This window comes from Enoplosus armatus, chromosome 17, assembly GCF_043641665.1.
Source record: "Enoplosus armatus isolate fEnoArm2 chromosome 17, fEnoArm2.hap1, whole genome shotgun sequence".
NCBI lineage: Eukaryota > Metazoa > Chordata > Actinopteri > Centrarchiformes > Enoplosidae > Enoplosus > Enoplosus armatus.
Genome location: NC_092196.1, coordinates 15,843,831 through 15,965,726, shown reverse-complemented (window position 1 = coordinate 15,965,726; position 121,896 = coordinate 15,843,831). Strand labels below are relative to the sequence as shown.

Below are 121,896 nucleotides of genomic sequence, written 5' to 3'. Positions count from 1 at the left end.
CACAAGGGATAAACTGCTGCTCTGTGGGATGGAAGCTGCTCTTGTTCCCCGGCTGGAGATGTGCCAAGGCTGGTGCCGGGAATTAATCCCAGCCACAAAAAGAGTGGATTCCCTCAGCTGACCAGGTTGGACACTCTGGGAAGGTGTGTGTTTGTGGAGTCAGTAATGATGCAGGATTCCCTGACAGGTGGCATGTTCAATATATGCCATGTGGCAACCCCTGCTTGGCCCTGTTACCCTTTATCCTTTAATACGGAGTCCTCCTGTTGTCATTAACACCAGCTCCCTGATTTTAATAGCAATTAACGGATAATGAGAATAAACAACAGCTGTCAAAGCTGGAATATGATGAGAGAACACGGGAAAATGACAACTTCTGGATTTAGACAAAAGACAAGATAGGTTTGAGACTTTTAAGGACATACTGAGAAAAGGAAAAAGATCTGCTCCAACTTGTTTATCCATTATATTTACCATCGTATGTTCAATCAATTACCACAGTGTCTTTGAAAATTAGCCAGCATTTACTAAATTGTCTCTCACTGTTTTCACAAAGCAATAAAGTAATTTAACTTGCCTACAGTCACATCTGCTATTCATTGTCATGGCTCCTTAATTTGTCCGGCCTCCCATGTTGCTGCATATCACCCTGCTCCCTGCGGAGCTCACTCTTGGTAAACAATAAGCCAAGACTGAACTTTGCCGCTCTGCATTACAAAAACATGAACTAATATCCACATGAGTCTTAAAAACAATAAGTGAAAGTGTAGAGGGGGTTATTGACCTTGATCGTCTGAAGATGATTAATTGTACTGGTTGCTAATAGACCTCTGGCTGCAGAGCAAACATGCCTTACAATCCTAAATAGATACAGATGGAGTTTATTATAGAGATGATCCGTCATTGTTCTCTGTGGGGCGTCACAGTATCAGAAGGGAATATTGTGATAAGGCTCAGGGGTCATCAAGCATCTGAGAAATATTCGGGCCTTTCCTGATGGGGAATGTCTGCGATCGTTTCCTTTCAGCCCGCTGGGAGATACCACAAAGCCCAGAGGCCCGGGGAAGTGAGGAGGTCGCAGAGGCTCGGGCAACAGATCGAGTAACAGGACCCTCTGAAGTGTGGGACCCAAAGGAGTCTCCTCGCCTTTTTACCTGCGCTCACGTTGCCACCACTTGTATAAATGAAGGTAGTCTTACTGCAGGAATGAATGCACTTTTCTCTCCTTTTTAATGACCAAAATATTATCAATTACTTTAGGGATGATCAATAAGTTGTATTTGACAAGAATTGGAGAGTTTTTTCAGTCTTTATTAGAATTAAGCCAGTTTGCTTGCATGAGATTACATTTGTGAGTTTCCCCTCAAAGATCAATAAAGTCTCATTTTGACTGTAGTCATTCTCTCCTTATGTTTCTGTCAACGATGATTTCTTATAAAGTGCCCAGGATGTCATAGCTAGAAGTGTTTGATTACACTATAAACAGTTTTTAAGTGTTTTAGCATTTTACCAGCATGTATGGGGTTATATATATATATATATATATATATATATATATTACATATTTTCTTCATTCGCTCCTAAATGAGTTTTGCTTATTAACTTCTTTCCATTAAATGTCTGACTCAGGGGACATCCGGATTTGAACCGGAGACCTCTTGATCTGCAGTCAAATGCTCTACCACTGAGCTATACCCCCTTACGTTGGGATAGTTATAAAGGACTCTGTGTGATCCACATGGGGACGTTAAGAAAAGGTGACAGTCCTTTTGCACTTAACATCTCGTTGTATTTCATGACTGTTGGTGCATATTCTAAAATTTAACTCATTTTCACAGAGGCTGTTTGCCACTAAAACCACAAGTCTGTAGCCACTCAGATAAAAATGAGAAATTACACAATGTGTGCAACACCCACGTAACACTCCCGGAGTGTAACCTCAGCAGTTTCCCAGCGGAGCCTCTCTCTCTCGCTGCAGCTCCACTCTGCCTGCCGTCCCGTGAGAGTCTCACACACCAGACTGCTCTGTCATTTTCACAGTATCAGATCCCACAGCCCTATTCTTCCTCCATAATACACACACACACACAGATCGTATCTCTGCACCTCTTCATGTTCCACAACATAAAGCCCTCCCTGTAACACTGCTGAGAAAAGACACAACAAATAGGAAACCATGCCAATCTCTCCCCCATCATTCATAATTTGGGCCGTCCCACTAAATGCATTTCTGTTTGGAGCCACAGTCGTGAGGCCGTAAAGACTAGACTAGACCCGAGTCCTCCCAATTGAATGTGTCGATCATTTGATGTTCCCAGGACGAGAGCCGGCACAAAGAGAGAGTGCTGGGAAGCATTAGGCTGACAGAGTGGAAGTAGGGCAGGAGCAGGGGGTGACGAGCAGGTCTGAACAGTTATGCAAATAGCTTGTGTTCGCCTGGTTATGGAGAGGAGAGTGAAAGGGGAACAATTATGATGGGGGGGCCACTTTAAAATAGGACATGAACCACCAGCCATGAGTTTCCTGTTTTCATTGGATCTGCAGAGTCGTGTCTTTTCTCCTCTGCAGTTAAATCTCCCTCGCCTGAGAGAGCTCAGCTTGTTTATTTAGCCAAAACATTTAGAGTAAACTTTATTGCTACTGATACATCCTCTAAAAAAAACAAACTAAACTCTGACATGGTGATTTTGCATTTACAACAAACTCTTTACATATAATTGTCTGGTGATTACAGAGAAAAACAAATCAGATTATGCACACCACCTCTGCAGTGGCTCACACATTCAATATAATTTAAATGAGAAAGGGTCCAATGAGAGGGCACAACAAACTATTTAAAAGCACCTCAATGACTCCACTGTCTTTTCTTTGTCTGCTGGGTCTCCCATTGTACGTCCCAGCAAGGTAGCAACAGGCCACAGACAAAAAGAGACTCTGTATTGGTGGGGAAAAATATCCATTTAACCCAACACAAGAGACCTTTTCACAGGCTTCTTTTCTAGGACACACAATCACCAACCTCTTACCTCTTAAAATGTACATTATGATATGGAAATAACTCAAAGTTGTCAGCAGCTTTTAGAGGTCCCTTGAGTTTGTTGAGTGGAAATATAAACCTGGAGGGTCTCCAGTGAATATCCTGTTTCCAGTAACAATAAGTGGTTTAGTACAGTGAAGAGAAATCCATGCTGTTGTAAAACAGAGAAGATTGGTATTTGGCAAAAATCTATCTGACTTAACAAGGCTGATATTTCTGAGCGACTCACAGACGAACACAAATAAAAGATGGTTTATAGGTCTTATTATTGAATAGAAAAAATGATGTTCAACATGTCCAGACTTGCCAGCATGTAACCTGACACTCCTGAGCTCCTGGTTAATTTACAGTTGAACAAAATCAAGCGGCTTTGGCAGAAATATAAGAATTTGCTGCAGGAAATAAAAACAACAGCAACACACTCAACAATCAAATTTGAGGTACTTGTACTTTACTTGAGTTTCATTCCATGCTACTTTATACTTTTACTCCACTACATTTATCTGACAGCTTCACTGACTTTACAAATTAAGATTTCAGTTAGTTATTTTGACACTTTAAGAACATTTAGCTGATAATACTCCTGTACCTTTCTTTTTCAATATAGGACTTAAAGAACAGAAGAACATTTGTGCAGCCTTTTGTATTATCATTTTAATCTCATGCATAATGGGAATGCTTTTTTTCCTTTATCTCCTTGAGATAAAGGATCCAGTCTTTTACCAGTTCATTGTGTTTACCTGAAGGACGTCCATTGAGACTCTCTGCAGATCAATTAAAATGGGTCATATTTATTTGTCCCTCCTGCAGCTGAAGAATTCTCTGCCACGGTCCTTGGAGAGTTTCCTCTAATGTTGCATGAGGAGGGAAACTGAAACCGAGTTCTGAGGAGGACGCCGGTCCCCTGGCTCTCACTTCTGGTGCGACCTGTAATCCCATCAGAGCTAGTGTGTCCATACTGTGGAAATAAACAGAACTGAAGATTGATCCTACCGCTCTGCTCTCAGCCACTGATCCTCAGAGGGAAGTCAGTGTAGTCTTACTCCATTTCTGCTTTTTTTTTTTTTTTATAGCTCTTGCTCACACTCACACGGAGGCATTCAATACTTTACCATGGTTCATTTTCAGTATGAAAAGAAACACCCTTCCACTTGATAAAGTGCCCTTCCAGTGGAGGAAATGTGTGTTTCACCAGGTATGCATCATGCTGTATGCAGAGTCCATCACTGGAATAGATGGATATAAGTCAAGGAGCAGTAGAGGAGAAAGGAGTTTAGCATGCTGGAGATCTAAGACTCCGCTAGCTGACCTTGTACGGCAGCATCTTAGATTATAAAGTAAAGGACTGGAATTTACTGGGTACATATTTGAATCAGTAACTAATAAACAAAAGCTCCAAAAAGCAGAAACATTCAGGGAACCATCCTGAGGAATGTTAAACAGACTGAAATATAAAATAAATGGAAACATTATGAGTTGAAAAGAAAGATGTGGCTTTGAGCTAATGTCTTCCATATTGTTTTGTTTTTTTCAAAAAGTCGGATCTATATACACTATGCCGAGTATCAGGTTATAGCTGACATCTTACAGAGCTGATCGTGCACATGTGTTTTCAGTTTCTGTGAATAAGAAGAGATACTTAGAGCTCTAATGATGTTTTTTGGACAGTTGTTGGATCCTGGGATTCTTTACCTGCTGTGCATCATGTGCAATCATCTTTGTGAAAGCAGGAACTATAAATAGCAGCCCTTTAATTTTACCATCCGACTGAGGCTTTCAGATCCCCCAACATGCTGATACCATCAGGGGGAAAATCAAGCACATGGTGGGTTTTATTTGTGGGTTTGTGGGCACTATGGTGAGGAAGTGGGCTTGTCTGAAGAGACTGGATTTAATCTCACTAGTATTCAGCCGTAATGTCAGCTGGGGGGGGGAGTTGGAGTAGTGAGGTGATTTCAAAAAGGACAAGAAAGGGTTTTTCTGTCGGTGTCAGTGGAGGGAGCAAAAGGCTGAAATAAACTGTGAACTGAGGGGGAGGCAGGAGCTAATACTACTGGAGACTTTACTCTTTCACTCTACATTTTAACAACTGACATTGTTTTCAGAAGCCCAAAGGACTAAAAAGAGTTTCCGAGGTGGGACGAATGCCCTGCAAGCCCGACAGAAAGAGGCGATTGATCGAAGAAGAATGAAGGCCACAGAGACAACCCCCTCTGCCTGGTTTCTTATACTTGCTTTTAGACGCCTTTCTGTGCACACTTTTAAAAGGTGAACAAAAGGCCTTGTCAGGAGCAACAAAGCAGAGAGGTAACTCATGTCCTGTGTGTCCCAGAATGAGATGAATAAAACACCTGCAGTGGAAAATAAGTTTTTCTCTTGCAAAAGATTTGGGGAAACTTCTTTCTCACACTAGTTCAACGGCAACTGCAAGTAAAGACGGAGGAGTTAACTAGAGAAGTGTGTTGAAAATGTATTGCAGACATGAAGAGTGTAACCCACTCTTATACACCTTCAAGCACAACATGGACTTTTTGGGAGTTTATCCCAAAGGTGATTTTACCTAATATCTGGACTGAGACCAAATAATCTGTGTTTATCTTTTGGATATTGTTAAATGCCTCCGGAGGAGGAAGTTTAGCTTGAATGTCCAAAGTTGAAAATGTCCTTTAAGATCTCTGTTTAACCAGACATTTTATTTGATACTAAACTATCAAAAGCTGGTGGTTGCTGGGAGTTGGGTGTTGCTGAGGCTCCACCAGCTGCACGTTGGTCTAAATGGAGCTCATGTCTTTTGGTCAATGTCCCGGCACCAGACGGCACTCGGTTGTGAGAGCCAGAATTTGAATAACAAGTGTTCAGGAATGACCAACTGTTTAGAGTCCTCACAAGGTCAGAGAAGAACAATAGAGGCTGTTTCTCTGGTGAACACCAGGCTCACACTCGGCTGAGTTCAAATAGCTTCACCAGTCGAACCTGGAGGACGAAGCGTCACAGACAGCTCTGTGTGAATGATGCAGGTGCAGTCTGACACACACACCTTTCCTCGTGACCACCTGCAGCCTTGTTTTCTTTGGGTCAATCTTTTACTCATATTATCTGTGAAAGTCAAACTGAACTCTGTGTGACACACACACACACACACACACACACACACACACACACACACACACACGAAAGAGAGGTGTAACCACGCCCCATTGCGGCGTCACTGGTTGGCATGCTGCATTCAAGGACCTCCCACGAGGCGTGGCCAGCATGGAAGCTTATATATTTTGCCTCCTACCAAATCACTTATTTGCGATTCAGTTATGCGCCCTGTCGGACCTTCAACTTATATTTTTGTGTTTTATTGAGAAAAAAAAACACCATATGGACTTTGCATTGTGGATTCGTCGCGCCGCTTCATAGTTTTTAGTCATTTTTAAAAAGTTTAAACATGTTGAAAAATAATGGAAAGAAGGCAGCCATCTCTGTAGCCAGCACAGCATGTCTCTGCCTGCTGCTGCTCCTGGTGGCTGTGCAGCATCTCCGGGTCCAGGTGGAGGAGGAGGCGAACGGAGGAGACACCGGGACGCGCTCTCTGCTCCAAGACGCCGCGCAGGAAGAGGAGGGCGCGCGGCCCGGGAGCGCGCAGGTGAAGAGAGGATTCTCAGCTTACTTCACCAAACTGACCCGGGGACGGAGGGAGGTGGAGAAGCCCGCGCGCTCCTCCGCGTCCTCCGCTGACCCGCCTCCAGCTGAGGACATCGGCCCTGATGACATCTTCATCGCTGTGAAGACCACCAAGAAGTTCCACCAGTCCAGGCTGAATCTGCTTCTGGACACATGGATCTCAAGAAACATGCAGCAGGTAAAGGAGCATTTCAAAACGAATCCTTCATATCATTCATGTTTTATTCATTTGGGACGCACAATCAACTCTTTATCAAATACTGAAAACGTAGATTTTGAGAGGTGATCTGCTTGTTTGTGGGCTGATGTGATTGTTGCTGAGTCTCAGCTGCAGAGCTGAACAATGAGCCAGTGTACACATGCAGGTGATGGCTGCTTACAGTGCCGTATTGTTCCCCTTGTCAGCAGATGACACACTGGAATAGCCACTCAGCCCCTGTTAACCATGCTGAATTTCTTCGGCTCTGTCACTTTTTATTCTCCTCTGAGTGATGTCCCTGAGAACGGAGGGAGCAGTTTCTTCTCCCTCTTTCAGCCCCCCTCTCTCCCCGCTCTCTATTATCCCTCCTCTTTTTGGGTGTCCCTGTGAATGCCGCTGGTGCAATGGATGCTTCACAGCACCGACTCCAGCGCTGTCCCCCTTCCAGGACTAACAAAGCGTCTTTCTGAAGGGGAAAGAAAAGCTTTCCCAGCCCCTTGTCTCCCCTCTCTCCATGGGAACGTGGGAGCTGAGTCTGGGTCAAGCTCACTGGAGGGATGGGGAAACGGGGGCTTCGTTAAGGGGATGCCTGGGACAAAGGGGTGCATCTATAGGCAAGCTGGTGCTGGGAAGCAACACGCTGAGTATGAAAATATGGCCTTGAGAACCCAGCGTCTTTAGAGGGTGCACAAAGGCACGCGCAGCTGTAGTGTGGAGAAAACAGTTACTAGTCAAAGTGATTTTATCCTGCACCCAGAGGTGTCACAGGTGCTTTTTAATTTGCCTCGGGTACACAGGTTTTCTCTTCCAACCTTGTCTCTCTCCAGCACCAGTAAGCTTTGGAGAGAGGTTTCTTCTCACAGTCACTCAGCCCTCACATGTGATAATAACGATCAGACAGAATTACCTGCACAGCTCATGTTAATGTCCAAACCATGCTGCACAACATCTGCTCATATGTGAAGTGATTGTGCTAATTGGTTGTAATCACACTGGATGATGTTAGTTAACCCGTCCGACAGAGTTAATAGCAAGGCCTGTAGGCAGGCAGCTGGTGGGTGGCTGCGTGGACAGAAAGGACAGACCGAGCCCACAATGCAAGAGGGAGTTCCTGGAGGAAGGGTGACAGGTGGTCATGAGAGACAGAACAAAGGACGGCCTTAATGCCAGCCATATGATGCTCTGAGTTCCCACCATGTACATATGGCCGTCCTCCATGTTCAGGTTTGATTCTCACGCTCAGCTGTTGAACATCTGTGGAGTTTGGAGCTTTTGTAGCACACGAGGGACAAAAGTATTATTTCTGCAAAAGCTGATTAGAAGACTTTTTTTTAAATTTCTGACTCTGCTGTTACTTTTCTGCTCAAAGTGAGACCTCTTTACTCGCTTTCTGCTGCTGTTTACATGAGAACAGTGAAGGTAGATTATCTCTGTGATAGCTGCGTTGACACAATAGTGCCTGTGGCCTTCTTAATCTTTGAAACCATTCAGAGCAGAAATCCAACCAGTTAGGATTGTTATGTAAAACTTTACCCTTTATTTCATTTATCTGTGAACAGAAAGCCCATTTTTCATCATCTTAAAACTGGTTCATATACGGTACCTCTTCCTGTTTTCTATTATTTCCTGGAACAATATAGCTTCGTACTGAGAGCAGGGTCATATAACAAAAGAACAAAATGGATCACAGTACTTCCTGTTCCAGAGTTTAGATCAGCAGTGAATTGATTTGTAAAACTGGCACGTAGTCGCTGCTTTTATCAGAGCGTAAATTCATTTTGCAGCTGGCACCAACATCTTCATGGTGCGCCATGCATTCCTCTCTTAAGAGTTCGATAATAACTCCAACAATGAGAGCTTTTAGCATTTAGAAAAAAAAACACTTGGCACTGCAGTTGAGTTAATCAGATGGCTTCACTGTGGAGTCGTAAAGTACAAGTGGTCAGTAAGTGGGTGGCAGCCATTGAAGAGGGTGCAGATGCAGTTTACATGCCGTTTATCTCATCTTTTACTATGGCTGCAGTCCTGTAACCTGCTGTACAAATCATGTGTCCTGATAAAAAGTGTTGAAAATGCTTTGAATTTGTGGGACAGAAGTGTGTGTGTGTGTGTGTGTGTGTGTGTGTGTGTGTGTGTGTAGGGGTGGGGCAGAGCAGGGTGGAAGTGGCTGATGGAGGGAGGGAGCCTGGTGCCCTTCCTTCCCGTGGAGATGGAGACAGCCAGCCAGGCACCACGTTCAGCTCAGACAGGGCCCTGCCAGGCCTTCCTGTGGTCCAGAGTGCAGCCCCCCCCCCCTTGCTCTCATCTCCCTCTCGTCCTCGCCCTGTGCCCCCTCGCCTCTTATCTCTGCTTCACACACAGCCATCTTTTCTTTATTCTCTTTTTTTGGTCTGAATTAGTATTCCATGAAAGTAACTGTTCTTTCTGTTTCAGTTAAGAAACAAAGACAGAAAAAAAGCCTTCCCCGGCAGGTTTCTCTTTAGTTAACTCCTGCAGCTGTATGCAAATGCTGGCAAACATATTTAGAATTTACCCAGTGGAGACTTTACCCAGCATGAAAACTCACAGCATTGTTCTATTCAAGAGGCTCTGGCCGTGTATGCGGCCCGGAGGGGGGCAGGATAGGGGGTGAGGTGGGGGTGAATGGCCACACACGGTTTTCGATTTACTAATCAGCAGTGAGATTCCTCTCCTCCCCCCCCCCCCTCCCTCTCTTTCTGTCAGTGCCCTGGCAGCTCTGGCAGCTGCCTCAGTGATTAGGCTGTCTATTCAACGGGCTTTAAAGCAAACAGCGCCAGCCTCTGATCCCTTCACCAGTGAAACCACCACCCTTCCTTAAACAAATACAGGCTCATGGCTTCAACATCTGCCCAGAGTTTGCTCCACAAACAAACAAAGTTCAGGCAGCCTTTGCCGTGTGCCGAAACAGAAAAGTGGAGTAGAAAGATCAGCTGGCTGCCTAAGATGCAAAGCACAATCGCAGTCGCTCAGCAGCAGGGCAGCAAACTCACAGGAATGTGGATTACAGTTGACAATAGGTACTCTGTCAGTGAGGGTTAAGGCACCACGACCTGGCGTGTAGAGACACGTGGCGTAGATAAGGTAGCGTGATGCTCGGCAGGTGCTGCCTCACCTGAGGTGAAGAGTAAACAGACCGCTGGCGGTTATAAAGCTCAGGGCCGGCTGCCTTTCATCATCACTATTCAGCAGCTTGCACCTGCTCAGTGTGAGCTATCATAAAGAGGAGTCTAATCTTCCCCTGCTCCTTTTTAAACTGTGTTCCTGGAAGGTGCCCCTTTGTTGTTAACTCCTTTTATGACTAACTGCTACATTTAACAAGCGCCTGGAGTCTCGTGGTTTGAGTCTTGAGTCTGCGAGTTGTTGAGCGGCGAGCACACAGAGGATCGTGTTGGTAGTTTGTCAGATCTGCATGCTACTGTTTTAGCTGTATTCAACACGTTGAAGCCCGGCAGCAGGTCCGGCAGAGTGAAGGGGCTCAGCCGGGGGATGGGATACATGAACGGGGTGTGCGTGGGGGCGGACAGTCTGCCTCCTGCTTTGTTCTATGTCTGGGATGCTTCGGGGCGGCGGCATAGTTGCCATGGAGAGGGTGCAACGCGGGACAAAAGGCCTTTATTAGAGCAGGGGGTTGTTTAACTCAATGTGTTTTCCACTGCATAAAAGACATGTTGATTGATGCTAATCACACCGGGCTGGATGTGAGGAAGGAGCACATAGGACACACTGTTGAATTTGATCGTGTGACCACTTCACATGATCATCCAAAGTCGTTTTGATTTCATGGATTTAAAGACACGTCCGCTTATCTGTCATTTCACTTGTTTGTTTGCAGACCTACATCTTCACAGACGGAGAGGATGAGGAGCTAAAACAGAAAATTGGTAAGTTTTTATGAGGGGGGATTTCATGTTGGGAACAGAGATGCACATTGTTTTATCAACTCTGAATGTACGAGGAAGTCATATTTCAAAGGCCATAAAAATACTGCTCTGAGCTTTTTTGCCTCTGTGAAAGATGCCATTAAAATACATAGAGCCTCCATTGATGATTTATCTTTATTTCTTTCATTGTTGCCACAGGGAGCCATGCAGTCAACACCAACTGCTCTGCAGCTCATAGCCGACAAGCGCTGTCTTGCAAGATGGCGGTGGAATATGACAAGTTCATAGAGTCGGGGAAGAAGTAAGTACCAACTGCACTTGATATTTATTTAGATTTTCTATTAGTCTGAATATCTCAGGATCTAATCGCTCTTCTGTTTCTGCTTCTCAGGTGGTTCTGTCATGTAGATGATGACAACTACGTGAATGTTCGGACTCTGGTGAAGTTCCTGTCCCAGTACCCCCACACCCAGGACATGTACCTCGGTAAGCCCAGTCTGGACCGGCCCATAGAGGCCACGGAGCGGCTGGGGGACAATAAGATGGTACGTGGAAGATTCTTGTTTTTGGTGCATAATATTTTCAAGATCATTCAGGTTATTTGTCAGATAATTCTGCATATTAACAAACCTTTTCTGTGTCCGTATAGAAACCAGTCAACTTCTGGTTTGCTACTGGAGGAGCAGGCTTCTGTGTGAGCCGGGGTCTGGCACTGAAGATGAGCCCATGGGCCAGGTAACACATCCTGTGTTATTACTGCTCTGTGGAGGCTTCACATGTGTGACTCAGTCTTGAGGATGAAAATAGGAAAAAAATGCCTCAATAGTCGCTCAAAAGAACACATTTTGGGAAATGTTTGCTTTTCAAATTAAAATCACCACTTTGTGTTCAGTATAGAGAATTAGAATCTAAGTACAAAGAGGGCAATGAGGGCAGGGTTGTCCTAATAAGTACACTATGGTGTGTGTGTCACATCATCACTGACCAGGCGTCTGTCTATCTTTTTGTCCCTCCAGTGGCGGTCACTTCATGAACACAGCGGAGAAGATCCGCCTGCCCGACGACTGCACCATCGGCTACATCATCGAGTCGGTTCTGGGGGTTCCTCTGACCCGCAGCAACCTGTTTCACTCCCACCTGGAGAACCTGCAACAAGTGTCACGATCTGAGATACACAAGCAGGTGAGCCGCTTATAGATCTCCTTTTTTTAATACATGATGGTGTCCTTTATGAAGTCGTGGATCAGTGGTGTTTTTTTCTATGTTGCTCATGTTTTTGCTGTAATCTTCCAGATCACCCTCAGTTATGGGATGTTTGAAAACAAGAGCAACATCATTAATTTGAAAGGGGCTTTTTCTGTGGAGGAGGATCCATCAAGGTGAGAGATTCTTCTGCATTTGATGACGTGACAGATTTGAATCTCAGTTTCAACACTTTTCAGCCAATCTAACTGTAACCCTCTTATCTCTATCCTCTTCCAGGTTCAAGTCTGTGCACTGTCTCCTGTACCCAGACACCCCATGGTGTCCCCCCCAGGTTGCCTTTTAGGGCGACCGCTCCTTTCTCATCCTCGTCCCCGTCGTGCCTCGGTATCTGAAAGGCTCGTGGGGACCAGTGTTTGGTATTAGACCGCGCGGCTGCTGTATTCTTGCTGCAGTTGTGTGCGGTCTTTAATAGTTTTACTGGGCTGCTGTGCGGCCCGCCTCGGGACTAATCCTTCCTGTCCGGAGCCAGGACCTCGCTCCCATAATGCTCGGGTGGAGGACTCCAGCTCTCGGCAGGAAGTAGCTTTCAGCGTTAAGCTTTGCAGGCAATCAGTTGAGCTTTGTGATGTATATGTTGCTTGTAAATGTATCTGCAATTCTCATAGAATGTATTGTCATATATTCAAGCCTTTTTGCCAGCTTTCATTAACATTATTTTTGTTTTAGCTTACAGGTCTTTGTTTGTAGGCTTTTTGGCTTTTATTACATTGAATTGTCTTTTTCTGGCATTTGTTGTTTAGATGTTTTAACTCTGATGACTCCGGACAAACGCTCTAATATGAAGATATTGTTGTGCTTTTAAGTTAACAGTGTTATTTCTCCCACAACCTGAGCTGGCAGGAGGCAGATTTTCCAAATGCATCATTGGGTGACCTAATCTGAAGTATATCAGGACAAAGCACTTTTCCCTTTTTCATATCATTTTGGTGAACTGACCTAATTTACGTCCTTTAATGACATGCTTCAGATTTGTGTTCAAAAAAGAAGAAGAATAACCCCTCAAAATCTCTGAATATCTATTCATTCTTATGTATTTAATAACGCTCCTTGCATTTGTTACAATCAGGGAAAAATAATGAGTGGAAGAGATTTTGATTTGGGGTTACAATCAGCTTTTTGAAATGTTTTTATTTTTGTTTAAATATTGCACAGCTGAGTTTCAAATGAGCTGATATTTGCTCCTGGAAAGACGCTCACCTCACAAGGTTCAACAGTTAGAATTAGTGACTTCTGAAAAGAAAAAAACAGCTGGAATCGATGGCATCTAAATAATAATCACATGCGTGATCTGAGCCGCAGTCTGTAATAGTTTGCACAGAAGACTGATGAGCGTCTATGTTTTTATTAATATGAATGTTCTTTATTTACACATAATATCGGCTGGTTACTGTTGAGGCCTGTGAGGTGAGAACTTAACAAGAGCAACATCAGTGTTTCTACATGGAGGAGTTTGTTCCCTCTGTGTCGTCTCTCACCCATATTGGGTTACTGTACATCTTAACTACAGTATTGTGTACTGTGCCTACGTTTAAATTAGTAGTGATTGTATAATGTTTAGAATGTAATTTACCCTTTGTGGTTTACATACGCTTTCAATGACCTGGACATGATTTTTGTACTGCTTTTGAACTGTGTTAAATGACTGTGGTGTTTATTCTCCAGTATCTGGAGGCTTTGAACAGTTCATTCCCAATACTGGCTTCTCAGGGATTATGAGCTGATCCTGGTATTAACTACCATGGGACCCACGGCGGGACCTAAAACTTTGAATAAAAGTGCATAACCACTGAGAAACATTACATGTTGGCTCATGTTTTTCATTTGACTGTCTTCTTAGTTCGAGATTATACATTTAATGCTCAAAATAATAATGTTTTCTTTCACTTATTTAGTGTTTAATGACACTTTAGTCAAAAAGAAAATCTGGCAGCAAGGAAACATATAGACAGGCACCAGATATAAGTCTCACAAACAGAGAGAACGAAGGCAGCCAGTGGTGGAAAGCAACTAAGAACATTTATTCAAGTACTGTACTTAAGTACAATTTTGAGGTATTTGTACTTTACTTGAGTATTTCCATTTCAAGATACTTTATACTTCTACTATACTACATATTTGAAAGCTGTAGTCACTAGTTACCTTTCAAAAAGTACTGAAAACAAAAAGTAAAATTATTATTTCAAACAACTAAGATGACAGATAGCAAAGACCAAAAAATGACACATTTGTGCAGCAGGACTTTATGTTTTATTCTTTCATATTAAAACATAACCTCAGGTTGGGAACCACTGCAGTGAAATACTTAACTGTTTATAAAGTAGTTAGAACAGGTTTTATACCACTCTCATGTCTGTTTGCTAAATATGAAGCTACTGCCAGCATCCGGGGTGGCTAACTTAGCTTAGCATATAGACTGGAAACAGGGGGAAACAGCTAGCCTGGCTCAATCCACCTCTAAAGCTCACTACTTAACAATTAGCAGTTTTACACAATGTTATGTAAATATTTCTCGGGCCTTTAACTTCCTGGAGTCTCTGCTGGTTGCTTTACACTAAACTTTAAACAGTTTTTGTATTAATTAAAGAAGAAACGAGACACTGTGGTAATTAGTAAACTTTAGGAGCCTATTAAATATGATGAATTGTTATTATTCAGAAGATTAAAGCAGCCAACTGTGCATAAAACAAGTCAAATTAGCTCCACAGCAGGCTACGACATTAAATGCTGCTTACATGTTAATGCATCAGTCCAATGATATAACATATGATAATGTAACACTGTCAGAAGCCCCTTTACTTGTAATGGAGTATTTTTACATTGTCCTGTTGCTACTTTTACCTAAGTTTAACTTCACCACTGGTTGCGATGAATGGTTCAAATCTGAGTGGTCCAAATTGGAGATACAAGATAAAGGAAAGAACTATTATCTCAATGAATTTTAGTGGGTAATTTTTGGTGTAAAAAAGTTGCCTCACAGGATTTTACACTCTGTCAAGAATAAGATTTTGACAAAATGACAATACTTTGCTAATTTTATCAGCCTGCATAAGCAGATGCTGGCAGAACTCTGGCAGACACAGAGCCGAAGATCCATCACCAAAGCCTTGCATGGGAGACAAATTGCTCGGAGCAAACATCCCCACCACAAACCATAATGACAGCTTTGCCTTCCAGAGATGTATAGTGGGAAAATGTCTTTCATGTGTCTAAATCTCTTGTTCAAACATCATCCGCGCCCTCTTCCGTCTTTCTGTTGACTGATAAAATGTTTCCAATAAATCTGTACTGAAGTTTCAAATCATGCATTGTATGAAATAGAACAATCACAGCAGTTTGATTGGTAGCTACGACCGTTTATTCAGTGGCAAATGGTTGATCTGCTTCGCTCAGCTCGCTAACGAGAGGAAGGGAGAGAGATCCCTCCTCTGGCACTGCACCCATGGGAAAAGAGGGCATGTGGCTTAAGTATAAAACTCTTGTATTATTAAATTGGCAAGCTGTGAATGTGCAAACAGTAATCGGATCAGCAGCAGTTTGATCTTTTCCTACAAGAGAGGAAGGTTTTTACACAAATAAATCATTGGAGTGTTGGTGTAATCTGCCTCTACTCTTTAAGACTCTCACAACTGTCACTTGTATGCAACATTTTTAAAGTCCTAACTGAAGAGACATGTACACTATCACAGTCATTCAAAAGTCTTAAAGGCTCTGTAAGAAGTCTACATGTACAGTATAAATAAAGTAGATTTAAATGTGCCTAAAAGCATTTCCTCCAGCTCACTTGTGATCCCTCTGCATCAGTGATCCTTCAAACACACCAGTCCGTCACATCTGTGAGCGACTCTGAATGAAAGGCAGTTGTTTTATGTGATTACTGTCCTGTGGTGGTTTCCACTGTTTATCTTGCCTTAACGTTTGCTATTACAATTATGTCTGTTCCCATACGAGCAGCTGCAGAATAATAAATACAGTCCAACTGAGCTTTTAAGTGTACGCTATTAGCATTTCAATTTACACCCTGAGCTGAGGCCAAGTTTTCAGACGGTTTGGATGGAGGACAGACCTTTGACAGAGAGGAGGAACCATTGAGACACTAAATGTGGTTTTGTAACAACAGCATTCGTGTAACAGGTAGTGGAGTGAATCAGTGGCTCGTATTGTTGCTTAGATAAAAGTACAAGAGTATACGTTTGTTTAATCTGTACAAACTGAAGTATTTCTTAGTCGAGCCTCGTTGCCCTGCAACCAGCAGAGGCTCCAAGAAATGTTCTGGCACATCACCCAAAACAAGCGAATTGTCTTTTTTAATTTCTCCTATTTTTACACCAATTTAACAAACAAGATATAATGTGTTCATCTCGAGCTTTAGAGGTGCTGGTCGAGCCAGGCTAGCTGTTTCCAGTCTTTGTGCTATTTAATGGGAGAGCTATGACAGTAGCATCTTCCGATCTAACTCTTCTCCAGAAAGCGAACAAGCACGTTTCCCAACATGTTGAACTCTTCCTTAAAGTAAGATCGACAGAATAACTCAGGTGTAACGTCTCCAAAGGTCTGCCGTACTCTTAGCTGTGGAATGTTTTCAGTAGTGCTGTTTTGCATATGTACGGTGTGACAGCAGGTGAGAGATTACATGAACACAAACATCCAACTGCAGACTTCCAGCGCCGCTCGGGCACCTAACTGTCAGTGAGCTGTGGTGAAATATGACTGCAGGCTGTGTCTGTGGCTGATTATCTTCCAGTGATAACGGATCCAGTATCCAAAATGTCTATCATGTTCTGTTTACACAACATATGAATCCTGCATGACTTGCGTCTGTCTCAGTCTGAGTCATACTTGATGAGAAATGCAGCTTCTCTGCCCACCTACACTGTGTTCACTACAGGGAGGAACCAAATGAAAAACCATGGAGCGTCCTGTCTGTCACCCATGTAATGACCCGACAGCCTGATCTGAAGGCCGTTAAGAGTTTTATTGTTGTTGTGACTGGTTCTCACCCGTCTCTGAAAGACTAACTTTTAATTTGAAATCCCACACAGGATATTCTGTATATCACGCTGTCATTACACAATGTGTTTGTGTAAAGACCACAAAATAGTGGCCTGGCCGCCCCAGCCTGCCCTACCGGAGTCAGCAGGTGATAGATAACTGGCTTGTTTGTATCATGGATGGATAACTGAACAGGCCTACCAGGTACAGGCCCAGAGCCTCTGTATGAAGTGACTGTTAACATTTGTTGTTGGAAAGTCAAACAAACAAGATTCAAAACTAATAAAAATGTCTGTGAGACGGCTACAAAGTGATGCAAAACAACCACAAAGAGACACAAAAGGACTAAAAACAGACATAAATGACTAAAGAAGCACAAAATGTGTAAATGTAAAATGACAAAGAGGCAAAGATATTTATAATTTATACTTATTCATATTCTGTGGATATCAGGTCTTCACAGGTCTTAACAATGACATTATTTCATCTGAGGGTTGAGTGACAGGAAACACTTCTTTCTTGTAAGTCTGTTAACAGTTTGTAACCTGCTGATTAAAACACAAACACATGGGTGTGCTTTCTTGCACCTCCCATCAGTGCTCGGAGTGGAATATGTGAAATTTCACGACTCTGTAAAGTCACACTCTTTGTGTTTGTTTGACTCAAAAACCAAACTGTGACTCTAACTGTCGCTGAAATGGAAAACCCCAGAGAGGGAGGTGAGGAGCCGGAGGAGCTCTGGTGAAGTATGGATGGCTGCCACAGAGGGACATTCCTCAGAGTGCCGGGGGGATTAGAGAGACGCTGGCTGCTTGCACATTGTCTTCATGACTCTGCTATATCAGTCAGTCTCCAATTAACAGCCCGCATTGTCTGCAGGATTAGGAACGGCGGGACAAGTCCCAATGGCCCACAGAGAGATCTCGCAGCAACTGGCACAGGCCTTAATCCTGCTCAACATGTGCTCTAAAGGCAGACGAAGTGGGAGTTTACTATAATCCAGGTATCACATATCGCGGCTGCAGAGGGACTTGAACTTCGTAGTGAGCAGCACTTGAGTGGAGGACTTTGGAGGACCAGCTTGTCTGTCTGAAGCTGACCAGGACCTTTTTTCTTCTCACTTGGAGGATGTAGTGCAGGAAATGATTGATTTTCACATTAAGTGTTGTTTTTGTGAGCTAAATTCAATTCATCCTGCCAGGCTCTGTACAAAAAACCCGTCAGTTCTGAGATCAGATTTTCAACAGAAAGTCAGAATCATTCATCTTATTTCTTGTTTTAATCAGAATTATAAATTCAATCTCAGAACGTTTTCACATCTAATTCTCTTCTGCTGTATAATAAATAAACAAGATGTAATGTTCAGTATCACCCATATCATATTATCACATAGGCAGTATAGAAACATATAAACGTTTATTACACACTATCATGTGGTTATAAACAGACATCTTTATTCATGTACAGTATTTTCAACAACTGCAACTTCTATGAAGACATATTTTGTTATTCGCTATGTTTTGCTTCACATGGGGAGTTAAAGTTGTTGATATCTACATCAATAAACACTTATGACCTTATATCTGCTTACAGCTACATTATAGTGTATTAACAACCATTTATTCAATGTTTAAATATTTCTTATGCATGTTAAAAAGGGGTGAGGGGTTGAAAGAAAGTGTGACCGATTATCTTTGTGCTGCTCAATACAAAGTTATATAAAATACTTTCAACACTTTTAAGTGTTTAAGGAGCACAAACAGTCATCACTCATCCTCATGCTGGTGTGTTTGTAGGAAAAGGTCGGTGATTTGACAGATAACTGTCTGTTTGTATTGTCTGTAGTTTAAACAGCAGCATAAAATGTATTATATGAGTCATGGTGCTTGGCAGAAATGCAAATCAGGATGCAAATGATGCTGTAGAACCTCAGGCAGCGATAACTCATCACTATTATTATAAGAATACACGTCTCAGTGACCTGACAGGAAGGAGATGTTGGGTCTAATCACTGCAACACACTTTTGGAGGAATAATGGACTGAAAGATAAAAGATCTGTATAATGCAGACATTTAGATTATCTTTACTGTATTTGTTTTTTACCAAAACCACTTAAGTTTGGCACAATTTCTCCGTGTCTGAATGTTAAAATGTATAAATTGTGTTTTGAATGTTTGTTGTATGTTTGTGAGATGAGATGATGCGGTTTAATCTCTAATGTGGTTCATTTCTAAAGTGGTGGTGAAGCGCTGGATCATGATAAATTCTTCACACAGAAGACTTTAAAAGAAACAGGAAGGAGGAAAGTCATGGAGCATCTCAGCGAGCAGGAGGCTCTCTGTGTGGAGCAGAGAGGCGAGGACAGCTCCATAAATCCTTCAGGGGGTACGTGCTCCCTCTGACTGGTCCGGGTGATGTGTACAAAGGAGGAGGTGAGGCGTGAATTACGTGAGCACCGACTCCCAGGACACAGCTGCCTCCCTCTGAGCCCGGCCACAATAGAGACAAACCAGGCACCCCGTTCCCTCGACTCCCTCTCCCTCCTGAGCAACAAAGCAGCAGAAACACAAAGGTGCTCACGTCCTGTTTGCACTCAGTGTTCATCTCCTTCATCTGCCCTGTGATGACGAGGCGTACATGTGAGAAATGAGTGAACATCATGAGCAGGGACAGGGATCCTTTTGGCTTGTGAACACACAAAGAAGCAGTGTCTGGTTGGGGAATCTTGTCACGTTTCTATGAGTTGTTAGCATTTCCACCAAAGAGAGATTTCCCCTCTAATTTCTCAGATGGTTTTGTTTAAAATAACCATTTGAGGACCAAAGAGGTATAATGATCCAATGTTTCACTAAAAATCAAAGATTATAGAAATTATAGAACATTTTTGTAGCAGAACTTATGTACGGAGAAAACTGGAGAAATAGTCAGAGGGGGGGCTGGGATGCTGCCGGCCCTGTTGATAAAACGGGTGCATTTTTGAATGGAAGTCTTGCCTTGTGCAGCTTTAACTCTCTCGTGTCTCCTGGTCATCATGCAGCTGCCTGGCACTGAGGAAAAGGAGAGCCGAGGTCCGACCACCTGGCAGAGAGCCCAGCCAGACTCAGGAAGTGTCTGTGGGGGGGTCAGAGGGTGCAGGCACCTCCCCTATCCCCCCTCCGCCTCCCTCCCTCTCCATTCAGCCTCTCACCTCAAAGCATTAGTAATGCATTCCTCCAGTCCAGCAACAAGCAGGGTAATTCAATTTCCTCGACAGTGCGACCGTGTGAAATTTCATTTGCATCTCGGGGTCTGAGTGTAAGTCAGGTTGTAAAAACCTCTCTGCCTCCATCGAGCTCTGTTTACTGCTTTGTTTAGTTCGGCCCCCACAATAAACAGCAGGGGACCCAGGAGATGATGTAATCTCTAGATTCATCTTTAGAGACAGAAAATACCTCGACAGAAAAAAAAAAGTGTTGTATTTACTGCCAAAACACCAAAAAAACACATTTTGAATGAATGATGAAAGTTATTTATGGACCAAATTATAAAAAGTAAAGCCGGATCCAGATTTGTTACGATTCAGAGGTTAAAAACAATATGTTTTTAAGATAAAGAAGGTCCACTCCCTCCATCTTTTTATAATCCATTTCAACCCCCAGACTTCCACATGAGAAGTCAGTGTTTGGGGCGACAGCAGCTGGCTGGCGGTATGAAGGAAGTTGACTAAACCAGACTGGTGGCCCGGCGCTGACACTGACCTCTCGCCTGCTGTCGGCCCAGAGAGGTCACAAACACAACACTGCCTTTCTGCTCCACATAAAGTGACTCTGCATGCAAGCCTGCGGTGTGTCGCTGCTCTGCAAGAGGAACAAATACCGGCATACACACACGGTCTCCAGAGAAATACCACTACGACTATCTCCAGAAATCACACACATCCTGATCAGAGGGAAGACGACATCAATCTTAAAACTTTAGAAGGAATTGAATTACAAAAAGTCTCTGCGCTCATATTATCTTTCCACACTCACACAGACCACCTGGTGAAGAAACTGAAACCTAAAGTAGGCTTTTATTTTCTTAAGAGGAAATCTCAGGCATTAACTACTTTAACTACAGTCTTACTTTTAACTTTGATTTCTGTGCATCACACGTTCATGATAGTTTGTTCATCATCAGACAAAACAGCAAAAAATACTCACTCTATACTAAAGACATAATAATTCCAACACTTATTTATAGCCCTACTTTTAATATTTGGCAATAATTGTATGTGTTTACTGCTTTTTATTCTCTTCTAGTGATAATATTAAATATCACCTTTTGCTGTCACTATAACCACATTTTCCTGCGGGTATTTCACCTTTATATTAAGTACTTAATTCAGGGTTCTGGTGACGTCACTTGTAATTGGACCAGTGTGATACCGGTTATCCATGATCACCATTGTTCGGCTCACTGAAGCCAGGTAACGCCAAGAGAGCCAGATTAAGTTGAATTTCCTGCTTGTTACAGGCCCCAGATCATCTAGATGGATGCATTTTAAATAGTCTAAAAGTTTTCTCTCTCTCCCTGTTTTGTTTTGCTGTATGTGATTGTTGTAAATTAATGATGTGTGTTGTCATGTAACTATGTGATACCCATCTCACGCTGCCATTTTGTCCAGGTATCTCTTGTAAGTAGAAAATGTATCTCAAGAGACTTCCTGGTTGAATAAAAACACCCCAAAACAGTAAAATCCTCCAGACAGCTTCACATACTGTTATAAACCTACTAGGAAACAAATGTCCATTTGTTCATATGTGTTCTTGTGTATAATTGTATTGTATCACTATAATAATTGTATGTGTTGTATATTTGTCACTCGTAGAGAGTGTTTCTGTGTCCTGCCTGTAAAAACAGGAGAGAAAGGGACCACAGCGAATCTGTAACAGTAGATGTGGGAGAGAGCCGAGGCGGCGGTGGAGCGATGCTGCTCTCTGGTGTCTGATCCTGGTCAGGATGTCATAAAGAAATCAGACGAGCAGGTGCAGGTCTACAGTTAAGGTTCGTTTAATTTCAAAACACAGCATTCAAGCTCAATACAACCACAGGTTTACCATGTACACATTTTAGAGAATGCAAAAATGATGTATAAAATAAAATAAAAAGATTACATCTACAGTGATTTTTTTTTCCAGAAAAAAAACGTAATGAAAATTAAAATCTATTTACTGTATTCACATTAATGAAGCAACACAGTGTGACTGCCACAGATTCTAAAATGAAATAAAAACAACCTACAAGCAAATCAAATAGAAAAATGTTTAAAAATGTGAAATAAGATTTTTTAAGAAATTAAAAAACAAAATGTAAATTTCAGCTTTTTTCCTTCATTTTGTAAATGTTTATAATCTGTACAACAGCCTCGCATCACAAACAACAAGGAGAATATGACTACTACCCAAAAAACAGGAAGGTTGCATCAGTGTAACGATGTTTTACAGAGAAGAAATGATTTGAAAAAGTCAGGCTCGTTTTCTCATTTGATTGCAGAGAAGTTTACAAACTGGCCTAAAGTAAAGACATTTAAAAAGATATTCAGATAGTAAAAGAGTTGTGCTTCACTTGTTGGCACAGTCTCAAAAAAATCCCCTCTACAGGTCAAAACGCACATCTAAGAGAAGCAAGTCGAAGCATCTGAAGGATCGGCACGCTTCAACAGCTCAGCAGGCTTCCTTCTCTCTCTATAATCTGGAAAGTGTCACGTTATCACAATCCCTTCACAGCATCCACTCACTCTTATCTAAAGTTGTTATAAATGCTAAAACACATTTGTCAGACACTGCACTGCCAACGCATTAAGTTTCTCCTTTAAAATTCTCTTAGAAACTGCGATATGCATATTTTCATATAAACTTGCATTAAGACTCTTGTTGGGACAATCAGCGAGAGGAATTTCTAACTCTAAAGATAAAGATGAGAGTCAAGGATCTGTGTGTGTGTGTGTGTGTGTGTGTGTGTGTGTGTGAGAGAGTGTGTGTGTATGTGAGTGTGTGTGTGTGAGTGAGTGTGTGGACAATTCCCAGTTCTGTTAAGGGAGATGAGGCTTTACAGGAACACGGAGAGAATAACAAGCAGTCTGGTGAAGAGGCAAATTATCGTAAGAAGTCTGGCGTAACGCTGCAGAAGACATCGCGCACAGCTCCGCCCTCCTCTGCTTCACCATCGTCTTCAAAAGGGCTGTAAAAAAAGTTCCTGCTTCCAGTGGTATAAAAACTTCTCGTCTTTGTCAAACTTGACATTTTTATTCTTTTTTTTTTTTTTTTTGGAGATGAACATCGTCATCCCGCTGTGATTCTTCTTGTCAAACAGCTGCATTTCCATCATGCAGCTCATCAAGTCCTCAGAGAGCATGTGCCAGAATCAAGTTCACAGCTTAGTTACAGTCACTGCTGTGGAAGAGTGGCTCATCAATGTATTTTAAAAATGCCACAGGAAAGAACAGTGTCCCAAGAGGGGAAAGATTTCAGTTTCAGGCCTGTAAGACGTGCAATACTGCAGAAAGAATGGTCCCAGACATCCGATTGAATAACAAAATGCAAAAACAAGCCAATGTTCATGTGTGACATACAGAATGGCAACATTAACTGGAGCGGAAAGTCTTACTGGTTGACTCGAACAGAGCAGACTTGCATTTGAAGTTCCACAAGCAGAAAGAAAACCTGAGGAACTGAGATGTCGCACTGTGAAATGAATCTATTCTACGACTACTAGTTGGATATTTGTTGAGCGTGTTATGTGAGAAATAATGTTTACACTTCAGGTGGGAAGAAACCAGTTGATTCCTCTCATATTTACCTGTAAGGCATTTCTCTGACTCTCCCACGGAAACGGGAGAGTCCAGTACAGTACAGTACAAAACAAAACAAAACAACGACCAGTAGTAATCAGTGTTAGTCTGTGAGCACTTCCAGAGTCCTCAACACCGCAATGCCTTGTTAGATGTGACACGTACGTGTCATGGTGCATTCATGCGTAAAGAAAAAAAGTTGGAGTGTAAAAGTCAGTCCAGGCTCCATCGCATCAGAGCTGCAAATGAATTCCCAGCATCAATGAAGAGTCTTGCAATAATAAACATCAGCCAAGGTTTGTGGAGAAAAAGCCTGTCCTGATTAATGAGATGAGACGCGATGATCTGCAGGAAGGAACGACCAGCAGCAGATCATTCGGGTTTCCATTTCAAGTCGAATGAGAAGGTGGAGGAAAGCAGGAGGAGGAGCGACTGAAAGGCGCGAGAAATAACGAGTGATGATGGCTGACAGACGGGAGGAGTCCAGTGTCGTCTACTGTGCTGGAGGGTTGTTGGGATCTGGTCGGCTGTTGGCCAGGTACTTGGCCCGCATGCTGGAGGTGTACTGTGGAGAGAAACAGAGAACGACACAGAAGAAAACGTGAGTCATGATTTATTGACTCTTTATAGTAAAAAGAATTCATCATAAGCAGCACAAAAAGGGAAAGATCCTGTCGTTTACAACATACTTTAAAACAGTTTTCTCATTATAATATGACTGAAAGTGAAAGACAGGTTTTAAATTGTTGGAAGAGCAAACGGATTCAAAGGCTCAGTGCTTTGATGAGAAAGACGAAAACCCGTCATTAATAATTATACACATACACAGAACACAACTCATTTATCAGATCATAGAAAATCCTACACGGATTACCTTCCGAACTAGTTACTCCAGAGAGCTGGAAGCTAAAGGGACTGTAAACAATTCAAATACAGAAAGAACATCACAGAGACAGCTACAGAGGACAAGGACATCAGAGAACAAGGAACTGGAGAAATGTACACCAGTTTAGAGGTTATTTATTTCACTTTCAACCCTTGGTGCACATCGGCAGGGCCGCTCATTCATACATTTAGGATGCACCCATGCATTTTGCAATACAGGCGATACACAAAGTACACAAAGGCTGCATTTCAAACTCATACAGAAACACTAAGTTGGTTTGGTTGTTTTTCCAATTGTGTTTTCAGGAACAGGGTATATTGTCGTATGTTGTGATCACCCTTCAGAGCCACTTGGACAGCCTGTTGAGGATGTGAACGCTGAGAATCGGCCCCAATATGGACTCGATGAAGCAACACGACTTACCTTGGATGGATGTTGGGTTTGTATTTTTAATCTCTACCTAATACTACAGGATTCATTTTAACAGTTTATATTTGAAAAGTACAGATTTTTTGTTAAAGTGGTGTGAGTTTACCAACTCTTGATTTTGAGATAATAAATCACTCAGCATACAATCGGGCTGATTGGTATAACTGACTCCGTAACACCTATAAGATGCAGGCGTGTAATATTTTACTCTTAACCTTAAGAATTAAGACCAAGCAGACCCACATGATCAGTGAAACGGTTTAACGGTTCCTTAATTTGACTTGATGTTGACTCATTGGTCACAGTGAGCCCCAGGGCAGAGTTACAGCTTCACATGTTCCTCCCAGTATATCTGTGGTGCAGGGGGGTCGGGGAACATGCAGCCCAGGGCCACAGGAAACAAACATCAGGTGAGACACCAGGTGGGACACTTAGGAAGAGTCAGGACAGAGGGGGGGTGGGGGTGGGGGGGTCCAGCAACCCTGGTGGGACCTGAATAGAGGGTGAGCAGAGCTGGGAGTTTGGGAGGTGGTACAGAGGAGGAACAGGCCAGCAGGTGGACGAGGCGGGCATGTTTTGTACCTGTTAGCATAGCAGATGAGGTTACCAAAACGATCTTGAACTCTCCGAAGGCTTTAACTGCCAGCTGTGACCGCTGTTACTGTCCGCGGCAGTCAAATACAACTGTATGGATTCGCAGGAAAAAAACAACAAAAAACGACAAGAAGAGAGTATAGAGAAGATACACAAAGCAGCGTCTTGGTCCAGGCAGACACAGACACCAGGGAGGAGAGGGTCTCTGGTAGAGGTTCAGGCCAGGAGGGGGCAGGAGGGAATGATTGAGGGTTGCTCCTAATACAATGCTCAAACACCGTTTCTACCTTTGCAAACTTTGCCAACTTGTATCAAGTCGCAATTTCAACTTCTTGCACACCATCAAGTCTTAAGTGACAGCTGCGCGTTTTGGAAAGAAAACACAGAATCCCGCTCACTGTCCATCCCTTGGACTCTTTCTATTGTCCACGTTTAAAGACAAACAGCACCATACACATGTAGGCTAAAGGCTCTCACCCGGGAACACTGAGCTCTTTTCCCCAGGTGAGAGCCTACAGTCTGTGTACGGAGCTGTTTGTCTACATGAACTTTGCCTGATGAGGTCTGAGGACCAAAAGGTCAATAAAATGAGTACAAGTGATGAACAGTGTGCGGGAATCTCAGTTCTCTTTCCAACTTTTATCAAGTAATAGACAGAAAACACTTCCAGATTATATTATATATTATATATATATATACACACACACATATATGTCAGGTGACAGTTTGACACTTGCATGTAGGGAGATTTTCGTTTTTCCTCCCTATCCATAAAAAAGTCAAGTCAAGTACTGCGCTGCCAGAGCTGGAAGAGATTCAGTGTGTCTCTCTATGTTTAGCAGCGTGGATGCTCACAGAAACAAGAGCTCTATATAAAGAATGATCTAATGTACTGGTTCTCCAACTGCCCAATTTCAATACTAATGTTCTACCACACTATCGTAATGCTACATACTGTTAAAAACATGCCATCATATCATCACCATGTATGTTTCTGTGGCTCATAAGTCGATGTGTATGCTTTCTGATGAGGTGCAGTGACACACAGCAGAGACACACAGCAGAGACCAGGGGAACCAAGAACCTTTTGAGGAACTCAGGAACTAAACCTGTGTTTCGACTAGAAGAACCAGGCACTACATTTAGTTCCTGTAGGATAGTTCCAGGTGTAAAATATATCCCTGCTCTGGGGTCAGTACTTTCTGATGGTTCAGGAGATATCGGGACTGACCGTCGCTGATTGGTCAAACACAGACACAGCGGCCGCTTCAACTTGTGTTCCGCTTCATTCTCAAATCAGGGAAGTACTGGGTGCTACTGGAATTTATATTAGAACGAGGGGCGGACATTTTTCAATACTAGAGAGAGAGGGAGAGAGAGAGAGAGAGAGAGAGAGGGAGAGAGAGAGAGAGAGAGAGAGAGAGAGAGAGAGAGAGAGAGAGAGAGAGAGAGGGGAAGCAAAGTGAATGAAGGTGAGTAATAAAACAACTGATGATGGTTTCATGTTCTAAAGTGGAAAAAAATGTAAAGAACAACAGGGTGACTTTATAAAAATTGTGTTTCAAACGACGCCGTTGTTGTTTTTTAATCCGTTATTGGTCTAATCTTCAAAGTTCTTCAGATGCGGTGGGAACACAGGAACCAGTCCCTAGTTTAGTTCCTGAGTTGAGTTCCTTTGGTTCCATAGTTCTTGGAACATTTTGGTAGAAAAAGGGCTACTGGTCAGTCTCTCACAAAAAGCTGCCAAATGACCCAGAGGTGTTCGTACAGTTCTTTCAGGTAATGTGACACTTACCGAGGGCGGAGGAGACTCTCGTCCTATCAGAGGCGTGTTTTCACAGCGAGAGTTCTGGAAGTTGGCGTTCTGAGCCCTGTTGAATTAAACACACAGTGAGATCAAACACAACAAGCTAAGAAGTGCATAAATCTCTGCACGCTGCTTTAAAGACATGAAACAGTATACTGTATACATGAAACTCTCCAAGTCAGTTTTCAGCATACCGAGGCCTTCCAACACAGAGCCAGAAACATGGGGATCCCCTCCCCCAGTTTCCCTAACACTGAGCCTCACTCAAGGCAGAGAGCTTTGGGTTTCACAGGCATCACAGCTGGAGAGCAACAGCTGCATTTGTTGGCCACTGCATGACTTTCTATAGGAGAGCTTAGGGATATGAAACTGGCTCCTGAGTACATGAGGTATCTAATATCAGCCTCACTGTGCACATCTCAGGCTGGGCTGTGAAAATAAATTATCTCCCACTTTTGTCTTTCACTTAGTGCAGCTCTCTATTCAAATTCCCTGAGGCGGTGGTGACTTACATGTACTCAGTGACAGGTGCGTTGCTGACGGTGTGGGCTGCAGCAGGGATGGAGGTCTCGCTGCCGTAGCTGCTGCCACAGCTGTACAGGCTGGGCATGTGGACCCGGTACAGGTTATCATGGTTTTGCCTTCCCCCGTGGCTCAGAGACTCATCCTCACTGTCCTCCTCGCTCCTGCAAACATCATCACACAACACTGTAAAACCACCACCAGAGGGACCCCCTGTGCTATCCGGTTGATGACAAAGGAGCATGAAGTGCCACGTGGTCACGTTTTGTGTTTATTCTCAAGTCACATTTTGATTCAATTTCCTCACTGCCCGAGGGAGAGGAGACAAGATGAAGTCTCTGCTGTATGAAGCAAAGAAGATGCAGTTTTCCACTGACCTTAATGGGACTGAACAAAGACAGTAAAAATAGCCTTGTGTAATTGGTTCAGTTTCTGCAGGAAAAGTAAGAGCCCTCATTTTGCATCAGGACAATAAATGCATCCGTTCACGTTGTCAAATAAAAGCAGTACCCTGCTTCTGCAGCGAGAATGTGATTCCACTTGATTCTTTTCAAACAATGAAGCTCAACAGTGCATGTGAGATAACAATAACGCACCGAACACCGTCTGTCAAAACAGAGCAACAATGACAAGACATCATGGAGCCTGTCTCCCTCTAGTGTTCATCTGCAGGCTGTTTCCTGCATATTTAATCTATGAGATCATTACAATACATTTATTTCCTCAGTTTGCATATCAGAGAAAAGAGTGACTTAGTCATCAATCAATTAATAATACTAATATTACTAGCATTTGTAATCATAAATCTCCATATAATTCCAGATGGGGTAAGAGAAATTAGTATGCTTGCATCATTATAACTGATTGTAAAACAGAACAAGCTTAGCAGGGACCACTGAGAAAACAGACTGGTAGCGTGTAAGCCTTTGCTTTATAACAGGAAGCTCCAGCTGAGATCAAACTGATAAACATGCCCCCCAATGGTTAGGAGGGATCAGTTAATTATGTGGTGCAGCTGAGCTGACGGCTGTGCCTGGGAAACCATTTTCCTCGTAGCCATCCTGCAAACCTTATCTGCTGCCGATAGGACAAAGAAATGCGAATTATTTCACCCCTCAGCCGCAGAAAAAGACACCAGCTCAGGCGGTGGTTATGATAGATTTAGGCCAACTCTGCACAATTAGAGAGGATATCGGGAAGCAATCTATTTGAGGAAGCAGCTGGTGCCTTCTGGACATGTCCCAGTGGTAAAAACAGTCTTTGAACCACAAACAAACAGAAGTCTTCCACAAAAAATAATCATCTTTTCCTATCTGTGTAGATTCGTCCTGAATTACTTTGTCTGCTTCATTCCCATGCCATAAAAACAAGTGCCGAAGTGCGAAGAAGAAGAAACGCTATAAAAACCATAATTAATTGATAGGCTTACCCTCTTCAATTATTTCTCACTGTGTACACAGTCCTGCACACAAGCTCAGCTTAAAAGCTTTTGCAGTGGTTCCTATGTGGCTGTGAGCTGACGGGTATATAGGTGGCCAGTGGATGTCTTACCTCTTGGCCTGCCAGGTGTGAGGCACACTGCAAACAATCGAGCTGAACATGAGAGCAGTGACGAAGGAGAAGAACACAAGGTAGATGAGGCCTTCCAGTCCGTCATAACACAGTCCCGTCATGGCCTGGACGTAGTCCTGCAAAAAGGGGAGAGACCAGTTTTATTATAGCAGGCATGACCAGATCCAGATCAGAAAGACATTTGAGAAACCTCAGATGGAAAGTGCCAAACAAAAACGCAGAGCAGAGGTAGTAAAAGTCAAGAGTTTCTAAATTTTGGCATGTGGATTCTAAAAGCATCCGCTGTGATTTCTCATTTAAAGTAGGTCAAACCAATGAGCTCACGGTTGGCGAACTAGAGGGAAGGCAGAACACTTTTACCCAAGTTTGAAGCACTACGCTCCACAATATCATGCCTGAGAATCTCAGCACAGCAGAAACCCATTTCGTATTCTACTGAAGAAACTCTAATTTTCATGAAATAATAAGCTTTGGCGTGGTGACAGGGTGGGTGTTTAAGAGAAAAGGCAGAGCAGAGAGCAAAAGGAAAGTGCTACACTTGCACATGTGCACTTGGAATTTGGAAGCCACAGAGAGACAATCCTCCAAAGCTTCGCGATAGCCAAGTACTTGTCATTCAGCCAGCTTCATAAATGGTACATAGCCAGCATCAGTTGGACAAGAACTTGCATACAGGAAGGCAAATGTTATTTGTGGCGACAGGTGTAGTCAGCTGCACAAGCATAAAAAGAGGGGTGCCTTTATACAACTAAGCTGCACGACAAAGATGTCACAATAAATCAATCGCCAGGCCCCTTTTTTCATCAGACATGGAGCAACTCCACAGTGACAATGTCCTGGTTTGTAAGTCTTCTCCTCCCTGCTCACCATGTGCAGGCTGCGGCAGTCCACCAGGGCCGTGAGCTGATGTAGACTGATCTCTGTGGTGTTCAGTATCCCCTGTATCTCTTCCAAACTTCCCTGGAAATGAATGAGGGAGAAAATACACAATTTGAAATGTTAAAACAGGCTTATCTTTCAATCCGGCACCGGGGTATGCTTGGATGTCATAGCCGACCATAACAAAGACATCTGAGAACAAAATAAATTAGTATGATTCTCATTGTCTGCAATACAAAAATGCAACTACGTGGCTAAGAATAAGAAAACGCTAACATTTGCAAAACAGAAGCAGGTGTAAAGTAATTAATTCACTGATTGTCCATTCGAGACACACACACACACAGATGTGTCTTTCATCAATATTCAACAGTACACAGCAGATTTTAATGTATGATACATTTTAATGGACTGCTTCCCTTCTTCCTCCAGTTCTCATTACAGCTCCAGCGGAAAATATGTCTGATTGCCGGATATAAACATTTCCACCACCTCAGCACATTTCTGTGTGTGGGTATGTGAAGTGAAATATGCCTCTCTCTATTCCCAATGTCAGCTCTCATTTGTGCCTCTGTCAACACAGTGTAAGGACCAGCTCTGGACAATACCACAGTGTTGTATTGACAAGGGCCAGTGAAAGCCTAATGCAGCTAAATGGACATAATGCAGGTCCCAGGTGGGCCGTCAGCAGATCTTTATGTGGACAGGTGCACTTCACTTCTCTGCAGGTCAGTGGTTTGGTCCCATTCACTGGGATATTCTGTCATCACAAACGCTACAATAGTACAGGACAGCTTGTGGCCTGGGGGTGGGGTGTGGGTGTTTATGGTAACAGCTACCCTGTAATGTGGCATTTCTAGTGAAGAGTGTATTGGTGGGGCTAGAAACATACCTTAGTTTGTTTATACTCTCTGGTGGCAGAGCGCAGCAGTTCAGACACGTCATCCTGCATCTCCACTAACGCTTTGTGGCTCCCGGAAAGCTTCTGAAATAAAAGTATGAATACTGAAGCAGCCCAGCACATCTCAAAAGTAGTTCCTTTTTTTTTTATCACAACCAACTGCTTTCATTTGTCTCCCTTTGTAGTCAAATGGACGTCTAGTGGAAGCATGCTGACAGCTAAACGGCTTACGTACTGTGTATATAGCTTCCTTTTCTTTATAGTCATACTAACAATAGATGCCTGGACTTCAGCAGCACTCAAACGTTTTAATTTATTCATGTGGTTTGCAAGATAAAATAGGTACTCCATTAAGGCAAACTATAGATTAACTATAAAAGTGACATTCTTCTTCTCTAGCGTCTAACACACATCCTCTGGTGCCAGCTCCTGCTATCAGCACGGACACACAGGAAAAGCTGCTCTGCATCAGTTTTCCTGCGGGTAGAATGGGATGTATTGTACTACTGCATGGAAAAAAGTCCTTCTTTGAGGCAATGGGAGTGACTCATTGTGCCCACTTGAATTCTTACCAATAACAAGGTCATACAGCATGCAGACAATATGTCTATGATATTATGACTGCTGAGATCTGAAAATCAACATCACATTAACGTTGATTTGGAAAGCTACCAGTCAGACAGCTTATGGGGATTCATCTGAAGGGTAAATAAACATGCAGAAACAAAGTTAGCAATATATGCAACAAACCTGCTGGAAGGGGTTAGTTTGTTCCAAACTGCAACTAAGGTAGTACTGCAGGATATCTGTGAACAAAAGGACAGAACAGAATATGTTAGCAGAGACACATGAATTCACATGTAGGGCTTTTTTGAGCTTTGTACACACTGTTTAAGGACCAGAATGAGCACAGTGCACCAGTGATACCTGCTCATTCCTTTATCACTAAAGAAAACGTAGTTATGTCTCTTGATTTTGTTGTATTGCATGTTGCATTGTGCTTTCTCTTCCCCGAGTCACTTCTTCAGCCACCACTGTTTTGATCCGGGAAAACCAAGGAAGACATTTTATTTTATTTTCTAGCTCGGCCTCGTCGTGCTCCCTGCTGCCCTGTTAGAGCTCGGCTGCTTCTGTAACCGCGCACCTGCTGAGCTAATCCTGAGCTCTGAGGTGAAATGTTCCAAAAGAATAAAGTTCACACATTTTGTAACAGTATGAATTAATGTGTTTTTCTCTTGACGCAGCAACACTTAAGCAACAACAGAGCCCACAGCTACTGAGAGGCTTAGGTATAACCGTCTTACTGCAAAACAGCACAATGAGCGGTTACATCAGCTCTGGAGTTATTGTTCATTTACAACATGACCAAACTTGTATTCTGCTCACAGTTCACCATGCAGCAAAGCAGATTGTAATTATGGGTTTGGACTTTCACATGCTATTACAACCCACTCCAGCTACTCCTAACTCACAGCAGTGAGTGGGAGTCGATGAGAAATCCTAAGTCAGAATCAGAATCAGAATCAGAATCAGAATCAGAAACTGTTTATTGCCAAGTAACATACATTACAAGGAATTTGCTGTGGTCTGAAGGTGCTATTGTTTTGATAACAAATAAGTAGAATATAAAAGCTAAAATAAGAATAAGAATAAAAATAAAAATAAAAAAAAAAAAAAAAAAAAAAAAAAAAAAAAAAAAATAAAAAATAAGATAAGATAAATAACAACAGTGCAGTGACCAGAATAAAGTAAAGTGTCCAGATAAAGTGTCCAGTAGGGGGTGGGTGCGTTAATGTAACGCAGTGGGGACAGGGGTGATGTACGTTAATATAACGTATAGCTTGTGTTTGTGTTCTGGGGGGGGGTCAGTGAGAGTTTGTCAGGTTGACTGCAGAGGGGAAGAAACTGTTTTTGTGGCGGGAGGTTTTGGTCCTGATGGACCGCAGCCTCCTGCCAGAGGGGAGGGGGTCGAACAGATGGTGTCCGGGGTGGGAGGGGTCGGCAGCGATCTTCCCTGCTCTCCTCAGGGTCCTGGAGGAGTACAGGTCCTGAAGAGATGGAAGGTTGCAGCCGATCACCCTCTCTGCAGAGCGGATGATACGCTGCAGTCTGCGTCTGTCCTTGGTGGAGGCAGCAGCGTACCAGACGGTGATGGAGGAGGTGAGGATGGACTCTATGATGGCAGTGTAGAAGTGAACCAGCATTTTTTGTGGCAGGTTAAACTTCCTCAGCTGCCTCAGGAAGTACATCCTCTGTTGGGCTTTCTTGATGACGGAGCTGATGTTCAGCTCCCACCGGAGGTCCTGGCTGATGATGGAGCCCAGGAAACGGAAGGACTCCACAGTGTCCACTGCAGAGTCACACAGGGTGATGGGGGCGGGTGGGGCTGCGCTCTTCCTGAAGTCAACAACCATCTCCACTGTCTTTGAAGCGTTAAGCTCCAGGTTGTTGCTGTTGCACCAGGTCACCAGATGGTCAATCTCCCACCTGTAGGCAGACTCATCCTCTCCAGAGATGAGTCCGATGAGGGTGGTGTCGTCCGCGAACTTCAGGAGCTTGACAGACTGGTGACTGGAGGTGCAGCTGTTGGTGTACAGGGAGAAGAGTAGTGGAGAAAGAACGCAGCCTTGAGGGGAGCCGGTGCTGATCGTCCGCGAGTCAGAGACGTGTTTCCCCAGCTTCACGTGCTGCTTCCTGTCAGACAGGAAATCTGTGATCCACCTGCAGGTGGGGTCAGGCACGTTGAGCTGGGAGAGCTTGTCCTGAAGAAGAGCCGGGACGATCGTGTTGAAGGCAGAGCTGAAGTCCACAAACAGGATCCTGGCATAGGATCCTGCAGAGTCCAGGTGCTGGAGGATGTAGTGTAGAGCCAGGTTGACGGCGTCGTCTACAGACCTGTTGGCTCTGTAGGCGAACTGCAGGGGGTCCAGCAGAGAGTCTGTGATGGATTTGAGGTGGGACAAAACCAGGCGTTCAAATGATTTCATGACCACAGAGGTCAGGGCGACGGGTCTGTAGTCATTTAATCCAGTGGGCCCTGGTTTTTTGGGGACGGGGATGATGGTGGAGGCCTTGAAGCAGGCTGGCACGTGGCATGTCTCCAGTGAGGTGTTGAAGATGTCCGTGAACACCGGAGACAGCTGATCGGCGCAGCGCTTCAGGCAGGATGGGGAGATGGAGTCTGGTCCAGCAGCTTTACGCGGGTTTTGTCTCTTGAAGAGCCTGTTCACATCTCTTTCAAGGACAGACAGAGGTGTTGATGCTGGAGGAGTGGGGGGCGCTGTGGGGGGCAGCTGTGGTGGTAGGAGGTGTGAGAGTTCAGCCCCAGGTGTGATGAGGGGGTTGGGGCTGTTGGGCTGGAGCTGGTGGGTGATGGTGTGGGGGATGGTGTCAGGACTGTCCCATTGTCTTTCAAAGCGACAGTAGAAGTCGTTGAGGCTGTTGGCGAGGCGTCGGTCGTTAGCAGAGTTGGGGGCTCTTGGCTTGTAGTTGGTGATCTGCCTGAGCCCCCTCCACACAGAAGCAGAGTCGTTGGAGGAGAACTGGTTTTGTAGTCTCTCTGAGTACAGTCGTTTAGCTTCCCTCACCGCCTTGCTAAACTTGTACTTGGCTTCCTTAAACTCTGCTCTGTTGCCACTCTTAAACGCCTCTTCCTTTTCCAACCTCAGCTGTCGCAGTCTTGCTGTGAACCAGGGTTTGTCGTTGTTGTAACTCACCCTGGTCCGAGTTGGTACACAGCAGTCCTCACAGAAGCTGATATATGAAGTCACAGCCTCTGTGTACTCATCCAGACTGTTGGTAGCAGTCCTGAAAACATCCCAGTCAGTACAGTCCAAACACGCCTTCAGGTCCTCTGCAGCTTCACTAGTCCACTTCTTCGAAGTTCTCACAACAGGCTTAGAAAGTTTTAATTTCTGCCTGTATGTGGGAATCAGGTGGACCATGTCGTGGTCAGAGTGTCCCAGTGCAGCGCGGGTGACGGCGTGAAAAGCGTTACTGACTGTGGTGTAACAGTGATCCAGAGTGTTCCCCTCCCTGGTGGGGCATTTAATAAACTGTTTGTATTTTGGGAGTTCGTGTCTGAGATTACCTTTGTTAAAGTCACCGAGGACAATAACTAAGGAGTCCGGGTTGGTCTGCTCCGTTTCCAGTATCTGATCGGCGAGTGCGCGCTGTGCGTCCTGCACGTTGGCCTCCGGTGGAATGTAAACACCGACCAGAATGAATGAAGCGAACTCACGGGGGGAGTAGTAAGGTTTACAGTTTATGAAAAAGGTTTCCAGGGAAGGAGAGCAATGCCGTCGGATCACTGTCACGTCGTTACACCAGCTGCTGTTGATGTAGAAACAAATACCTCCACCCTTTGTTTTGCCGGAGAGGTGCGCGTCGCGGTCCGCTCGGAGTAGCTGGAATCCGTCCAGCTGCAGCGCCGCGTCGGGAGTTCTTTCCCCCAGCCATGTCTCCGTGAAGCACAAAACAGCAGATGAATAAAAGTCCTTGTTTCTCCTCATCAGCAGCTGGAGTTCGTCCATCTTATTCCCCAGTGAGCGCACGTTAGAGAGAAATATTCCGGGTAGCGGTGTGCGTTGTCCTCGCCGGCGAAGACGCACGAGCGCACCGGCACGTTTCCCTCTACGTCGGCGTTGAGCTGCAAAGGTGAGAGCACCTTTGACCAGAATGTCCCATAAAACAGTTAAAGGTGCCAGAAATTCGGGAAACAAATCCACTGGAGATGTTCCCCTGATGTTCATGAGCTCTTCTCTGGTGAAAGAGCTCCGTGAACCAAAACAAAAAACACTGTTTACAAACAAAACAAGGCAAAACAATGCGCTCCAACAGACCGAGGCAGCCATCCGCGGCGCCATCTTATCTTCTGTCTAAGTGACTTAAAAGCTTCAGCGATGTCCACAAATACAAGCTGTGAGAACGCGGCCACCGGCCTGACACACTGTGTAAATGACGTCCACCCTCACTGCTGAGCCACGAGCTTGTTTCCCACACAGTTGAGCAAATTCATGAGAGGAGGATTTCCGGTATAGAGAAGTACATATCAAGCCAGGATCTGTCACACATACGCCCACACACATAAATACCAGGAAGAGTAGATTCCTGGTCTGAGTCTGACTTTTGGTAATGGATGGAACATCTGATGCCTCATCATGAGGCTGGGTTCAGGTCTTGTGTCACTGACATACAGAATAAAATATTGCTGCCAATACACAGTGGGTTGAAAGAAGACTCATTTATGACTTATAATGATCAAGCAAAAGGAAGCACCTTAATATAACTATATCATTACTTTTGCCACTGTTCCATGTAGCAGAAAATGAAGAATTGGTGATGTCCATAAAGTTTCAGTTACACTGACTTGGACAAGACCAGGATATTGTTCTGTTTTACAATAAGATTGATTACACTGGGGAACACAATTTTTGTTGAGTTAGGTCTGACAGCTGTTTTTAACTAATGTTTGGGTGCGGAATCCAAAACTGATCTCAGTTTTTCTCTATCACGTCAAGTTTTTGAACTATAGGATCCCCGTTTTCTTAAAAAATATGAAAAATACTGTACTTAACAGATATGTGTGTGATAGTACTGACCTATTGGGAGCTGCACACACCTCTCACCGCACTGTCTCAATTGTGACTGCACAAACAAGTTGCCACATAGCTGTAGATGAGTCCTGGCAAGTCTTACTACAGCTAATCAGTGGAATTTTGCTTATCTGGAGGGTAAGCTTTGGAGAAAAAACTTGACGTGCTAGAAAAAAACTGACTGCAATTTTGGAATCAGCATGCCAATTTTAGTTTTAATCAGCATAAAACTCTAACTCAACAGAATTTTTTTTTCAAATTGTTACCCAGTGTTATCATTGAGCCACGGCTTCGGGCAACGGCCACAAAACACCTTGTTTATTGGACAGAGATTTGGCAGCACATTATCCCACGAGGTTAAAAATGTTGGCAGGTTAAGGGAGTCAAAATCAATCTAGTTCCAGTCCCTGGAGCTTGTGAGTATTTTGTTTGCGGTTTTATGTTTTCTAAGCATGCGAAACTGCTAGCTACTAGATGCCAACCAAACTGAACAAGCAAATGTTTTAGAGAGATGAACCTCCTCAAAATAAACTTGTGAACTTTACTTGAGTGAATACATACTTAAATATAGTTGTGGTAGAAGTATTGAGGGAGTTATTCGGCTTTACAATTTGTGATTTAAAGTCCATCTTTTTTCAGAGATGCAGCTCGTCATAATCACTGCTGCTATCGTTTATAAAGGATTTTACCAACGAAACCATCAGAATAACAGAGAAATACTGCTGCAACACGAAAAATAACAATGAGGGTTGTTGAAATGATGCATGTTCAAGAAAATATAACAGCTATCCTGGGGAGGAACAATAAATCCACTGTAGTAATAACACACTTTGTTCTATCCAGAGATTTGTCTGGTGCAATCTCAGGAAGGCGTGAGCTGTGAAGGGAAAATATAAAACTGAGTAAGATGTTCCCTTGCCAAGGCCTACATTTGTATGTAAACGCAACCTAAATTTTAAAGACAAATAATATCTTGGGGTTCGTAATCATGTGCTATGTTTAACATTCATTTGCAATATCACCACAATAGGAATAAACTTGACTCCATTGTCAAAATAAAATAAAGACTTCTTTCAACGGGTGAATAGTTAGTTACAGGGGAAAAAATAGCACTAAAAAGCCCCATACTGCATGAATCAGCCCTGAGGCACAATACAGCTTCATAGCAGCAGCATAATGCAGCTCATGGTTCAGGAGGAATCACAGCATGCACAGCTGATGCTCTGCTATGACTAACCAAAATCTTGGTTTGTGTATTCAGCAATCACCATATTTTAGAGAGGAGTGCACAAATTGTGAAACTGATGTTGGGGGAAAAAAAGCAGATCAAGTAGGCAGGGAGTCCTCTGTGTTTTCATTTCTAAGCAGGACTGAAGAGGGATTCAGGAAATATATGGCGTCTCTGATCCTCTTCTCCGCTGCTCTTATCTCCCTCATACACTCTGCTACACACACACACACACACACCCGAGGCACAATAATTGTTCCCTTACACGCATCCCATCACGAGACAGATTGGGCAATTACTAAAACAGGACGCGTTAGAGAGGCTTCTGTACTGCGTAAAAAGGGAGCCCACTGCCCTCTTGACCCTGCTGCAGATGTGGCAGTAATTTCAAGAGGCTTTTTATGGGCCATGAACAAGACCAAGCCCCGCTCTTTAGAACAATGTCGTCTCACTGCTGCACAATAATCAGAGCATTGAGACCAGGAAGGGGGAGGAGATTAAACAGCTCCGGCCAACATGTCCTCTTCAATTTGCGATGACTAATATTCACCATTTTAAAGAGTCGTCTGAGTCGTCAACATGGTAGTCTCGGTACCACATGAATGATGCTTAGTGTCTGTGATTCATACCTTGCTTGATGACTCTGTACTGGTTTGCCACTTTGGTGACATACGTGTCAGGAGCAACGCAGAAGTCACTGGAGGTCTAGAAGAACAAGACACAGTTGTAGAGACACTTTTATTTTCACTGCATATTAACAAGTCTTCACAAACACAAAACTAGATGTGAGCTTTAAAAACATTTTTACAGTGTGACAGGTTGACCCCATGTCAGCTGAGAGCAATCACACAATCTAAACCAAACATCAAGTATTTTTTGTCTTATGGCTACAATGCTAATCCTAATGATGCTTGTGATCACAGGTCCCACCACCATTACTGTTAAGGATTTCTGGAAAACGAGCATGATTTGTGACATCACAACCAGTTTGGAGCCAATCATGGTCCAGTATGCAATTTAGTCAAGTGTGATGAGGAAACCTGAAGCCTCTAGTGCACATAACCTGAGAATGGACTTTGCATCCAGCAGTTAAACTAGATTAGTAGACACATTTTTTATGGATTTTAACAGACAAAATATTAGACACAAATTATTATTAAATCAGAGGATTTCTATATGTATTAAAACATGTCTATCTCTAGGTTCATGTATTGCCTTGAAGTTATCATATAGGTGTTTCTATTTTTCTCATCACTCCACAGTTTATCAACATCTTGACTTTTCAACTGAACTGATCAAGAGAAATAAAACACCCCTGCCTTTTGGCTGTGCACACACGAATATGGTGTTATCCAATTATACGTAATGAACTGTGCAGCTTTACCTGGAAAACAGGATCACGCTCTGATGGAGACACTTACCGCAGAGACGGCCAACTCCATCCCCAGGGAGACCCAGCTGATTACCAGAGCCACTACACCAAACAAGCACACCCTGGGGAGGTCAAGAGGAGGTGAAAAGTTTAAGTACCTCTAACCTGCAGTGTTGGAGCAATACTATTCAAATGTACAACAACAATCCATATAGTGAAGAGGGAGATATGTTTAAACTAATTAAGTTGGTCCTTTAGTATGTGTCAAGCCTTCACATGCATCACATTGGACCAGTTTTCTTTTGAAAGTAATATTTAAGTAATTATTAAGTAATTATTTAAGTTAAATGCAACTAAATAATGACGTGCTGGAAAAACTGTACGGGAAATGTGTGGAATAGGAAAAAAAACAACATCAACAAACTACTGGCTGAATCAAATAATAAAAATATTAGGCAATTAACTGCAACTATTTGGCTTAGAGAAGCTTTTTTGCCAAAACCTGATCAAAAATGTGCAGTGATAAGAAGGATTAATGTTAATATCATTTTCTTTGGCAGTGTATATTATTTTAGTGCCTATAAAATGCAAATTGCCTTTTTATAGCTGTTTTATTTAATATAAAACAGTAACCAAATATATAGGGGCAAACCTGTAGATTTAAGTGTGTCATGAAGTGTCATTAATAATCACTAAAATACTGAGGGGGTGATGCTTATGCTAAATGAATTGTGACTGGACTGATACTTCATAGAGCATGAAATCATCCTGACTGAACTGTAATGACAAGGTGTCCCTGATCAGCTGAAGGCTTCATGTTCAGTAATTGCCATCATTCTGTGACAACAGCTGAAATAATTTCCCAGGGCGGAAGCATTTTCCCTTCAGTGCTCTGGTGGCCATGATCTTGTGATGAGACTCACCCTATAAGCGTTCCCTTGGAGTTGCGAATGAGGCCAAACAGCACCAGAAGGCAGATGAGGACGTCGAACAGTAGCAGGCCTATGTAGCCGAGCCACCTGTGAAGACAAATGTCAGTAACAACAAATGGCCAAGAGCAGCACAGCGTACCACCTCTCAATGGGGTTAGGAGTCGTGTTTCTGACTACCTGGCGAATGCGAATGTTTTTGGTTTCAAACACCTCCTGAGGAAAATATCTGTCTCTGTAGTTGCTGAACGTCCCACTATGTTCACCAGCTCATCGCTAACTGTGTCTGTGTGCTGAGCAGGTAGCGTGCAGTGGGTTTTTAGAGCATTTTCACGAAACACAGCTGCCTGCTGCGGCCAGAAACGACGCCATGAGAGCAGCGAGAGTGGACCAAAACAGTCAAGCTGCAGCCAGACAGTTAAACAATGAGCTGAAACTCGCTATAAAGCTCAGTAAAGCAGAAGGGAGCTGCAGTTTCAGGTGATAATCCTCTGCAGGTTCATCACTAAGAAAGACCCCTTTAACATTGTGATTAATGTTGTTATTATAAAAATATCAATTTTAGCCACTTCAAGGTTAAACTGGATGACCTTGCAAACCCTCAATTTCCATTTACAATGTGCACCTTATATTATTTCTGCTTTGAATTCATTCTGTGAAGCCATGCGGTAAGCCACTTGCATATTTATATATTATTACCATAACTCTTCAATATTTTTCTACCAAACTGGGAAACTCAAAGCAGGTTTGATATTCTTGGTAAATCAGCTGAATAATGATATGCTGAACAACTACGACTCATTCCTCGCCGTCTGTGCTCGTGTCTGCTTCCTACTTGTGATTCACTCAGAGATTTTAATGCAGAAACATATCCAACACCGCCTCATCAGGGAAAAGACTAAGTTAAGATTCAACTTTTCGACAATATATGAACTCTTCACAAGGCTATTCACCGCCTGAAGGAGTGTGTGTCTGCATTGAACGTTTAATAATGAGATGTAGCGCATGAATCATGGTCTGTTGTTGTCTGCGATGCTCATATGCTTATCAACACTGCTGCTGCTGCTACCACTCCTTACCCTGCAGCATCAGACAGGAGCTGAAGTCTTTTGCTGCATTATTCTGTACGGCACGCTCACCTGTACCAGTCATACAGCTCAATCTTGACGGCCAGCTCCTCCAAGGAGATGTTGGTGTTGTCCCAGAAGGGAATCTCCACCATCTGCCTGACCAGCTCGTCCAGCTGGCCCTGCAGCTTTTGGATGATGGACAGGTAGTCCGCGTGCTGCGCATACTGGCCCTCAAGCTGTTGCAGATTGTCGTCTACCGTCTGGTTCAATGAGGATGTACTGTCATATACCTAGACCCAGCACAGGGACAAACAAGGTCATGATGGAGAAGAAAAAGGGGGTTCACAACACAGCTCTAGTGGTAGGGGAAACCAGGAACGCTCATGGCAGAAGGGCGATGAATTATTAAACATGTCGGTATAATTTGTGCTCTCACTCTTACCAGCTTCTGCACCCCAGTGATTGTGCGGTTAGCGTGGCGCAGGGAATACGTCAGCCGGTTCACTCCATCACAAGTCTCGCCGTTCCCATAGAAACCGACAGCAATGCCAGCGCTGAGGGGAGACAAAAGGAAGGGAGGGGAGACAGGGTGGTGAGGAGGAGGGATTAGCTAAAAAAGACACAGAGAGGAGACAGAGAGGAGAGCGAGCGAGGGGGATAGCGAAGCAGGGAGAGAGGCGTGTGAACTCTACATTAACCCTGTCGGTTCAGACCCCAGTCAACAGGCTCCTTTCAGCTCCAGCAGAAAGACTCCATACAGAACCATGGAAACACAGAGGAATGGACCAGCTATGCCCCAAACCCCACACTACGGCTGACAAAGGCTGTACTGAGCAGGAGCTCAGCTCTCATTTGCACAGACAGGCCTCAGGTCGCAGGAAAACTGTTCTGGCAACTGCATGGGAAACTATTTCTATAGGTACATCGAGAAAAAATCATATTTTAAAATATTCTGACAATTTATGTGCGTGCAATTCGCAATCCTCTATCTTGACATAGTGTAGAGTAAACGCTATTCACAGTGATATTGCTTTGTAAGTTCTCTACATTTCAAAAGTGACAAAAATAAACTCCCTTTCTGCGCTCTGAGAAGCAATTTGAAGTGAGAAGCGATATCTCTTCCTGTGTTGCAGCTGCTGGTATTTTTGCTAACCCCCATCCTATGCCAGAGTGGATTTGATCAAATAGGATGATGATAAGCGACTCACTCCAAGCTAAGTCAGACCAAGTCCAACAGCGTTCAGCCAACAGCCCTCAGTGAATCAATGGGGTTTTCTCTCTCCCTGGAGGGCTGCTAATCTCTTCCTCTCACACTCTGCAGTGTGAAAAAGGTGAACAGGGGCAGTGTCACAGCAAAAACAAAACCAACCTCCCTGCTGTGATGTGAACCTGTGGAAACTCTGCTCTTTCAATATTGGAGAAAACAACACTTTAAATAACTGTGAAAACACAGAAAAAAATGACGCTAATCCGAATATCATTAACAGTGGTGCAGTGCTGAGATGCCAAGCATGGACTCAAAGAACAAAACCAAACAAAGCACAGAAATGTATCTCTGAAACTTGTTTTTTCCACATTTGTGTGTGGGTACAAGCGCACACAGATACAGTGATTGTAATGCAGTTCTTGTACTCATCAGGTCCCCAAGCTCTTTGTGCTACTCTGAATCAACCGTGATGGCTCTCCAGTGGCCCATCAACACAAGGAGGAAAACAGGAAACAAATCCAGTGTTCGAGGATAGAAAGCATGTCCAGATGGTACAGCTCACACACTATCTACTTCAAAAATAAAAATAACAAAACATAAAATTGAAGCCAATATATATAGCACTCCTATAGTCTTCTGCAGCACTGCTGTGAAGTCCCAGCAAGATTGCAGAGTTTTTTGTGACTGCTACAAACTGAAATGGACGAGTATGCAGCAGTTTTATTCAAACATTACAAAGAAGTTGAATTGTTCATTATATGAATTGTTCATCTATGCAGTTTTGTGGCTGTCGGTCTGGGTGTAAGTCTTGCCTTAGATGGTGAGTTTAGGGTAATAAAGTGCTTTGGATTTCTTGTATTGTATTATTGTGATTACAAAATTGCATGTTCCTGGAGTTATTGTTGCTTGGTTTGGTGTCTTATGGATACAGAAGCTGGCTGTTTCAGGATAGGTCTCATAATTTACATCATTTAGCTGAGACCGGTCAGCTGTTGACTGATGCCCTTCCTCTTCCTGTATGTATGTTGTCTCTGGGTGTGTGAATGCAAAGTAGCTAGCATCAACAACACAACTGGTAAATGCCATTTGAACAAAATGCATTAAGTGTGCATCTTAAAGAATATTCAGAATCAGAATCAGAATTACTTTATTGATCCCTGGGGGGAAATTGTACAGTACTGGGGATCATATTCACTCCTGAGATATAGTTGCCTTCTTCTCTTTGTTGATTCTCTTACGAGACATTTGCAGCTGGACACGGCAGGTGATTCACAGCAAGATCACTCTATCTAGCTCTCTTCTCTTGCCATTCACACATCAGGAAGAGTTTAAATATATATGATATGATAAGATAACTATGCTTGGGGATGTGAAAACATGGACTGAAACCTCACTGCTCTGATTCTGATCCTGTCTTTTTACTCACCTGCAGACAAGTGTTGCAATGATGACACACCAGGCTGTGCAGCAGCAGTCAGCGCTGGGCTGCTCCTCATTTTTGTTCCGCCGGCAGCACAGACAAATTGAATAGAAGAGCAGGAACAGGAGGTCCAGGGCCAGACAGGCAAGCGCCACACCTCCCAGTAACAGGATGGACTGGTGGACAGAGGGACGGGGTTATGGAAACTTCATTGCTCATACCACTTTCACATCAATAACAGTGGGGATAATGGACTCCCAGAGTGTCCCACAGAGGAACATCTTTGTGTGCATCAGAAGCTTTCATAATTACACTCTTTGCAACTCAGGAGCATCCAATTGTTTTCATCTTTGTCCTAAATGAAACTGAAGAAGGTAAGTTTTGTGAACAAGTGAATGAGCACACACTACAATTAGGAGAAAACATCTCTAAAATAAGATGTCTCATCTTTCTCTGTGATTTGAAAAGAAAAGAAAAAGGTGACTTGATCTCTTAGAGACAAATGAAAAACAACAACCACAAGCCCTATGTTAAGCGATATACTATTAAAAAGAAAGAAGAATGGAGAAATACATACTTCCTGAAAAACTCAACAAGACATTATACACTGGCAGAGTTTCAAAACTAGCGGTAGAGCAATATACAATCATAATCAAACCTCTCAGCCAATAGCAGCACTTCCTATGTAGGTCAGACAGAGGGCCTCACTGTATACTCCTGAGGATTCGCAGCTGGGGCAGATTTCCATTCTGCCACTTTTGTTTGGTAAAAACCCATGCCTGCTCTATTTGTTCAGTTTTCCCAACGATGCATCACAGCGACTGACACGCCCTGATGCTGTGGTTGTCGACCTGTTCATGGCAGCGAGTGAACAAAAGTTCAGAGCACAGTCTTGATAACACAATTTCTGGAGAAACTCTTCCTGTGTCTCAATCCTGTTTAGTGTTGACTGTGATACAAACAAATGACGGGCCGGATAATCAGACCATTGAATGACTTGGCTCCTGTAGGTTGCTCCGCACAGTTCAACAGGGCTCACGAAGTGCAACAGCAATGCAGGAGTAAAAACTATAACCCTACTGCATGTTACTTTTGGTGCATTGCTTCCATATCATCTGTGCAAGAGGTAAGAGTGACAAAGTCAACTCAGGCCCCCACGGTTGCATCATCATGATATAGTGAGCACCACTAACAGTTCAGCCATCTGGACAAGTCAAGACCTCCCCCGAAGCCTGAGTGAGAGCATTTCCTTGACAATAATTAGCAGCCTGTCATCACAGTGGGTTAATAATTATGGTTTAGTGAGCTAGCCTAAGGATGACCTATTTCATGTTTTGCTCTTGTCATGATAAATGTGTGAATGGAGTGAGATAATGTGCCTTTAATAAAATTTACATTACTCCAACCATTCCATTTCCACTGAATATCTTCATCCTTTTAACAGTGATGTTGTTTACATTTAGCTTCTGGCTGCGCACACTGTGCGCACATTATCCAACCAATGAATCCTACCTGTATCCTAGCAGGAATCAATCAAAGGACCAATCAAACCTCAGAGAGCTTAACAATAACAACTGTGAGGTGGTACAATGATGGATCTTTTTCAGCAAATGGACTTCAGTGCCAACTCAGGTGAACCCTGGATTCCTTAAAATGCTCGTTTTGTCTAAACTAGAGCCCATCCTTCCCACTGAATCATGGAGCAACTGAAGAAATCTGACAGCAAATATCTGACACCCATACGAGTTAGTTAAAGTGACACAAGGATGTGATGGATAGTTTTACACCTTAGATTACTTTCATTTTAAAAACAATAAACAATCTGTACAAGCTTCAGCACATCAGCGCTGCTGACGACGCATGTCTGGAACACGTCTGGAACACGTCTTCCCGTTTCTGAGGAACTATGATTCACTTCTGGATTTTCAGAAGTGAATCACACTTCCACAGTAAAAGGGAAGCAATGTTATCTTATGACTTTCACCCATGTCTGCCAAATGTTCATTTTTTAAAATGAATATAAATAAATTACCCTCTATCTTTTATGAGACCCATGTGCCCTCAGTAGTCTCTGAAACTAGAATGCTAAACACTCATCACCGAGTTTCTCTGAGCCTTTTAAAAACCACAGCACCACCGAAGATGTGGTACTCATTTTCAAAAAACAATAAACAGTCCATTACCAAATGAAATGCAGACAATTGTTAACATCTTAAGGTCAAACGATGTTGGTACATTTAACTCTTTATAATGCCCATGACAAAGTAAACAAACCTCCCATCTTGCCAGACAACAGATTAAGTTAATTGAATCGTTGAATCAGCAGTTTCTAGAAAAGTTAATGCTGTGGAGGATAACAGGATATATGCAGAGCCATTTCCCTGAATCCTGTGGGTCAAATCTAAAGATGTCTGTGTCAATCACAGTTCTGAGCGGCATAACTTGCACACCAAGTGAGCAGGAACAGAAACCCAATGGCATCAACATAAATGAGAGCATACTAAATGCTACAAACCTGCCAAAACCACTACTGCAATAAGTAGTATCACTTGACCTACATTTAGAGATTACCTTTAATATTTACCAGGTGAGCTAATGCCATGCTGCTCTCCCCTGTTATGAAAAGGTGCTTCAGAGTGCAAAGTTATCATTATATGTTAAACAATATGAGGAATATGGCCGTTCAGGTCAACGTAGGCAACTTGGATCACTATTCAATGCCAGCTGGCTGGTGTCTGGAAAAGGTCAAGACGTGGATATAACAGCTACACACAGATGGTGACATGGATCAAAAGGTGAAGAGAAAGAACAGGTGCAAACAGGTCGTCTGTCACTGAGAAAAACCTTGTTTACTGATGTTTACTTTAAATTTAAGGCTGCAGACTTGGTGCTCCTGACACTGAACTCAAAGATTCATTGTAAACATCCCCGTAAGCATCTGAAGGATGCCTGGGAATCACAACGTCTAGGGTTATTTGATACGAGGCAAAGGAGTCAGTGAGGTGTTGTTACCTGTTGATAAGTCCAGTCCTCTGGTCGGAAATCACTGCTTGTTTGCTCGAACTTTAAGTTGAAATGGGGAAGTCTGTGTAGAAGGTTCACCCACCATGGTGGAGAGTAGCTAACCACTGCTGCCATGGCGAGTAAATGTCAATGAGATCCACTCACCAAACAAGCAAGCGAGGATGCTCGAAACTGTAAACAAAGAGGAGGATCCACTTCAGAAAGTCTGTCTGTGTCCGGGATGAAATGCAGATGCTGTATTGCTCATCTAGCATGAGAAAGGAAGTTAGCAAGCTAGCTCCGACTTCCTACTTTACTACCTAGTAAAGTTTAAGTGTTATTTTGTCTGTGCCTATCAAAACTATTCCATTATTCATCAAAATGGCAATCAATACATACTTTCAAAGCGGTTGTTACTATATTCTATCGTTTAGTATTTGTAATTACAAGCAGGACCAGAAATACATCTCGCTAACTTGACAATGCTTATGTTGCTAGCAGCTTGCTAACATTAACTAGTAGCTATAACCCCCGACGACCTGAAGCTTAGCAGAGCTAGTTAGCTTGTTAACCTGTCAACTTAAGTCAATGATATATCGCTAGCGGGGGTCCTGTTGTAATGTTAGCTGTAAACTCCCGAGTGCAGTGGTCCAATTAAATTTTGTTCAAAAACAGTGCGTTTTTTAAGCTAGTTATACCCGTAATGTAGCGAGCGTTAACTCGGCTAGCGTTAGCCGGTTTAGCTGCTGGTTAGTTCAGTCCGCTGAGACTCGGGCACGGAGGCGAATAACAACAAGAAGTCTCTTTTGTTCCAGTTGACATTCTGGTCTGCGGTTAGTTACATCCTGGTTTGTTTGGTTTGTAGTTCCTCAGTTCCTCTCTTGCAGCCCTATTCCACACTAACAGCTCATAAATCCTCCATCCAGTTATTGACGGACTGCAGGGAGACTGGAGCCAACACGGCGACTGTTCACGACATTCACCCAGCTGGCAGATTACCCTGCCCGGCCCGCACACAGCCCACCTACTGGCACAAAAATAACCCAGTAGCGCCACCCAGAGGCGCCACAGTGTTGAGCTAATGAGAGCTTCAAGTATTGTCGGAAATATTAAAACTATTTGTCGACTGCATTATTGAGAATATAACTAAGAAAGCGGGGATGTCTGAGATATGACATGAGCCACGAGCATGAAGCTACATCAACACAAACGGTAAAAGTGAAGTGCATAGCAAACCCCAACGGGCAAATTAAAATGCACATTCTGTAGCTGTGCCACTTGATTTCAAATCTGGAAATACTCTGATCATGGGATTTAAATATCGGACAAGCCGTATTTACGACGTTAGAAACTCATAAACAGTACTTGAAGGCAGCGTCATTCTGTCTTCTTTGAATGAGGAACAGAAAACCAAATGAGCTTGCACACGTTGAGCCAGGAAATAAACTAGATAAGATAATAACTCCTCGAGTATTTGCTGAGATGTAGACCGCATTATCAAAGCCGCTGATGGTGAGAGTTAGACAGGAGCTGCTGCGAGATAAACACAAGCACCAGCGCTTCTTCACACCCTCAACATTTAAAAGTTCAGATTACTGCAGGATATGACACACACTCATTAGCTACCAGTGCATGTAAGTGTGCGTTTACACTGCTCTACTCCAGACTTGGACTTTAACCAGCGCTCACTACAACTTTAAGAAATAAATTACTTGTTTTTTCTTTCCTGCAGGAAATCACATGGAGGTGCTCTTGTGCTCACATGACAGTCTGAACCATGGCAGGAGAGATCAATGAAGGTACAGTACGAAAACTTCTTATAGTCTTCTTAACACAATGTTGCCGTGTCTTTTCCTCATTACTTTGTGTTGCATTGTCAAGCCAGTCAGAAATATTTGTATTTGATGTTTTAAAATGTGGACATTTCTGCTGGGTGAAGTCGCGATGTGAACTAACCAATGAGAACTTTTGGGTACATGAAGATCTCGGAGTGAAGTTGCTCCACCTTAAAACCCTCCACGAGTGGCAGGTCTTGTTTTGAATCACCTGTTAATACTTATTGATACCCGATGAGGGTTTCAATAAATGATGATATTACCGTTAAAGATAATGGCAGTTGGAAGTTTTGATGCTTTTTTTCCTGCCACGTGAAAAACAGTCAGCTGTGCGTTGCAGCGCTGCAGCGGCACGTTAACAGTCGTAATATACTGAAATGACCTGACGCTTCTTCATATCTTCATCTTATCTACCAGAAAGCTATGATACGCTTTATAATGTACTGAGCCTCTGAGGTTCTCATTGTCTCTGAAAATAGGACATTTTCGGATACCTTAACATGACCAGAGCATAAACTGTATGATATCACATCACGTGATATCAAGTCGTATGACAGATAATAAAATGAGTAAACGGAAAGCGGATAAGATCAGAACCACTGATGTAAATAAGGTCCTATATTAAAGTGATTTTTGATTAGGGGAGCCCTGCTGATCAAATACTTCTCCTACTTGGGTGGTTGTGATGCTATGTAGGTGTTGTTCCTCTTTTAGGCTCAGTTCCTGCCTATTACAGAGAAGTATATGAGGCCATCCACTGTAGGACAGATGAGAGAGTGCAGGTTGAAGTTTTTCAGCGGTTGCTCCAAAGGACAGATCTCTCCAAGGCGGTTTTAGGCCAGGTGAGGGGTTCAAACACACTACTGTGGGGGACAAATCGTTCAGATGCTGCAGCAGGCAACCGTTTATAAAAAGCAACAGTAAATAACTTTCTCAAACAAAGTGTCACTTTCTGCCTCTTGTCTTTTACCTGGCATTTGGCATTACATAATGGAGGTGTATCCCATCCATCTATCCGCCATCCACACACTCTTTATATCCACGTATTGGCTCACATAGACTCAAGGTTTCAGGGCTGGAATATGAAATAATTATTGATTGGTAAATTAAAAAGGCTGAGGCTCGTTGTTCCAATCAAAGGAATAAATTAATGAGTAAGACACTTGAGTATATGATATCTTTGCGCAAATATTTGTTTGAGTCTGTCGGTTCTTTTAATGCTGAGATATGTGCTAAAGGTTCAACGCATCAGTGTTATGAAATTGCTCTGAGGGCCTCAGCTCATGGTTTGTAGAATTTCCCTTTTCCTGACCTTTCACCATGTCATCGCTTTTGTGTCGAGTGAGCGCTTTTTGCATGGAGGAATGCAAACCACAGTTGAATTTAGATCTTGGACTGAAAAACAGTGACCTACAGGTTATATTGTCTTTGTCCTCCTCAGATTGCTGAGCACGTCGACTCAACAGATGGATTCCTGAGCAAGTTGTCACTCTATAAAGCGCTCGCTTTGATTGCTCTTGCTCAGCAAGGAAAGCAACCAAGCCCCAAACTCTTGGAGAACTGCATACAGGGTAGGTGACAGTGTTACAGTGGCAGCAGAGCAGTAAAGGTTGTGCTTAATGAGTAGCTTGATAGCTCCTGTGTGTCCAAGGGCAAACCGAGCCATCCCTGTACTGTTGAGACATCTGTACAGGGCAAATGTCACTTTTATTGGCTCACATAGACTCATGGTTTCATTCCCAATAGAAGTTCTCTGTGACAGTCTATCACTGGGACATACACACCTATTGTTTTCAATTAGATATACTGCATAATATCATAATAGTAACAGAGAGACATTTGGGAGTATTTATATATATTGTATTTGCACAAAAATATACATTATCGCCCCATACTTTTTGTTTCTTTCACAACAGAAGAAAAGCTAGCGTTCTGACTTAATTCAGCTTCATTTGTTTTATTTTATTTTGGTAGAGGAGCCATAGCTATGCTTAAGTGTTGCATTCTTTCGCTAGTCCCACAGTGGGAAGATGATAGGGGGGAGTTTTATGGTTTTCATAGAGGCGGCCATTATGCTGGCTTGAGTTAGATCCATTCCCGACCTTCTGTGATTATTTCAGGCTCTCTGTTATTTCAGGTGTGGCCAGTATGGCAGCTAGCTGCATGCCACTTCCTCATCTCAAGAACAAGTTTTCTGCATTTGTTGCAGTGCATTACATTCAATTCATGACCTCCTTGGAATGCACAGGAAGGGATGAATAAAAGTTCACATGGGCACCATACACAATACTGTGTTAGCTAGAGACAAATAGAGAGAGACATGTAGTCATCTGTTGAAAAAGTGGTTTTAACACCAGCATTCCTCAAAGTTAAGAAATCCGTTCCATTCTCAATTGATCGATTTAATCATAAAAAACAAATATTAGATGTTGGTGCTGGTTGTGTGCTCGACAGAGTTACCAAAACCCCAGCTCGGTGAGCCCAGGGACTTGAGTGCATTGAGGATGCAGCCAGCTCAGGAGGACGTGCTGACGGTGTCCCAGACGCTGGATAAACTGCTGGCCAGAGACACAGTCCAGGTGGAGCTCATACCCGAGAAGAAGGGCTTGTTCCTCAAACATGTGGAGTACCAGGTCACCAGCCAGGCAAGGGATCCCATAAACCCTACTGCATGTAAATGATTGTGTTAAAAAAAAGCTGAAAATGTGGTGCAGTGTTTTTCGTGTTTGTCTTACTATTACTTTGATGACATTTTCCTCTTACTTAACTTCTCATATCTCAATTATGTGTGTATTTAATTGGGTTGAAGTAACAACATGGCTGGACTGAGTGTCGAGTAAACATTTGCCATCTACATGAAGAAAAGTACTGATTTCAACACTTCCATTATCAGCCATGTAACTAAATTTCCTACAGAAACTTAATGCTGCACATTTGCCCATTTTCTGATTATTTTCTTTCTTTGCTTTTTGTTTTGTAGCATTATAAGATATCAGTTTACCGACGCTATAGTGATTTTGATGTCTTCCATGAGGTTTTGCTGCAGAGATTTGCCTACAGAGTGGTGCCGGCACTGCCACCTAAAAGAATGTTAAAGGGAGGTACGTCACTCCGTCTGAACTCTGTCATCTGTACAGTTACCATTGTATGTCTTTGTTTCTGCATTTCCTCCATCTTAGAGTCATTATTTATGAACCCATTATTGTTTTCAGAGCATTGTTGGGATTATTTGGGTTTATGTGCTTCACTGGAAGGTCAGCTGTAAATATCCAGGGGGTTCTGGAAGCTGAGCGTTTTTTGGTTGATAAAGAACAAATGTTCAATGTTAATACAAACCGTTATTCCTGCAGGTACTATTGGATCCAACACAGCCATTCATCAATGTTATTGCCTGGAAGAAACAAGAAAACTAGTGATGCGTAAAATGAGCCTGTTTCAGTTCACAATGACTTTTTGTAGCTTTGGAATGATAATTATGTCCACACACACACACACACACACACACAGAGGAATCCGTGCAAAACACTTCATCAGACAATTTCTCAATTAGAGATCTTCATCAAGTACAGAATATCAAAAAATACCATGCATGTAAATCTGCCATCCTGCCAGTTTTGCTCTTTTCCTCTTATCCTGCTGATATGTGTAGCTCAAGATCTACTTCAGTGTGTATATACAGTATATGATTATTCCTTTTTTATTAATAATCAGTGCCAAGGAATTCAGAATGTGAGTAAGAATCTGAAAACAGTAAACTGAAAGAGAAGTCCACTGATTTTAGCTTTGCACCTCTATAACATTGTCGAAGTCACGATGGATAGTTTAAAAAAAAGTATTAAAATAGATGCAGCAGAAAGCCTACATTACCCACAATGCAAGTCGACCACAGACAGTTCAGTCTGAGAATCGAGTGTGTTATGCTATTAGCAGCTAATGTAGCCTCGAGACTGACCGTCTTCCTAATGATTCGATAGATTTTTGTTTTTGTTTCTGCCCACAGTCCTGACCTCCGTCTCTGAGCGGGAGTTCATTGAGGGAAGGAGACGTGCTCTTGGCAGATTCATTAACTTGGTGGCGCGGCATCCCTTCTTCTCGGAGGACGAGCTGGTCAAGACCTTCCTCACCTTCAGTGGCTCCGTATGTAGTATTTTTACAACTTGCTGCCTCGCTCTGTGGCCGGGGCTGTTGCACAATAAGCATTATCATCATGATGATTGGCAGCAAAATGCATCCTGTTCCAGCTACTCTGTGTCTTTTTTTCCACTCACCCACTCCTCACCCCTCTTCCCAAACAGGATGTTCAGACTAAGCTGCGTGACACTTACAAGAAAACTGGCGATGAGTTCATGACCAACAGAATCGCAACCCTGGCAAAGGTTTGTCACATACTGTGCGATGGAAGAATCCTGACATACTCTCCCCAAACAATTACAAATGAACAATTGCATTTAAAATTTCAAAGAGTTTTGCTGGATCTGTGTTGTAGGAATATCTCCCCGCTGACATTCAGGCTCAGTTCTCGACAAGCAGAGAGCTGATTAGAAATATTCACAACAGCTTCCAAAAGCTGCGGGACAGAGCTGAGAAAATGGCCGAGCGCTCGAAGGAGAATGCAACTGATCTTCTCATGTTTGGCAGAGAGCTCAGGTATTTCATTAATATGGGTATAACGTTAAAGTCTTTCTCTAGTATCCAGAGGTTTTGGACTGAGAAAACAAATGTTAATAAGATCCCAAATCCCCTGTGTTGTTTGTGTTTCTTCATGGTTGTTAGCTTGAAATGAGTTTGGCAGCTTAGACACAACAATGTTACATTGTGTCCCTGTAATAACGCTGTTTTTGTCAGTACGCTGGGCTCAGATGCTTCGTCTCTTCCCTCCTTGGCGTCTTCACAAAGCACCTGGGGGACCCTGCGTCAGTCTCTGAAGAGTCTGTCTGTGGAGTTTGCTGTACTATCTGACAAAGCGGCTCAGCAGGTACAGCCCTCAGTGCTTCATCCCCACCACCTGCTCTGCTGTGCTTGTCCAAATCTGGCACGGGGTAATAAATGTTGTTTTGCTGATGTCCTCAGGGCAGACGGGAAGAGGATGATGTTGTGGAAAAACTGAATCTTTTCCTGGATTTACTGCAATCGTACAGAGTGAGTCAGTTTCACTTTTGCTTTTTGCTTAGCTCATTTAACCTGAGCCCACCTCCAGGGGTCCCCGACCTTCCATGACAGGTGGTTTTATTGTGATGTTTGCATGTTTCACATTCTAGGCCAATAATACTCACTTTATGAAGCACTGCAAAACTGTTTTTATCCATTGAGGCAATAAAAACACGGAGAGACACAACGAGGAGCTGTATATTTACAGTAAATCCAGGCTTGTTGAGAAACTAAATTCAGGATATTATGTAATGATTCATTTGAACAATAATGCACCCTATTTTGCAATAGAACCAACCAGTCTTTCTCACTTGGAAATGTAGTTCTTAGTAGTGGGTGGGTTGCAGAGATTAAACAAGTGGCCTGGTGGGCAGATAAAGTGGCATTTTCCATTGCGTCTACTCCATTGCCTCTATTAACTGTAATATTTATGGTAATTTCATAATTTGTGCAAATAATGTTCCTATTGTTACTGTGCCGTATATGACCATGCCATTTTGATGCAAATGTGAAGAGCTTTATGTGACTGTGTGTTTCTCTAGGATCTCTGTGAGCGCCACGAGAAGGGAGTGCTGCACGAGCACCAGAGAGCTCTGCACAAGTACGGTGTGATGAAGAGGCAGATGATGAGCGCCACAGTGCAGCCCAAAGAGCAGGCGTCTGTGGAGCAGCTGGAATCACGAATTGTTCAGGTGGTCAATCTCTTTCAGTTTCCACATTTTGAAGCTTTTAGTCAGGGTGCTTCCTGATTGATAACATACCGTTTCAAGTCATTTAGTCCTTGATAAATAAAATGCTAAATTGGCCTGAGTGTATAATGTACTCCCCTTAAACACAGTAACCCTCCATCAGCCAATACTCAAATTCCACATTCTGCTCGATACCCTCATTCAATAATGAAACGACATCCATTGGGTTTAAGTAAAAGTGACGTGAGAGTTTTTATCAAAAAATGCTCACACTGTTTCATATTTCCCAGTTTTGAGGAATTATATCAATAACCATAAAATCTCTTTCAATTGAATTTTCGAGCACAAGTGCTTCTAATGCCTCAGTGAATTTCCTGTTGCAGTGTTTAACCTTGATTTTCTTGCAATGTCATTATATTGAAATATTTAATGTAGGGGGGCAGATAAAATAATATAACTTAATATAAGAGATTCACTTTGAATGAACCAACATGGGTACAAAGTTGAGTCACATTAGGTTATATACCAATTAAGAGCATTTGTCAACTTGCCTCATACTGTTGTATCCCTGTTGGTTTTCATCTTGTGACTGTAGTTCCTCTTAGTCAGTGTGGTTTGTCTGTGTTTGACATATGTGGTCATAAATTCGATGAAAGATGACTGTTTTGTCAACTGACAGGGTGTTATAGAGTTCCATATTTCAGAAATGAGCAGCATTTTGTATTTAAAGGGAAATTTATCCAATAAAAGCTGATTTAGGCCTCAAAGCTGTTAGAAAAATGACTGACTTGATGAGATTTATGCATTAACAACTATGGGATCACGTAACATCCACTAATATTCGCTATACTCCGTTATTCAAGAGAAGGTGGGTCATCTCTGTCTAAACAAGGCTACAGTCGTGCTAGCAGCTCAGTACTAATGCATGGTGGGGCTTTGTAAGTAAGTACAACTGAGGCTGATGGGAATGTCATGAGTTTTGCAGGTCAGGCTATTTAGTCATAAACTGAAGAATTGGGTAGATTAAAAGATCACCAAAGTGATTACAATTCATCCTGAGGGAACATGAATGTGTGTCCCAAATTTCATAACAATCCATCTTATAGTTATTGAGACATTTCACAAAAAAACATAAACCTCATGGTGGTGCAAGAGGGCATCGCCAGAGGCAGTAGCATTCGTCCTCTGGGGACCATGAATGTCTCTCAACAGTTGAGATTTCAGTGTGGACTGAAGTGGTGGAGCCACCCACCGCCTGACAGACAGAGTGACATCACCGCCTACGCGGCTATCAACAGATATTAGTAACAGCAGAGTAATATGCTGAGATGACTGCATCCTGGCTGGTCTGCAAAGTCTTATAACTGTGATTATTTCTCTCCCTTGCATGATGCAAGCTTCTACTGGGCTTCTTCATCAGACACCAGCGTCAGTGTCGGTAACAGTGAGCCAATTAAAATGTAATGGAATGACTTATGGGCACCTCCCTGTTTTGGTAATATGAGCAGAGCTTTATCAGCCTCATCTAATCTCTGGTGTCATTGGAGGAAAATTTCCCCACAGAAAACTTAACTAATTATTATCATCATTTGATGTGGTGACAATTTCACAATTTGTTTTTTTCCCCATCCTGTTAATAGCAAGAAAACGCCATTCAGACCATGGAGCTGCGTAACTACTTCTCCCTGTTCTGCCTTCATCAAGAGACACAGCTTATCTTCAACTACCTTCCAATCACATCCCACATTCTGGGGGCTTTTGTTAACTCCCAGGTCCAAGGACACAGAGAGGTGAGGCAGCTTGTGTTGGAAATCATTTTTCTACAGACCCTTCTCTACGTCGATACCGTGACCCACCAGGAGGGTCAAATCAGTTTTAAATTGGCTCCTAAAGTCCTGCGAAAGAACTAATAATGATGGATGGTATCACTGGAAAGATAATATTTTCATCTACATTTCACACGAACAAGTGAATCTTCCACATACCTTTGCCTATTTTAAAATCAAATAAAGCACAATATATATATACATATATATATATATACGTCAATGTGAAGTCTTTGTCACTCAAATTCCAATATGGCAACATTTTGAGAAGGTTTCTGTGGATCTTGCAGTACTTTGATATTGATACTTTGATCTTTTGATTACCTGCAAAACCACTACGCAATATTTCAATGCACTTTATTCTATTAGTATTATGATCTTCGTGGAAATGTAGGTAAAATGAAGTGACTTTATGCCTTCTTTCCAGATGGGAGAGGTGTGGAATGAACTCCAGCCAAAGCTTGGATGTCTCTTTGGTGGTAATAACGGACTGAAACCCCCCATCTGAAACCTAAATACACGAGGTGGACGGAGAGAAACACTGCCGCTGATGAGGATCACAAATGGGAAGATAACTTGCTCCAGAAAAATGTAGAATGCACAACTTTTTTCCTTCTACGAAGTCGTCTATTACACAAAATACATTCCATTCAATAAGAGGATTTTTAATGTAAATGGATTCTCAGCTTCTCAACTTACTTTGGGTTTGATCATCAGCCATGTAACTGGAAAAGACAGTGGGCTCATAAATCTGTCATTTCATGCTTTGCTTGATGAGGAACTAATGTCCACTTCCAAATGAAGGAAGGAAAATCCTCTAAATGTTATTTTACAAGGGACCAGTCAGCATGTCAGGTGTGAGGGACGACAGTATATCCATTTCCTAAAGCACCTGTTTATAACTTAACCTTGTAAGAAGTTTTATACACTAAGATAGTTGAGAAACATTGCGAGGGACAGAAAGTTTTATTTTATTAAAGGATGGGATTATTTTAAATCTCCAGTCATGAAGGTTTTTGTTTTTACTTACTGAATAACTTTAGACCAATGTATTTTTGATACAGATTTTAGTTTAGAAGGATGTGTAGCAGCTTTGATTTTTTTTTATAGATAATTGTGCTATTTCTCGTACTGTTATAGTGTTTGCTTTTATGTAGAGCAACATCTTTGCTTTCTCTGCTTAAATTGTTTGCAAGACTCCCAGTTTCATTTTATAAGCTATTTTGAAACTACGCTCAAAGTGTACAATACTACGAAGGGCAGAGATTTGATATTTATTGATAAAAATGACGACCTCTGGCATAAAGTCAGCAATAACACTATAATCTATTGATTTACTACCAAAGATATATGATATAAAGTCACTAAAATATACAGCTGTGCAATAAATCATGTAACAGGAGTCCTACACAGATCAAATTTATATATGCACCACTTTATTTCTTAAATTCTTAATAATTTCACTGCAATACTTTTGGCCTTATCACTTGATAGAAGACTATTGCAGACATCATGATTAATCATGTAATAATGTTTATGAGGGCAAACAAGATCCGGATATCGTTGAATTCCCTTTCCATACACTATCAAACTTTCTACTTCTCAGATATTTGGAATGAAAACGATGCACATTTGTGTCTTTACACATTCAGTTTATCAGAACATTATTTATAAAACTCAAACACTTCGAACTGACTGATGACATGAGAAATCAGGATATGTATATATCAAAATGTATGTAGTACTGTGTGTACAGTATGAAACACGTTTGTTTTGGCAAAAAAAAAAGTATCAAGAATCAAGTTAACTTGCACAGAATATGAAACCCAATAAAAACTATTACTGTAGATGCTGTACATAGTTTATTAAAGAAATCCTTGCTGAATTGTTTTAAATCATTCATCCTGAAAAATAAAATGACAGAATGGATATTTCTTTCAGTGTATTGCTGCTTTGCTTTTTTTCTTTTTTAAATTATTTGAAGTCTGATCGAAAAAAAAAAGAATATATTCAGCAGGAAATATTTCTAACAGACTTAAAAACGTTTAATATGTAACAGACAGGTAAACACTCCACATGTAAAGTCCTCAGAGCCCACAAGTGAAACCGAACAACAAACATCTGCAGCTTTAAAAAAGACATTTTGAGTCCTCAGACACGCAGTTCTTCCCAGGTTGTTTCACAGTTCCTCCACTTCCTCCAGTTTGTGGCTGAGAATCACATCGTGACCCTGAAACTTAAAGTATCCAACAAATTTCTTCTTCTGGAGCATCAGGGGGAACCACAGGATGTCATCAGCCCACATTTGACTGAAAGGAATCTGGTCTCGATCAAACCACTGAGGCCTCATTTCTAGAAAACAAACGAGAGAAAATAATTAGTAACGAGTTTTTATCAGCTACCTTTAGATGTTACAGGAAGATCAAGCATTACCGAATTCATCACTTCTCTCTGTTTGTGCCGCTTCTGAATCACTGTCCAGTACATAGCAGGAATTATTATTGAAACAACTGATGTTGGATCAGGATTTACAGACATAGTTATTAATGCAGTGCAGATAAAAACAATTTCAAACTCCTCTCCTGCTTTATCTTATCTGTTCTTTTGAGCTGAAAATTACAAACACTTAAGGGTTTGTGTCTTTTGAAGTCTGTCTTAAAACAATACCCACATGTACAATAAAAGCTATTGTTCACTGTGGAGAAATCCTTGTTTAGCTCAACACTAATGCAAGAGAATGAAATCTACCATCTTCGTTCTGTGCAAGAAAATGCCTTTCAGAGTTCATCTGAAGCAACCGCGAAGCTGTAACCAAAGTTAGTTGATTTAGTACAGAAATCCACGTCTCCCTGCTGAGCTGCAGTGAAGTGACAGCAACAAAAAGAGGGAATGTCATAATAAAAAAAACTTTCTACACTACAGACTGAAGAAACCTCTTTTTAAATTGAATTGAAATTTAGAAGGAAGTGTTGCACAGTATACAGAGATCTGTGGATGAATGTCTCTTATATTGGAGTTGAACTAAGAGGGGATTTCTTCATAGCCAGTATGGAGAGGAGGAATCATTATTGTGACCAATTACACTTTCAATGTGCAGCATATATGAGCATGTGAGAACTGTTTTAAAACAGACTTATATGGACGCATAATTATTTTCTTTAGAAGGGTACAAACAAATCAGAGGATTTCAGACTGTGGACATTTAAAAACAAAAGAGAGAACTTCAATCAATCACCAAAAAAGAAAATCATACTTTCACAGATGCTTGGCTTCGCCTATATTATTATCCTGTCCTGTGGACCAAGTAGAAAATGTGATTTCTAATTACTTGCTGAGATTTCTTCTGAAACTTTTACACTTTAAAGTCAAACCCACCCTGAAGTTCCAGCTGTTGCTCCTCGTCAAATCAGTGTTAGCAGCACTAACTATAGCATATTTCATTCAAGCTTTTTTTGTCTCTTCACCCCTTTGGCAGTTTGACTTCTCTTGCCCTCCAGACTCTTTGGTGCAGTGCTAATGTCTGACTCCTCCATGAGCTGTGCTTTGCTGTGTGTCTCTAAACTTGACCCAGCTGACTTTGACTAAATTCTCACGAAGTACAGATCACCAAAGGTCTCTGCATTCCTTCTGTTGAGAGCCTCCTCTTTCCTTTGTGTATTTACAGTCTTTTAACATTTCCACTTATAGATTCTACCCATTAACTACTCTGCTCTCCGTGCTCACAGTCATGTCTGTGAAAAAGTTAACAAGTTCCCAGATAAGTGTTTCAATCAGAAACTGTTTTGATTCTCTGCCGGCCTCATTATTTAAACCTCAACACAAATGCAAAACTTTAATTGCCACGAAGCCTGGACTGGCATCGAGATAACTTAAAAGGAAGTCAAGATTAAGGGGAACCAAAAGTGAAAATGGGAAATTTTTTGCAGGATTACAGGGTTTTTGTACACATCAGTTGCAACAGAAATAGTAGTTCCTCTTCACCTCGAAATATTTTTATCATGGAAACAAGTGGCACTTGTTTTTAAAACGAATGCTATTTTAATATCATGAGTTATTCCCGTTAAAGATGATAGTGTCTCTCTAATTTTATTATCACTTTTCATATTTTTGAGACTATAGCTGTGTCATTCCACAGTTACTCCACTCTGATTATGGTTTTCCTATTAACATAAAACCCTGGAAAAAAGTTATGCTGGAATTATCGTTTACCACCCGCTTTCATTTCTTCCCAGTTCACTGAGGTGCAGTGTGGAATCATACCATCTGATTCTGTTGGTTCTCCATTATAAGCGTCTGCTCGGAAAACATGGACGTCGAGTAGCTGTGTTTCTCCAACAAATTCAAATTTGATATTTCCGACCTTCTCGAGAGCATCCACCGTGAGGCCGCTTTCTTCCAGCAGTTCTCTAAAAATAAAAAACATCACATAAATGTTTAATAACGTGTATTGTAGAAATACACTCACAGTACACTTCACACATGCTGTATATTCTTAAAGTGCATTTTTAAGTCCTCCTACCAGATACATTATCCAGGATTGTGCACACACACTAAATGTTTTGAGTCTCATCACTTGGTCTAAGACCTTCTCTTTGATTGTTTCATCAAGCTAACAGCTAGTCTTGAGATTTGACTGATTTAGCCTTCCATTAGTCTTTGCACAAAGCAGGTCTCTTCTTCATATTTGAGAGAAAACAGCTTGAGACAGGGCCTGACTGCCTTCAGGGTTTCCTTCCTTTATCTTTGGAACAAACTTGCTGCTGATGACTGACACATCGGTCAGACTCAACATTCATTTATTTTATCAAGCTTACAAATTAGCAAATATTTTTTTCTATCCCCCTGACACTTGGTCAGCCTGTTAGAAATGTACAGTCATTGCCTCAAAACACGTTTTCACACATGTTCATTTTAAATGCAAAAACACAGCTCCATATCTTGTGTTATGTTGTTATAACATATAATGCTTTGTTATAATGCAACTGCAGTGTGATAATATGCATTGTGGAGCTGAAACATGGACTGTGAAATCATTTAATTCTTGTTAAACTTTCCCTTTATTGCTCATTTTCATGCAGGCTTTGTCAAAAATACTGTGAACAAACGTTTCCTGCTTTTCCTTTAAAACAACAAAGAGGATCTCCTGAAGGCTCCTGAAGACAACCGGTGAGATCATTTACCTCCTTGCACCATCTTCAATGGTTTCTCCAGGTTGAACTTTGCCCCCAAAGCCATTCCACTTCCCTGACCCAAACCCTCTCTTCTTCATGCCGAGCAGCACTCTGCCGGGCTGGACCACCAGCACCAGGGTCAGCAGCTTGGGGCTCAACATCTCACCTGTCTGAGAAGAAGTGAGGAAATCTGACGTTTCTTAACACAACGTAAACACTTCCTGAAGCAACACTAGCTGCTGAGCTGTCCTGCACGAGCCAACAGTCACACTTCACATCCTCACTGTTATTCCCGCGTGCAGCACTACTGACGTCATCACATGAGTAAAAGTGCGGATTGGTCAAATCAACGCCAGTCTGTATTACAATGTGTTACCTTCAAATATGTTCGACTAGAAACTGCAGAGATTTAATGTACCAGCGTGTCCTCCAGTCAAACCATTAACGCCTGTTCATTTAAGATGACCCACGATGTGATTAAAACATTGTATATTAATATAATTATATATGACATCATATATAATGTGTCAATGTATTATTGACACATTGCTTGTTTTGTTGTGATGATCACTGGAGAACATAAAACATTAAAAACTTTCTTGACTAAGATTAATATTCTAAGAAAAGTATAAATACAAAACAAGGAAAGTACACAAATTACATTAAAACATTTTTAATATAATTTATTTATTTTTTAATCCAAAGCAGTGCCTGATTTCCTCGGCGTGTTTTTCCAAAGTCTAGGGCTCTTAATAGAAAAGGACTGTAAGGACTTTATTACAGTAGCCTGGCTGGGATGTGATGAATGCATGAAAAACTGTTTCTATGTTCAAAAAATTGTTGGATCTTTTTGTGATACTGAGATAAAAGAAACACTAGTATCTCAGATAGGAACCATTATTGCCAGTGTTTTGCTGTAGGGGGACATATATAGGTATTACACAAAGTGTTTGTCTTTGACCAATCGCAAGTTGTATTTCCACGCAAGCGCAGTTGACCATAGGCTACACATGACCCTGCACAGTCAAAACAATGTGGTGCCTCTCCTCTCAGAGAAGATGTCTACACTCCTCATTGTGTTTAATGAAGAAGTTAAAGGGAAAAACTCCCGCCGAGCAGCGCTGGCTGCAGCGGCAGCTCAAGGACCCGTATGTCAAAGCTTCTCACGCTCAAAACTTCCGGTGCAGAAGCGCCTTCAAGCTGCTGGAGATAGATGACAAGTTTGGGCTTTTACAGCCAGGATATAGTGTGGTGGACTGCGGAGCTGCTCCTGGAGCCTGGAGCCAGGTGGCAGTCCAGAGGGTCAACTCAGCCGGGACAGGTGAGGGAGGTGAGACAGGTGAGGGAGGAGAGACAGGTAGCTGCGAATGGACAAAATAACAGGGACACCAGGCTCTATGATTCAACTCTCCTAACTTTTTTGTGTGGCATTTTTTCATCATACTTTCTGTTTTTTCTGTCCATTTTGTCCACCCCGTTACTTCGAGGTATAAAGTACTGCAGCTCTTGTCTACCCTCCTTAAATTATAAAGGTCATTATAAAGGTTTTGGCTTACTAAGTTTATTGGAGCAGCTGTTCTATTATCTTTTATGGGAGCATGAGATTTTATTTATTAGTCAGTCGTTGAAAATGCCTTTGACTTGGCATCTGTGGCACCTCTCAAGTCTTCTTGCATGTTGTAATCCATAAAATACAAATTCTATATTCCTTACCTAACTCCTAACTTGATTTTTAAAGCATACTGTTTCAGACTTGATTCGTGTTTCTTCCACCTTGCAGGCAGCCACCGGTTTCCATTGACTTTATGAAAATCAACATGAAGTAACTTGTAACGTGCAAAGTTGTTTTCATCTCAATAACCATCATGTTTGCATTTATTCAGTGTTATTTTTGTTGCTTAGTAATGTAGTTGTAAGTCAGCACTACGTTACCACGCAACAAATGTAATTTTGACAAAAATAAATGCGGAAGTGATGTTAAATGAGATAACCAATAACAAGGACCTTTAAAGTTGATGTTTATACTAACTAATGGAAACTACTGACTACTGAGAAGGACATTTGAAGCACTTTGGTTAGTTAGTTAGTTAAAGAATATATAATAATATTAACTAACTAATATTAACTTAATATTGAAACAATAGATAAAAAACACCTAAAAGGGCTTCAAGTTGAGAAACAAACCACCACTAATGGACTCAGCCCATTTCCAGTGTCCCAGATTGTCCCCAAATTCAGTCCATCCTATGACTGAATTTCAGTGTCAGAATTTCTCCAAATAGGTAATGCTGTTATAATTACATTGCTCTTGTTTGTGTGGCAATACCTGCGTCTGTGGATTTGTGTTACATAACCACGTTGCAGTGTTAGCCTGTGACACATCCAGTATGAAGGAAGTGACACATTAACACCTTCACGTACCACAGAAATATCTCCTCGTAAATTACAGTTGAAATCTTTCCTTGCATCCTAGATCCGGAGTTACCATATGGTACAGTTGTTGGCATTGATCTGCTCAACATACCGCCTCTGAATGGTGCCCACTTCCTGTCCAGTCATGATGTCACTGACCCCTCCACACACGGCAAACTGCTGGAGCTGCTCCCCAACGGCCAGGCTCACGTCATCCTGAGCGACATGGCGCCCAACGCCAGCGGTTTCCGAGACATGGACCACGAGAAACTCATCACGATGTGTTTGTCTTTGCTAGACTTGGCTGAGAAGATTTTACAGCCGGGGGGCTCTCTGGTTTGTAAATACTGGGACGGGATCCTCGCTCATAAACTCCAGGAGAAACTCTCGAGTGTGTTCAGTAGTGTTCGGACTTTGAAGCCAAACGCCAGCAGAAAGGATTCAGCTGAGAGATATTTCTTCGCTAGAACGTACAGAAAGCCAGTAAAATGAGTTGCCTTTTATTCCTCTAATCCTGTATCCTAAGACGAACATTTTGTTCAAATTAGATGTTTTCTGGAGATCCACATGAGTGCACACTGTGTTTCTGATGAGTGAACATGAAGAAGAGGCATACCTCATAACTTTGATCAAAAGGTGGCACTGTTGAGGCATCAGTAAGGCTCACAGCTGCAGGCACAGACACATTACATACTGTTGCTGCTGATTTTTATCCCTGCAAACTTAACACAGTAGCAGCAGTGAATCAGTAATATGTAAACCTATGAAATAATCATCAGTGTGATATTCCTCAAGGGCCCAATGCTGTGTCTTCTCTCAAGTTATTGTTTGCCCCACAGTGTTTGTTCTACTCAGTTTGGTATTTGCTTTGTTACAGAAAGTCATTTACCAGTGCTGCTTATGCTAATAATTTGCACTGCCAGCCATGTAGAAATATGTAATCATTCTCTCATTGAGTGCTTTTGAATGGAAAACCTAATACATAAGAGTCACATACAGCATGACTAATGGGAAGTGGGATGATGCTGAAGCTTGGCACGCTGCAAGTGTTGTCGGGCTCTGCACCCTGACAGGGGAGAGATGTCCATTTCCTGTGAAAATGTTTTCAGCCCAGTAGACAGATTTTTTTCTTTTATGATTCTTCTTTAAATCACTGTGCTGAACACTTTGGAAAGTACCATTTATTTTGCTTGTCTCCACGCTTTTTCACACTCATACTGATTCTCGTCTGACCCGAGTTTAGAACCACAGGTAATGAAATAAAAGGATGTTTCCATCTGAGCTACATTATACAAGACTAATTTATTTGATGTCACAGCAGTCACGTAGGGATTCACAGTATAGACCTCGCTAATATAACATTGTCTACAATGTCATGTACATAATTGTACCAGTGAAGCCATTCACCAAGAGTGTAGCTCGAAAATATGGGCTCTGTGCATATGCCATCCCTCCTTAATGCATCATTTATCATGCATTTTATTCCTTAATTATCAGTTGAGAGATGGGAAATGGCACCCCCATGTACAAATAACTGAATAACAACCAAACATGCATTTTTAGCGGTCATCAGTAGTGATACTTTTACTGTGATACTTTTACTATGAGCTTTTCTGTGTTATAATAGATCATTATTTCCTACATTGAAAAAGATTACTATATATATATATATATGTAGTAATCTCATATATATATATATATAGTAATCTTATATATATTACTATATATGTATTTCATAATAAGGACAAATAAACAACATTTTAGTGGAATCATATTTTACAGTGCTAGCTAGCGCAAATGGTTGCTTGATATATCTTTTAGTGCCACGTTATAAACTCTCCTTGTCTCACATCCATGGGAATATCAAGGGAAGGGAAATGCTGCTTAATTTATTAGCAAGCTAAGCTAAGCTGCTAGGTAGCTAGGTTCAAGCTACATAACACAGGTGCTGGCGAGTTGTGTGCACTCATCTGTCTCTAGAAAGGGCTTTGTTAACAGCTGTTTTCCCTCAAATTATTATTATTAATGTCTTGCTTTTCTCTTTTGGTATCCTGGATGCCTGAAAGTGCTTGGATCCCCTGCAATTACTTAATTTTTACACTTATTACTAGTGGACTAAACCATCTGCAGTTTGTAGAGGGGGGAGACCCACAAGGGTCTCAGACATTGTTTTTAGATACAAAGGATAGTCTGTCAGTTTATTTAGACACCGATAATATATAATTAATGAAGCTAACAATGAAAAATGTAAACAAACAATCAATTAAACATCAGACTTTATGGAAGTCAACAATTGTTTTTGCTAAATTTCAGGGTTGTCTTTTCCAGCTGAGTACATGTTCCTTGAAGCGTAACTGGAAAATCTTCATTTCTAATACAAATGATTATCATTGTTATTGAAATCTGATTATTTCTAAATTTATGTTTAAGGTCTGATCATTCCACAGAATGAAAATTATAAGCCTAATCAAGACTGAATTTGCATTTATGGCAGCAAAGGAAGAGATGGCTCACATGAATAAATTAAACAGGCTGCTATTTAGCCTTTCTGTCTCTGGAGTGATGAGTAATACAGTATGAACTGAAACATTCATGTCTCTTGGTAAAATTAACGGCACTGAGGAGGGGCTGACCTCTAAAGATGATTGTTTGGGATGAATGGGAGCAGCCATGCCTGTTGATGAAGCTGAAAGTGAAAGATGTGAACAGATGACCAATTTTACTTCTAATTACTTGTTGATTATTCAGCCCTTTGCTATTTAGATTTAAATTATTCCAAAATTACTGTGGGATTTATTTAAATTCCACTGTGGCTGAGCTCTCGGGCTCAGGATGAATGATGATTCATTCACAGGTTAATTCATTCTTCTCTGGCCAGCTGCAGGTTCAGATGTAAATATTAGTAAATTAAGAGAGAAATACTGCCGGAGAGCTGCAAATCTTAAACTCAAATATGACGCTGAGATGCTGCAATCGCCTCTATAATCATCTAAATTTTTAAACAAATCTACTGCACAAAAACCTGTTTGAACTGCTTTTGTTGAATATGTTTGTAATAGGACAATGCTGTTCAGGATATCAAAGGTGACACATGCTAATATCCCTCATACAACAGCTTATATACTTTGGTTAAACAAAATATGACATATTTCAATATATAGCTGGTAAAACACTTCAAACATCACAATGTTCCTTCTCTGTTTTCTGTCAGTTTATGTGTAAGAGGCAATTTATGATCAAATTATGAGGATGAAGATGACTTTCATCAGCTGCCAGTGTCAGAGTAATCAGAGTATTACCTGGCAATTTCTGAGCAAAAATGGATTGTTATGAATAAAATTGTGTTCCCTTGAGTGAGTTCTTATGAGATACATCTGCCTCATCCTGTGTGTTGTGACGTTATTTGTTCTGGTGTCAAAGTCCTGAAGAAGAAGAAGCTATTGAATGGTGTGAAATCAGAATTGAGTCGTTCCACTGCATGCATGTTTTTTTTAAAACTGTACTGGACTTTGGAGTGATTTAGAAAAAGTCATCGTTTTCAGATGCAAACTAGCAAATGATGTTTATGAAAAGCTACAAAACTCCAAAACTTGGTACATTTTGTAAAAGGAGGAATGCTTCCTTTTTAAATGCAGCTCGGTCTCAACAATGAAAACAAACAGTCTGTCTAATATTAACACAGTGGAAGTCTCAAATTGACAGGAAATTAAAGAAATGGTAATATCATTTCTAACCATCGTGCCATTCATTCCCTTGGCTGACCTGAGTTGCCAAAATGAATTGCTCGTCTGACAACATTCATTATTCCCTGAGCCTGTCCCTGAATGTTAGCAGACTGAGCCAAGCAGGCATTCACTGACACAAAGTAATGACTACTATTATGATGATAATTTCATACCATCTTCACAAATAAATGAATCTGAAATCTCAGGACAGCATGACGACTGCAACTCTTTTTATTGGTACCACTTTCAGTTCATGATGTCGATGTCTTGACAAACCGCTGGACGTAATGACACGGGGACATTTCCCTGTAAACAACTGAGTTTCTCAGAAAATGTGGGAGTTTAAAATGAAGCGTGCAATTAAAATATTCATGCCTGTTCAAATATGATATGGGAGCCATAGCGCTTCAGTGCATCTCACACCATGACGTGCTAAAGTCTGCCAAAAAAACTTCCAGGTGTTTTGTTTCTGCCTCTCTGGCGCTATCATACAAAAGGACGCATGTCAGTGAATAATCAAGCGATCTCCTCTTGATCTTTGCTTTTTTCGAGGTTGCCGCAGTCCTGCTGAAAAATGTCAGGAACATTATTGCAAACAGGGTGAAGGATGGTTGTGGGAGGAGGGTTAAAGAGGCAAGGGAAAAACAAAACACAGGCTACGGAGAACAAAACAAAGCACAGGTTGTACTCTGTGGCACCATTTTGCATCCCCATATCAGCCAAGCCTGACATTTACTGGGAAGTACAGAAATGACTGCAGATGGAAACTGAAAGCTAATAACCTTATGTTAACATTCTTACTGCCAATGTGGATTTCCTTCAGGTAATCAGGTTTTGGCAAAGAAGTATAGACAAATAGTTTTTAAACTGATGTAGCTGAAAAACATAGAAGTGAATGGAAATTATATATAGTGTTGGTTTTGAGTATCCTACAGCGCCATCATTTTCGACACACTTTTTTACACAGCTTTTTCTTCTTTAATAAACTAATTAGTCACTACTCTTTATTAGTAATTGCTTGCTAACTTGCTTGGAAGGTCTAAGCTGATGAAACATTGTACCCAAAAGAGACAGCTCTCTTCATCAAACTCTTTAAAATGAGTATAGCTTTAAACCCTCTGGAGCTCATGAATAATAATGCTTCACTATCATCGTCAGCTATCCTTTGAAGAGCAGAAAGACCACTTATCAGTCTTTGTAAACACTTCAAGCGTCCATAATGGTTAGATCTTAATATCATGTTTCCGATGAATCAGCTGATGAGTGGGTGCGAATTTGATTGTATCCCTCTTTTGCTTCACCCCCTTTTTTGTGTGAAGACAGTATCCCTTTCTAACCCAGATGACATGTTTTGTCAAGATACCGATCACTTTACAGCATTTACAACCTTTTTGCAGTTTGTGGACAGAGAGGAAGACAGTGAAGCTTCTAGCTTTTAAACTAATCTAGAAAAACGTATCTAGAAGTTCTTGGCATGTCAAGCATTTTGGATAATGCAACTTTATATTGCTATGAGGGTCTCATTTTTTTTATAATCTCATCATCATCTCAGAACAAACTGGTCACTGGCTCATGGATGATGTCGGTGGATCCACTGCAAAGAAGTGAAGTGACTCCTAAATGAGTGAAGTGACTCCTGATTATAACTTCCACCTCCCTCTCTGTTGGATTTCAGCCCTGCATGTAAATACTTTGACCCAAACTACCTGCCTGTTATGTTTTACTCAAAAAGGGATTATATGTAATGCAATAATTTCATCGTGATGAGTTATTTTGTTATCATGGTCTTCATTTTGAGATGTCAGTGAGACTTTAATATGTAATGAAAATCTCTCTCATCTCATCTCAGTCCAACTCAACTCAACTATATTGAACCAATTTGTTCTACATATGTATCAGTTTCAGACAAAAAGGTGTCTGACATAAGAAATGAGCACTTTTCAACCTTAATGGTTCCCAAAGTGCTTTACAGTTTGGTCTCATTCACCCATTCACACCTCAATGTCAACCGAGCTGCCATGCAAGATTCTGGCCTCCATCAGGAGCAACTTATGGTTCATATGGACCGCCCTTTGCACCACCATGCCCCCATGTCACCATAAAGGAAGTAACAAACAGTGGAAACTGATCCAAAGACTGTACTTAAATATATCTTATATATTATTATTATTTTGAAGTGAAACATCAGGCGATCCCTTATATAAAGTTTAACATTGATCTTCAGAATCAAACCTGAAACCCTACAGAGCTGTGCGGTGCCACCACAGCCATTGTATGTATTCAGTGGTAAAATACATTACACATACGGTAACGGTAATAATTGGAATGATTATTCATACAATGTGCTGGAGCAGTTTTTCCTTCTGTTCCTGGACAGCTTGGGCTGGGTCAAAAACCCATTGATGTCGTGACTTGTGAGGCCTTCATTTTGATAGTGGATAGTAGAGAGGTGATGGGAAATGAGGGGAGCGAGAGAAGGAAGGTCATGCAACCAAAGTCCCCAGTCAGACTCAACATAGGTCAGTGTCTTTAAACCCTGAAGCTAATGTGACGCTGCAGTGTTGTGGCTCCGCTGAGACATTGTTTGTGATTTTGGGCTATACAAATAAAGTTGACTAGAGTTGACAACGATAGCAATTTCATCTTTATTTTACATCTCTGCGGTTCTTCTTTGTTTACTGGTTGTGGGCATTTTTCTTACTTAACCATATAAGAAACAAATCGTCTTTGTGCTGGTTCTAAGTGAACAAAGCAAGGATAACATAGACAAGCCTGACGGCGAGTCATCACTGTTTCATCACTGCACGCAATATTTCTCAATTTAAATGCTCTGTGTGGAAGTTTTAATTGGTTTTTTGTTTTGTTTTCCATTTAATTGACTTGTCATGGGACAGTTGGGGAGATGTCTCGTGGGAGCCGTGGGGCCGATCTGCCTGCTGGTGGATAGAAAAATTAGGAAATACAACTGGGAATGAAGACTGGGCAGAAGACAGATGGTGCAAGGGCTAATTGTATGACATCTTACTTCATGTAACTGTTTACATATTGGATGGAGGAGCTTACAGAATCATCATTCCAACTCAGGCAAAATGTTAGTGTCTAAAAAAACCCAGTTCAATTTACTATGAATTAGAAAAACACTTTTTATTTACTTACAAATACGTATTTTCTCTCAGCCAGCAAATATTTTCTCATTTAATCTTGAAAAATGTTGTTGGGGCCAAATTACATGTGTGTTGCCACTATTTGCATCTTATGGAAATCTGCTAGGCTGTAATTATATAAATGAAGAATGTTTATTAAATCCAAGACTTTGAAGTAAAATTCACCCACTTAGCAGCTCAGGTAATGACTGGAACCCCTCCTGGATTACTTAGAAAGCGAGAGAGGAAGCAGGGGAGTCTTTTGGTCTTTTGGAGTACGCTCGCTCATTAATCTTTCTAAAGATGCTGAAGGCAGAAGTTGACATGGTTGTACAGCGGGTGCCCCTTGGGTTCATGTCAGCACTGTATAGAGAGCCGGTTGTACAACCAGGGGCGCTGTGTTGGGTTTTGTTTTTCTCAAGCAGAATGGGAGGCAGAGTGGGTGAGCTGTCTGCGTGCTCCCACAGTGCTCTACTGGTTGTTATGGTTGACTTGTCTCTTTCCTGGAAGGTGCAAAACTTCACCTATTGGGGGAGTTGTCATTCTACCAGCGGGAGATGAACACAACACTTTTGGCAAGGCGTCTTAGAGTCCCCCTCAGAGTGGAGAGCAGCGGGAGGTTGATGAATGTTGAGGAAAAACATGTCCTGATTGTCATGCAAGAGGATTGAATTATATGTTACCGTTTTAGACTTTTGGTCGATTCAAGCTGTGATTTTAAATATTCATATCATTTGCAAAGATCTTGGGTTAACTTGGAGGACTTTTGAATTTCAAGATGCTTTCAGTATCAGTGTTGACATACAATAAGATATCAAAACAAACAGCACTGATAAAATGTTATAATCCAGCTCATTCTTTGACTCATTTTAACAGTTTCATGTGTATCTTTCTCTACAATGTAAAATGAAAATAAATCCAGTGTCTTCAGGGAAAATAGTCTACCAGTATTCAAGAAAATATTGTGGATATGCACAGTGTTAACTCTGCATCGCATACTAACGTACTGCCTACTTAATAAAGGATTGTCATTACCAGCAGACTGTTCACACTTTAGTATACTCAAGCAGCACATGACTGGATTGATCACTGGACTGATTACCGGTCTGAGAGATGCAATGAATTTTGGGACGGTTGAGTGTCCAGTAGGCTCACGCCACATACTCCGAAATTCTTGCTGATCGAATACACATCATCTCGCTGCATTTCTGGCGTATACAAAATCCACATACTATACAGATGGAATGCACTACATATTCAATATGCGTCAGTATGCGATTCTGAATCTCGTGGTCTCTTTAGCAACGCTGTGCAAAACAACAAGAGAAAGAGCCTTCACATTCGTTTCTTGCTATATTTTACAGCTTTGAAGCAAATTAAAGACACAATATTCAAACACATCAACGTGAAAGGCATGAAAACAAGAAAAGAAAAAAGTCCACTAAAAGATGAATGTGCAAGCAGGGCCGAGTCGGGTTGTTGGTCAGGAGGCGGAGAGAGGTGAGGGGCGGCCTGATGAGACAACGAGCAGCACCTGAGTCCCATTAACTCTCTATATCTGTCCCCGTCCTCCTGCACTGCCTCACCATATGGTGGCTTCATCTTTTGCTGTATGTACTTTATTTCATGAAAATAGTCTTTTACTGCCATCCTCTTCTTTCATTTCTTTTCGGGTGCAGGAGAGCCACCATTTTGAAAACCTTTCCTTTGTCACAAAGGAAAGGAAAACCTTTCCTTTGTGACAAGACTCGCCTCCCTATGCAGGATGAGCAGTCTCTTTGTTGCCAATTTTATTGTTCTGACTTGGTTTCAGAATTGCTGTTAAATGAATGAACATCTCTTGTCATGGTCCTTTGGTTTTGTGAAATAAAAGAGGACAGAGAGAGCAAAGCTCCTGCAAACAGAAAACACGTTGCTTGAAAAACAACTCTCTGGTTTTGTGCTTGTTGCTCTGCACCTCTTTTCCCAAGGGCATCATTGTAGTTTTGCTGAGCTTAGTCAAAGCTGCTGAGATGGTAGGAGGGGGAGAAGAGGAAATACCAGGCATTAGGTGTTTACTATCTGGACAGCTGCATATTAGAAGCTGTATAGCACATAATTACATGAATGTCTTATTTCTGATTGTGAAGATGCTAATGTATCAAACATTAAAAAGTCTGCATCACCTCTCCTCCTTATTCCACCTGTGGCAATGGCTGACCATGGCTAAAGACTGAGTCAAACATGCTGTATTATTGCCTGTGTCATGCTTGGTTGCATGCACTGCACACCTGGAAGTGTTTCAGTGCGTCAAGTGCTGCAGAAAAACTCATCTACCCAAAACCCCACATAGTAAAAGGAAAACGTTTTATATTCTATCATTATAATGTTTGTGGTTTGAGGGGTGTTTATATGCCGTGATCATTTGGTGAACAACAGCCAGCCGGAGTCTTGGCATCACAATGAGGTTGCCAGGCAACCAGTGGAGAAGCTGCACAGAAGTGCTGGGTGGTCGAATAAACTATTGTTTGTCAAGAAATAGTTACAGCACGTACTCCCTCTAAAACCACAAATAGTTGTTTCCATATTTCTGTTTGTCTACGTGATAAACAGACAATATACCATGTATTAATTAGTCTTAGAGGTGTCAGTAGGTGTATTTCTGATCTGTTTCCCCCCTTCTTTCAGTCTTTCATGTCATGTAAGAGTAATTGTAATTATGAATTTCCAACTTGTAAATATGTAAAAGTTGTAATTCTGAGTGGGAAAGCCCGACTGTTCTGACAGCTCCGATATATCTGCCTTGACACACGTTAGTACCTCTCTTACATCAGCCAAAGTTTGTCGTAAATGGTGTTATACTGCACAGTATTTTAACTCTCACACGACCAACTCTCTAATCATACAACCATCTTGAGTTGTTAGATGACGTAAATGCTTGCAGCTCGTTAACATGGGAATCTTTCCCATCTCTACCATCCATCCCATGAGACGTGAACGCAGCATAAGCTAGGCTGATGGCTCTCCAGCTCCGGCACCAGAAATAAAGCAAACAAGCACATTTCCTTTGGAATCAGCCATCGCTACTAGTTCCTCCTTGCTGAGCCAATCCTGTATGTATATTTATGTGTGCAGATGCATCACATGCTCATGTTAGTGGTAACGATATGATACAGGAAAGACCAGGAAGGTCAACCCTTCCCTATCGTGCTTTTATTTGATGTATTGTATCAACACGAGCTCATTCAATCAATAAGAGTGGGCGACCTTCTGAACAGTGATGAATAGATTTTCATCCAAAACAAATGTATTTTTCTGAGTCTTGTTTAGTCTAAAATGGATATTAATAGTTGTAATGCTTTTAAAATAATACTCAAATTCTTTCTAAATATATTTTTTAATTTTCTCTCATATTACTATATTAGTAGTATAGCATTATATGATGGTATTATAAAAGACTGCCCACCATTTATGTGACTGTCTTAGTTCTCCCACAGCTTCTGTAACAACAGCTTTTAGGACTGTTGTGTAACCACCTCACCACCACTTCTCACATGCTGTGATAGAAAATGATGTCAGATAATTTCCTTGATCAAGCCTTAAACTAAACCTAATGGAACCTAATAGTGAAAAATCACCATTGTCAAGGCAGCCAAAATGAAATGATCTTTCATCACCACAATGCCTGTACAGGTCGCGCTGTCCTTGTCTCTGTCTGCCGTCAGTTTACCTTCCAGATAAACTGAGGCGCTCACATGCAGCCGTGAAACATCCTGTAAACAGCACACCCAAGTGCCTCATATATTTGCATTAAGTAACATGTGATTATGTTTCAGGATGTCCTATGATGTTTGGCTTTTACGCCTTTTTTCTTTTCATCACTGTCCCCTTTGGTTGTGTTGTTTGTGTTGGTTATGTAACGTAATTGTGTTGCAAATTTGCCCAGACAAAGAGATTTTGGTCTCATAAAAAAGCTTCTTTAGATGAAGGTCAAATAAAAAAAGGTGTCTCAGCCACCATTGGACACCACAGGAAGAGGTTTGTTTTTACGAGTTGAGGCGGCGTAATCCCAACACTTCATCCTCGTCAGATAATCAGTGTTTCTAACTTGCAGTGGGAACACAAATGATTCCTGCCACTGTGACAGTGATGTGGAGCGGGAGTTGGCTAATAGAAGTATCTTATCTCCTGGTGAAAATGATCTCAGCTGCACTCGAGACACGATGAATAACAAACTTGCTCTGTGATAGAATTTCCTGTGCTTTTATTTAGTTGTTTTATGCAGCAGGTGGGGCAGGAACCGGAGGCTCACTCTGTCCTTACGGTTTATTGTACGTACAGCTTATCAAGAGCGGTTTGATTTCATATTCATATGAGTGCTCTGCTGTGATGTGATGCATCAGAATACCTTAATCATATTCATAATCAATTCTTATTTCTTTTTTCAGCTACTTTGTTCAGCTACTCGGCCATATATATGATACCATGAATATTAATGCTTAAATCAACCTGTATAACTTAAACAAAATACCTTTGCTGTTGGATAAAAACTTTGCATCTGAAATATCAAGTTTTAGCCAACCGCCAACAGAGTGAACTGTTTAACCTTGTTGATCCCTTAATGTTTCACAGCATCTTCATGAGGTCAAAATGTGTCCAGTACTTTGCTTTGTGACCAAAAAACCTGCAAAACTAATGACATCACCCAAAGCTCAGGTTTCAGTTTAGGGCTAATTAGCAAATGTTAGCATGCTAACACACTAAACTAGGATGGTGAACATGGTAACATAGTTGAGGAATGCTTTAGAACTATTAAATCTATAGAAGGCCTTAATAAGTAAGTTGAAGTTAAACCATGAATTAAAGATTCGAGGACAACACTAATATATTTGATCACTTTGTTGCTATGGTAACATCCAAAAGACATCCTTAGTCTTTGTATCAGTAGTCATAAACCTGAGCAGTTTTCCTGCTGGTTTTCCTTTAAATCCTTCCACTGTTAAAATCAACTGTCAGCAAGTATTTGCTGCATTTTGTTGCTGTTCATGTTGAACGATTGGCTGTTTTTCTCAACAGGAAATGTGATTTGAATGTGAATTAATAAAAACAGAAAATGAATAATGAAGCAAAAGCTTTGACCTCGGCTGAGAGAGGCCCCGAGTTTGTCTGGCTGGATAAATGATCAATGCAGGTCTATTGTCCGTTTGCACCAACAGACTTGATGGCACGCTGCTGGAGACCAGAACGTTGATGTCTAATAAGACGGCTGAAAAGTTTAATGTGTTGACTAATTCACCTTTACACTTCCATAACTGCGGGGCAATTTTCAAAATATGGCTTCAGATTTTCTGTGCAAAATTATCCAGCTTTGGTAAAAACCATGATAGTGATTGCTGGAAGAGAATTCTCTCTCAACTACAACCAGCCTCTCTTGCTCCTGTTAAGGCTACATCCATCTATCACATTAACTGTTACTGACAATCACTGTCCAGGCAGCAGCTCACCAGTCCTCGTGAGATTTGTAGCTCTGTTGTTTCAGCTACAAGAGAGAAGAGCGGTCCACATTCACACAGAAGAACTGGATCATTATGAAGTGAGCTCAGTCTGAAAGTCAAGGGAATAACACGTCTCAAGTCTTTTGATGAGGAGAACTTGTCACAGTAATTGTCCTGTTTTATTTCCTCTCTGTTACAAAGACGTGTAGTTCATCAGTCGACTACAAAGTTCAAAAACTTGAGATTCTAAAAGAATTATGTGCTTAGAAAGCTTAAAGCTTTGAATTAAGTTAAGTGATCAGTGATATGGATCAATCAATTAGTAACAAACCAACATCACATTAGACACAATAGTCGTGTTTCCATTCAACACAAGCGAATTTTAAGAAACATTCGAAATGTCGCAAAAAATAATTTGTTTTGCGCAATTGAGGATGTTTTATCAAATTTTGCTGTTTCCAAACAGCTTTTCTATGTGCTGCAGTTTTTTGCGCGCTGCCGTATCAAACGAGGTGAGTATGCTCTCAACGATGGCTGCGTAAAACTGAAGGTGGAGGCTTTGTTTTGTTCATTTCTTTTCTTTGCTGAGCCTCGTGGACTATATCGATGTTCCTGATGTGTGTGCCAAGAAATCTGAATATGTCAGTGATGGTTATGAATTCTCCTGAGACGTGTATGGGGGTAATAGGATGCAATAGAAGTAAATTATGAGGCCACTTCTGGTTGTATAATGTTGAAAAAGTCTGAATGTAGAAAAACATGATTAACCATGTGAAGGAATTTACCACGTAATCTGGAATTAGCATGGAAATGCAATAAATTATCATGTTGTCGGTGCTAAAAAAGGATCATGTGACTGTTTAGCAAACAGAGAGGGTCATCGATTGAAGTTGGGACAGGAACAAGCATGTGAGAGTAGATCCGAATGAAGTGAGTTAATCAAAGGAGCAAGATCCATATTATTGATGCTCCATAAATAGGAAGCATATATTTCACCTTTTGACAGGCTTCCTAGTTACTGAGCCACTTTGGTTCAGAACATTATCACAGCTGGCCAAAATGTGATATTACTGACACAAGTTTTAATACTGAGGATTCATTGAAGGAATGTGTGTGGCAGAAAACAGTGTGATATTTGGTTGAAATCCAACAACTGCAGGCAGTGCGGTTTATGAGACAACGGGCCCATGGGCACAGGCCCCCCCACCCCTCATTGGAGACTTGCAGTGTTGCATTTGTTGTCATTTTGTGTCTCTTTGTGGTTGTATTACATCTCTTTGTAGTCATTTTGCATCTTTTTGTAGTCATTGGCTTCTCTTTGTAATTGTTTTGTGTCACTTACTTTCCAACAAGAAATGTTAACAGTGACTTTAAGGAGAGGCTCTGGTTCAGGGGCCCCCTGACCTGCCTGCGCCTGGTGGACCCGTTCGGTACTCCATCCATGACTACAGGTGGTGTTTGCAGTCGTTTCTTATAACTTTTTTAATAAACTATTATTATATTTAGAACAATAATATATCATGTGGAACTGTTAAAACCACTAACACATGCTACATTCTTTATGGTATGATAAAGAAACATCGCTAGCAGTTTTCAGTTTCACAGATTTGTGTATTTCAGCGCTGTGAAGAAGAACAGGACCGTGGACAGTGATGCACCTTCAGTCCGATTGTCTGTTAAAGGAATTGCTTCAACTCTTTTCTTTTCATCATGTGTGACCAATTGAGGCGGGAATGAGGAAGCCAGAATCCTCTGTGTCCCACAGCTTCAATTTAGGTCACATTGTTGAGAACTCTGCTAAAGCCTCATTCAATCCCTCATTCAGGACGTGAAGAAACTGTTTCCAAACAGCAGCTGTGCTTTCCTGGAAAGTAGCAAGTATTGGCTTGCTGCGTGTTGATGAAATATTGCAGCCTGGGCCACTGATAGCAAACACAACAACATGATTTGCCTGATTAATTTGAAGCTTTATTACTCAAGAGTGAAAGTTTATATAGCTTGCAGTCATGGTGATAACGCAATTGCTCCACTGCTGCGTGTTGAAATGAGACTTTTCAGTCAATAATGCCACATTTGCTTCACATTTACTTCAGGAAAACGCAGCCAATAGCAGCAGAATCATACTGATGAGAAACAAAACAAAAGTAAAACACAATGTTGAGTAAAAAGTGCAAATGTTCTGTATCACTGCCCTCACTGAACTGGCCACACACACACACACACACACACACACACACACACACATACACACACACCTGAGCCAGTCCTATGGCAGGGCAGTCACGGTTCAGTAGAACGAACAACAAACAACTACAGTTTGTTTTTACATGGCTGGTTTGAAAAGTCATTACCATTTTGCAGTAAACAGTTGTGTCTCATATGGAGGCCACTCTAGCAGCTTTGAGTTATTTGAATATTCAAGTTGTTTAACCATAAGCTCGTAAGTCATTTGGAGAAAAAATCATGTTGTTGTTGACTGAAAGTTTCAGGTTAAGGTGACTGAAACATTTGCTTAAGAAAAGATTATCGTAATGGTGAATTATTAAAAAAAGAACGAGCACTCAACTCAGACGCAATATTTTTACTTTTAAATCTGTGAATCTTGAAGAAGCATGCTGAAAACCAGCGTGTGCTGAAAATCTGATTTATAGAATAAAAGACTAAGCGGCCATTCAGGCCGAAAACAGCCCTGTGTTAAAACAATGCAGGGAAAGTTATCAGGTCGGCAACTATTTATCTTTCGTCACGATGATCGGGAGGTAAACACTAGAAATATGGCATTCGAGCAGGAAATAATCTACCAGATATTTGCATTTGTATGTATGTGAATGACGTCATGTTACATCGCAGCTAAAGTTGAGTTGCCTGGTTACATTTTTTTCTGTGTTGGCACCATTAGTATGACAGTCCATCCAATGGTTGGTGAGATATTTAAGTCTGGACCAAAGTCTGTCAAAGTCAAAGACTGACCGATGGCTATTGGCTATTACTGGCTATTTACTAACCCTGACCTCCACTCCTTTGGTTTCCACCACGCTACATAAATGGCACACCTCTTTTCACATTGGCTCTGAAAATTGGCATCGGAGGTCATTTGTGTGCTGCAGGATCTCCCAGTATGAACATACAGTCATATCAGGGGAGACTGGGATGGATTGTTTCATATTTCCTTCACCTCAGAGACAGACCCGAGACTGACAAACAGTTCTCATCATGGAAAACCGTCTGTTGAACAACCTCACAGTCTTAGTGGCACAATCCAATATAACAGGTCGACCGCAGGGCTGCACTTGAAAATAGCCGCATCTTCTCAGCAGGAGTACAGGTGGATATTATTGGTTATCTACTGGAAACAACCAAATTGGACACAGAAAGGAAATTAAGCACCACAAGTTCCACTTCCTCCTCTGCAGGATACCAGCACATTTTCGAGTCCCCCAACTTGATTCATGTCTGAAATGGCAGAGCAGCACACTCATTGATTATTCTTGGCCAAAGTCTTGTGTGTTTTCATGAAGCAGGAAGTCTGTCTCCAACCCAGTGGTGCATCTGCGTTCAATGAAATCCTGATTCTGTGTGTTCATCCAAATATGTGAGTCATGTAGCTGAAAGTTGTTTCTCATCACAGCGTCGACAGCAGCCACACACAAACAGAAACGCACACACACACACACACACACACACACACACACACACACACACACACACACACACACACACACACACACACTACCCTACTGTCCACCTTGTTTTGTGCACTGCTGTTTATTGTTTAAATTGTTGCACAGAAAGCAATTGCAAATTATGAAAATAAAATGGAATGAAACGTCACTATTAATCAATGTAATTCTGGACACTGATGGAGAAGATATAACTGATGATCTGGTGCCAAACGTGGGTGCTGATCTTGAGTCAGTGCACAGCCAATGAAACCAGTGTGACTCTGCGTTTATGATTTTAATGTGTATTTGTTTTTGAATACCCTGTCAGCGATGATTTATGTGGATACTTTGATAGATGTTTTGTTGAGATCCAGCAGCAGAAAATCAGCTTTACCCATGACAAAATTGAAATGAGCTTATTCTCCGTCATCACACTGGATGTGCAATCACAGTGACAATGGATGAGTAACCTATCATCAGGAGGCTGGTCTTAAACTGGGAGACAAAAACAAATCTACTCTGGATGAGCAATTTTGTGTCACACCTTAATTTCATTTCTAAACCTTGAGGAGGCTGAAGGCTGCACTCAAGACATTTCTGCTAATATTTTATTGATGACAGTTATTATTATTTGAGCTGTGAAAATCATTTTTATATCAAAGTACAAGGTAATAGGAATACTAGTGTTTCAACAGCTAAATGATTAGCACCATAGTTACATAAAAATCTCCCCAAATTAAATAAACTCACTATCTCTACTTTAAGCAGCCAGAGTCCGGGACGAGCGAGGATTATGAATTGCCCAGACTTTAGCAGTTGTTGGTTATCAGGTGTTCGAAAGCGCAGCTGGCAGTCTCGCTACCTACCTATTACAACAAAGTTCAGCTCAAAGGTAGGCCACTCAAAGGTCGGGGATGGAACCCCCAACCGGCTCTAACCAGCTTTACCTCCTGTGCGACAGTGCTAACCACTGCGCCACCATGCCGCCCCAGTATTGTTGTATTGGAGAGATGGATTTTGATTTGATTTGATGTTATATGTATTGTATTTTATGTTCAATAAAAGTGTATATTTTGTATTTAGTCTTGAAGCATTTTAAAAAACCGTAATTCGACATCTACAACTGTGTACAACTATGCCGACGCACTAAATATCTTCCGGCGGCACTTCAGCACCACAGCTGAAAAAAATATATAATTGGGTAATAAATGCATGTACGATTGATATATTGTATGTATTACCCCACTTTTTCCAATTTCAGGAATGTTAAATCATGTTTTTGACAGATCTCGAGGGCATATGAATGTGACACAGCAATTACATGACTGTTCTTTGACAGCCGAAACACAAATGGGACATCCGTCATGTTAATACATGTTGATTTGTATCAGGTGTAACATTTAATTTTTACGTCCCTCACTCAATCTCATCCTCCAGGACTGCATTCATCCATTTAGCTGCTTCAGCCTGCGTCAGTCTTCTCCTGTTAACGATATTCCACCTGAAGCGGGTGTGAAACTAGTTGACTGGCAGTCAAAGACCACACTGTCCTTTTCCCTCATGGCGCAGAAAAACACATCAGCTAATTCAGGTCAGCAGTCAGGCACTCGTCCCATGTATCTTTGGCAGCGACTACAAATGAGTGGAGCTTTGTGTGTTTAATGGCATGTTTAAAACGTCTGCAGGTAGGTTACATCTGAAAGTGACCTTTACAGCAGTCTAATGCAGAGAGCTGCTCCATGTTTTTAGGACATTTCATGCATATGTCTGTCAAATCTCAATTTAATATTTAAAGCTGCTCTTATTATTATGATATTTTTATATTAACGAAGGATCAAATAACTATATGTAAGGTGTCGCTTGTAGTGATGGACCCACCCGGCTCTGCAGGTCCCCTCAGCTCTACTGAGCGTTTTAACTCACTGTTTTGATTTTACAGCCCCAACTTTACCGATTTGATTCATTTAACAGCTGTAGTGCCAGATATTTCCCTCAGGAGCTGATGCAGGCCAAAACAGGGTGAATATTGAACTTATATTTGTCAGATGAAAAGAAACATGTAAATATGTGTAAATGAGCCACTGTTTGCTTGCTAAGTTTGCTATATCGACTTAATTAAGTGATAATATAATCAATGTTGTGTTTACAGCTTGTTGGACTGCCCACAAGTGGCCAAAAAATCAGTTAGTGCAGGTTTAAATTGTCAGTACAGGACATTATTAACCAAATGTATGCAGTAAATCAAAATAACAACATTTTATATTGTTATTTCACCATGTAAAGGATACAATGTAAAATGCAGGTTTTATGAGGCAATAAAATATATGGCTGGGAAAATGTATCTATATAGCACAATTCTTACACAAGACACTCTCAAATGCTTTACAGACATTTAAACTTTGAAAGGACTTTGGAACAAACTTAAATAAGGTTAGTATAAGTATAATAAAAGGTATAACCGATATAAAATTGAAAATAAAGACAAAATAAAGGTGATAAACAGCATAAGAAAGCATCAGAAAATAAGAGGGTTTTAAAGTTTCACCTTTGTTCTCACTCCTTGTGCTTTAGGCATAATTATAACGATCCATCATAGTGACTTTCCTGGTCGCATATTTGTGGGTTTAAGATAAATAATCTTGGATCAGCTGTAATCAGTTGCGTAATCTGCTCATAGCCTTGTACCTCTGCAATTTCTGAATTTAGAAGATATGAGAGTTCAGAGAGTCAGTACTTAGGTGTCTCTCGACACCTTACAAGACACCTCGCATAACTTAATTATCAGCCATTTTCACAACATCCACTGTGGGCCTGTACGGATTGGCAGTGTGTTCAATAAAGTCATGAAACCTGTAACTCATCTGCAGTGCAATAGTCTCATTATACTAAAGTTCACAAAATAGTAATTCTCTTGCTCCTTTATGTGATTTCTGCTGAGGTTTATGACTGGAGGATGTGCTGCTCCTCATATTACACAGATAGATTTGAATAAGTGCCATGTGCAGTCATTACAGTGACGGTAACGGCCATGTTATCTCTGATTATAAAAACTGGAGGAGTCTGCTGTTTGAGTTCTTCTGTCTCAGGCATGCCACAGCTCCTTTGGTAGTGGACAATTATGGCTTTTATGTTTTACACCATGCCAGAGATTTCTTTTTGCAATAACAAAACGCTGCATCTTCACAAAGCATCTGTGAAACATTTCGTTATTGGCTAATTTGTGCTGTAATTAAAGTGATATTAAATGAAACAGTAATCCACTTAATACACAGTGCTTAATAGTGCTTTGGGGATGATGAGAGTGTGTCACAGGTTAGTAGAAGGACAGAAACACTTTAAATTAAATTTTTGACTAATTATCTTCACAAATAAATTAAAACGCAGCCGTCTCCCATTAAATCTGGTGAAAAACCTGCTGAAAACAGGAAACAAAGAGCATCTAAAACTCATCTGAAAGAGAGGAAATTTGTCTTCAGGCTGAGCTTAACTTGGAAAAATCCACATTAAAATGAATGAACAAACTTTGCTGCACATGAATGGAGGCTGTAGTTAAAACAGTTGTGAAGCTAAATGTCCACCAGGTTTCTACCACATTTCATCATCCTTTATCTACGTTAGAACTGACACGATAATCTGCTGCTCATTAAAGATAAATCCTCAGCAGTAGTTAGGGATTATTTCTGGTTGCTGTTACATGTTCTTGATTTTAATATTCTTTCAAAAAAATATTGTAAATCTCACAGCAAACTACATATAAAGTGGATTAAAGTTAATTATAGCGATTAAGTTTACCTGCCATGTTATGTTCCTGAATACTCTCTGTCTTGTACATGCTCATATTACACTGCATACAAGTACAGTCTTTTTTTATTTTTCATTTGCTGTGTTTCCATGATTTATTTTTGATTACAACCTGGCGTTTTTTCTGTTTTAAATCCTCAGTCACAGATTTAGGCAGTGGTTGTTACTTTATACTTCTCCTCCGCCATATTACAGAGGGATATAATATTGTACTTTGTACTTATTTAACTACATTTATTTGACAGATACAGTTACTTTTCAGATCAAAACAAAACATGTGATCAGTATATAACATATAGTGCTGTGTTATGGAAAATGAAATTACCCAAAAGCATTTAAAATGAGCTTCACCTCAACCAGTTGGAAGATTAAAATACTGTTTACATGTTAATACATTATGTTGGTCCAGTGATATAATGATATAACACTAGGGACAATTCTGACAAACAAATACTTTTACTTTTGATACTTTGAGTACATTTTGCTGATAATACTTTTACTTCAGTGAAATTTTGACTTTAACTTAACTGAGCATTTATATTGTGTGGTATCACTACTTTTACTTTTGAATACTTCTTCCACCACTAGATTTAGGACAAAATACTGGTGTCATTGCTGCCTCTGTCATTTCTCTGCCACTTCAGACCTGTGTGGAGATTACAACTCTACATTAACAGCAGACAACTGGAGTTTACTCACAGGACCCTCTGCTGAGAGGCGGGATATTCAAGCTGTCAAGGCCCTGCGCTCTGTTTGGGTCTGCTGCTTCAGAAGGACGCTAACCTGCAGTAAACAATCGTTGTGCTTGTCACTGTTCGGATCAGCTGTGGGCCTCAAACTTTCACTTCAGGCCAAAAAAACTGGAGACTTTTTCTGCTGTCTACCACATAACTCTCTGAGGATCACAGCTTCAGTCATGTATGTGATGTCTCATGTGCTCTAAACACTGAACAGTCTGATATGATGATGATATGATAGCTGATATTAACCCTTCTGTAAGCTCTGAAAGGACTTCTTGTGTATGTTGGTTTAAAAGTTGCGATAGAAAATCCATTTTTGACCTGAAACAGTAGCTGGCAAAACAAGTTCAACTTCATCAGTGAAGGACTGTCAGCTGCTGTTTCTGAGGTCAAGAGTGAACTCCCAATGTCAAGGTAAGCAAAATAAGAGGCTGCCATTGTCACATTTATTTACATCTGTGTTGTGTGTTCATGTTTTTTTGGCCATGTGTTTGTGTCTACTGGCTGCAAAGGTTTGTTTTGAGCTACTTGTGAAATGCTCTGTTGTGCTCACTGAGCTGTGTTGTGCTGAGTTAGATAGTGGTGAAACTGAAGAATGAGCAGTGTTTTGGGTTGAAGTGGAAGTGCTGTGCGTTGGCTTTAAGGATGTAAACTTTATTGTTGTCTTGCGCACAGTCTATTGACATACACGTAATTATTGTCTTTTGGATAGGCATTTTTTTCCCACACGCTTATATTCGGCTATATTCATATTCGGCTCAACATTAGAGAAACATTTGACTCGTTTCAGGTGACAGTTTCTTCACTCTTCTTCATATCATAATCACATCTAAACCACTGAGCTCCTGTTTTACGCTACACACCGCTGCTGCACTCTTAGCCAACCTTAATCTCATAGTCTGATGGTCATCTGCAGCTTATCATCGCTTCATAACATTTCATAAGAGAAGACTATCTGCTACAAGCCCTGAATATTGAGATACTGTTTACAATTATCTGCTTCACAGCTGAGGAGTCGTAGTCTGGTGCCGCGGATCAGATCTGTATCTGATGCAGTTTTGGTGGGAACTTTATTTTGGATATTCTCCACTCTCTGCTATGCTAAGCTTGGTGCGTGATGATGGCAGAGCCTGCAAGCCAATAATAATAATAATAATAATAATAAATCCATTCCCTGTGAGCTGGCTGATGGGACTACAGTTAACTACCAATATTTTATCAAATGCAAAAATCACAGTAAAAACTTTACCATCAACAAATGAAAGAAAAGTAAATCTTGATGAGTCAAAAATATTTCTTCCTATATTTTAATCTTCTGTATATCTGTTAACCTTTTGTCGTCTTCTTTCCTATTTCTCTAAAAACCTCACAGTGTTCAGTGTCGGGCTGCCTCTAACAATAATTTTCATTATCCAGTAATCTGCCGATTGTATTATCTTGATTAATCCATTAATTGTTGGATCTGCATCCTCCAAGAAAATAGTGAAAAATGCCCATCATGACTTTTCTCAAGGCCCAAGTTGAGATATTCAAATTGCTTGTTTTGTCTGATATTGAATAAGATATTCAGTTTACGGAATATTTACATTTGAGAGGCTGGAACCAGTACAGCTTCGCTGCTTAAACAATTATTCAATTGTTGCCACGGCACATATAGTGCTGTGACAATTATCAGAATTGTTAGTGATTAGTTTTCCATTCATTGACTAATCAATTAATCAACTAATCGTTTCAGCTGGTCTACCATTTAGTAAGTACAATGTAGAGATGCCTTTAAATGGATATGAGCCCATAAACTATTGCTGGAAGAGCAAATAAAGGAAAGAGAAGTCCAGTAGTTTAATATGTAGTAAGTAAACTTAGTAGTAAGTGTGTCCTCCTCAGTCTATTTCTGATGTGATACAATATTAATCAATATAATTTGCCCAATACCACAGAGTCACACTTTTTTTTATTAAAATAAGTTTTTACAGTTTGGACAAACAGTTTTTTTCCATTCCAGTGTTGCTGCAGCAGCAAAGTTTGCTAATATCACTGGAGAGGGAACTGTATGTGAATACAGTTTCATGTATTTGGTTTCTTGAGTGTTAAATGAAGCCGTCTGTATGCTTTCATCGTCGGCCCCTGATGGACTACAGAGTGCTGTCACAAAATTGTTCCATTTGTTGCTTTGAAGATCAACCATGTGTGACGAAATGTGACCGAAACAACTTTAAACTCTCCTCCTCATTATAACGACATTCTCACACAGTGGAAAATATCTCATGGAAAATCTCAGAGGTTAGGATATGTGGGATATTACACAGAAGCTTTTACACAGTTTTACTTTCATCTTTAAGTTGCTTTTTGGGGAACATTTGGGCAAAACCCACCAGAATTAAATGCTCTTATGTATAAAAAGTGAAAAACAACAACCACATTATCTCTGTGACACATAATTATCTGCTTGTACTGCTGGGAATTGTACTTTGTACTGTGTCTCTTATTAAGTTTGTTTAACTCTTTATTATAGATGCACTGACCCCATGAAGATCCCACGTGTATCTGAAAAAGAAAAAGGCAATTTTAATGAACTACATTTTTAGTGATCTCAGGACATTTCCCTTCAAGCTCCGAGCATCTTTTACATTTAAAAAAAGAGACCATCACTAATGGATCTAAGAGCAATATACATTATTCTGAAAACAGAGAACAGCCTGAAGGATTTGTTTCCATATTTGCTGCCCAATTAATGAGCTAACTAAAACAGAGTGTCCTGCAGCCGTTTCCTCTGCTTTGTCCTCAAATTCGAGCCATATTAAGTTGTGCCTAAATTCAAATGACACATGTCCTTTGGAAGATAAACATTCCTTTTATTAGTTAATGCTGCTGGCCCAGTAATTCCTGCTTGTTGTGGTGTGAAACAATCCTCAATGTATTACTCTGTCGTATCAGACGGCAACCATTTCATATTTTCAAATGCAAAGTATGCAAAAGTCTTTCATAACACATTTGTAGTTTAACACAGAACCTCCTCTTTCATATTAATTTAAGCTCCACAGTGGAGGCCTGAGAGTTAGGAAAGCGTCGGCAGGGTTGCTGGTTCAAATCTGCAGACAAGCTCGGGAAATGAGGGCTGCCAAGTGAACATCTCACTGAAGAAGTGATTTAGTGTTTATTGTGTCATTTCTTGATTGCTGGCTGATAATTGTGAAAGCATTTTGAAAGCAGGTCCTGGTTCAAAACTGGCCCTGATACCGATCCTCAGAAAGCCATGCTTTTAGTAAAGTGACAGGGGATCAGATTGTCAGTTGAGACAAACCAGATGCTAACAGTCCTGCATATTGTAAGCCTTCCTACAGGAATGTGTTGTACAGAGGAGAAGGACTGAATGTTATTTGCTCGTTATCTACTTTTTAAAGAGAGCACATGTTTCAAATAGTGAAGCAAGGACACAAGCATGGCACGATATTGAAGATCTTTGTCTTGATGTAGTGTTTACTTCTTGCATGCTTCACTGTGTATGATTAAAAAGCCTCTAACTGGAGGACAGACACAGTATGTGCCTCAAGTATGTCTAGAGATGCATGAAAGACACTTAATGCAGTGTAGCAGATACAATTAGACAATGTTGTGTCTTATTATGTGTTGGAAAGTGGGTGCAATGACGTGCTGTGTCATGTTTTCGTTCTTTTAGAAAGGGCCGTAAAGATCTTTCACAGTCCTTGGTTATTTTATTGAAATGTCATCATTATGCAACATCATTGTTCCCCACTGGATCAATGACAAACGCAGGTGGAGGTGGATGAAAAGGGAACCGCATGTTGTGTGACATTTAACAGTTAATTTTTATTTCAGCTTGTCTTTGAAGAAATGTTTCATTTCTAACATCCTTTTAATTTACCACAAAGCTGAGTAAGCACCACGCTCTCTGGGTGGAAAAAATATCTTCCAGGCATTCTCGACTGGAGTGAGAATCTACAGTAATCTCACGAGGTTGCTGCCTGTCATATTTCTGTAATTCTTGATGGGATTCATACGCTGTAAACTATTTAGATTGAGCGTGGCAGTTCCGAAAAACTGCAACATCAAAGCTAAAACGCCTGGTTGCTTCAGCTTCAACACATCCGAATTATGGTTTGTTCCGTCCCTCTGAGATGTTAAACATTTCTCTGTGAACTGACTGAAACAGGCCTGCATCACCTTTTCAGTGAAAACAGTGAAGAGGACAAAAACATTAATTGAAATAGCTTCAAGGGTCTTTAATAGGATCTATTCAATGCACTTCCTTCATTTATGTGACACCTTAACGTGCAACTCAGAAACACAAAAGTGCTCAGATGAGAAAAGTTTCGCCTGATATAGAGCCCTGGGATGTAAATGACTCCGGCTAATTGCTGCATTTAGACACCCAGTGCGGTTGAAAAGGGGAGAGCAATTGGAAGGAAGGCATGAGCTGCAGGTGCAATGGAAAAGGCTGAAGTGTGGCGTCTATTTCCTTTGTAAGAAAAGTGCAATACTGAAAGAAAATGCGTTGCCTCATTTTCATTATGGTGAAGATGATTTCTGTGTCGTCAAATCTGTACCGCAACTACAGCTGCTACTACTACTGCAGTTACTCCTGTTAAAGGCTCCCTGCTATTCCCCTCAAATGATGCAGACAAAAAAACAAATATGTCATCTTGTTACTGAAATTGTACATGATTTGTCGGAGATGGTGCAGAGTCTTTGACAGTGCTGTGAATCTCTGTCTTGTGTTTGTTTGAGGATAATATGAACATCAGAGAAAACCCTCTCTGCGGGAAATGTTTGTACAGAACGTAACGCACACAGATGTTTGAGAAATGCACCATTTCAATGAAACAGTTATTTATATTCATACAATCTTCGTGGCACATTGACTGGCTAATAGTAGCCTATTTGCTGTGAGCAGGAATCCAATGAGAGACGCACACAAAGTGGAGGCTTTCTTTCTTTTTCTACAAACATCACTGCAGTCTTTCATTTCCAGCTTTCAATGTTTTCAGCTCACAAAATTACAGCAGGTATCAGTGAGCTGTTTAACCATTTAGATCAATGATTGAGTCGTACTGACTGGACCCCAGAGCTGCAATTACATGAATCTATTCATCGTCTAAATGGAAAGTATTGATTGCAGTGACATTAACACAGGGATGTGAGGATGTCCTCCGGTAAACTGCTTACAGAGAGAAATGAGTTTTGAGCTGTATGTATACCACTTAGATTCAAAAGTTTTTTTTACCCACAACTTTCTAACATCTAAACATGAAGTGAAAGAAACAAGCTGTGAAACGAGCTGGACTTATAGCGCCTCTGGGTTTACAAGATATTCTGGCTCTAATTTACTAGTGACTTAAAAATCTGAAAATTTGAATATCCCTCATTTACTGGAATTTGTTGAATGAAAGAAGAGAAGCTACTTTGCATCAGGTTGTTTTGAGTTACAACAACGTGCTTCAGATGGTATACATGCTGCTTAATCTTCTCGTTGTTTGTTAGATTCTTAGAGTTGAAAAGGAAAAGCACTTTGTTGTTTGCACAGAAATGTGCTCCGTCTGATGAGCTGTGGCACGCTGGCCGAACAAACTGAAGGTTTATTAATGAAGAAGGAACAGAAGACGCTGGCATTGTTTGGCAAAAAAAAGAAAGAAAAACCTTTTCACCACTTCAAGCCATCAGATTATTTAGAAACTATAAAGTGAAAGGGGATAAACACTGAAATAGATGCCTTTCAAAGTCCTATTATTGCCCTTAATCTGAATAAAGCCTGCACACTTCAGATTTATCTGCTTTGGGCTCCACTTCTGATGCTTATGTAATTGGAACAGACTCAGCTCATTAAAGACATAAGCAGTCGCTTTAAGCTTGATGACTAAGTGGTCCTCAAACCAGAAAATGTATAAAGTCTGGAGCTGTACATTGTCAGAGAGGTGAAACAGAAGACATTAGAGATGCACAGTTTCAATAAGGCCACAAAAAAAAAATCTAAAATTTAACTTTGACTGGTTGAAATCTAGAGAATGAAAATAATTCAGGAACAATTTGTCAAAGCAAAAATGTGAGGACCAATGTCTTTAAGCTGTTTGCATATTCTACACTAGTAGACAGGTAATAAAATATCCTTTTACCGTCAAAACTGCTATTAAAAACAAGAAAATCCTGCATTAATTGAGTAAATCTGTTATAGCAGCTTTAAAGGTACATCAGCATTAGATAATTAAGTAAAAGCAAATGTTGTGTATAGCTCTCCCAACTAATCTCATGATGATGAAAAATGTAGAAAACGATTCTTCTGTGCGTTACATGAAAACAACTCCCCATAGAACCAAAGAGAGAGTTGCATAACCTGCAGCTATGTTTGTTCCCATCGTTGTTCCATGGATGTGTATGTGAAGTTCATTGTGAAAGGAAAAAAAACAAAGCCAGATTCTATAGAAAGTTTCAGGGGCTCCATGTCAACGTGGAATATTATGCCTGTACAGAACATGCATATAAAGCATGTGCACGAGGTCATTAAACTGTGTTCATCTAAACAGGAAAAGTTCTTGAAATAGGCATTTTTCCAGTGTCTGTAAACCTTTTATACACAGAATCACAAGTGTATTAACTGGCAGGTCCCTCCAACATATTATCACCCTGGTAGAGTGCTCTGAATAGATTATTCATGGTGCCTGATAACTGTGTGGGATGTGTGCGTAGGAGTGGAGATAGAAGCAGGATCCACTGAATTACCTCGACGACCAGCAGCTGATGTCTTCATCACATTTACAACAGGCGTTTATTTTGAGCAATCATACATTAAAGTAGTAACTTCAGGTTTTACAACAGCACAAGTTTAACAGGAGGAAAGTGAAATAACGGAAGCTCCTTCATCGCCCTCAGGGTAAAGGGAGCTTACTGAAGTGGTCTGAATCATTCGTCTCACTGTCAACAAATCAACAAATCCATACCAGTCAGTAGTCTAAAAAAACCTGTCTGCACGCCCGTGAAATTACTGTGGAGCTGTGACTAATTTTCATTTTCACTGAGATATCTAGATCATTTTTGTTTGATTAATTGTTTAATTTATTAAATGTCAAGAAGTAATCAAATGTGTGCACCAAAAGTTTCAATAACTGTTCCGAAACTCAACAATATTCACTTTGCAATGATATGAAATAGAGAAAACCAGCTAATCCTCACATTTGAGAAGCTGGAACTTTGGAACTTTTGTTTAAAAAACAACTTAAACCATTAGTTGATTATCAAAATCGTCATTTCAGGGCTACTTGAACCTACCTACCTACCTGACTGGTATTGGATTTGTGAGGCTGACACCAATATTGATATTTAAGAGAAAAATAAATTTGATAACAATTTGATATTCATTTTTATAGGATCCTTTAAATGTGTTTTTAAAAGAGTTATGACCAAGATATGCACTGAGCAGGGCATTGTACAGCTGAAAAAAGTTGCACGCTGGCCGCTCGGTGAGGCTCTATTTAGCCACAGTGGTGCTGTCAGCATGCTAATGTCAGCATGCTAACATGCTCACTATGATAACACATACAATTTGGACCTGATGATGGCACTGAGGGAAAGTCATTTCATCACCAAAGTCATTAGGAGTCATCGTCTGGATCCATGAATGTCTGCACCAAATATTGTGCCAATCCATCAAGTTGATATTTAGATATTTTACAGGAAAAATGTCACCTGCTGGTGGTGGTAGGGAAATAATCAGGGAATCACTAAAGTCAGAGTGATTCATCCTCTGCGGACCATAAACGTCTGTACAGAATGTCGTGGCAATGCATGAGCCGACAGATCAACAGTCTGACTGACCGGCATTGTCACCTCATATATTGCCCAGGCAACTTATCGGTCTGCTCCACTCTTGATCTTATTTTTCAACGAAACAACACAAGTATTTGTCTTTTTTTTTACTTAACATGTACAAGAATAACTCAAAACTCAGTTAGAAATGTGACAAAAAGGTTCATGCATTTGATCTTGTTACATAGAAATGTGTGTAACACCCTACTGTGCTTTTGCATTGCAGTGACACATCATGTGTGAGTTTTCCTCATTATCAATTCATTACAAATGAATTTCATAATGATATTATGGTAGAGTTGTCTTAGTAGTATTCAACTTTTTAGTGAGCCTGACTGAGTCAAAGTTAAATGAAAGGAACATTTTCTGGTTCAGCATATACACTTACAGTATTACTTATTAGTGCTCGTGCAGCATTTGGAGAGGCTAAATGCTTTGTTTGAGATGTAATCACGTCTCAAATTAACACAACAAAAGGTTTAAGTACGATGCTCATCGGAGGTCAAATAGAGACACTCCCTGAAGATGAAACAGGCAGGTAAAGGCGGCGGGCAACATCCAGAAGACCATGTAGGTGCATTAAGCCACATATCAGGAATACTAATGTTAAACAGCGCCCTGAAATTCTAATTATGTTCCTGTTAATCAACAAGACTGACAACAGGCAGGGCGAGCTCTAGAGGACTGGGAGGAAATCTATTAACATACAATATGTTGTTGTGCTTGTTAAAATAATGGAAAAGCTTTGGGGTGGGGGAGGACGGGTTAGGTGCATTGTTCTCCTCGCTGTCGCTTTAGTTAATTGCAAATCCGAACCCTTTAAAGCCTTACGGAAGTTTGTGCAGTTTGACAAGCTTCATGAAGACTTGAACTCCACACTCCCAATGAATTGTGTCTCTGGGTAATCCTAATTGAACATATATTGGCCATGCAGCTTACGTTGTTTTGGCACTTATTAATAGCACGCTGAAGGAGAATTCTAATGCGGTTTCTACAATTGAAATAAGAGATAAACAAGAGTGCAGATCTCTTCGGCCAGTAATGCTTGACTTGTCACTACAACTCCTCTAATTGGGCTCTAGGTGAAGACAGGATGGAGCTTTAGGGACTGGCTGGCTTTATTTTTCAGATCTATTCTTATAAAGCAATTGTGGTTTAGATTTGAATGTCTTTGCCATCTCATGAAAAGCACTATGGATTATAGTTTGCCTCAGGAAATTAGTTTGATAACAGGGTATCTGCAGGTCTTGAAAAGTCTTGAACAGCATTGGATTCAGCTCCCTGAAAAAAGCCTTGGAAGGTATGTCATATTATATAATTTAAATTTCATTTACAAATGTCAAATATTTTCTCTTGCCTGCCATAGAGAGTAACATTAGTTATGATTTGTTTTGAATGCGGTTGCAGGCTGTTGGGAGATTTTATACATCTGCAATAAATTATTAAAAAGACCCTGGATTAGGACTTTCACAATAATATACTACACATTCAGGGTTTGTCAGAATTGTCCAAATTGGTCCAAAGGATCTGTTTCCTATTTTCTTTGAAATGTCAGATAAGAGATTTAAATATAATAACTTTTAGCCTGATTAAACTGAAACATACAGACTCATTAAAGCCTCTGCTGGTGTATATGTAACAGAGCAAAATGAGCCTGACGTGGGTGCTCACTGCTTGTGACAGAACGTTCACAAGCCTGGGTCCCAGGGGTGCTATGCAGAGAGGCTTCACCGCCGTGCCTCATCCTCTCGGTAGACATGGACAGCAGAGAGTGGCAGCCCCGAGGGAGGGCCACTCAGTCCGGTCTGCTCGCTGGCCAAGGCACAGACATGTACTGTCAGATATGTCTTTCCACTGGGTAGCCAAACTTTTGTGGTTACATGAAACTACATGACCTCTTTACCCCTTTATCTCTGTGGATTTTTGGCAGGTTTTGGACCTTTTTTGAATTTGACCATTTCTGTACTCATGGGGTTCATGCGCGGGCAGAGAAAGTGTGTGTCACGAAGGTTGATTTGAGGCCAAGATAAAAGGTGTGACGATGTCCTCTCCCAGCAAATACAGAGACGTCCTTTAGTGGGTGTTCAAACCAAAAATAGCACTATATATATATGAAAAGAAAAAAACAAACAACAAAATGCAACAGACTGTGTTGGTGTAGGCGTGTTGCCACAGGTACCGGTGAGAAGATGAAAATCCATCCAGAGGGACCAGTTCGAGTATTAGATCCATTCATTATATATTTAACATATGCCAAAGCAGCAGTTTATAATACTGTGAGACAGGAGTTTAAATGCTGCGGGCTGAATGAGGCCTTAAGCAATGTTACACTCTTCTTCAATTACTGTCAGTAGTTTGTGACTGGGGCTGGGGTGCAGTTTATCAAACCTGAAACCAACATCGAATCCTCTCACAGAATTACAATCATTTCGAATCTCTTATCATATATTTACTGCATGAAACTGAGTTAAAGGGATTCACTGCTGTACCACACAAGCGTGAAAAAAAGTCTATGCTGACGTTGATATTGAAATAACTCTGTTTGAAAGACAAATGAATACCAGATAGGCTTTATCTTTATTTTCTGAGATATATTTGCTGAATGCAAATCATAATAATAATAATCATTAATAAATGATTCTGAAGTGTACATTTCTTTTTGAAGCAGATAAAAGATTTGTTAGACCCTGAGCTCAACAAATGACGGAATTTAGCACTTGATCCAAACTGGAACTGGCAATCTGAACCCAAACCCAGCTGTCACCAGTGTGCGTCTCCCCCATGCCTTGCATTTTGGGCCACTACTCTGGACAGTTCAAGCCGAACATTTCAGCTACGCCATGCATTTCATTAATGTTACTCTGGCTGATTGAACTCCTCCACTGTCAGGTAAAAATAGTACATGGGGCCTGATGTGACTGTCTTAAGTGCTGTGAAAGTAGGGCAAAGGCCTGAGGAGGCTAAGTGTTTCATTAGGGTTGTAAAGTTGGCACCTCCATTCAGAGCCGGTTCCCTGACATGGGCCCACAAGCCTCCAGGAGGCTCAGCATTTAATTCTGCCACCTTCATACCCACTCTGGGCACCCATTGCAGTACACTGTATTTACTGCAGTGTGCATTCCTTAAGGTCCAGAATTAGTTAATATAAAACTAATAATCCCCAAACTTAACATCAGTGTAGCAACAGTAGGCTGATGGGTAACGGACTAATGACCCTGCTGCTGAAAGGATCCAGTCGGCCATTTAAGTTTCCAGTTAAAAATGAACGGTCCAGCTGTCATTGGCTAGAGGGATGGCTTACGTTTAAAGGTTGAAATAGTTTTTCTAGTAGGTCAGAAATTGCATATCATAAGCAAGCAATAGGATTAACAATGCAGAGGGACTACAAAAGAGGCTGTGGACACTTTTCTGCCATTTCTGCCTTTACAACTGTATCACAGAGGCTCTCCTCCCAAGAAGGACGACAACATCAGTCGTTTCAGCAAGTTCCCCCAATGTTCAAGTGACAAAGCCCTCTAGTGGCCGTATGAATTGTGACGGACGCAAAAGAGGAAGTCAGCTGACGTTATTCTATGAAGTCCTCGTAGCCAGGAGGTCAGGATGGACGAATGGGTGACAGGGAGACAGCTGTTAGTTTCCTGTTTAGAACTGACTGTCAGCAGTGTTTTTTTAAATCATGATTAAAAAGATTAAAGCATCTATCTTTAACTGTAACATGCATTTCCATATTTTTGGCCCCAAACTGGCCCGTCTGTCCAACTTTGGGTCCAGACACATCAAAGCTGACCTTGATCAGAGCTTTGATGTAGTGCTTAGAAATGCTTGTACAGTTATACATAGACATCCTGAGAAGTTACTGCTCATACATTAGTTAAATGCACACTGTGAGTGGCAGGTTCACAACCCATGCAGAGCAATGTCGTCACAGAGAGTGCAGTTTCAGCATTTTCAGCCTTTCAGAATTGTGTTTCTTGATGTCAGTTAAAATCTCTGATATGTAATCTTGCCAAAACCAATTAGGCTACAGTAAATCTGCATCCAGAATTCCCACATCATAATGGAAGCACTCTTCCGAGACACATGCCAGGACTGCAGAGTTAATTAATCCCTGCAATCAGAGGTCTGATGAAATAAGAGCTGAATGTTGCCCCTCCCAAGACAACTGTTAACAAAGCTGTTCTCCTGTTATTAGTTCTGCAAACTGCTTATCAGACAGCTCCAAATCTAAAGCCCAACACGGCATTTTCAATCAAGTGTTGCTCTTAGGACTTGAACTGAAAGCATGACTGTGACCCAAAGTATTCTCCTAAGGGCCATTGAATTGCAGCCCTGTGGGAACTGCATTGATCAAGGAGGAACACACAGTATCTAAGTGAGAAGAGTTATTTCAAGGAGCTGTAGCCCAACCTGTGGCCAGATTTATAAACGTTATGTACTCACAAAAAACCTGTATATGCCATTTCCCCCACATAAAATGGTGTTTACAGAAGAAGAGTGTGCCGTGAGAATGTGCGCACCTCACGCATACTTCAGACCAGCGTACACACAATTTTCCAGAGATGGCTGCGGGTGATATAATAAGGTGGACATGTAATATGAGGTGATGTAAAGACATATTTTTGCAGTCTACACTGAATCATATAGCCATAACTTCCCTGATAATGATCTTTAATTCATTATATAATACTTTCATCCTGAATTGTGGAGGACTTTGTAAAGTCTGCTGCAATATGAGCACTATAAATTAATCATTGATCATCTCTCTGACGTTTAATAAAGGTGATTGAGATATCACCGCGATGATGGTTTATAGGTACATGTGATACAACTTGAAATAAATCACCTGTGACCGGAGCAAAAGAGGTTAAAAAAACTCCTACATGCACAGTAATAATCTGATCAACAGTATCTCTTTATACATTCGATTATCATGAATTCCAGCTGAATAAATGAATATGCAGCAAAGCGCTTTACATACAGCACGAGAGCAAATGGGAATTAGACTTTACATCCTGTCATTCAATGCATGTGCACTGTCGGATTTTATAAAACAGGCAGCATTTGCTCTTTAAAATGTTAAATTATGAAACTGATGCGAATGTATTATTGGATTTGCCTTGAGAAGTCGGGGCAAGTGTCACTCATGCTCAAGTCATTAATTAAGGCAACATACATTTTCCATCAGTGATGCAGCCTGTTTCTGTCTGAATGATAACATTTTATCAGATAGATGAAGCCAGCAATGTTACATATTCCATGTCTGAAATAGTTATAATAATAATTTTACTCATCTTGAATAAGCTATATGAGTAAGTGCCTTGTTGCTCACAGGCAGCCAGCATACATTGCATATTATTTTGAGGGCAACACAAATCTTATTTGCAGAGACGACAATGTTTCTAACTGCAGCCTGTTTGAAATACAATTTTCAAAAGTTGTCAGGTTTCCCGTTGGTTTTGTTTGAAATTTTGGCTTTTATCACATTTTTCTCCCAAGCCACTGTACATTAAATAAGAAAAGGAGAAACGTTTGCCGATAATGAGACTATTCACACTGAGAAAGAGGGGTGATAATGTAAAGCAGTAACAAATACAATACAAATGCAGCATAATGCAAATGTGAACTATGTTCAAATGTCAGTGTAATAAAGTTTTACATCAGTGTTTAATACACTTGGAGGCAATCTTAATGTGATCGTAACTGCAGGCAATTCTGTAGTAGCTTGTAAACTTAATTGATTACATTTTGGAAGTAAATGCTCCCTGATGTTTAGTGTCATGTGAGTAAATTCACACTGTATAGAAGCTGCTGTATCACTCACTCCATACAGTTTTCTCCTCAAAGATAAAAGAGCAACACTAATTAATTCAGACATAAACATGACACATTGACTAAGAGGTCACAGTGCAGACTGTTAGCTTTAGAAAGTGTTGTGAGCCTAATTTATTAGCCAAACACAGTATATGATGAAGGAGCCCTGCTGGCTCCATTTTCTATTCTCTCTGTAAAGTATTCACACTAATCTGCTTCTCTCTGGACGTTTATATAGAACATAAAGACGTGAAGGGCTAGACAACATAACAAACACTTGCACTTAAAAGTAACATCATCTCAATTACAAACACTCCAACAAATGCGCGTCTTAATAGGTTGAATGGCAATTAACAGCATTTTGTCAGCTGTAAAGTCTGGCGATTAGCACTTTGAAATGAGTCTTCAAAGCGTGATGAGCCCACTAACCATGCTTCAAAGAGGCCAAATCCTTTGTGTCAATTGCAGGTGCATCTGTTTAAATCATCATTGGTATGTTGCCTAAAGGCAGACTGACACAGGGCGCATTCAGCAGAGCAGGACTTGTTGATGATCCAGATTTTCAACCAGTCTAACTTCAGTGGGTCCAGCAATGTGAGACCAGATCCTGTGAGAGGGTTTCTGTTGATTTGAAGCTCTGCATGTCCATGAGTGCGATGTTATATGGATTCACTCAATGACGATGTTTGAAGCTGGTACAGTTACGAGCTGAAACCTGTATCCATGGCGACAAGGGCGTTGGTTTGGTTTCAGAAGTGTGTGTGTGTAAAATGTAAAATTCATAATGCACACAGACCAGTGCACCCTCAGCCCCAAAATAGTTTAATTATCTCGACTACTGGCTCGCACGGAACAGAATTGCCTGGAAGGTTTTGGCAATGCTAATTAGCTTAGCCCGGTTAGCCAGGTTAGACAACCACATGTAGTGTCGCTGCCTCTGAATGACAAACACAAATGAGAGACCAGAGCTGGAGAATCCTCTTGTGCATTATTTCCTGGTTAGTTACAGCGAAAATAGGCCTCGATTAGTGTCAAACTGTGTGCCGACATTGTTCAACTGAAGTCGGGTCTGTCTGTGGAAACACTTCAAACATGACATTTACGACGGCATCACCTGTAAGTGCTTGAGCCCCGTTACAATGCGCCTTCATGATTGCATTTTATTCAGTCCATTATGCCTGCACTGTATGAGCGAGGGCAATCTGCAGTTCAGGAATCATCAACAGGTCAGAGTCTTACGATGGAGCATTACTCCATTTTTTTGATTATAACATTTGTGATATTAATTTCTTCTTATTGACAATATTCCAGTATTTGAGTGAACGGTTAAAGTAAGAATTACTTTTCCTGCATAGCCGAGGTTCATACTGATCTGAGAATTGTGTGTGTGCTTACTAATATTGATTTAGTTGGTGTTCATGTTAATTTGTCTAAGCTCTTGCACCAGTGCTACCACAGCCCTCTCCAGCTGGTCCCAGAGTGGCTGTGTGTGTGTGTGTTGCTCAAAGGCACCTTGATGGTACTTATTAAGAGAGGGAATTGGTGTCCATTTCACTTTCACCACACACATTTTCCCATTTGGGATTTGTTGCCGATGCACAAGGCAAATAAAAAATATTGCTAAAGCAAATCGCTGCCAGTGGTGTATATAAAAAAAGCCTATCGTTTGTAAATGACTGTGCACTTCTATCTCCTTGAACAGCAATACAGATCTTAGCTGTAAATTATAAGTCCCCAGAAGATCCTAATGGAAGCTCCTGAAGACTATGTTTAGTATTGTGCTCCCATAAGGCCATGCTTTTCACATGTCAGCAAGCTATTATTCTGAGCGTAATTAGGATAAAGGTGGAAAGAGATATCTATATTGGGCGTGCAGGCTGAGAGGCGACAATAAAGCTCAGTGAGCAACATGACAATGATAATTGCTTCTTTTATCACTCTACCACTGCAACCAGACTCTTCCCCTCTATTGTTATTGTAGTGTGATTGGACCAAGCGAGGAAATGACAGAGATGTAGCTTAAAACAATGCTCACATCAAACGCTTCCATTGTGTAATGCAGGAAAGTTTTGAAAACACTACATTTCAACAGTCTCTTGTTTGTGGCCTCTGTCCTCTCTGGTGTATTGGTGTGTTGTACCTGTCAGGCTTTTTCCCCCCTTTTTTCCAACAGACTTTCATTGTTCGTGTTATGAAGCATCATGAAGCAATATTAATGAGTGCGCACAGAAGGAGTCACAGATGCATTTTGGGATTTATATATAAATGACTCTCCATAAAAAATATCTTTCAGTGCACACAAAAAGACTTATTGTTGTATATAAATGTAAAAAATAATGTATAAAAAAAGTAGGTTCACGCAAATATTTCTTGTTTTAAATAAATGCAGTACAAATCCACAAATATATGTATTTAGAAGTTGGATGTTGTCTGTTGACTGTTTTTACAAACTGCTTGTCATGTGTGGGCTTTTTGAGACTCATTTGTCTCAACAAGGAATTATCTGTAGCCAATCAGATGGCTCCTTCCGTTTCAGCCAATCAGGTAAGGGTTCATTTTAATGTAAAGCTCATAATGATGCTGGAGGAAAAGTCGGATTCATTCTCTGGGAACCATGAATGTCTGTAGCAAAGTATTTTAGAATATATAGTACTTCACTGTATATATGTTTCATGAGCAAACTGTCAAAGTAACATTAATCCTTTGTGCCACACCTGGATGTTAGTGAGTTGTTTGTTCGCTTGTCCTTTGCTCAGTCATAGATCCATTTATTCTGTTGGTGATTTACCCACCGACTCAGCTGTTCAATCATTCTGGCAGGTACCTGTTGCTCAGGAGCTGCTTGGACCCTCATCCATCCAAGTATGGTATGTGTATTAAATTATTCTGATCGTGGACGAGCTCGTTTGTCATCTCTATTTAGTTTTGACATGGCATGACAAGCGTGACAAAACATTGTTTGTCCTGTAAATTAGCAGCCAATGCTTTAGAAACGGCAGCACTTTAAAGGCAAGAGTTCCACAGAGACTAATCAGACAGATATTTGTGCAGCAAGAGATAAGGATTTATATTCAGATGCAGCTTTTTGGGTGGAAAAGGAGAGAAAATGAGGGCATGGTTAAATTGTTTCCCTGACAACAAGCATTTAAGGATGTTTATTTTCACTCATTATAGCCGTTTTCTTTAATTATCTTCATCAAATATTTATACATTTACTTGTTTAGTAAATTTAAAGCCTGCCACATCGCTGTTCACTCTGTCTTGTCATTTTCTTGCCGCTGGCAGCGTGAGGCCTCAGTAGGGGAGAAGAATCACATCCAGCAGTCCTACCTACGCTTCAAGAAGGATGGAAATCAGACACTAAAGGCTCCCTGAAACGCTTATCCTGTTTATTCAATAATCATTCACTCGCACCGCAATGTATTTAAGTGTTCTTGGTTCGACTTAAGCTTTCTATATAATATCATAAAGGTATTCAAAGGTTTTTTGTATGTGATGTGCTCATCCATTGATGACACAAATATATGTAGACGAGCATAAGGCTCTTTCCTGGCCTGTGTACACTGCAGGAGAGTGTGTATCACAGTCAACTTCTCCACAACCTTGTGAGACACACATGATCAATAAATAACAAAAAAAAGAAACAAGCAAATATACAAAAATAGCTGATGTGAAGATACTTCGCTGATTTCATGAAGCTCATCACACCAGGCGAGTGTGTCAGCTCTCATTTAAATGCATATTTCAAAGATGTCAGTACATCTGTGGGGCTGTAGCCTCCTGTGGCCTCAAATCCACAGAAACTGAAATTTCATATCTAAACAAAAGTGGCACCGGTGAAAGCAAGAAGAGACGGGGTCCAGACGAAGAGACGTTGGTGAATTTAGAATTGTTTTTAGCTTAAACTATATTCAAAGTGTTTAACTGATGAAGTAGGCGTAGCACATCATTAGCGAGCAGTGTTTTGTCAGCGAGTGAGCTTTGACCAGATAAATACAGGGTTTCTGATTACAGCTATAGTTTCTGATGCTTAAATTTGTACTTTGAATGAAATGTTAATAGAAGAGAGAGTCTGATTTCAGACCAAGGATCTGAAATGAGTGTAGCTACAGGAAAATGTGCAGAATATTAAGGGGTGACGACTGTGAAATGACAGAATTAGAACTTAAATCAAAAGAAGGACAGGACATTACTGTTACCACTACATTCCCGTGGGGTTGTTTACAACGTCATTATAAAAAAAATATTATAAACAGATTTGACTTTCATTCCTTTATTTCTTCTGCTTTTTACTTTTTTGCTTTGCAGTTTCAGAGCTGAGAGAATCGTGTTTGCACCATTTCTTTCCTCTTCAAATTACTTCCCATCATTTCCCCTGAGATCTGTTTATTCTTTCTGGATTAAAAGGAATAAAAGTCACAGGTTAAGACATTCATTGACTCTGAAAGCCTTGTGAGTCACGATTTCTGCTCTGACATGATAACCAGCAGAGCTGATTGAGGGGGATGACCTTCACAAATGTTTATCCAGGGCTGGTGCTCAGGGCAACCTAATATTGGCATTGGATTATTCCTACATTCCTAATTAGTGCGCTTGGGCTTCGGATCAGGCAACCTCTATCAAGGAGCATCCATGCAATTATATTTATCACAAATCTAAATCTAAACAGGCTGGTGGACAAAAAGGTTGTTTGTTAAGAAAGGAATTGGGAATGGTATTGATCTTCCTGTTGAAAGTCTTGCCAGCAGGGCGAGTGCTCGTATAGAAACTATATGAACAGCACTGTTTTTTAACTTCATTTAGTCCAGAATTTTGTCCACTGCTTCATCTCGGAGCCACTGCAGCTTCAGTTTCCTTGAGAGAGTGTGCAGCTCTCAGTGCTCTCCTCCGGGGCCTGCACCTTGGAAAGCAAAAGACAAGTAGCTCTATAGCTGAGTGAAGGTGAGACTTTGGCCAGAATCACTCACCATGATGAGTGCAGGCTGAAAACTGAGTGCTATCTCAGCCCTCTTTGTTGCATTATAAAATAAATCAAGGAACTGCATGGGTGAGTGATCAGCGGAAAGTTAGGATGTCAATAAAACTATTCAATGTCATTCCTTAAAGGATTAGAACAGGTTTTACTTCAATAAAAGCAGTGCTCCTGCCACATGAACAGGCAGTTTACATCACCATTCACATTCAGTGAGTTGGAGGGCTAAATCTTACTGGATCTTCTCTGTGGAAAAGAAGTCTAATGAGAGGCCTAAATCATATAGTGAACAGAGCAGAATCGCATATACTTAACCTTGTGGGGCCATTCTAATGAGGGAAACCTTTGAAGAAGTACACCAGCACTCCAGTATTTCATTAAACTTAACGATTTCCTTTAATTGTGCTTAAAGGTTGAGCAATAACCTGTTTAATCAATGGGAAATCTTACTGTTCACCTTTTCACGGTGAGACTGGGAACAACATGTTGAACCTACTTTTTAAAAAAGATGAATTCAAAAAGCCAAAGTGGATGATAATGATGGTAAATGACTAAAAATGTCTCTGCCGAGTCACATGAGATATTAAGATGATTAAAAATTCAAATAGCCACACTCAAGCCAAAGTTAAGTTGTTCAGCTCTCTGCTAATGACTTCCCTTAAGAGTATTTTGAAAGGTGATCGCTGCTATTCTGCAGATAATCCTCACCAGAGTTTGCATTCGACAAAGAATTTGTCAATATAATACCACTACCAATAGTTCTTTGCCTGCATATAACAGTATCCAAGTGATATGTCTCATTTAAAAATGGCAATGTTGGTTTGTTTTTTTAGATTCATTTTCATTTTTGACCGGTTTTCTCACTTGGTTAAACTGACGGAGCAGTGTTGTATGGGATTGGTGCTACACTTCTCTGAGCCTCTCGTGTGCCTTTGATCAATGTTTGTCAGATTGACTGAGTTAACAGTAGCCTGGAGTGTGCACCTGCGACCTGGCTGCAGAGATTATTCTATGTCTCTGTTCATTAAACCAGAACCGTTTAAACCAGCAGGACTTGTTTTGTGCGACTCTGCCTGCTCAGCGAACGGGCTTCCAGTTTATTGTTTCGTTCATGCATTTAACCTTTAGTCTGCCACAGTTCACACAACACACAGAAACGTCACATTCAAATTACGTTGTTCTGCACTGACTAATAAGTGATGTGTGAATTACATTGGAAGCTTCTAAAATCTTGAGTTTAAAGGAAATTTAGGTCCTTGCATTCTGTCCCTATGGGTTTCATGTGGGCGCTCAGGCTTTCTTTCACCTTTCCTTCCTTCCTTTGGTAGCAGGTCTACTCCTGCCATAGCTCTTGACCGAGGTGCTGGCATCAGAGCTGGAGTTAGCGGAGCTGTGCTGTGGCTGCTCGCTGCTCCTGAACAGTCAGGGTGGGTCAGCTGCAGAGCTGGAGTTTTATGAGGATCGATGAAGTAACATAAATCAGGGAGGGCTTTGCATTTCTGAAAAACAATCAAGAAATGAGCTGGCTGAAACATCGTTTTAATGATAAAATACTCTCTATAAGGAACACCTAGTTTATTTGTATACACATTGCGTACACAAATTCAAAATGCTTGTGTTAAGTAATCGGTAAAGTTTTGAGCCATGGAAACTGCCCAAAGACTGAAACTGCACTAACTCCGGTGTGATTGGTAGATCAGGCCACTTGGCTGGAGGTTATATTATTTCATCATTAGCTTGATGAGCCGTAACCACTAGTTTTGGATGCTAACATAATCCATCCATACATATTTATGCATTCATGTTAACCATCCTTATTGCCTAAAACAATTCTTTTCCCTTCTACTTCCAATTACTCACTAAGATGCTCTGATCAGCTCCTCTTTATCCCCTTTGTCTGTAAGGAAATTGGGGAAAAAAAAGCTTTTAACTTTGGGGCTCCATCCGATTGGAATAATTTAGGTGTAAATATTCATTCCCTCTCTTCATTTAGCTTATTTAAAAATGTTTTATTCTCTTAAAACAAACTGCTTGTGTTTCAGTAATGCTGTTATTGACTCTATAGTTTGTGTCATTCCTAAGGTTGTGACTCTTTTCTGTTTTTGTTATTAAATTCTTTTTTTTTCCTTTTGCATAGTTCACGTCATGTCCTCTGTATTGTGTCCTTTGTATTGTTTTGTTTTCTGTTTGTTCTTGTGAGTGTTTGTTTTGGGACACCCATGAAAACAAGATGATACATCTCAAGGGGTTTATCCTGATATAATAAACTTGACTACATCAAAGTCTGTTTACATGTCTTTGGGAGGACTGCTGCATATTAAAACAGTTGTATGAAGCCTTTCGTGACTGCAGAGAGAGCTGAGCGAAATCTGACACAGGAGGCACCAGGCTCACTTGGCTACCTGTGAGCTCTTACACTAAATTACAGTCTACAGAATTTAAAAAAGGCGTCCCGAGTAATGGCTGTTCACATCTACTTAATGAAAGGGTTCTGTTATTGTGAAAGTTTCATCCTCACAACATGAGACCACCAGCCACATCTATGACTACCCATGCTAGGATTTATTTTGATTCATGATTCAAACCCTGTCTCATGTGGTTTCTGGCTGATATTAGCACTTTTACAGTGTATTGTAAAAGTGTTTCCAGCCAGCAAAACCCTGGAAGACTATGAGTACTCCACAGATTCTGATGACAGTAGTACTGGCACAGTTCATCTTTTCCATAAATCATTTTTATTATGGACAAAAAGAATAAACCACATACATACTTATTAAACTCACGGTATAACTTTGCATCGATTATTGAGTCAAACAAGTGATTAAAAATGAAAGAAAATGAACTAAGCCTGGTGCAGTGGCACATTGAGTTAAAAGACTATGGAGGTGAATGCATCACTGTGCTGCTCTCTGAGTATGTATCTGTTGAGGCTTCTCTGTAACTTTGTTCACAGAGTATTGTCTATTTGCCCACCCCGTACATCAGACTTATTTCACTTGAGCACCATGTGCTCCCTTTAATTTGTAGACCTCCAACAAACTGTCAAACACATCTTGGTGTTATCTCTTTCCATTCCACAGAGCTCCCTCCTATTGTGCCCATTGCAGTAAACATCTCTGAGCTGTAACTCCGAGTCTCTGCTCTTATAATGTGCAACTAGGGAGCAACTCCAAATTACAAAGCACACGGTTGTTTCTTCGGTTGTAATGTGATTTTCAGACATTCTTTACTAAGGATGTACACCACCAATAAATGCAATGTCAACAAGAGTAATAGTGTTATTAAATGCTTATAAATATATAAAGAGGTGTTTACCTTCGGTTCATTCAATTAATTGTCCTGAGCAGATCTATTCAACTTTAGATTACATGTGAGGAAATAAAAGTCAGGGCTCAGATAGGTCCTGGCTCCTAGAGGGGCTCTCATAGTTGGTCTTAGTTTGAATGCACCACAGAGGATTCGGTGAGTATTGGTTCTGTTGGAGCTAAATTCTTCAGCACATGCCTCTGCGGCTGTTGGAAATGTATCATAAGCCATATATCGCGTGACCATAAACCTGTTGAAGCAGCAGAGGCTGTACTGTGAAGAGATGAGGGGTAGCTGTTTAGCATATGTTGTGTGCTCGTGCTCTGGACAATGATGTCCAGAGGCCCTGTTTCAAAAGATTCGAGGACCAGACAGCCGTAGCCCCTCCGGCTGTGTTTGCTTTTGGATCTAACTCATGTGAAATTGATGTGTGGGGGGACACTGATCCATGCTGAAATGGGACAACACCCGAAACAAATGTCAAAAACATTCTCATCCATACCTCCCTCTAAGCGCCACAATTTTCCTTGTCCACATCTCTGGCAGCTATGAGAGGTCAGGCATTCAAATGAAGGGGCACATGAAGAGTAAAGGGCCCAGTTGTAACCAACCTCTCAAGCTTGATGAATCACGAGTAAGCCAAGCACATAGATAGATGAAAGGGGTTAGCTTCCGCCCTTTAGGGACATCTGGCACGGATAAGAATGTGCAGCCATATCATTTGTCCCAGAAGACCCTCTCAGCTCCTACATGAGTATTACAGTACAGATCGACAACAACATGACATGTTGTTTCTTCATCTAGCAGATCAATCTGTCCTCACATGGTTTATTGTTACACTATATCTCTGAAAGCACAAACCAAGTGTAGGACTGTCAACAACATCCATATCTGTAATAGCACGTGTCATACATCAGCTTTCAGCACTTGCATAGCCTCAGTCATTATTCAACATTCATTCCTTCTCCTGTGCAGACGGCCTGCTGCACATAATCAGAAATGTGCTCTTGTCTAAACTGTGTCCACTGCCTGCAGGTGAATGAAATCCACTAATTAGCCGTATAATTATATTGAGGCACTCTGGTAATAAGATGTGAATGTAAACCTATTGCGCATATTCTCTTGGATATATGATTACTAGTTTGAGGGAAGCCGTTTTTGACAAGTTTTGTGAAAATATGTAGACCACCACTAACTTGGAAGACTTGGAAGACGTGGCTCTAGGGATTAGTAGCTCTTACACTCTTATTTAATTACTTTTATATATTTGTGCCAAATTTAAACAAAAGCTTAGCCGTATTAAAATGCCTCTTTCCCCTACAGTTTCCTTGTGCTTTATTGTCTAACTTTTCAGTCTCCACCTATTGCACTACTGTTGACACTCAGTGACCCATTGAGGTTCGCCCACCTCTGCATCTGAGCTGACTCTTTACCACCTGACCGCTATTGTTGAACCCAGTCTCAATTTCATCAGCGCAAGTAATTGATACTCTGCAAGCACCCAGTGGATCAAAAAAGAAATCAGTCATTGGAAATTGTTTTTGTTTTGACCCCTTAGAGGTCAGAGGCTATGATCAGTGTCAGTACACTGATCTCACTGGACGTGACAGGGAGTCAGTGCCTTGCTCACTTCAGTAGGCTAGACTTGCCAACATTGGGACTTTGTAGATGGTACATCTGCTAGATGAACAGACTTAATAAAGTCCAGTATTACACCCCATAGAAAGTCTTTTCCCTTCAAAGAAAATATCACGTACACGAAAACACACTCAGCAGTCATATTGGTAAATAACTGGTCTTTCTAACCCACCCCCTTCATGCATGTATTATTTATTAGATGTTAATGAAAATGAGGACATTGATATTTAAGGCCACTGCTACATTGTTGAGAGAAAGAAAGCAGTCTGTCCTAAAAGTGGCCTGCTGTGTGGAAGCATTATCACCAGCTATCTCAGTGCATGGCTGCGTTTTCTGATGAAGCTGCCATTGCCTGAGAGCAATGATGCAGTTTGCTGGAAAGCACGCTTTTATGTGATGGCCGCTGTATCAGCGGGCAGCAGATGATAATCTTGCCGAGTCGACGCCGAAAAGGATAATCAACTCGCTTATGGCCATCACGAGAGGGGACAAAGCCAGAGGAGAGACGCAGAGCCTCTTTAATTATTAATCCTCTGGCAGCAGCTTTTCCATGTGGGCAGCGTTAACCTGCTGCTCGGCCATTCAGACAGAAAGACACCATCGGAGGTTCTTACGCCCTGATGTGCTCTGTAAAGTGGCGCTGGTCAGACCACAGAGAAAACCCATTTTCATCATCTTTGTGAACGGACTCATGTAAATTCTAGCTGCCCTAAACTTAAACTGCCATCTGGCCTAGTTGTCACCAATACAATGCATAAATAAGAAACTCATTCTGATTTCTTGTTTTCTTTGTTGTGCTCTCTTTGTTGCATTTTGTTTTGAAGCTTTTGACAAGTCATCTTAGCAAGTATACATATTTACATAATAATCACAATATTTACATAACTGAGCTTTGGTGGGATCCAGCGTATTAGACCTTTTGTTTAACCATAAAACGCTGCTAAAGGAGCGACAAAAACTGGTTTCCATAAATAAAAAGGACACTTTATTCAATAGGGACAGAAAATTACAAATTGGATAAAAAAGAAACCATTTCAAAACAGTAAAAAATATTCAAATTTACGAGTTAATAAGATGAAGTGTAAGAATCTACAATACATTAAGTACCTAAAAAACACAACATAAAAGTAATTATGAACCAGGCTGGAGATGCATGGGGGAAATTAGACAGCAGAAGTCCACAAAAGGTCAATGCATTACTGATAAAAGACATGCAAACTCAAAATTAAAGTGCACAGTGCAAATGGTGCCGACTACACACTTAAGCATGCAGTTAAATGAATCCCCATGATAGGACCCCGTCTGAGAACAAAAAAGAAAAGGAGCAGGTTTTACAGATGGCTGGGTCTGCACATAAAACACAACGTCAGCAAAACCAGTAAAATCCCCTAAAACCAAGGAAAAGCTAAAGGTGATCAGTGGATATAAAACACCCTGTGGCAAAACAGCAGTTGGTACTAAAGGAAGAAAAGAACAGAGGTTACATACTAAAAGTGTACGAGCCCACTAAATAGCTGCTGTGGAATAAATTAACTGTGTGTGTTACGTAAGTGCGCTATCAGAGCCCTCTGTCATTAAAATAGCAAATACACGTCTGATGCAAAACTGGATGAGAAGGAATAATTCAACATTACACCTTCAACTGTACCTATTTGCTTTCTTTCTGAGAGTTGGATAAGAAGATATGTAGCAGCCAGTTTGCTTAGCATTAAGACTGGAAACATGGAAACAGCTAGCCTGGCCCTGACCAAAGTTCATGAATGAATATGTTACATGTAGTTTTTTAAAATCCGTACAAAAAACATAGTTTAAAAACAACGACTAGCTGTTTCCACTTTTTATGCTAAGCTAATCGACTGCAGGCTACAGCAATACATTTACCGTGCAGGTTGAACAACTCTGTCTGAAAAAAGTTGTAGAAGACGTCAAATGCAAGTAGAGCATCAAAAGTTTGTAATTTGCGCCACCATATCAAAAGGTTGTTTCATCACCAGTATGAAAGACATTCTGTGACAATATAATGTCATGTAATATTTCAAATCGTTGTTGCTCCTAGTGTAGACGTATTAACATGAATTTTTCACTTTCAGCAAATGAAAAAATTCATTCTTTAACAGTTAGAAATTGGGAATATTTTTCTATATTAATATGTTTTTAGAAATATTATCTCTACAAGTAATACTGGAGAGGCTTGGAGTTGTTAAGAATTTATAACGCTCCATTATTATTTTACTTTAGAATCAGCATAATGTGATTGAACATCTTTACAATGTGTCTATAAAGAAACGAAACCAGTGCATCCTTAATTAAAGTACTCTTTACAGCAACACAAGAATTTGATTATTTCAGCATCACAGCTATAGTAGTGAGTAAAGTCTGTTGGTAAGACAGTGACTGAGATGTCGGGATGGAACAGCTGCCACACTGGTTGACCCTGCAGGGTAGCAGAAGGCTTGGCCCCTGAGGTTAATTAGTCTGGACAGGCTAGTGGTCTATCATGCCCAGTGCAGGAGTTAGCATCTCTCTGTCTCCCTGACAGCAGTCTGGCAGAATATTGACATAAATACACATCAGGATGTCCTTTGTTGTAAATGGTGTTAAAGTAAAATACAATACAATTACTAAAGTCTGGAGCAAGCTAAAGGAGAAACATGAAAACCCTAGCGACAGCTCAATTATCCACACATCAATCAGCAGGGGATGTGATTGGTTCTGTAAATGGAGCTGGAGTGATGTGTTGTAGTAGATCGATGGCCCAGCGGTCCGCTTCTCAGACTAGTCCACCGCCATCATCCTCACTTCCATCCCCCACAGAGCTGCTTGCATCCTGTTTTCTTAACATGCTGATGACTTAAAAATAATGCAGATTGTGCAGAGTACAAAGCTTTGATCGTATCATTTGGTGTCAAATTTAGAGATGTGTACACAGATTTTTTTAGAGTATCTGCAGATCTGTACATCATGCTGAAATTCAAAGTAAAAGGCCAGTTTGCTGCACAATTTACCTGCAGTACAGTTTTTCCCATTCATTTTGAGCTATAAATACACATAGTTCATGATGAAAATGCAAGCATAATTTCAATCAGTTGCTGATTCAAGTCAGTTTGAAAGTGAACTATGTGTTCAAATAATAAATCAAAGCAAACTGTAAATCAGGAATGGGGCTTTAACTTATGTGGACCCAACCATCCTCAGAGAAATATCTGCCTCTTTAGCTGCTAAATGCTCCACTGTGTTCACCAGCTAGTTGCTAACTGTGTCTGTCTGCTGTTTGGTGCTGAGCAGGTAGTGTACAGTGGGTTTTAGTGCTTGTTCACTAAAAACAGACGTCTGTGGACGAAAACGGTGCTATGAGAGCGGTGAGAGTGAACCAAAACAGTAAAGTGGCGCCTGGACAGCTAAACAAAGAGCTGAAACTCACGGCAGATTCAGGTGACAACTCTCTTTAGGTTACGAGCAACCTCTTTCACATTGTCACATTGTTTTCCCATTGCCATTTGATACATTGCAATTATTAAAACACAGATTATTATTGCTTCTTTAAAGCAAAAAGTCCACATTATCTGTATTGAAATCGCAGCCTACGTAGAGTCATTATGGCCTCTGAATGTGTGAACTATGACCAGGTGCACCAATTGTGGGGTTCAACATGTCTTAAAAGGTCATAAAAATCCCTGAACTCTACGTGATATGAATAGTTTTCTCATCATTATGTGCACATATTTGAATAATGATGGTTTTGGTGATGTTTGCGGTGGCTCGTTACTTACATATATCTCATGTTAAGCTGGAAGCTGCTGTAAGAATCTTTCTTGATCCATAATTTTTCATTTGTGTGTTCACTGCTTTGTTGAGAGGTTTTCAGCCAGCATGAATGTGATGGTAACTATTGTATAAAGGCAGTCTTGACGGAGGCGATGTAATGGAAAAGGTAAGAGGCAGAGACGCACTAGTGATGAGAGGTTGAATGCCATTATCTATCATGTCTGAGAATGGAGAGCTCTCACACCCATCTCTAATATTATCACCACCCCAATCTGCTCTGAGTTCTCAACTCCACTCTGATGTCCTCTGCTTCTGTACATCACAGAGAAGACAAGGGTGCTTTTAAGGAGTAATTTACAGCTTTTTATTTCATCTTGGACTCTGCCTGCAGCGACCTCAGGCCCACTGCTTCTGTCATCCAAATTGTTGTCCTGTTCATGATCATGTCTGATAATAGGGGATGCTGGTTTGGAACTGAAAATAATTCCTGTCTCCCCACTGGGGCTGCCCCCAAACTGTTAGTCGATGAGAAGAGTCTTAGTTGACCAAGTTTTCATTGGTTGGTAAGTTGCATAAAAACAAACAAACTCAACCCTCAAAGCTGCGGCTTGTTGTTTGGGCCAGGACGAAAGTATCAGGGGAGCGGCTGCAACACAGACCCTTTGTCTTGTAACACGGAAGTCAGGAACATGGGGCAGCCTTGTCACGCCGTTGTGATGCATTCAGTCTTCAAATCATGAATGTTTTATAAAACACGCTTCAAATGCAGCCTTTGAAAGATGCGGCCCCTGAATTGAGACCACATGAAGTACACCCTGTCATTGAGTCCGCAGCCAAAAATCAGCCCGATCCGATCACTTTTGCCAGAGTTACAGTAGAAAAACAGATTTTTCACTTGGTAACTAAAAATACAGAATGGAAGTGTTTTCTGGTTTTAAGGAAATGCTTATTTGTTGAAGATTGTAAATGTATATCTTCTGTTAGACCTATCTGTAGGCTAAGTATCAGTGAAGGTTTAATTTATCATGCTGGCCTATCTTTGGTGCCAGGCTAGAGTTGACGAAGACAGGCGAGGGACAATTTTTAACTGTTTTGAAAGAAATTTACAAAATGTTCAGTCTCCTCGCTTCGTACGCTTGTAAAATGTATGTTTATAGGCTCTTTTATTTCTCTGTAATGTAGCACAGTGTTAACAATGTAACTTAATATTGTTTCACAGCACTGGAACTCAAAAAAAAAAGAAGTAATATCATAAACGACTAGAAGACTAGGAAAATCTTTGGTCGCAGCAGCCCTACTCCCCACATTAGTCAACATACTCTTGCTTTGAATGCAGCTACTCCGTCTTAATCAACCTTTTTCATGCATGATGCTCCATCATTCTGCTTGGATGTGTAGAAAATGGCCTCATCAAATTTTACAAATTTACAAAAACATCCACAAACAATTTGAAAACTTTGTTCTTGCTCCGTCATCAGAGAAAACATCAAACGTCCACCGAAATAATAACAAATGTGTGGACAAAGATGTCTCAGCCTCGTGGAGTTGTCATACTTACTGTACCTGTTTGAAAAGTTCCTGATTTGAAGTTCAGGATGGTGTTTCCGCCTTTCCCGTCGGTGATAATCAAATGCAGCAGGTGGTGAGGAAATGTGCATCTCAGCAATCATCTCCATTGACATGTGTTAATAGCTCATCAGACTAAATTGTACTAATAACTGCTTTCAGGAATCCTGATTGCACATACTTCAAGGTCTTGATGCCTAATAAGGCTGTGTTTAATTCCTGAGCTGCTATAAAATGTTTTCAGAACCTGTGTTGATGTCAGATAGATAATTGAAATGTAATCATATACAGTGAAAAGTGAAATTGATCCTATTTATGGTGAATGGTTACATATCCTAGCTAGCTCACAATAATACTGCAGCAGATGCAGACTAATGCTCTTCCATTCCTGACAGCTGTCTACTGTATTTCCATTCAATTTATTATTGCATCTAAATCTGAATTTGGCCTCAAGCTGCCAATCCTTGCTGGTGTTGTTGGCTGCTGCTTGTAGCTATGAGCTTCACACACCTGTGTCAGATGGAGCAGAGCTGCCACATCATGTCATTTAGTCGTTCAGAATTACCCATTGGCTTTTCTGGCTGTTTACAGAATGAGTGTTGGCGACAGACTATGTTGAATTTCAGTAGCAGTTGATATACAGCGTGCAGGTTTGATGAAAGGATTTATTTAGCGTCCTGTGGGTGTTAAGAACACAGAGAGCTTCATAGCAAGACACAATGTCTGGTTGAGGACATTTGAGTGTTACTGCAAATCCTCAATGAATTCAAAGATCCCCTCCGGACACCAAAACAATTTGCTTTAGATAATAATTAGTCTGATAAGCGTTTATCAAAATGCTAGATATTAGATATTTAAACATTCTTAAACCTGCAATAACAGTTTGTTTGTGGCCACTTGGGGGAATCTGACACAAGTTGTGACACAACACTGACATGTGATCATATTTTACTGGAAGCTGATTTGGTGAATTCCTTCACAAACAGCTGCTTATTGGAGTGTACAGTGTGTTTGTACAGCTGCCGACTGGTCGAAAACGACACCATGTGACCGCTTTCACATTATACCATTGTTGTCACACTGGCAGTTGATGTCTTGTTATTATAAAACATAAATTATAGCTACTTTAAAGTTACAGCTACTTCATATTCATAGAAGAATATGAAGAATATCTACGAATATGGAAATAGTTTTCATTTTAAAAGTTTAACTGCTGGACACAAGACGTCTATTCTCAGTCTATATGTGCTAGAGGTTTCACATCACACTTGTGTAAGCTCTGTATTCGACCAAGATTGGCCTTGATGTGTATTATTTGATACTAATCATAAAAGTAGTCTTTTCATAAAATAATATGCAGTACAAAGTTGCCACGTATGCAATGTTCCAGGTGAATAACTAGTAGATGTTGGGGCCCCATACTGATAAGATTCAGTATTGTTTGGATGTCTCCCTTGGAATGTGGGAGTTATATGATAGAGGTCTCTTTTCCTGACCCCTAGACTGCTGTCCAAATAACTTGTATATCGTCGGTTTTGGGGTACTGAGGGACCCTAGGGAAAGATAAGTTTATAGATTTATGTGTTATAGTAGGAGCCCTGTATGCCTAAATGTATAAAAGACGAGTTTGAACAGTGTTCGAGGCAACAGTACTGATTTGGCTACGGGTGCTGTACAGGTCAAGATGTGCATGCCTGTTGATCCTGATCTTTGATGCAAATAAAGAATATTATGTGAAAAGTCAGTATCAGCGGAGTTTCCTTCCATCATCGAATCATCGCCTACATCTGGGGAATGAAGAAGAAATTAACAACAGCCTCCAAACTAGTTGTGATTAAAGCTACACAGATAAATCAGCCAGGCTGATGAGAAACAAGAAATTGCTGTACAGAAATGCCAAACTGGGTTGGAGGTAATTTAGAAACAGTGTCATGATTACATAGCTCAACAGAGAGTAAAATGTCCAGCTCAGTATCTATCTTCACTAAATAAAAACCCAAACAAATCTAAGACATCGAAATAGTTTGTTTGTTTATGTTTTAAAGAATTGCTATTGGCCCACATATCGTTAACCAAAAAAGTGCCTCAAAAGTGCAGTATGGGTCGGGCTGTGTAGTTGTGATGTCGCAATTCTTGATGTAAGTTAAACTCAGATTTAAGTTGAGCACAGATATATTTTCCTCCTTCAGCAGATCAATGAGAAAACAGGCTTCTATTGTCGAACTTGTATCTTATTATCACAGTGAAGTAACAATAAGCATGTTGTTCATAATCATATAATCTCCAAATACAGGCTACAACATTAGAGCATTCCTTAATATGACTAGAATCATACTTTCAAAAGGTTCATATTATTCATATTACGTTGAACATTTTAAAATGTTATGCTCTACACTGAGCAACATGTGCACACTGATATTTAATATAATGGCTTTACAGCTTCAAGATCTGGATCTTTATTTATTTCCCATTTCCTCTCTGTATCTTCGAAAGTGGTAATAAAACACATTTATCAACAGAACACGAGATACACCAGAAACACTGAATTAACTGAGAAATAGAATATATGTCAGACACATTAAATTAATCCCCAAATATAATATTACACAGTCATTCTCATTAAATACTAGTCTTCTTCTATAGATCACCTTCAGCCCTAATGTTTTCATTTTAAATCAGGCTTTCTGTTGACACCGCAATCACATTACATTACAGTTTTATTTGCTGCAGTAGCGGGTGTACAATTTCCACAACAGGCAAGTTTTTCACTTCCTCAACGCAGCCCTTTATGTCTGCAACAGAAGCAAACTGTTCCACTCCTCAGCCCATCTGCTTTCATTAAGACAGAGTGGTTCTCTCCCCTTCTACAGTAATTGACATGTGGGTGAGAAATGACTTACAGTGGAGAGTTTCACAGACAGGCCAGCTGAAGGGAATATCAAGAACGAATCAATATCGATAGCAAACAGCCCAAATTAGAAGAGCAGACGGTTTGGAGGGGGTGGGGGTCCTGTTTAACAGTCTGCAGGCGAGGGCTGAGAGACTTAGTGGGTAGCACTGGGAGTTTTAATAACACAGAATCGATGAGCGCTGCCCGCAAACCTTTCACAGTGAAGTTATTAATTGGGGAATGAACAATACAAAACTGTCACTGCAGAGTTGTGGGCTTCCAGCAATTTAAACAGGGTCCATTTACTGAGGCAGAAGAGATCCCTGCCTGCTTTGTATTAATGTTTTGTGGTACTTAGCCAAGCCACCAATAGACTTTCTGCCTCTAGTTAACACTCATGGATTTGAAAGCAGTGGAGAAATTCAATCCACGTCTCCTGTGTAACATGTTGTTGTGAGAAACATCCAGCAGCATCTTGTTAGTGCTTTCCATGAGGTAGAGGTTACAGAGTATGGGAGCTCTGTCCTCAGGCAGCCTGGCATTACTCACCAAACGAGGCTACGTGATTTAACACAAAATCTATTATCAAAAATGAGTAGGCAGAAACCAGGGCTCATAATTCAATTGACACTTCATGGTGTTTGTTATTGGGTGCAGAGGGGTGGGAACAGATACAGATGCTGAAATATGGCTGCTGACAGAGTCACTAATAGAGCTATTGGCCTATAAAGTTAAAACACACACAGAGCGCCCTCACTTTGAAAGTAGCCAGCTGAGCGTGGATGAAAGTGACAAAGTAAATGAGCTGCTCGGCGTGTGTTTATCAAAGCTCAGGAAGCAGCCAGCGCACATACGACTTGATGGACAGACACTTATAGATGTAAATGAGGGCAGAAGATATTTACAGCAGCACCTTCATTCTGTGCCTGTCAGCTCATATTGCAGCTCAGCATAATGCTGAAGAACAACCATTAGCCAATGGCATCTTATCATCATGTTCTTTATAGTCGAGTAATCTGAAATCCTTTTAACAGTTGACCGTCTCTGAACCACCGTGATTCTCCTCATTTCCTCTGTCACGTTGAATTGATGACCTTAGGAGAAGGTCTGCAGTTTAGAGGGTTACTGTAAAACACGAACTCCTCTATTATTTTCATTGAAAGGTACCCCAAGAAGCCTCTAACCTCTTCAGCCTAGCCATAATTAGTATTATTGGCATAACATGCATACAGTATGATATGAACAAACAATTATTTTTTCAATTAGTTGTAGTTTTCAAATTGCTTGTTTTGTACCCAGATATTTATTTATATATAATGTAACACAAAGAATAGCAGCAAATCCTCACATTTGAGGTTTTGTGGCATTTTTGCTTGATTAATCAACCAAACGTTTCATCTCTAAAGAACTATGTCAAAAATATAAAACAGTAAAAAGGAAACAGTCATGAAACAGAAATGTGTCAGCTGTAGTTCAGATATCAGCAGGCTTCAGCCTGCACACATAAAACCAGCGGCCAAGTGTTTTCATATCACCATCTTGTTTTGTTGCTGTCTTTGGTGTCACGACAGCATGTAAATAGACACCTCTCTAAATGGAGCAGACACTCCCATCTCTGTAATTTCAAAGACTGATTAGAGATCTGTTATCTCATGTGAATTAGCCATTAACATTACAGATGTCCTGCGACTGCAATGATTTTGCAGACAATCTCCTGACGACTAAATCTGTTCAAAGAGGGCTTAAGATCATTATGAAGACTTGTGTCAAAGTTGTGTGTTTATGTTGCTTTGTTTCCTGACTGAGGTGGCGTGCACCGTCGTGGCTAAACCCGCTCATCTTCTTGAGTGTGGTAATGAATGCAACCCTGCCACTCTTTACTGTTTGATGTTCAGATAATTAGCAGAAGACTACGCCTAAAGTTCACGAGGCTTATTAGAATCATGATATCGAGTACATAGGAAACAATGCACTTCAGGTTTCATGAGCGCTGACATTTGGCATTTCGTCAGAGCGACACGTTACAATCTGGAGAGAGTGCAGGTGTTGCAGGAGTGCCGGTGTGACGGCCGCCTCGCCCAAGTCAGCTGCTGCGGGAAGCCTGATGAACTAAATGGGCTCCAGGCTTCTGTCACTCGGCTGATCTGTTGTTGAGAGTGAAAACGAGCAGAGGTGAGAGGGGTTGCAACGAGTGCAACAGAGTTCAAATCCAGAGCTTAGAATAGAGTTTCAGCATGAATTAATGCCACTGTGCTTGAGGGAATATAATATAAATGGTTTTCATGAGGGCTGAAAAGGTCATTGCACAAAAAAGTGGACCAGCTGTGTGATGTTGAAACAACCAGGAGTGGTAATTTCCTGAGAGACATTGTACTTAAATGCAATGTGAATGTTCAGGTAGTAAACAAAATCGTATTGGCAGATTTGAAATGACTCCTGTGTAACTTGGAAGGCTTAAAGGTCCCAGGAAATGAAAAATGTCTTTTCTTTAGTGTTACCCCGTGGCCGTGGGTGTATTGTTCTGCTGCCCATCATTATATGTCAAAAATATGTCAAAAGATCCATGTTTGGGTTTTTTTCATGACTCATTCTACACTCTGGGACGTATGTATGTATGTATGTATGTGGCGAATGACAGAACACCTGCAGCTCTGCCTCTCTCAGCTCCCCTCAACCTTACGGAGCTTTCGGCTCCTCGTAGCTGTCCGACCCGCAACTTGAGTGTTTTGGTTCACTCTAGCTGCTCTCATAATGTCATTTTTGGCTGCAGCAGGCAAAGTGGAGAGGATTGCAGTTTTTCAAGTAAAGGAGAGGGTCCACATAAAATATTAATAAGGCAGGCGAGGAAATATAAGATATAGCCCCCCTCCCCACACCAATAGTTTTCATACAGTCCCCTATATATATATATATATATATATATATATATATATATTATTTAATAATAATTGTGAGCTTTCATCTCTACCTTTCTTTAAGCAGTGTTGAGCTTAAAATTTGCAAAGTTACAAATGCCCAAGAGAACCATTGTTTTATTGTGTCTACTGTAGACCAATTAGCAGCTCCACTGGAGCAGTAGGGATGTTAATACTTTGCTCAAGGGCACTTTGACAGTTGTCACTGAGGAAGAGGAGCACGTGTCACGCTCACTTTTTTACTAACGGTGTGGGGATTCAAATTTATAACCTTCTATACCCTGTAGCTTCGTGCTGCCTGCATTATTGTAGAATATTTCAGACATTTGGGGAAAATGACAAAAATTAGCCTGCAACAAAGTAATTTAATATTATGCTTCAATCCATAGAGTATTTCACAACTTCACTGTTACACCACCATACAACATGATTATTTTCATATTTTAAATTAGGTTGAATGTTATGCCATCTTTTACATCTTCTTGTTGGCGGGTCCTCCCATGCAGTCAGTCAGGTTTACAGCACTAGAGCTGACATTAAGAGTAAGTAGTCCGCCTCAAGATGACACTTTAGTGGGAGAAGTTAGTGCAGCCAGCCACTCAAGTGTTTCACTTTACAGAAAACATTTCAAAAGACACACACTAATTAACAAGAAAACCAACACAATAACACTGGATGAACTTACTTCTCTTTATAGTTTATCATTTGTTTACAAAAGCAAACCTTTCAAACACAGCTCAAAGACAAGACAACCAAAGCAAAAAAAGATTACGGTAATAAAGAATGTAAGATGTAATTTTTGAAGGAATATTCAACAGAAAATCTGACAAAAGGAAATTGTAGGACCAGAAATGACAGGGTTTAAATGTTTTAGTCCATTAAATATTCTCCACTCTCTGAAACATATTGTGCCACATACTGTAAAATTATAGTTTGATTTCTAAAGAACAGAAGAGAGAGTAATGTTGTGTGTGTGCCAGTATCTAGAGATATACAGTACATCAGCAGCATGGTGCATGTGAACATCTGGAGTGTCAGCATTCCCAGACCTGCAGTTGGCTGAACAGATTCTCTTTTGAATACGTTTCTTGTGCTTAATCAGGGGCCTATTCATTTGCTATTCATTTCAATTGCCCAATTACTATAGAAGAATCAGCATAGAAGGGTAATATGAATTGCTAAGTAGTCTGAATTGCTTTCTTATTTAACCTATGCTTCCGCTTGACTCATTTATTTGTTTATTTATTTATTTGATGTGGCAGTTTCTTCTAATGTGCTATCAAGTCAGTTCAGAATTAGAATCAGAATCAGAATTACTTTATTGATCCCCGGGGGGAAATTGTACAGTACTGGTGCTCCCATTCAAGATTAGAAAGCAGCATACATTTAGAGTATGAAGTATGTACAAAATATAAAAATAAGAAATAGAAAATAAAAATATACACATTTACAAGAAAAATAAAAGTAAAAACCAGCAGTGTATTTGTATGTCTATATATATATATATATATATATATATATATATATATATGTATTGTCAGTATATGTAGAAGATTTTCAGTTGTGCCAGGCTCAGATTTAAAACTGTTGACCTGCCACCCACTTGAAACTGAGATTTGGTTAATTCTACATGCTGCATTGTTTCCTACGTATATCTCATGCAAAGGAATTTTAATCCACAGCGGGAATGGCAGACTCCGCCAGTAACAATAAAAACTACTACTTAAAGAGATAAATATTTGAATTAAACTGGACAACTCTTTCAATCTAAAAACAGATATACTGTTCATATTTTATATAATGTTTTATTATATAATTTATATCATCAATTTTGTACTTTATATTTATATTTCTTGACTTTTGTAGTACTTTTTTCTTTTTTTTTAAGTATTGGATCGGACTCTGTATTGGCAGACACCTAATATTAAAAGGACTCTGATCAGGATCAGGGCCAAAAACTACTTGATTGGGAAATCCCTAATTATAACCTGAAGGTATGGTTGAGTTTTAACAACAAAAACGTCTTGTTATGGTTCGGGAAATGTTGCTTTCATGGAAGCAGAATTTACTGTCAGTATGAGACAGAAAAAGAACTGTCTCCAGGTTTGAATTCACATGTTTTCATCAATCATCCTCCCTAACAGTTTTTGTAGTGGTGTATAAACATCACGCCTTTGCCCCAAAGCATTAACATACATAATATTCTTATTTTAAGAAATGATCAATACTATTTATTTCTCTGGAGGAGACAGCCATTCACACCAACACAAGAGGTCACTTGTCAGGACTATGTAACCTTAGA

General features: G+C 40.8%; 5 protein-coding genes and 1 non-coding gene across 7 annotated transcripts; 3 read left to right on the top strand and 3 right to left on the bottom strand.

Annotated features, from left to right (window-relative positions):
• Window positions 1–1,627: 1,627 nt before the first annotated feature.
• Window positions 1,628–1,699, bottom strand: trnac-gca (transfer RNA cysteine (anticodon GCA)). Its single transcript has one exon. It is a non-coding gene; the product is annotated as a tRNA-Cys (tRNA).
• A 4,774-nt stretch (window positions 1,700–6,473) lies between these two features.
• Window positions 6,474–12,359, top strand: lfng (LFNG O-fucosylpeptide 3-beta-N-acetylglucosaminyltransferase). The gene is made up of 8 exons (XM_070923233.1): window positions 6,474–6,887; window positions 10,762–10,810; window positions 11,009–11,111; window positions 11,202–11,355; window positions 11,460–11,545; window positions 11,827–11,992; window positions 12,104–12,189; window positions 12,293–12,359. Exons 1-8 carry the CDS (start codon window positions 6,474–6,476, stop codon window positions 12,357–12,359), a joined length of 1,125 nt encoding a protein of 374 aa, XP_070779334.1.
• An 11,930-nt stretch (window positions 12,360–24,289) lies between these two features.
• ttyh3a (tweety family member 3a) lies at window positions 24,290–48,047 on the bottom strand. The gene is made up of 15 exons (XM_070923484.1): window positions 47,989–48,047; window positions 47,300–47,482; window positions 44,294–44,463; window positions 42,103–42,214; window positions 41,730–41,950; window positions 40,585–40,680; window positions 39,711–39,783; window positions 38,919–38,994; window positions 32,218–32,273; window positions 31,459–31,551; window positions 30,555–30,647; window positions 29,667–29,803; window positions 28,106–28,279; window positions 27,582–27,657; window positions 24,290–24,442 (listed from the first exon to the last, which is right to left on the bottom strand). Exons 2-15 carry the CDS (start codon window positions 47,423–47,425, stop codon window positions 24,371–24,373), a joined length of 1,575 nt encoding a protein of 524 aa, XP_070779585.1. The 5' UTR covers window positions 47,426–47,482; window positions 47,989–48,047; the 3' UTR covers window positions 24,290–24,370.
• Window positions 48,048–49,052: 1,005 nt separating this feature from the next.
• Window positions 49,053–57,317, top strand: snx8a (sorting nexin 8a). Of its 2 annotated transcripts, none has more exons than XM_070923753.1 (13): window positions 49,053–49,089; window positions 49,840–49,967; window positions 50,567–50,696; window positions 51,580–51,770; window positions 52,106–52,226; window positions 53,126–53,262; window positions 53,421–53,501; window positions 53,612–53,772; window positions 53,971–54,100; window positions 54,196–54,264; window positions 54,816–54,965; window positions 56,603–56,752; window positions 57,216–57,317. In XM_070923753.1, the coding sequence occupies exons 1-13, from the start codon at window positions 49,068–49,070 to the stop codon at window positions 57,294–57,296; spliced, it is 1,551 nt and encodes a 516-aa protein (XP_070779854.1). In that variant the 5' UTR covers window positions 49,053–49,067; the 3' UTR covers window positions 57,297–57,317. The 2 variants fall into 2 exon arrangements, with proteins under 2 accessions (XP_070779854.1, XP_070779853.1); XM_070923752.1 differs by having other exon boundaries at window positions 49,822–49,967.
• Window positions 57,318–58,952: 1,635 nt separating this feature from the next.
• Window positions 58,953–62,120, bottom strand: nudt1 (nudix (nucleoside diphosphate linked moiety X)-type motif 1). The gene is made up of 3 exons (XM_070923842.1): window positions 61,969–62,120; window positions 61,049–61,194; window positions 58,953–59,140 (listed from the first exon to the last, which is right to left on the bottom strand). The coding sequence occupies exons 1-3, from the start codon at window positions 62,118–62,120 to the stop codon at window positions 58,968–58,970; spliced, it is 471 nt and encodes a 156-aa protein (XP_070779943.1). The 3' UTR covers window positions 58,953–58,967.
• An 871-nt stretch (window positions 62,121–62,991) lies between these two features.
• On the top strand, window positions 62,992–64,863 carry mrm2 (mitochondrial rRNA methyltransferase 2). The gene is made up of 2 exons (XM_070923953.1): window positions 62,992–63,298; window positions 64,433–64,863. The coding sequence occupies exons 1-2, from the start codon at window positions 62,992–62,994 to the stop codon at window positions 64,861–64,863; spliced, it is 738 nt and encodes a 245-aa protein (XP_070780054.1).
• The last annotated feature ends 57,033 nt before the right edge of the window (window positions 64,864–121,896 follow it).

Bases quoted from the DNA above. Each gene is read 5' to 3' on its own strand.
- lfng (XM_070923233.1), top strand. From the start codon at position 6,474: ATGTTGAAAAATAATGGAAAGAAGGCAGCCATCTCTGTAGCCAGCACA. The intron at 11,993-12,103 runs GTGAGCCGCTTA...GTAATCTTCCAG, and splicing joins GATCTGAGATACACAAGCAG to ATCACCCTCAGTTATGGGAT. The intron at 12,190-12,292 runs GTGAGAGATTCT...ATCCTCTTCCAG, and splicing joins GTGGAGGAGGATCCATCAAG to GTTCAAGTCTGTGCACTGTC.
- ttyh3a (XM_070923484.1), bottom strand. From the start codon at position 47,425: ATGGCAGCAGTGGTTAGCTACTCTCCACCATGGTGGGTGAACCTTCTA. The intron at 42,215-44,293 runs GTGAGTAAAAAG...GTCTCCCCTCAG, and splicing joins ATTGCAACACTTGTCTGCAG to CGCTGGCATTGCTGTCGGTT. The intron at 39,784-40,584 runs GTGAGTCTCATC...TGACCTCCCCAG, and splicing joins TCCAAGGGAACGCTTATAGG to GGTGTGCTTGTTTGGTGTAG.
- snx8a (XM_070923752.1), top strand. From the start codon at position 49,068: ATGGCAGGAGAGATCAATGAAG. The intron at 54,966-56,602 runs GTGGTCAATCTC...TCCTGTTAATAG, and splicing joins TGGAATCACGAATTGTTCAG to CAAGAAAACGCCATTCAGAC. The intron at 56,753-57,215 runs GTGAGGCAGCTT...CCTTCTTTCCAG, and splicing joins AGGTCCAAGGACACAGAGAG to ATGGGAGAGGTGTGGAATGA.
- nudt1 (XM_070923842.1), bottom strand. From the start codon at position 62,120: ATGTTGAGCCCCAAGCTGCTGACCCTGGTGCTGGTGGTCCAGCCCGGC. The intron at 61,195-61,968 runs GTAAATGATCTC...TTTTATTTTTAG, and splicing joins ATTGAAGATGGTGCAAGGAG to AGAACTGCTGGAAGAAAGCG. The intron at 59,141-61,048 runs GTATGATTCCAC...TTTGTTTTCTAG, and splicing joins AGAACCAACAGAATCAGATG to AAATGAGGCCTCAGTGGTTT.
- mrm2 (XM_070923953.1), top strand. From the start codon at position 62,992: ATGTGGTGCCTCTCCTCTCAGAGAAGATGTCTACACTCCTCATTGTGT. The intron at 63,299-64,432 runs GTGAGGGAGGAG...CTTGCATCCTAG, and splicing joins AGGTGAGGGAGGTGAGACAG to ATCCGGAGTTACCATATGGT.